Source organism: Lissotriton helveticus, chromosome 5_1 (assembly GCF_964261635.1).
Source record: "Lissotriton helveticus chromosome 5_1, aLisHel1.1, whole genome shotgun sequence".
Lineage (NCBI taxonomy): Eukaryota > Metazoa > Chordata > Amphibia > Caudata > Salamandridae > Lissotriton > Lissotriton helveticus.
The window spans coordinates 8,993,783-9,137,961 of NC_136065.1; the positions used below are offsets into that span (position 1 = coordinate 8,993,783).

The 144,179-nt window shown below is 49.1% G+C and overlaps 1 protein-coding gene across 1 annotated transcript; it reads left to right on the plus strand.

Moving 5' to 3' along the window:
* The first annotated feature begins 13,973 nt into the window (after positions 1–13,973).
* Positions 13,974–91,103, plus strand: LOC144752892 (proteasome subunit beta type-9-like). The gene is made up of 6 exons (XM_078640717.1): positions 13,974–14,108; positions 22,438–22,505; positions 76,957–77,088; positions 81,667–81,796; positions 84,799–84,940; positions 90,900–91,103. Exons 1-6 carry the CDS (start codon positions 14,058–14,060, stop codon positions 91,025–91,027), a joined length of 651 nt encoding a protein of 216 aa, XP_078496843.1. The 5' UTR covers positions 13,974–14,057; the 3' UTR covers positions 91,028–91,103.
* The last annotated feature ends 53,076 nt before the right edge of the window (positions 91,104–144,179 follow it).

Here is a 144,179-nt window from a genome sequence, read left to right on the forward strand (position 1 = left end):
AGAAGTGTCTTGGGACCCACCCCCATCCTTGGAGTTTTGGGGCCCTGGGGAAGTCTTTTCTTTACTTTTATCCCCACCCTTATCTTGAGGCTTGGTAGACTCCTTCTTCTGGTTACTGTCCTGATTCTTAGGCCTAATCCTGGTTCTGACCCATTTGTCTGCCTTCTTTCCCAATTCTTGGGGAGAGGTCAGATCAGAGTCTACCAGGTGCTGGTGTAAGAGCTGGTTCTGACAATTACTTAGGATCTGCTCCCTCATAATCAAATTATACAATCCTGTAAAGTCATGTACTTTGCTGCCATGTAGCCAACCCTCCAGAGCCTTAGTAGCACAATCTACAAAATCAGTCCAGTCCTGAGTCTGTGTCTTCTGGGTATCTCTGAACTTCAACCTGTACTGTTCAGTGGTTAAGCCAAACCCATCTATCAGAACACTCTTCAGGACTTTGTAATTGTTTGCATCCTCATGTCTAACAGTGAGGAGCTTATCTCTCCCTTTCTCTGAAAAGGAGTACCATAAGATTGCTGCCCACTGTTCCTCAGGAACCTGCTGTACCATGCAGGCTCTCTCAAGAGCAGTTATCCACTTGTGGATGTCATCCCCTTCCTTGTAGGGGGGCACAATCTTTGTCAGGTTTCTACTATCATAGGACCTGGGTTTCTCTTTAGGAATATTGCTGCCACCAGTGGCACCTAAGCCACACAATTTTTGCTCTCTTGCCAAGGCAAGTCTAGCTTGAGCCAAGGCTACCTCCTCCCTCTCTATCTGGAGTTTGACAGCCCTCATTCTGGCCCTATGTTCTAGCTTTTGAGAAGCACCCATGCTTCTCTGTGATTCTCTGGAGGCACTAGAAATATGAGAGTCCCCTGAGGGAGATCTCACTCTTCTGTTGCCTGGGAGAATAACATGTTGGGTTCTGGGGAGGTGCTGGCCCTCTCCATTCCCCAGTAGGTCCAAGTTGGCCTGGCTAAGCCTACCAACTGGAACCTGGCTACCCTGATCCTGTACTTCTAAGTCCTCAACATCTGAGTCATCATCATCCTCCTCTTCAGGGGGATCAACTACAGGGGGGTTCCCTCCATTTCCTGTGTCTAGGGAAGCTGCTTTAGCCTTCTCTAAGTCATCCTGTTCTAGGATTTCTACCAGGATTAGGCAGGTGGGGCTTCTGCCCCTTTTTAACCCTCTTGCTTTGCACAAGGCAATCAAGTCTCTGCGGGTTAACTTGTCATATCCAAAAGTTGCCTGGGTAAGGTCAACTGTCGCAGGAGTAGACCCTGAGGCTTTTCCTGTGTCAGACATGGTTACTAGTGAGGTGTAAGTGGTGCACTTACCTACACTAAGTGTTTTCCTACTGGACCTTGCTAGTGAGTTGTAGTCAGGGGTGTGCTACTCCCTTCAACCTACAACTACTAAGTTCAGTAGAACTTAATATGCTAAGCTTTTGATTTTATATGTACCTAGAGGTACTTGATGTGATCTTTCAATTTGATATAAAGATTGCAATGGTAAAACAACAGCAAGCTCAAATCCGCACCGCTGCTCACCAAAGTGAGAAGTTGGCCTGGTAGGGGATGTTTCCAATTCTGGAACCACCTACTACCTGACCAAACAATCCCTTATGGTGTCTGGTTGTAAGTCAACCTTATTAGACAAGCTATCCTAGGGGTAGCATGGACTAAGCAGCCTAAAGGCTTAACTTAAGAGGTCGTGTTAAGCGAGCTGTTTTACCACATACAATCCTGTAATACCAAATGAAAGGACACCACACAAGTATATATTATAAAAATATATGTGTTTATTACTAAAAACAATCCCCAGTATTCTTTATGAATAAAGGGGCACAAGCGTTAAATCAAAAGCACTGTTTAAACATACAAGTTGCACAATTATGGATGAGGGCGGGTGGCCACTCAAACCATATACTAAACAAGTGGTATAAGAGAGGCCACTCGAACAGTGGTTAGGCCTAGGGCCTAGGGAATCGCTGGGAGCAGTCAGGACAAGCAATGCTGAAGTCGGGAATGGCCCTCGGGATTCGGGAGATGTGCGGAAAGCGCACGCATGCACCAATGTTAACCAATGGTGCGTAAAAGTCAAAGAGTTAAAGTTTAAGGACACTTCCGCTGAACCTAGAGGAACAAAACTTAACACACAGTCCCTAGAGGTGTGCACCAGTGTGGGAACACCGGCAGAGCAAAGTTACCTCACCCACAGGAAGTGGGTGCACAGGGTCGAAGTGGCGTCGGGTTTTGACACGCAGGCTCTTGGTGCTTGGAGCTGAAAGGGCTGCAGGCGGGTTAAAGATGAAGTGTCCGGTGGAGTCCAAGGGTGGACTCAAGTTGTAGAGTACCTGAAAGCAGAGGGGACAGAGTCTGGGTCACTCAGCAGTGACCAGGGTGGAACCAGGACGGAACCAGGCAATGTCGGGCGCAATCAGGTGGTCGTCGAGGAGCTTCTCTCCGCTGTCACGTGGGCTCTGGGGCATCTGCGACGTCCAGGAGCAGGTCACGATCTGTCCCACGCAGGCTCTCACCGTCGGTGCAGTCGGCTTCAAGTTTGGAGCAAACAAGCCTTGGTAAGAGCAATCCACGCAGGATCGGAAGATTGCTTCTCACTCGGACCACGAAGGTCAGAGTCGGGGCTCCTTTTCAGGGGAGCTGGTGTGGATCTGGATTAACCAGATTCACGAGTCTTCTTAGGTAGTTCGTCGGCACAGGGACCACTAGCCAGCTGGCAAGTGACCGGGCCAACGCGTTGAGCCAAATAGTGCCAAAGGGCCCCACGCAGCACTCGTCGAGTGTGGAGGGCTGAACTTCGGCTCAGGAGTAGCTCAGGGTTGGGGCTTCTCAAACCCCGGTGCACAGCTTCGAGGATCACTCGTGGGCTGCACGGTCAGCGTCTCGTGGTCAATTCAAGATGGCGTGCCCCACGCTTCCGGTCGCCTCCACGGGTCTCAGCTCTGCAGGGACTGTGGATCGGGCTGTTGGAAGGCAGGCAAGCTTGATCTCGTCAATCTCAGTCGCTCGAGTTCCGGCGGGAACTGCAACTAAGTAGACGTCGAGGGCTGGATGGTGCCTGCTGCTGCAGGGTGGTCACTCCTTGACCATAAGGGAGATTCTTCGGGCTTCCACGTTGAGATGGAGGTCCAAGGGTCCAGAGTTTCGTTTCAAATGTTTCTTCCAGGAAATCTGATGTGCATTGGCCCTGCTCCCACTCTTATTCGAATCTGGTGGGCGTGATTACCTGCTAGGTCCCCTCCTATGGGTGGGACCCAGGAAGTGGGTGGATACACCCCCTTCCTTTGATCCAGGCCGCCCTGGCACGAGGGCTGGAGTGCCCCAGAACCGGTTTGGCCGGATTATGCAAGGGGCAGCCTTGTGCGCCCCAAGCAGTGTCTGGTTTCTTTCAAACCTCCCTGCTACAATACACTATCTCCTGTCTGGAGGGCGGTGACACCCTCCTGTGACAGGAAACCCTTTGTCCAGGACCCCCTTGACTGAGTTTCAGTCAACTGCAGGGGTCCAGACATTTGTCTGTGGCAGAGGCATCCATTTTGTGGATCTTAAGGCCTTTGGAGAAATCAACCGCATTAAAGTAAAGTAACATGTCTTACCCCTCTAGAGGGGTGGAATGCCATCCCCGTCGCCAGAACTGGCGAGGGGATGGTATTCCAAAGCGTATGACACCTTACACGACATGTTTTGATAAAGCCAAACCAAAGTTGCTAAATAACCGCGAGGATTATAAGGCACTTAATAGTATATGGTATGGCATTATCCTGAAACAGCTTAGGGATTTGTTCCCGACGGCTGCAGACAGGCTCAGCTCATGCTAGAGCTCCATCTCACATAAAACCACGCACTCAGCCTCCAGGATTGATGAGGCCTTCTATAGGAGTGGCTCACAGGTTTACATGTGTCCAGATATAGGTTTAGATATAGGTATACTATACCTAAGCAAGGGGTGTGTACACCACCTTACCCCAGCTGAGTGATCAGCCAGTTGTGTCAATTTAAGAACCAGCCAGGGGTGGCAAAAGATATGCTGCAGCCCCTGGTAGGCCTTAGTGGCCCCTATGCCCTGTGCACCTTTAGTGCATTCTACAGGGGCTGACAAGGAGTCCATTTCCAATTGGTATGTACCTAGGGTACATGGAATCCATTTTACAGAGAGAGCAGATGGCCTGGGGCCCTGATTAGCAGGGAACCAGGTCAACTAAGTCAAAAAACCAGCTAAACACAGGCAAAAAATCTGGGGTAACCATAGTCAGGTAGCCACCTTCCTACATTGCAGAAAAAGCTCCAGCGCATCCAAAACGCATCAGCGAGACTCATATTAGACATCCCGCGCCGAGAGCACATCACCGGTCACTTAAAAAACCTCCACTGGCTTCCCGTCCACAAAAGAATTACTTTCCGCCTTCTTACCCACGCACACAAGGCCCTTTATAATCTAGGACCAGAATGCCTCAACTCCCGACTGTCCTTCTACTATCCCACCCGCCAACTAAGATCATCCATTCAAGCCCTTGCCGCAGTCCGCGCATCCGAAAAACCACCATGGGTGGCAGATCCTTCTCCTTCCTGGCTGCCAGGACCTGGAACTCACTCCCCACCCACATCCGCCTTACTCAGAATCACATCTCCTTCAGAAAAGAACTGAAAACTTGGCTATTCGATAAACAATGAACCCCTCCCTCTAGCGCCTTGAGACCCTCTGGGTGAGTAGTGCGCTTTATAAATGCCTGAACTTGAACTTGAACTTGAACTCCCGGTGAGGGATGTATCCTTCCCCTATAAGGTGTGTGCTGCGCCCTCTCCCGGTGAGGGATGTATCCTTTACCTATAAGCTGTGTGCTGCGGCCTCTCCCGGTGAGGGATGTATCCTTCACCTATAAGGTGTGTGCTGCACCCTCTCCCAGTGAGGGATGTATCCTTCACCTATAAGGTGTGTGGTGCGCCCTCTCCCAGTGAGGGATGTATCCTTCACCTATAAGCTGTGTGCTGCGCCCTCTCCCGGTGAGGGATGTATCCTTCACCTATAAGGTGTGTGCTGCGCCCTCTCCCGGTGAGGGATGTATCCTTCACCTATAAGCTGTGTGCTGCGCCCTCTCCCGGTGAGGGATGTATCCTTCACCTATAAGCTGTGTGCTGCGCCCTCTCCCGGTGAGGGATGTATCCTTCACCTATAAGGTGTGTGCTGAGCCCTCTCCCAGTGAGGGATGTATCCTTCACCTATAAGGTGTGTGCTGCGCCCTCTCCCAGTGAGGGATGTATCCTTCACCTATAAGCTGTGTGCTGCGCCCTCTCCCGGTGGGGGATGTATCCTTCACCTATAAGCTGTGTGCTGCGCCCTCTCCCAGTGAGGGATGTATCCTTCACCTATAAGGTGTGTGCTGCGCCCTCTCCCGGTGGGGGATGTATCCTTCACCTATAAGCTGTGTGCTGCGCCCTCTCCCGGTGAGGGATGTATCCTTCACCTATAAGGTGTGTGCTGCGCCCTCTCCCGGTGAGGGATGTATCCTTCACCTATAAGGTGTGTGCTGCGCCCTCTCCCGGTGAGGGATGTATCCTTCACCTATAAGGTGTGTGCTGCGCCCTCTCCGGGTGAGGGATGTATCCTTCACCTATAAGGTGTGTGCTGCGCCCTCTCCCAGTGAGGGATGTATCCTTCACCTATAAGGTGTGTGCTGCGCCCTCTCTCAGTGAGGGATGTATCCTTCACCTATAAGGTGTGTGCTGCGCCCTCTCCCGGTGAGGGATGTATCCTTCACCTATAAGGTGTGTTCTGCGCCCTCTCCCGGTGAGGGATGTATCCTTCACCTATAAGGTGTGTGCTGCGCCCTCTCCCAGTGAGGGATGTATCCTTCACCTATAAGGTGTGTGCTGCGCCCTCTCTCAGTGAGGGATGTATCCTTCACCTATAAGGTGTGTGCTGCGCCCTCTCCCAGTGAGGGATGTATCCTTCACCTATAAGGTGTGTGCTGCGCCCTCTCCCGGTGAGGGATGTATCCTTCACCTATAAGCTGTGTGCTGCGCCCTCTCCCGGTGAGGGATGTATCCTTCACCTATAAGGTGTGTGCTGCGCCCTCTCCCGGTGAGGGATGTATCCTTCACCTATAAGGTGTGTGCTGCGCCCTCTCCCGGTGAGGGATGTATCCTTCACCTATAAGGTGTGTGCTGCGCCCTCTCTTAGTGAGGGATGTATCCTTCACCTATAAGGTGTGTACTGCGCCCTCTCCCGGTGAGGGATGTATCCTTCACCTATAAGGTGTGTGCTACAACCTGTCACTGTGAGGTATTCTATTGGAGTTGGGAGGATAGGTTTTCACACTCCAGGCTGGAGTGAAAAAATGTCTAGCTGACGTATTAAATAATTTTCAATTCTATTAAGGACACAGAGGAAAGGTTCATGCTCCCCTATTCGTTACTGCAAAAACACAGCAGCCAATGAAACCGTAACAACATTTCATTAAACAACCAAAAACTACATTTCCCATGAGCTGTCCCACGACATCCCTCCCCTTTCACCAATCATATCTCAATACAGAGTATATAATGGGCTGACTCAATTTTCATTCCTCTTTTTTTGTGTGAGTCCAACATAGGTGAACTAGAACATCCAACCAAACTGTCTGGAAAAACTTGGTATCTCTTTTATCCGAAGATCCCTCCTACATGAACAGACGTCGCCAATCTCTCCGACCGCCGACCGAATCCAGACCATTAGACTGTCAACCAGCTCTGCTAGCGGTTTGTCAGGATTCAATCCTGTTTGCCATCAGAGCCTATGGAGAAAAGAAAACATCACGTAATAGCCCCCCAAAATACTCCATACATGCAAGGGTGGGCTGTATCACATATAAGTTCATACTTGACATATCAATGAAATCACAATTAAAATCATTGAAGTACACAATAAGATGCATAAGGGTGGGATAATCCTCGCCTCCATGTCCTTCATAGCATTGAAAATTCTTTGACACGACGGCTAAAAATCTTTTTACTCCAGCCTGATTTGTGTGAACTGAAAACTCAATCCTCCCAACATGGAGGGAAGAGGTGGATGTAAGGGGTGCAGAACCAGTGAAAAAGTTGAGGCTAGTTGGAAAGATAAAAGGTGAAAGTTAGTGCATGGATGGTGGCGGTAACTATAGGAGAGGCAGAATCAACAGGAGAACTTAAATTGCAGGAAAAGGGAATGGTGAGAGGTGGATGTAAGAGGGTAGGACCACTGAGAGACGGTGGGAGACCGGGGAGAGAGGCAGAGGAGAAGCAGCTGAAGGGACAGAACCAGTGAGAGATTTGAGGCTGGGGAGAGATGAGAGGTAAAGTGTGCAGCGGCGAAGAGAGAGATATATGTGAGAGGAGCAGAATCAGTGAGGAAGATCAGGGATAGGAATGGATTGAAATGTAGAGCAAGGAAGGGAGAAGTGGTTGTAAGAGGAGCAGAAACAGTGAGAAGATAGGAGACTGGGGTTGAAAGGGGAGAGGTGGATGTAAAAGGGACAGACCAGCAAAATGTGTTACAAGGAGGAGGGAGAGATGAGAGGTAAAGGGTAGCACTTGAACGGGAGCTGGTAAGAGAAACAGAACCAGCAGCAGAATTTAAGTGCAGGGAAGAGAGATGGAATTGTGAGAGGCGGGGGTAAAAGAGGCTGAATCAATGAGAACTGTAAGAGTTGGGCAGGGAGATGAAGTGAAGTATAGAGCATGGAGTAGAAAGGAATCAACAAGAAAATGTCTGGTGTTTCAGGAGGGTGAAAGATAGGAGGTGGAGGTAATTTGGAGTAAAAACAAGAAAGAAGTTATGACTCGGGAGGGAGAGATGAAAGGTAAAGGGTAGTGTTAGACCTGGCACCATTGGCGTGGGTCTTCCTTCCATTTTTGTTGCTGTTGCCTCATGTGTTTTGCTGGTGTTAGCTGCTCAGAGCACTGTGCCACTGCCAATCAGTGCCACAGTGCAAGTGCTCCCTGTATAAAGGGTATATGTGATTGATTTCCATGATTGGCTTATTTGGTTTACTGTCAGACCCCAGTAAAGTGCACCAGGAGTGCCAGGGCTTGTAAATACAAATACTGCTAGTGGGATTGCAGCACTGGTTGCGCCACCCATAGAAGCGGCCTGGTAAAATGTGTCTAAGGTCTGCCATTGCAGAACCTGCGTGCAGTCTGGTACTGTCATGCTGGCTGGGCAAGTACACCTACTTGCCAGTCCCTAAACCTTCCCTTAACTTCATATTAGTCACCCCTATGGTAGGCCCAAGGGCAGGGTGCATTGTAAGCATAAGGTAGAACAAGCCCTGTTGCGTGTGGCAAGTCCTAATAGTGAATTACAGCCAATTTCGTTTTTCACTATTACAAGGCTACCTGTTCTCATAGGCCAGAATGGGCAACTGGCCATTGCGGGCACCGGGCAATCCCCCGGTGCGCCGCAAGGGTGGGGGCCGGTTTTGGGCCCTGGGGGCTGTTTTTGTTACAGGGCCGTTTTTGCAGCATAGCAAAAATCGGCCCTGTAACAAAATCAGCCGAAAACCGGCCCCAGCAAAGAGCTCGGTCGCACCCCCAAGGGACCGGCCGAGCACTTTGCCAGGGCCGTTTTTGGTTCTCAGTCCAGCCCTGGCTGCTGAAATTGTTACATCATACATTCCTAACAGACTCAGGGAACATGGTAGAAAGTCAGGTTTAGTATGCCTGAACTCAGAATAATAAAATACATCTTTTAGTAAAGTTTATTTTAATATCCTGTGTTTGCAAATACCACTTTTAGAAAGCTGGTATTTGCTTGCCTAACCATTTCAGCCCGCCTCTGCTAGGATGTGTATCTGACTGTCTGGTGTCTGTGTGTGACAGGGCTGGGGGATTCCAGGAGACAGGCTTGGGTTGACAGGTGGTGAATAGAGAGATTACACCAGGATGAGTGGGAGAAGTGCCCCTTGACTCTGAATAGGGCTGTGCTCTGCCACCACAATGCTGGCTCCACCTCCTGTGGAGCGTCTGATGACTCTGCCCTGCACACTGAAAAGACAAGCTAGAGTCTCCAAAACAAAGTGCTCCATAACTGGGTGAAACTAGGCTCAGGCCCCCTGGCCTGCAAGAACAAAGGATTTTGGGTATAAAGATAGGAGCCTTGCTCCTAAGAAATCAGATCCTGCTTGAACCAAGAAGAAACATCTGCCTGAGGAGAAGGAACCAGGAAAGCTGAAGGAGGAGTACTGTCCCTGTCCTTGGGGATTGGCCTACAGTGGTTGCCTTGCTGCCAAAGGAGAGAAAGAACCTACAAAGACTTGCTTATTAAAACGATCCCCAAAGGCTTGGAAGCAAGCTTGCCCCCTGAACTGAGCCCCAGGACCATTGGGCTCTTTTCCCGCCTTCAAAACGAGCTGCTGGGCTGCCTACGTACGTGCCCCGCCAAAGCCGTCGCTGAGTGCGCCTCGTAAATCTCTATCGCCTTGAAGTGCCTTGAGCCCCGTACTGTTGCCGCCCGGCACTGTGTGTCTCCGCTTGTCCCAAGCCGTAGTTCACACTGCATCGCCCCGGGGCCGCACCGCACCCTGGTTCGCTTCACCCCAAAGTCTGAGCCGCACCGCCACTGCCTACAGCCGCCACAAACTGATATTTCCCTTTGCCCGGCGAGGTACGGTTTGTACGTTTTAAGTGTACCAAACCGCACCGTGTTTCTATTCCCTGAGGCCGCGCCGCACAGAGAGAGCCGCCCGGTACGTCCCGTACGGGCCGCTGAGTGCCACACTGCCGCCTCCGGGAACCAGCCTCGCAAAAAAGGTACTGCTTGAACGCCGCCCCATGCTACGGACTCTGCAGCGACCCGGACCCTCCGCAGCGCCTCCTGAGCTGGATCTACACCCGAGGAGCTGCTGACAAACGTCTTCACTTGCCCCCGCATTGTCCGCAGCGAATCCTACCAGGTACTGTGCACGCATCGCACCAAAGGGTGCACGCCTCGGACCAGAGGGTCCGTTTGGTTGATAAGACTATTTTTGCTCACTTTTACCAGAGAGTCGCCCCAAGAAGTACAAACGGCACAGAACTTAAATTAAGCGTATTTACAAAGAACTCTTTATTCCTAAAACCGTATTGTGGTCATTGAAACGTTATTATGGTCTTGTCATAAGCCTGCTTAAATATATATATAAACTACCTATTTTTTTATACAAACCCTAGACTGGTGTCCATTTGTGGTGTGTCCATTGATTACTGCATGTGTCATAAATGCTTAACCCATAACGCTCTGAGATTAGCCTTGTCTGCTTGCGCCACACTGCCTAGAGGGTGAGCAGGGGTTATTTTAACCACATTGGTGCTAAGGGAATTCCCGCTGGGTGCTGACTAGTCTGATTTTACATTGTTCATGACAAGGTCAGCTCGTCATCAGCACAGGAGCAGTGCACTGCATGACGAGCTGACCTTGTCATGAGCATGGAAGGGGTTAAAGAGTAAGTCCCTTGCCCTGGCTAGCGGAGAGGGTCCATGCTTGTCACAAATTTTTACCTGTGCCAACCAGAGACCCCCAACTCTAACCGGTAGCATATTGATAAGGGGCATAGATATGAGAGGCAGAGACAACAAAATAGAAGGGGGTTCCCCGAGGGGTTCTTTTTTAGGATGCTGGCAGGAAAACAGAGGGAAGAACAGTAGAATAGAAAGCAAGAACTACCCTGCCAGGGTTAATTAAGTGGTCCCACCAAAAGGATCCAAAGGGTAAGGGGGGGTGACACAATTCAACGCTTCAGAGCCAACGATACATCATACAAATTCAGAACATCTTGTTGTGAACATAGAAAAAAATGTTATTGATTAAATAACAATTCATAAATGGAATCCATAGAAAGACTTTAGAGCATATGTACAAACACAGAAAAAATATAGGACTTACTATGTGTCATGGTGAAAAATTCATACAGAAAAAAGTGTTTATTCACGTCCCACACACTCCCACAGTCATTCGCTAAACATACATACGCTTCTCAGTCTCACTCACTATAGAAATAATACAGTCATACACATGCAGTCATAGGGGGACCTAGGGGCCTGCAAAACCACATTCAATAGTTGCTAGGACTAGAAAAACAACATGGAGGCAGACAAAATAGAGGTGCAGTAAATAGTTGTAATCTGCACTAGAGGCCATCCATGTGGATCTCGCCAACTGGCGTTTCGATGCAAGGCCAGTTTGGGCTGCATCTTCATCAGGGCAGGGAAGACCAGGGAGGGGGACATACACACACTTTTCTCACTAAGGAGCCTTAGCATCATATATACTTCATTCGGATGAAGCAGGGTTCCTGCAGGTAGGCAGTTCTCAGAGGTCTAGATAGTTATGAACTGGCGTAGCTTCGGATTTAAAAGGGTCCTTATGTTGCGCTGGGCGGCGAGAGCATCTCTTTCTTATTTCTTTTGGAAACGGCGTGTCCAAATGCGAGAGACTCTGACGGGAGGAGGAACGTAGGTCGCTGCTTTCGAAGAGGCCGATAGATCATTCCCATCAGGGCAAAATGCCGCATTCAAAGAGCGATATTTGACAGTCTGAAATTATTCCCCGTCCAAGTGGTGCAAGATGGTAGGTCTTGGGCAGACAGGAGACCCCCTGCAGCAGCCACAATCGGCGCACCGCACCGCAACCGGGTTAGGTAACAAGGCCCTTCAATATCAACATGGGTATCTCGGAGTGCAGAACACGGAGATCTGAATCAAGAAAACCAAAGCGGACGCAGAGTCGGCGTCCTCTCTCACCGAAGGCAAGGGGCAGAGTCAGAGACAACAAAAGAACATATGCAGAGTGGGGAGACAAGCAATTGTGAGAGGTGGATGGGAGCGAGCAGAAACACCAACAGATGATAAGAGGCTGGGGAGGGAGACGGGAAGGGAGAGATAAAGGCAGGGCTTTAAGTGGGCCGGGTCTCACCGGGTCTGAGCACAGACAGTTTTGTAAAGGAGGCTTGGTCTTTATCGGGCTCTGTTTTTTGCCCTGGCACAGACGGTCAGTTTTTTTTCGGACTGCAGTGACCGCAGGCACATCGGTGTACGCTGCTCCCACTGCTCACTGCTCACTTGTGGAGAAGTTATGGCATGACGTCATGCCAGGTGAGCGTTGTAGGGGAAGGGAAATCCTTTCAAGAGAGTCATTTTCTCTCTGAGTTTCCCTTCACTTTTTGAAACTTGGGAGCAGCAACATTGTCGTGGGGTCATCAGGGCTTTAAGTGAAAGCTTTTTAAATGTTATATATAAGCCATAGTTGCTGCCTATTTATCTTATACAATTAACAACCATTGACAAAACCAATAGTCCTGGCTTGTTGTAGGTACGATGTTACTTGTTGTATCACATATCTGGCTGCAATGTCAGAAACAGCAAAATACAAGTCGGGGGGGGGGGGGGGGGCACACAATGCAAAGCACAGATTTTTAGCCTATGTGTTTTAAGCCACGCTCCTAAATACACTGGCTACGCCTCTTTGAGAGCCCCCCTAGTTTTTTCATCCCACTTAAAGTCCTGGTTAAAGGCTTAGTGAGAGATGAGTAGATCAGAGAGGTAGAGGTCAATGTAAGAGGGGCAGAAGCAGCAGGAAAGGTGCGAGGCTGGGTGGAAAGAACAGAAGTAAAGAGGAGAACAAGAAGCGGAAAGATGAATATAACACTGGCAGAGCCAGATAGAGATGGTAAAGGTTTCAATTCTACCAAACGTCCTGGGGAAAAGGTGGCGATGAAGCTCTAATACCTTGTAAACTGATTTAGAAAGCCTAGTAGGTGGAGGCCAATGCACCTGCCCCAGTGTAGCAGAGCATTGTCACTAACTGTCCTAGGAACTAGAACTATACATGTCACACTACTAGTGACACTGTCCTAAACCATGCTCTATTCTGGAAACAATTAGTGAACAGCAAAATAATTGGATCAGTTTTGGAGAGATGTAGGCCTAGCTTGACCACCTAGTTTGATTAATTTAAAGTGTTTGCACTTAATTGTGAATCCCAATATATCTACTTATTTAAGTAAAATAATTATTTATAGCCCTGTTACTCATATCCAGCTCATGTAAGTGGCGGCTTGCAAAGAGTCTTCGGTAATCCAAGAGAAATATGATCAATGGATGTCACTTTCTGTGAGGTCACATCGTATGCAAAGTGATAGGGCCTCGCATGTGCCTGTCCTGCCCAGGGCCCCACACACCCTAGAACCGCCCTGGGAGGATCCCAAGCACTCTGAGGCCGGGGGCTGCAGAGCTGGGCACAAGGGGACCCCTCTGCATTGATGAGTGTGGATGACACGACACAGTCAAGTGGAGGGCACCACTTTATTCCCGGGAGCCATGATGCAGCAGAACACGCCCACTCTCCAACATTCAACTCCAGGGTTCCGCCCACATGCGCGCGCACCAATGGCGTGGAAGTTCTGTGCGCGTCATCAGTTGTTAGGCAGACCCTACTCGCCAACCTTGGCGTCCTTCTTCCAGGGTTGCGCTTATGCACCAATAGCGTTGGAGTTCTGTTAGCGTCATCAGTTGCCAGGGAGCTGTGGCTCTCAGAAGGCCCGAACGGAGACAGCCAAAGCCGAGAAAGGGAACCAATGGCGTGAGAGGACGCACCTTGCGTCATAAGTAGCCAGGGAGCGGTGTCTCTCTGAAGGTTTGCAAGGAGCCTGAAAGGGCCAGCCATGGAAGCGAACCAATGGCGTGAGAGGCCGCATTCCGCGTCATTAGTTGCCAGGCAGGCGTGATCCTATACCGCGCCGTCTGGAACTTTTCGTGCGGTGAAGTCAGCCAATGGCGTGTGGGTGCGTCTCTCGCGTCACCAGTCTCTGGGCAGACGAGCGCGCTGGCGGTGCGCTTCCGAAAAGGGGATTCCCAGCCCTTCCATGCACAGAGGCGGAGGCAGCGGATGTGTAAACACACCTCCGGCGCCCTCTGCCGGCGGCCGCTGGTACTGCACCCTGAACTGGAATGCATTCCACTCAGACAGTTTCACTTTCACTTTCGCAGCCGCGCTCACTACGAAGTGCAAGGGAGCAGGAGGGACAGACACGGGGACAGGAGAGCGCAGACATGGAGGGCTCAGCCGACCCCTGGAGCGCGGCCTGTGAGATCAAGACTGGGGTAAGAGGGAGGGGGGGGGCGATCAGGGGGGGGGGCACCTCTGCCAGTCCGAGGCATCAGCTGCACCGCGAGCCCCCATCACTTGCAAGTATTTAAAATAAATAAAAACCTATAGACCTGTCAAGTGTTGTAAAGAGCCCTCCACCTTTAAAATGCTGATCCAACCTCACCTTTTCATGAACGTGCATTGTTCTGCATGAACGGATGCAGCGGGAAACTGATATGTTTACCCACGTCAGATACATGTTACACATTAAATGCATTGCCGTATCTGCAACTTTCTTTCTGTTTCATCTTGTCCTGCTTTAATTTCCGTCCTTCTAATGTTATCAATGAGTTCTAATCCCTCCCTCCAGCCAGTGCTTAATTTGTAAAAAGTGCCGGGGGGGGGGGGGGGGGGGGGGGGGAGGAGGGGGCTCGTCAGGTGGCCACCGCAGTTTCCAGAACACATTGCCATGGTACTTACACAACTACTAAGCCTCACACTGCTACAAGTGTAACAATTCAAGCTTTAGGAGGCCGCCAACGCTTTAAGAATGGAGAATGGATTCGATGACAGGTATTTTTTTTGTTAAAGTTTTATATAGCACAAACTTGACTCGAAGGTATTTGAGCACTTTACATGAGCACCAGTTACATTACAGATGGACACATTCATTTTTGTAGGCATGGGGGATCAAGTGATTTACCCAGAATCACGGGATGTGGAACGAGGCTGAGGCTCAAACCTCTTTCCCCAGCTCCAAGGTTGGCAGCTTTGGCCGTTATGTTGTTAATGTATTTTGAATTACCAAACAACTATTTTTGTGCTCATCTTTAAATTGCACAAACAGCGCCACCATGTGGCAGCTGTCATAAGTGCCGGTTAAAGCAGTTAAGTGCCAGTTCTGACCACCAGCTCAAATTAAGCACTTCCTCAAGCTGAAAGCTACTGTTTCAGAATGCCATAAATTAGCTTATATTTTATTATTATGTGACTAGCTGGTGCGTCAATTTTTTTTGCAGGACTCTGGGTCAAAAACTTCAAGTACGGCACTTCAATCTACGAAGGAGCACATGGGTTAAGTCTGTGTTTCTAAGTTAAACAAGCATTTGGTAGAATCAATAAGTCCGGCCTTATGCATACATATTTTACTTCAAGTTATTACTAGATGTTACTCTTGAGTCAGATGCAAAGCCTAAAGTCTTTAATAAGGTTCCACCCCTTCAATCAATCAATCAGGGTTTTGTAACGCGCTCTACTCACCCATGAGGGTCTCAAGGCGCTGGAATGGGTGTGAGCGGCTCCATTGGGGGTCATACGGAGAGCCAGGTCTTGAGGTCCTTCCTGAAGTGGTGCAGTGTCGGGCTCCATCGGAGGTGAAGGGGGAGTCCGTTCCAGGTCTTGGCTGTGAGGTAGGAGAAGGATCTCCATGGGACGGTGGCTTCAAGACTTTACTAGACAGAAGCCACTGCTTAACAAATCTTTCACGAAGCTGCAATACCTGAAGTTGCTACTAGAGACCCTCCTAAGTCAGATCCAACTGCTTGAAATCTTCACAAAGCTGTAGTACCTTAAGTCATTACCACATATCCCTATACATTTTGCTACTATTTTTTTCTTCATGCAGGCAAGATGGACTTCCTCAAGTTGTTCATAGTCGCCCCTCTCAAGTCAGATGAAAAAGCCTGAAAACTGTTTTACAAATCTGTAGATCTTCATGTGGTTACTAGACGCCCCTCTCGAGTCAGCTCCAACTGCTTGAAGTTTACAAGTTGCTTTATCTCAGGTCGTACTTGATGTCCCTATCAAATCCAATGCAATTGTTTTAAATGACCTTCACTAAGCTGCATCATCATATGTCATGTTATCAGTGTTGTAATAGCACGCTTATCACCCATGAGGGTATCCAGGCGCTTTGTGGCTGGTATGCGAGGCCGCCCCTGGAGAGCTTACTGTAAGAACCAGCTATGTAGCTTCTTTCAGAAGTCAATAAGGGAGGAGGAGGAGGCTCTGATGTGCCGTGGGAACTCTTTCCAGACTTTACAAGCCAGATATAACCAGGCACCACCTCCTCCTCTGCTTTTGTGTATGTGTGCGATGTGCGCTAGTGAGAGTCCAGCAGGGTGGATGTTTCTGGAAGATTGCTGGAAATGAATGCGGCTATTCAGGCAGGCTGGGCCTTAGTTGTGGAGTGCTTTGTAGGTGTGGGTAAGCAGTTTGAAGTGTATCAGGAGGCAGTGAACTCCCCTAAGGTGTGGTGTGATGTGTGCTCGACGTAGGAGGTTGAGAGCTAGTCTGGCTGCTGCACTTTGATTGGTCGGCAGTCTTCTTGTGAGCTGGTTGTTATCCCTGCACACAGGGTGTTCCTGTAGTCTACTCTGCTGGAGGAGAGGGCTTCGGTGATCATTTTTCTGGTGTTGTGCAGTCCCCTCTTGAAGATTTCTTCCAGCATCCTTAGGGTGTTGAAGCAGGGCGAGGCTACTGTGTTGACTTGGGCGGCCACGTCAAGTTTGTTGTCTCATGTTTTTTTGCGGTTTCTTGCTCGTGAGGTAAGTGTTGGGGTTGGACTGAGGTCTGTGGGCAACCAGGTGGACTCCCATGGTTAGGTGTCTTTCCCAAAGATTACTGCTTCGGTCTTAACAAGTGTTTTGTCTGAGAGGGACGGTATCCATTGCGTGTCGTCTGTGTACGTGGCATGCTTATCTTGTGAGTCCGTTTGATATCAACCAGTGGAGTCATGTGGATGTTGAAGTGTTTCAGGCTGAGTGAGGTGCACTGCGGGACTCCACAGATGATTCCCCGCGCTTCAGAAGAATGTGGGGCATGTTGACAGTTTAGGTTCTTCCGGTGAGAATGGAGCAGATCCATTCGAGGGGGAGTCCCTGGATATCTGCTCATGAAGTCATAGTTTCAGAATGGGATTGAAGGTGGTGTTGAAGGCCGCTGATAGGTTTAGAAGGATGAGGACTGCAGTTTCCCCCCATCGAGGATCGTCCGGGTGTCGTCCTTTGCTGCTGTGAGGGCCGTTTCATGCTGTGGTTAGGTCTAAATCCTGATCAGTTGGCATCCAGAAGCTTGTGATTGACGACGTGGTTGGAGAGGCGTTTGTTGATGGCTTTTTCCAAGACCTTGGCTGGCTCATAGAGGAGGGAGATTGGTCTGTAGTTGGCAAGTTTGGTCGGGTCTGCCAAGGTTTTTTTTAGGAGGGCGTTGATGGCAGCATGTTTCCATGGTTCCGGGAACATGGCTGTAGTGATGGAGGTGGAAAGGATGGGAGTTAGGTAATCGCTCCTTTGTCGAAGGTGTGATGGACGCAGGATCTACAAGTGCACAAGTGCTGTTCCCCAGGTGCAAAATTCTTAGGTACGCAAACTTTTAAAATAATTTTTTTTTTGCCAGGAAGTCTTTTGCTGAAAAATGTGTTTTCTTTACAAATTTTGCACACGGGTGCGAGTTAGGGGGCACAATTCTTACCTTCGTAATCCGCGCTACACCTCTGAGTGTAGGATCTTCATGATTGCTATGGTTTTCTCTGTGCTGATGGTGTCCCAAGTGGTGATTGTGTTGTCTTTGTTCGGCACTCGGAGACTTCTGGTGATAATAAGAGGCTCTAATGGTAGGCAACATTGCTTTATAGGGTTGTGATCCTGCTGCAAAAGAAATGTGAAAGATCATTACACAGATCTTGGTTTGGGTTGGTGTTGCCGCTGGCAGCTGTGGGTGTGATGAAATCCTTGTCGATTGTGAAGATTTCTTTGTTGCTGTTGGAGCTTGCACTTATTCCTTTGACTAGGTCCTTCCTCTTAGTTTCTTGGATGAACTTGTGGTACCTTCTCTGGGCGGCTTTGAAAGCATCTTTCTCTGCTTTCCTTGGCTGGTTCTCCATTTCCGTTCAAGTTGTTTGCAGTGTCACTTGGTCATTCTGAAGTCTTCCATGTACCAGCTGTCTTATGTTCAAGACGCAGTTGGTGATACACTTCTTGAAGTTTTTGAAGGGCAGGTGTTTGTGGATTTAAATATACTGCAAAATCAAACAGTGATGATAGAGTGCAGACATATCGTTCATACATGTCATGCAGTAGTTATGCTTCACAGTTTCTTATTGTTTAGGGGATCAGATGACACTCTTAATAGCCAGTACTCTATATCATTATATTGCTGATGCAATATTCGATTTGGTAGGTCAGTGGTCGTAATGTCCCAGTATTGACAGGACTCCAATGTCCATAATGCCTTGCAACTGTGAATAGACATCATTGCAACCTTACTTTTAGCACACAGTCATTGAATGCCTTGTTTTAGTGGTTGTGTTGAATCACCAGGACCCTCTTATGGATTGCTGAGAGACTCCTGCCCCCATAAATCCACCTTCCATAAGTCCTGCTCTGTGGTGGGAGTCCATCCAGATGTTGGGTTTGACTTCCTGGCTGTAATGTCTTACCTCCAGTCCTTTGGCTGCCTGAGGAGCTGCAGCCTCCGAGCAGCTTCCAACGAGGCGACTCTTCAGTGCCCCAGAGGCGGTGGTCCATTGTCACCTCCACTGAACCAGTCCCGCATCCTCTTTCTTGACCCTCGTCAGTCTCCGAGGATGCTGCCTGCACAGAACCTCCTCAGACCTCAGGCACAGCAGCATCCATCTTCATTCACACAACCAGAATGGCCTTATTTAGGGGTGTTAGTGTCCAGTGAGGCTGGAGCTTTCTGAGCCACATTATTTGTGGACCAGTGTGAGGCCGTCTCAGCACTATGCTATCAGACCCCAAAATGTATTACCAGGCACTCCCCTTAAACTCTTGACTCTTGGGCCCATCAGAGGAGGCCATGAAGCTTGGAGACTCCGAACGCTGTGTAATATAGAACTGATTAATCACAAAACAACTGAATGTCCGTCCATTGTTTTACTTTTATAAACACATAGGGCCCGATTCACAGAACTAACTTAGGACAAAATCCTAAACTTACTACCATTTTGGTATTCACAAAAGGCACTTACTCATTTCAGTATTCTCAGAAGTTAGGAGTCCTAACTTTAGGACTCCTACATTGAGAAAAATCCTAACTTTAAGACTTTCGGTATTCTCAGAAGGTATTTAGGACTCCTAACTTCTGTGAATACCGAAATGAGTAAGTGCCTTCTGTGAATACCAAAATGAGTAAGTGCCTTCTGTGAATACCAAAATGAGTAAGTGCCTTCTGTGAATACCGAAATGAGTAAGTGCCTTCTGTGAATACCGAAATGAGTAAGTGCCTTCTGTGAATACTGAAATGAGTAAGTGCCTTCTGTGAATACCGAAATGAGTAAGTGCCTTCTGTGAATACCGAAATGAGTAAGTGCCTTCTGTGAATACCGAAATGAGTAAGTGCCTTCTGTGAATACCGAAATGAGTAAGTGCCTTCTGTGAATACCGAAATGAGTAAGTGCCTTCTGTGAATACCGAAATGAGTAAGTGCCTTCTGTGAATACCGAAATGAGTAAGTGCCTTCTGTGAATACCGAAATGAGTAAGTGCCTTCTGTGAATACCGAAATGAGTAAGTGCCTTCTGTGAATACCAAAATGAGTAAGTGCCTTCTGTGAATACCGAAATGAGTAAGTGCCTTCTGTGAATACCGAAATGAGTAAGTGCCTTCTGTGAATACCAAAATGAGTAAGTGCCTTCTGTGAATACCAAAATGAGTGTAAGTTGAAGAATTTGTCTTAAGTTAGTTCTGTGAATCGGGCCCAATAACTAAGTAGCAGACACAATATAAGGATACACAACGAAAGTGAGAACTATAGCTTCTTTCTTGCCAGAAGTGCGACTCCAAGCGCAGGCGCTATATTACGGTTTGAAGCACTGGAATGCCCCTCAATGATGGAGTCTTAGGTCAATGTTGAACTATGAAGATGTTTGTGCCTCGTCCCCGCGGTCACGAGCATAGAACCAAGGTTGACTTTGCTAACACGAGAGTGGGCTACCAGGTTGTTGACCATTTTCTTCGATGACGCGGTTTCTATCGCGTCCTCTCAATCACAGCTCCCAATGGTGTGGCAACGCACAATCTCATGGTCTCTCCCTCAATACCCTTCTGTCACCAGGTAGGTACTACACTCCAGAGGTGATCCGTGTCCCTTTGTTTGCTGAGATTGTTGCTGAGTTGTTGGCTGAGATGTTTCCTGAGATGTTTGCTGAGTTGTTTGCTGAGATGTTTGCTGAGATGTTTGCTGAGATGTTTGCTGAGTTGTTTGCTGAGATTGTTGCTGAGATTGTTGCTGAGTTGTTTGCTGAGATTGTTGCTGAGTTGTTTGCTGAGATTGTTGCTGAGATTGTTGCTGAGTTGTTTGCTGAGATGTTTCCTGAGATGTTTGCTGAGTTGTTTGCTGAGATGTTTGCTGAGATGTTTGCTGAGATGTTTGCTGAGTTGTTTGCTGAGATGTTTGCTGAGATGTTTCCTGAGATGTTTGCTGAGTTGTTTGCTGAGTTGTTTGCTGAGATGTTTCCTGAGATGTTTGCTGAGTTGTTTGCTGAGATGTTTGCTGAGATGTTTGCTGAGTTGTTTGCTGAGATTGTTGCTGAGTTGTTGGCTGAGATGTTTCCTGAGATGTTTGCTGAGATGTTTGCTGAGTTGTTTGCTGAGATTGTTGCTGAGTTGTTGGCTGAGATGTTTGCTGAGATGTTTGCTGAGATTGTTGCTGAGTTGTTTGCTGAGATTGTTGCTGAGTTGTTTGCTGAGATTGTTGCTGAGTTGTTTGCTGAGATTGTTGCTGAGTTGTTGGCTGAGATGTTTGCTGAGATGTTTGCTGAGTTGTTGGCTGAGATGTTTGCTGAGATTGTTGCTGAGTTGTTTGCTGAGATTGTTGCTGAGTTGTTTGCTGAGATTGTTGCTGAGTTGTTTGCTGAGATGTTTGCTGAGTTGTTGGCTGAGATGTTTCCTGAGATGTTTGCTGAGATGTTTGCTGAGTTGTTTGCTGAGATTGTTGCTGAGTTGTTGGCTGAGATGTTTCCTGAGATGTTTGCTGAGATGTTTGCTGAGTTGTTTGCTGAGATTGTTGCTGAGTTGTTTGCTGAGATGTTTGCTGAGATGTTTGCTGAGTTGTTTGCTGAGATGTTTGCTGAGTTGTTTGCTGAGATTGTTGCTGAGTTGTTGCTGAGTTGTTGGCTGAGATGTTTGCTGAGATGTTTGCTGAGATGTTTGCTGAGATGTTTGCTGAGTTGTTTGCTGAGATTGTTGCTGAGTTGTTGCTGAGTTGTTGGCTGAGATGTTTGCTGAGATGTTTGCTGAGTTGTTTGCTGAGTTGTTTGCTGAGATTGTTGCTGAGTTGTTTGCTGAGATTGTTGCTGAGATTGTTGCTGAGTTGTTTGCTGAGATGTTTCCTGAGATGTTTGCTGAGTTGTTTGCTGAGATGTTTGCTGAGATGTTTGCTGAGATGTTTGCTGAGTTGTTTGCTGAGATGTTTGCTGAGATGTTTCCTGAGATGTTTGCTGAGTTGTTTGCTGAGTTGTTTGCTGAGATGTTTCCTGAGATGTTTGCTGAGTTGTTTGCTGAGATGTTTGCTGAGATGTTTGCTGAGTTGTTTGCTGAGATTGTTGCTGAGTTGTTGGCTGAGATGTTTCCTGAGATGTTTGCTGAGATGTTTGCTGAGTTGTTTGCTGAGATTGTTGCTGAGTTGTTGGCTGAGATGTTTGCTGAGATGTTTGCTGAGATTGTTGCTGAGTTGTTTGCTGAGATTGTTGCTGAGTTGTTTGCTGAGATTGTTGCTGAGTTGTTGGCTGAGATGTTTGCTGAGATGTTTGCTGAGTTGTTGGCTGAGATGTTTGCTGAGATTGTTGCTGAGTTGTTTGCTGAGATTGTTGCTGAGTTGTTTGCTGAGATTGTTGCTGAGTTGTTTGCTGAGATGTTTGCTGAGTTGTTGGCTGAGATGTTTCCTGAGATGTTTGCTGAGATGTTTGCTGAGTTGTTTGCTGAGATGTTTGCTGAGTTGTTTGCTGAGATTGTTGCTGAGTTGTTGGCTGAGATGTTTCCTGAGATGTTTGCTGAGATGTTTGCTGAGTTGTTTGCTGAGATTGTTGCTGAGTTGTTTGCTGAGATGTTTGCTGAGATGTTTGCTGAGTTGTTTGCTGAGATGTTTGCTGAGTTGTTTGCTGAGATTGTTGCTGAGTTGTTGCTGAGTTGTTGGCTGAGATGTTTGCTGAGATGTTTGCTGAGTTGGTTGCTGAGATGTTTGCTGAGTTGTTTGCTGAGATTGTTTGCTGAGATGTTTGCTGAGATTGTTGCTGAGATGTTTGCTGAGATGTTTGCTGAGATGTTTGCTGAGATTGTTGTTGCTTCTCTGAGTTGCAATGTTTATTTCTTCCCTCTCTCCGCAGACCACCATCCTCGCCGTGGAGTTTGCCGGGGGCGTTGTGGTGGCCTCAGATTCCCGGGTGTCTGGGGGGTAAGTCACACTTACAACTCATATAGAAATTATAGATTCCAGCAATAGCTGCTTAGAATGTAAAGCCTGGTGTGAAATGTTATAAAACAAACCTTCAGAAACTGTCTGGAAGAAATCTTCTACTACTATAAGTCACAGAAAGCCACCATTAAAGGCTGGCAGCAGAGGACACGTCAATATCAGGACGGGGTGAGACATTTAATACCATAATTCAACCCTATTTGACACAGACGTCTAGGGAAATCGTTGGTGATTCTAATAAGTTGGTGATGTATCAAGCACCATTCCCAAAGCCCTTTAGGAATATCAGTGGATGAAGTGACAGACACCCTCCTCTCCAGCCCTCTGAAGCCACTCTCTGAGCTGTGACAGACACCCTCCTCACCAGCCCCCTGAAGCCACTCTCTGAGCTGTGAGAGACACCCTCCTCTCCAGCCCCCTGAAGCCACTCTCTGAGCTGTGATAGACACCCTCCTCTCCAGCCCTCTGAAGCCGCTCTCTGAGCTGTGAGAGACACCCTCCTCTCCAGCCCTCTGAAGCCACTCTCTGAGCTGTGATAGACACCCTCCTCTCCAGCCCCCTGAAGCCACTCTCTGAGCTGTGATAGACACCCTCCTCTCCAGCCCTCTGAAGCCGCTCTCTGAGCTGTGAGAGACACCCTCCTCTCCAGCCTTCTGAAGCCACTCTCTGAGCTGTGACAGACACCCTCCTCTCCAGCCCTCTGAAGCCACTCTCTGAGCTGTGACAGACACCCTCCTCTCCAGCCCTCTGAAGCCGCTCTCTGAGCTGTGAGAGACACCCTCCTCTCCAGCCCTCTGAAGCCACTCTCTGAGCTGTGATAGACACCCTCCTCTCAGGCCCTCTGAAGCCACTCTCTGAGCTGTGACAGACACCCTCCTCTCCAGCCCTCTGAAGCCACTCTCTGAGCTGTGAGAGACACCCTCCTCTCCAGCCCCCTGAAGCCACTCTCTGAGCTGTGATAGACACCCTCCTCTCCAGCCCTCTGAAGCCACTCTCTGAGCTGTGACAGACACCCTCCTCTCCAGCCCTCTGAAGCCGCTCTCTGAGCTGTGATAGACACCCTCCTCTCCTGCCCTCTGAAGCCACTCTCTGAGCTGTGACAGACACCCTCCTCTCCAACCCTCTGAAGCCACTCTCAGAGCTGTGACAGGCACCCTCCTCTCCAGCCCTCTGAAGCCACTCTCTGAGCTGTGATAGACACCCTCCTCTCCAGCCCCCTGAAGCCACTCTCTGAGCAGTGACAGACACCCTCCTCTCCAGCCCCCTGAAGCCACTCTCTGAGCTGTGACAGACACCCTCCTCTCCAACCCTCTGAAGCCACTCTCTGAGCTGTGACAGACACCCTCCTCTACAGCCCTCTGAAGCCACTCTCTGCGCTGTGACAGACACCCTCCTTTCCAGCTCCATGAAGCCACTCTCTGAGCTGTGACAGACACCCTCCTCTCCAGCCCTCTGAAGCCACTCTCTGAGCTGTGACAGACACCCTCCTCTCCAGCTCCATGAAGCCACTCTCTGAGCTGTGACAGACACCCTCCTCTCCAGCCCCCTGAAGCCACTCTCTGAGCTGTGATAGACACCCTCCTCTCCAGCCCCCTGAAGCCCCTCTCTGAGCTATGACAGACACCCTCCTCTCCAGCCCCCTGAAGCCACTCTCTGAGCTGTGACAGACACCCTACTCTCCAGCCCCCTGAAGCCACTCTCTGAGCTGTGAGAGACACCCTCCTCTCCAGCCCCCTGAAGCCACTCTCTGAGCTGTGAGAGACACCCTCCTCTACAGCCCTCTGAAGCCACTCTCTGAGCTGTGACAGGCACCCTTCTCTCCAGCCCTCTGAAGCCACACTGAGCTGTGACAGACACCCTCCTCTCCAGCCCCCTGAAGCCACTCTCTGAGCTGTGACAGACACCCTCCTCTCCAGCCCCTGAAGCCACTCTCTGAGCTGTGACAGACACCCTCCTCTCCAGCCCCTGAAGCCACTCTCTGAGCTGTGACAGACACCCTCCTCTCCAGCCCCCTGAAGCCACTCTCTGAGCTGTGAGAGTCACCCTCCTCTCCAGCCCTCTGAAGCCACTCTCTGAGCTGTGAGAGTCACCCTCCTCTCCAGCCCTCTGAAGCCACTCTCTGAGCTGTGAGAGACACCCTCCTCTCCAGCCCTCTGAAGCCGCTCTCTGAGCTGTGACAGACACCCTCCTCTCCAGCCCTCTGAAGCCACTCTCTGAGCTGTGAGAGACACCCTCCTCTCCAGCCCTCTGAAGCCACTCTCTGAGCTGTGACAGACACCCTCCTCTCAGGCCCCCTGAAGCCACTCTCTGAACTGTGACAGACACCCTCCTCTCCAGCCCTCTGAAGCCACTCTCTGAGCTGTGAGAGACACCCTCCTCTCCAGCCCCCTGAAGCCACTCTCTGAGCTGTGAGAGACACCGTCCTCTCAGGCCCTCTGAAGCCTCTCTCTGAGCTGTGAGAGTCACCCTCCTCTCCAGCCCTCTGAAGCCACACTGAGCTGTGACAGACACCCTCCTCTCCAGCCCTCTGAAGCCGCTCTCTGAGCTGTGACAGACACCCGCCTCTCCAGCCCCCTGAAGCCACTCTCTGAGCTGTGACAGACACCCTCCTCTCCAGCCCTCTGAAGCCACTCTCTGAGCTGTGACAGACACCCTCCCCTCCAGCCCTCTGAAGCCACTCTCTGTGCTGTGACAGACACCCCCCTCTCCTGCCCTCTGAAGCCACTCTCTGTGCTGTGACAGACACCCTCCTCTAGAACCCTCTGAAGCCACTCTCTGAGCTGTGACAGACACCCTCCTCTCCAGCCCCCTGAAGCCACTCTCTGAGCTGTGACAGACACCCTCCTCTCCAGCCCTCTGAAGCCACTCTCTGAGCTGTGACAGACACCCTCCTCTCCAGCCCCCTGAAGCCACTCTCTGAGCTGTGACAGACACCCTCCTCTCCAGCCCTCTGAAGCCACTCTCTGAGCTGTGACAGACACGCTCCTCTCAGGCCCTCTGAAGCCACTCTCTGAGCTGTGAGAGTCACCCTCCTCTCCAGCCCTCTGAAGCCACTCTCTGAGCTGTGACAGACACCCTCCTCTCCAGCCCCCTGAAGCCACTCTCTGAGCTGTGAGAGTCACCCTCCTCTCCAGCCCTCTGAAGCCACTCTCTGAGCTGTGACAGACACCCTCCTCTAGAACCCTCTGAAGCCACTCTCTGAGCTGTGACAGACACCCTCCTCTCCAGCCCCCTGAAGCCACTCTCTGAGCTGTGACAGACACCCTCCTCTCCAGCCCTCTGAAGCCACTCTCTGAGCTGTGACAGACACCCTCCTCTCCAGCCCCCTGAAGCCACTCTCTGAGCTGTGACAGACACCCTCCACTCCAGCCCTCTGAAGCCACTCTCTGAGCTGTGACAGACACCCTCCTCTTCTGCTCTCTGAAGCCACTCTCTGAGCTGTGACAGACACCCTCCTCTCCAGCCCCCTGAAGCCACTCTCTGAGCTGTGAGAGACACCCTCCTCTCCAGCCCTCTGAAGCCACTCTCTGAGCTGTGACAGACACCCTCCTCTTCTGCTCTCTGAAGCCACTCTCTGAGCTGTGACAGACACCCTCCTCTCCAGCCCCCTGAAGCCACTCTCTGAGCTGTGAGAGACACCCTCCTCTCCAGCCCTCTGAAGCCACTCTCTGAGCTGTGACAGACACCCTCCTCTCCAGCCCTCTGAAGCCACTCTCTGAGCTGTGACAGACACCCTCCTCTCGCTCCCTCTGAAGCCACTCTCTGAGCTGTGAGAGACACCCTCCTCTCCAGCCCTCTGAAGCCACTCTCTGAGCTGTGATACACACCCTCCTCTCCAGTCCTCTGAAGCCACTCTCTGAGCTGTGACAGACACTCTCCTCTCCAGCCCCCTGAAGCCACTCTCTGAGCTGTGAGAGACACCCTCCTCTCCAGCCCTTTGACGCCACTCTCTGAGCTGTGACAGACACCCTCCTCTCGCTCCCTCTGAAGCCACTCTCTGAGCTGTGACAGACACCCTCCTCTCCAGCCCTCTGAAGCCACTCTCTGAGCTGTGATACACACCCTCCTCTCCAGTCCTCTGAAGCCACTCTCTGAGCTGTGACAGACACCCTCCTCTCCAGCCCCCTGAAGCCACTCTCTGAGCTGTGAGAGACACCCTCCTCTCCAGCCCTCTGACGCCACTCTCTGAGCTGTGACAGACACCCTCCTCTCGCTCCCTCTGAAGCCACTCTCTGAGCTGTGACAGACACCCTCCTCTCCAGCCCTCTGAAGCCACTCTCTGAGCTGTGACAGACACCCTCCTCTCGCTCCCTCTGAAGCCACTCTCTGAGCTGTGAGAGACACCCTCCTCTCCAGCCCTCTGAAGCCACTCTCTGAGCTGTGATACACACCTTCCTCTCCAGTCCTCTGAAGCCACTCTCTGAGCTGTGACAGACACCCTCCTCTCCAGCCCCCTGAAGCCACTCTCTGAGCTGTGAGAGACACCCTCCTCTCCAGCCCTCTGACTCCACTCTCTGAGCGGTGACAGACAACCTCCTCTCCAGCCCCCTGAAGCCACTCTCTGAGCTGTGACAGAAACCCTCCTCTCCAGCCCTCTGAAGCCACTCTCTGAGCTGTGACAGACACCCTCCTCTCCAGCCCTCTGAAGCCACTCTCTGAGCTGTGACAGACACCCTCCTCTCCAGCCCTCTGAAGCCGCTCTCAGAGCTGTGACAGGCACCCTCCTCTCCAGCCCCCTGAAGCCGCTCTCTGAGCTGTGATAGACACCCTCCTCTCAGGCCCCCTGAAGCCACTCTCTGAGCTGTGACAGACACCCTCCTCTCCAGCCCTCTGAAGCCACTCTCTGAGCTGCGACAGACACCCTCCTCTCCAGCCCTCTGAAGCTGCTCTCTGAGCTGTGACAGACACCCTCCTCTCCAGCCCTCTGAAACCACTCTCTGAGCTGTGACAGACACCCTCCTCTCTAACCCTCTGAAGCCACTCTCTGAGCTGTGATAGACACCGTCCTCTCAGGCCCTCTGAAGCCTCTCTCTGAGCTGTGACAGACACCCTCCTCTCAGGTCCTCTGAAGCCACTCTCTGAGCTGTGACAGACACCCTCCTCTCCAGCCCTCTGAAGCCGCTCTCTGAGCTGTGACAGACACCCTCCTCTCCAGCCCCCTGAAGCCACTGTCTGAGCTGTGATAGACACCCTCCTCTCCAGCCCCCTGAAGCCACTCTCTGAGCTGTGACAGACACCCTCCTCCCCAGCCCGCTGAAGCCACTCTCTGAGCTGTGACAGACACCCTCCTCTCCAGCCCTCTGAAGCCACTCTCTGAGCTGTGACAGACACCCTCCTCTCCAGCCCTCTGAAGCCACTCCCTGAGCTGTGACAGACACCCTCCTCTCCAGCCCCCTGAAGCCACTCTCTGAGCTGTGACAGACACCCTCCTTTCCAGCTCCATGAAGCCACTCTCTGAGCTGTGACAGACACCCTCCTCTCCAGCCCTCTGAAACCACTCTCTGAGCTGTGACAGACACCCTCCTCTCAGGCCCCCTGAAGCCACTCTCTGAGCTGTGACAGACACCCTCCTCTCCAGCCCTTGAAGCCACTGTCTGAGCTGTGACAGACACCCTCCTCTCCAGCCCTTGAAGCCACTCTCTGAGCTGTGACAGACACCCTCCTCTCCAGCCCTCTGAAGCCACTCTCTGAGCTGTGACAGACACCCTCCTCTCCAGCCCTCTGAAGCCACTCTCTGAGCTGTGACAGACACCCTCCTCTCCAGCCCCCTGAAGCCACACTCTGAGCTGTGATAGACACCCTCCTCTCCAGCCCTCTGAAGCCACTCTCTGAGCTGTGACACTCACCCTCCTCTCAGGCCCCCTGAAGCCACTCTCTGAGCTGTGAGAGACACCCTCCTCTACAGCCCTCTGAAGCAACTCTCTGAGCTGTGAGAGACACCCTCCTCTACAGCCCTCTGAAGCCACTCTCTGAGCTGTGAGAGACACCCTCCTCTCCAGCTCCCTGAAGCCACTCTCTGAGCTGTGACAGACACCCTCCTCTCCAGCCTCTGAAGCCACTCTCTGAGCTGTGACAGACACCCTCCTCTCCAGCACTCTGAAGCCACTCTCTGAGCTGTGACAGACACCCTCCTCTCCAGCCCTCTGAAGCCTCTCTCTGAGCTGTGACAGACACCCTCCTCTCCAGCCCTCTGAAGCCACTCTCTGAGCTGTGAGAGACACCCTCCTCTACAGCCCTCTGAAGCCACTCTCTGAGCTGTGACAGACACCCTCCTCTCCAGCCCCCTGAAGCCACACTCTGAGCTGTGATAGACACCCTCCTCTCCAGCCCTCTGAAGCCACTCTCTGAGCTGTGACACTCACCCTCCTCTCAGGCCCCCTGAAGCCACTCTCTGAGCTGTGAGAGACACCCTCCTCTACAGCCCTCTGAAGCAACTCTCTGAGCTGTGAGAGACACCCTCCTCTACAGCCCTCTGAAGCCACTCCCTGAGCTGTGACAGACACCCTCCTCTCCAGCCCTCTGAAGCCACTCTCTGAGCTGTGAGAGACACCCTCCTCTACAGCCCTCTGAAGCCACTCTCTGAGCTGTGACAGACACCCTCCTCTCCAGCCCTCTGAAGCCACTCTCTGAGCTGTGACAGACACCCTCCTCTCCAGCCCTCTGAAGCCTCTCTCTGAGCTGTGACAGACACCCTCCTCTCCAGCCCTCTGAAGACACTCTCTGAGCTGTGAGAGACACCCTCCTCTACAGCCCTCTGAAGCCACTCTCTGAGCTGTGACAGACACCCTCCTCTCCAGCCCTCTGAAGCCTCTCTCTGAGCTGTGAGAGACACCCTCCTCTCCAGCCCCCTGAAGCCACTCTCTGAGCTGTGAGAGTCACCCTCCTCTCCAGCCCCCTGAAGCCACTCTCTGAGCTTCGACAGACACCCTCCTCTCCAGCCCTCTGAAGCCACTCTCTGAGCTGTGACAGACACCCTCCTCTCCAGCCCTCTGAAGCCACTCTCTGAGCTGTGACAGACACCCTCCTCTCAGGCCCCCTGAAGCCACTCTCTGAACTGTGACAGACACCCTCCTCTCCAGCCCTCTGAAGCCACTCTCTGAGCTGTGAGAGACACCCTCCTCTCCAGCCCTCTGAAGCCACTCTCTGAGCTGTGAGACACCCTCCTCTCCAGCCCTCTGACGCCACTCTCTGAGCTGTGACAGACACCCTCCTCTCCAGCCCTCTGAAGCCACTCTCTCAGCTGTGACAGACACCCTCCTCTCCAGCCCTCTGAAGCCGCTCTCTGAGCTGTGACAGACACCCTCCTCTCCAGCCCCCTGAAGCCACTCTCTGAGCTGTGATAGACACCCTCCTTTCCAGCCTTCTGAAGCCACTCTCTGAGCTGTGATAGACACCCTCCTCTCCAGCCCTCTGAAGCCCCTCTCTGAGCTGTGAGAGTCACCCCCTCTCCAGCCCTCTGAAGCCCCTCTCTGAGCTGTGACAGACACCCTCCTCTCCAGCCCTCTGAAGCCACTCTCTCAGCTGTGACAGACACCCTCCTCTCCAGCCCTCTGAAGCTGCTCTCTGAGCTGTGACAGACACCCTCCTCTCCAGCCCCCTGAAGCCGCTCTCTGAGCTGTGATAGACACCCTCCTTTCCAGCCTTCTGAAGCCACTCTCTGAGCTGTGATAGACACCCTCCTCTCCAGCCCTCTGAAGCCCCTCTCTGAGCTGTGAGAGTCACCCCCTCTCCAGCCCTCTGAAGCCCCTCTCTGAGCTGTGATAGACACCCTCCTCTCCAGCCCTCTGAAGCCACTCTCTGAGCTGTGAGAGACACCCTCCTCTCCAGCCCTCTGAAGCCACTCTCTGAGCTGTGAGAGACACCCTCCTCTCCAGCCCTCTGAAGCCACTCTCTGAGCTGTGATAGACACCGTCCTCTCAGGCCCTCTGAAGCCACTCTCTGAGCTGTGATAGACACCCTCCTCTCCAGCCCTCTGAAGCCACTCTCTGAGCTGTGAGAGACACCCTCCTCTCCAGCCCTCTGAAGCCACTCTCTGAGCTGTGACAGACACCCTCCTCTCCAGCCCCCTGAAGCCACTCTCTGAGCTGTGACAGACACCCTCCTCTCCAGCCCTCTGAAGCCACTCTCTGAGCTGTGAGAGACACCCTCCTCTACAGCCCTCTGAAGCCACTCTCTGCGCTGTGACACTCACCCTCCTCTCCAGCCCTCTGACGCCACTCTCTGAGCTGTGACAGACACCCTCCTCTATGGCCCCCTGAAGCCCCTCTCTGAGCTGTGATAGACACCGTCCTCTCAGGCCCCCTGAAGCCACTCTCTGAGCTGTGACAGACACCCTCCTCTCCAGCCCTTGAAGCCACTGTCTGAGCTGTGACAGACACCCTCCTCTCCAGCCCTTGAAGCCACTCTCTGAGCTGTGACAGACACCCTCCTCTCCAGCCCTCTGAAGCCACTCTCTGAGCTGTGACACTCACCCTCCTCTCAGGCCCCCTGAAGCCACTCTCTGAGCTGTGAGAGACACCCTCCTCTACAGCCCTCTGAAGCAACTCTCTGAGCTGTGAGAGACACCCTCCTCTACAGCCCTCTGAAGCCACTCTCTGAGCTGTGAGAGACACCCTCCTCTCCAGCCCTCTGAAGCCACTCTCTGAGCTGTGAGAGACACCCTCCTCTACAGCCCTCTGAAGCCACTCTCTGAGCTGTGACAGACACCCTCCTCTCCAGCCCTCTGAAGCCACTCTCTGAGCTGTGACAGACACCCTCCTCTCCAGCCCTCTGAAGCCTCTCTCTGAGCTGTGACAGACACCCTCCTCTCCAGCCCTCTGAAGCCACTCTCTGAGCTGTGAGAGACACCCTCCTCTACAGCCCTCTGAAGCCACTCTCTGAGCTGTGACAGACACCCTCCTCTCCAGCCCTCTGAAGCCTCTCTCTGAGCTGTGAGAGACACCCTCCTCTCCAGCCCCCTGAAGCCACTCTCTGAGCTGTGAGAGTCACCCTCCTCTCCAGCCCCCTGAAGCCACTCTCTGAGCTTCGACAGACACCCTCCTCTCCAGCCCTCTGAAGCCACTCTCTGAGCTGTGACAGACACCCTCCTCTCCAGCCCTCTGAAGCCACTCTCTGAGCTGTGACAGACACCCTCCTCTCAGGCCCCCTGAAGCCACTCTCTGAACTGTGACAGACACCCTCCTCTCCAGCCCTCTGAAGCCACTCTCTGAGCTGTGAGAGACACCCTCCTCTCCAGCCCTCTGAAGCCACTCTCTGAGCTGTGAGACACCCTCCTCTCCAGCCCTCTGACGCCACTCTCTGAGCTGTGACAGACACCCTCCTCTCCAGCCCTCTGAAGCCACTCTCTCAGCTGTGACAGACACCCTCCTCTCCAGCCCTCTGAAGCCGCTCTCTGAGCTGTGACAGACACCCTCCTCTCCAGCCCTCTGACGCCGCTCTCTGAGCTGTGATAGACACCCTCCTTTCCAGCCTTCTGAAGCCACTCTCTGAGCTGTGATAGACACCCTCCTCTCCAGCCCTCTGAAGCCCCTCTCTGAGCTGTGAGAGTCACCCCCTCTCCAGCCCTCTGAAGCCCCTCTCTGAGCTGTGATAGACACCCTCCTCTCCAGCCCTCTGAAGCCACTCTCTGAGCTGTGAGAGACACCCTCCTCTCCAGCCCTCTGAAGCCACTCTCTGAGCTGTGAGAGACACCCTCCTCTCCAGCCCTCTGAAGCCACTCTCTGAGCTGTGATAGACACCGTCCTCTCAGGCCCTCTGAAGCCACTCTCTGAGCTGTGATAGACACCCTCCTCTCCAGCCCTCTGAAGCCACTCTCTGAGCTGTGAGAGACACCCTCCTCTCCAGCCCTCTGAAGCCACTCTCTGAGCTGTGACAGACACCCTCCTCTCCAGCCCCCTGAAGCCACTCTCTGAGCTGTGACAGACACCCTCCTCTCCAGCCCTCTGAAGCCACTCTCTGAGCTGTGAGAGACACCCTCCTCTACAGCCCTCTGAAGCCACTCTCTGCGCTGTGACACTCACCCTCCTCTCCAGCCCTCTGACGCCACTCTCTGAGCTGTGACAGACACCCTCCTCTATGGCCCCCTGAAGCCCCTCTCTGAGCTGTGATAGACACCGTCCTCTCAGGCCCCCTGAAGCCACTCTCTGAGCTGTGGCAGACACCCTCCTCTCCAGCCCCCTGAAGCCACTCTCTGAGCTGTGATAGACACCGTCCTCTCAGGCCCTCTGAAGCCACTCTCTGAGCTGTGATAGACACCCTTCTCTCCAGCCCTCTAAAGCCGTTCTCTGAGCTGTGACAGACACCCTCCCCTCGCGCCCTCTGAAGCCACTCTCTGAGCTGTGACAGACACCCTCCTCTCCAGCCCTCTGAAGCCACTCTCTGAGCTGTGACAGACACCCTCCTCTCCAACCCTCTGAAGCCACTCTCTGAGCTGTGACAGACATCCTCCTCTCGTGCCCTCTGAAGCCACTCTCTGAACTGTGACAGACACCCTCCTCTCGCTCCCTCTGAAGCCACTCTCTGAGCTGTGAGAGACACCCTCCTCTCCAGCCCCCTGAAGCCACTCTCTGAGCTGTGACAGACACCCTCCTCTCCAGCCCCCTGAAGCCTCTCTCTGAGCTGTGACAGACACCCTCCTCTCCAGCCCTCTGAAGCCACTCTCTGAGCTGTGACAGACACCCTCCTCTCCAGCCCTCTGAAGCCACTCTCTGAGCTGTGAGAGACACCCTCCTCTCCAGCCCTCTGAAGCCACTCTCTGAGCTGTGACAGACACCCTCCTCTCAGGCCCCCTGAAGCCACTCTCTGAACTGTGACAGACACCCTCCTCTCCAGCCCTCTGAAGCCACTCTCTGAGCTGTGAGAGACACCCTCCTCTCCAGCCCCCTGAAGCCACTCTCTGAGCTGTGATAGACACCGTCCTCTCAGGCCCCCTGAAGCCACTCTCTGAACTGTGACAGACACCGTCCTCTCAGGCCCCCTGAAGCCACTCTCTGAGCTGTGACAGACATCCTCCTCTCCAGCCCCCTGAAGCCACTCTCTGAGCTGTGACAGACACCCTCCTCTCCAGCCCTCTGAAGCCACTCTCTGAGCTGTGAGAGACACCCTCCTCTCCAGCCCTCTGAAGCCACTCTCTGAGCTGTGATAGACACCGTCCTCTCAGGCCCTCTGAAGCCACTCTCTGAGCTGTGATAGACACCCTCCTCTCCAGCCCTCTGAAGCCACTCTCTGAGCTGTGAGAGACACCCTCCTCTCCAGCCCTCTGAAGCCACTCTCTGAGCTGTGACAGACACCCTCCTCTCCAGCCCCCTGAAGCCACTCTCTGAGCTGTGACAGACACCCTCCTCTCCAGCCCTCTGAAGCCACTCTCTGAGCTGTGAGAGACACCCTCCTCTACAGCCCTCTGAAGCCACTCTCTGAGCTGTGACACTCACCCTCCTCTCCAGCCCTCTGACGCCACTCTCTGAGCTGTGACAGACACCCTCCTCTATGGCCCCCTGAAGCCCCTCTCTGAGCTGTGATAGACACCGTCCTCTCAGGCCCCCTGAAGCCACTCTCTGAGCTGTGACAGACACCCTCCTCTCCAGCCCCCTGAAGCCACTCTCTGAGCTGTGATAGACACCGTCCTCTCAGGCCCTCTGAAGCCACTCTCTGAGCTGTGATAGACACCCTTCTCTCCAGCCCTCTGAAGCCGTTCTCTGAGCTGTGACAGACACCCTCCCCTCGCGCCCTCTGAAGCCACTCTCTGAGCTGTGACAGACACCCTCCTCTCCAGCCCTCTGAAGCCACTCTCTGAGCTGTGACAGACACCCTCCTCTCCAACCCTCTGAAGCCACTCTCTGAGCTGTGACAGACACCCTCCTCTCGTGCCCTCTGAAGCCACTCTCTGAACTGTGACAGACACCCTCCTCTCGCTCCCTCTGAAGCCACTCTCTGAGCTGTGAGAGACACCCTCCTCTCCAGCCCCCTGAAGCCACTCTCTGAGCTGTGACAGACACCCTCCTCTCCAGCCCCCTGAAGCCTCTCTCTGAGCTGTGACAGACACCCTCCTCTCCAGCCCTCTGAAGCCACTCTCTGAGCTGTGACAGACACCCTCCTCTCCAGCCCTCTGAAGCCAATCTCTGAGCTGTGAGAGACACCCTCCTCTCCAGCCCTCTGAAGCCACTCTCTGAGCTGTGACAGACACCCTCCTCTCAGGCCCCCTGAAGCCACTCTCTGAACTGTGACAGACACCCTCCTCTCCAGCCCTCTGAAGCCACTCTCTGAGCTGTGAGAGACACCCTCCTCTCCAGCCCCCTGAAGCCACTCTCTGAGCTGTGATAGACACCGTCCTCTCAGGCCCCCTGAAGCCACTCTCTGAACTGTGACAGACACCGTCCTCTCAGGCCCCCTGAAGCCACTCTCTGAGCTGTGACAGACACCCTCCTCTCCAGCCCTCTGAAGTCACTCACTGAGCTGTGAGACACCCTCCTCTCCAGCCCTCTGAAGCCACTCTCTGAGCTGTGACAGACACCCTCCTCTCCAGCCCTCTGAAGCCACTCTCTGAGCTGCGACAGACACCCTCCTCTCCAGCCCTCTGAAGCTGCTCTCTGAGCTGTGACAGACACCCTCCTCTCCAGCCCTCTGAAACCACTCTCTGAGCTGTGACAGACACCCTCCTCTCTAACCCTCTGAAGCCACTCTCTGAGCTGTGATAGACACCGTCCTCTCAGGCCCTCTGAAGCCTCTCTCTGAGCTGTGACAGACACCCTCCTCTCAGGTCCTCTGAAGCCACTCTCTGAGCTGTGACAGACACCCTCCTCTCCAGCCCTCTGAAGCCGCTCTCTGAGCTGTGACAGACACCCTCCTCTCCAGCCCCCTGAAGCCACTGTCTGAGCTGTGATAGACACCCTCCTCTCCAGCCCCCTGAAGCCACTCTCTGAGCTGTGACAGACACCCTCCTCCCCAGCCCCCTGAAGCCACTCTCTGAGCTGTGACAGACACCCTCCTCTCCAGCCCTCTGAAGCCACTCTCTGAGCTGTGACAGACACCCTCCTCTCCAGCCCTCTGAAGCCACTCCCTGAGCTGTGACAGACACCCTCCTCTCCAGCCCCCTGAAGCCACTCTCTGAGCTGTGACAGACACCCTCCTTTCCAGCTCCATGAAGCCACTCTCTGAGCTGTGACAGACACCCTCCTCTCCAGCCCTCTGAAACCACTCTCTGAGCTGTGACAGACACCCTCCTCTCAGGCCCCCTGAAGCCACTCTCTGAGCTGTGACAGACACCCTCCTCTCCAGCCCTTGAAGCCACTGTCTGAGCTGTGACAGACACCCTCCTCTCCAGCCCTTGAAGCCACTCTCTGAGCTGTGACAGACACCCTCCTCTCCAGCCCTCTGAAGCCACTCTCTGAGCTGTGACAGACACCCTCCTCTCCAGCCCTCTGAAGCCACTCTCTGAGCTGTGACAGACACCCTCCTCTCCAGCCCCCTGAAGCCACACTCTGAGCTGTGATAGACACCCTCCTCTCCAGCCCTCTGAAGCCACTCTCTGAGCTGTGACACTCACCCTCCTCTCAGGCCCCCTGAAGCCACTCTCTGAGCTGTGAGAGACACCCTCCTCTACAGCCCTCTGAAGCAACTCTCTGAGCTGTGAGAGACACCCTCCTCTACAGCCCTCTGAAGCCACTCTCTGAGCTGTGAGAGACACCCTCCTCTCCAGCTCCCTGAAGCCACTCTCTGAGCTGTGACAGACACCCTCCTCTCCAGCCTCTGAAGCCACTCTCTGAGCTGTGACAGACACCCTCCTCTCCAGCACTCTGAAGCCACTCTCTGAGCTGTGACAGACACCCTCCTCTCCAGCCCTCTGAAGCCTCTCTCTGAGCTGTGACAGACACCCTCCTCTCCAGCCCTCTGAAGCCACTCTCTGAGCTGTGAGAGACACCCTCCTCTACAGCCCTCTGAAGCCACTCTCTGAGCTGTGACAGACACCCTCCTCTCCAGCCCCCTGAAGCCACACTCTGAGCTGTGATAGACACCCTCCTCTCCAGCCCTCTGAAGCCACTCTCTGAGCTGTGACACTCACCCTCCTCTCAGGCCCCCTGAAGCCACTCTCTGAGCTGTGAGAGACACCCTCCTCTACAGCCCTCTGAAGCAACTCTCTGAGCTGTGAGAGACACCCTCCTCTACAGCCCTCTGAAGCCACTCCCTGAGCTGTGACAGACACCCTCCTCTCCAGCCCTCTGAAGCCACTCTCTGAGCTGTGAGAGACACCCTCCTCTACAGCCCTCTGAAGCCACTCTCTGAGCTGTGACAGACACCCTCCTCTCCAGCCCTCTGAAGCCACTCTCTGAGCTGTGACAGACACCCTCCTCTCCAGCCCTCTGAAGCCTCTCTCTGAGCTGTGACAGACACCCTCCTCTCCAGCCCTCTGAAGACACTCTCTGAGCTGTGAGAGACACCCTCCTCTACAGCCCTCTGAAGCCACTCTCTGAGCTGTGACAGACACCCTCCTCTCCAGCCCTCTGAAGCCTCTCTCTGAGCTGTGAGAGACACCCTCCTCTCCAGCCCCCTGAAGCCACTCTCTGAGCTGTGAGAGTCACCCTCCTCTCCAGCCCCCTGAAGCCACTCTCTGAGCTTCGACAGACACCCTCCTCTCCAGCCCTCTGAAGCCACTCTCTGAGCTGTGACAGACACCCTCCTCTCCAGCCCTCTGAAGCCACTCTCTGAGCTGTGACAGACACCCTCCTCTCAGGCCCCCTGAAGCCACTCTCTGAACTGTGACAGACACCCTCCTCTCCAGCCCTCTGAAGCCACTCTCTGAGCTGTGAGAGACACCCTCCTCTCCAGCCCTCTGAAGCCACTCTCTGAGCTGTGAGACACCCTCCTCTCCAGCCCTCTGACGCCACTCTCTGAGCTGTGACAGACACCCTCCTCTCCAGCCCTCTGAAGCCACTCTCTCAGCTGTGACAGACACCCTCCTCTCCAGCCCTCTGAAGCCGCTCTCTGAGCTGTGACAGACACCCTCCTCTCCAGCCCCCTGAAGCCACTCTCTGAGCTGTGATAGACACCCTCCTTTCCAGCCTTCTGAAGCCACTCTCTGAGCTGTGATAGACACCCTCCTCTCCAGCCCTCTGAAGCCCCTCTCTGAGCTGTGAGAGTCACCCCCTCTCCAGCCCTCTGAAGCCCCTCTCTGAGCTGTGACAGACACCCTCCTCTCCAGCCCTCTGAAGCCACTCTCTCAGCTGTGACAGACACCCTCCTCTCCAGCCCTCTGAAGCTGCTCTCTGAGCTGTGACAGACACCCTCCTCTCCAGCCCCCTGAAGCCGCTCTCTGAGCTGTGATAGACACCCTCCTTTCCAGCCTTCTGAAGCCACTCTCTGAGCTGTGATAGACACCCTCCTCTCCAGCCCTCTGAAGCCCCTCTCTGAGCTGTGAGAGTCACCCCCTCTCCAGCCCTCTGAAGCCCCTCTCTGAGCTGTGATAGACACCCTCCTCTCCAGCCCTCTGAAGCCACTCTCTGAGCTGTGAGAGACACCCTCCTCTCCAGCCCTCTGAAGCCACTCTCTGAGCTGTGAGAGACACCCTCCTCTCCAGCCCTCTGAAGCCACTCTCTGAGCTGTGATAGACACCGTCCTCTCAGGCCCTCTGAAGCCACTCTCTGAGCTGTGATAGACACCCTCCTCTCCAGCCCTCTGAAGCCACTCTCTGAGCTGTGAGAGACACCCTCCTCTCCAGCCCTCTGAAGCCACTCTCTGAGCTGTGACAGACACCCTCCTCTCCAGCCCCCTGAAGCCACTCTCTGAGCTGTGACAGACACCCTCCTCTCCAGCCCTCTGAAGCCACTCTCTGAGCTGTGAGAGACACCCTCCTCTACAGCCCTCTGAAGCCACTCTCTGCGCTGTGACACTCACCCTCCTCTCCAGCCCTCTGACGCCACTCTCTGAGCTGTGACAGACACCCTCCTCTATGGCCCCCTGAAGCCCCTCTCTGAGCTGTGATAGACACCGTCCTCTCAGGCCCCCTGAAGCCACTCTCTGAGCTGTGACAGACACCCTCCTCTCCAGCCCTTGAAGCCACTGTCTGAGCTGTGACAGACACCCTCCTCTCCAGCCCTTGAAGCCACTCTCTGAGCTGTGACAGACACCCTCCTCTCCAGCCCTCTGAAGCCACTCTCTGAGCTGTGACACTCACCCTCCTCTCAGGCCCCCTGAAGCCACTCTCTGAGCTGTGAGAGACACCCTCCTCTACAGCCCTCTGAAGCAACTCTCTGAGCTGTGAGAGACACCCTCCTCTACAGCCCTCTGAAGCCACTCTCTGAGCTGTGAGAGACACCCTCCTCTCCAGCCCTCTGAAGCCACTCTCTGAGCTGTGAGAGACACCCTCCTCTACAGCCCTCTGAAGCCACTCTCTGAGCTGTGACAGACACCCTCCTCTCCAGCCCTCTGAAGCCACTCTCTGAGCTGTGACAGACACCCTCCTCTCCAGCCCTCTGAAGCCTCTCTCTGAGCTGTGACAGACACCCTCCTCTCCAGCCCTCTGAAGCCACTCTCTGAGCTGTGAGAGACACCCTCCTCTACAGCCCTCTGAAGCCACTCTCTGAGCTGTGACAGACACCCTCCTCTCCAGCCCTCTGAAGCCTCTCTCTGAGCTGTGAGAGACACCCTCCTCTCCAGCCCCCTGAAGCCACTCTCTGAGCTGTGAGAGTCACCCTCCTCTCCAGCCCCCTGAAGCCACTCTCTGAGCTTCGACAGACACCCTCCTCTCCAGCCCTCTGAAGCCACTCTCTGAGCTGTGACAGACACCCTCCTCTCCAGCCCTCTGAAGCCACTCTCTGAGCTGTGACAGACACCCTCCTCTCAGGCCCCCTGAAGCCACTCTCTGAACTGTGACAGACACCCTCCTCTCCAGCCCTCTGAAGCCACTCTCTGAGCTGTGAGAGACACCCTCCTCTCCAGCCCTCTGAAGCCACTCTCTGAGCTGTGAGACACCCTCCTCTCCAGCCCTCTGACGCCACTCTCTGAGCTGTGACAGACACCCTCCTCTCCAGCCCTCTGAAGCCACTCTCTCAGCTGTGACAGACACCCTCCTCTCCAGCCCTCTGAAGCCGCTCTCTGAGCTGTGACAGACACCCTCCTCTCCAGCCCTCTGACGCCGCTCTCTGAGCTGTGATAGACACCCTCCTCTCCAGCCCTCTGAAGCCCCTCTCTGAGCTGTGAGAGTCACCCCCTCTCCAGCCCTCTGAAGCCCCTCTCTGAGCTGTGATAGACACCCTCCTCTCCAGCCCTCTGAAGCCACTCTCTGAGCTGTGAGAGACACCCTCCTCTCCAGCCCTCTGAAGCCACTCTCTGAGCTGTGAGAGACACCCTCCTCTCCAGCCCTCTGAAGCCACTCTCTGAGCTGTGATAGACACCGTCCTCTCAGGCCCTCTGAAGCCACTCTCTGAGCTGTGATAGACACCCTCCTCTCCAGCCCTCTGAAGCCACTCTCTGAGCTGTGAGAGACACCCTCCTCTCCAGCCTTCTGAAGCCACTCTCTGAGCTGTGATAGACACCCTCCTCTCCAGCCCTCTGAAGCCCCTCTCTGAGCTGTGAGAGTCACCCCCTCTCCAGCCCTCTGAAGCCCCTCTCTGAGCTGTGATAGACACCCTCCTCTCCAGCCCTCTGAAGCCACTCTCTGAGCTGTGAGAGACACCCTCCTCTCCAGCCCTCTGAAGCCACTCTCTGAGCTGTGAGAGACACCCTCCTCTCCAGCCCTCTGAAGCCACTCTCTGAGCTGTGATAGACACCGTCCTCTCAGGCCCTCTGAAGCCACTCTCTGAGCTGTGATAGACACCCTCCTCTCCAGCCCTCTGAAGCCACTCTCTGAGCTGTGAGAGACACCCTCCTCTCCAGCCCTCTGAAGCCACTCTCTGAGCTGTGACAGACACCCTCCTCTCCAGCCCCCTGAAGCCACTCTCTGAGCTGTGACAGACACCCTCCTCTCCAGCCCTCTGAAGCCACTCTCTGAGCTGTGAGAGACACCCTCCTCTACAGCCCTCTGAAGCCACTCTCTGCGCTGTGACACTCACCCTCCTCTCCAGCCCTCTGACGCCACTCTCTGAGCTGTGACAGACACCCTCCTCTATGGCCCCCTGAAGCCCCTCTCTGAGCTGTGATAGACACCGTCCTCTCAGGCCCCCTGAAGCCACTCTCTGAGCTGTGGCAGACACCCTCCTCTCCAGCCCCCTGAAGCCACTCTCTGAGCTGTGATAGACACCGTCCTCTCAGGCCCTCTGAAGCCACTCTCTGAGCTGTGATAGACACCCTTCTCTCCAGCCCTCTAAAGCCGTTCTCTGAGCTGTGACAGACACCCTCCCCTCGCGCCCTCTGAAGCCACTCTCTGAGCTGTGACAGACACCCTCCTCTCCAGCCCTCTGAAGCCACTCTCTGAGCTGTGACAGACACCCTCCTCTCCAACCCTCTGAAGCCACTCTCTGAGCTGTGACAGACATCCTCCTCTCGTGCCCTCTGAAGCCACTCTCTGAACTGTGACAGACACCCTCCTCTCGCTCCCTCTGAAGCCACTCTCTGAGCTGTGAGAGACACCCTCCTCTCCAGCCCCCTGAAGCCACTCTCTGAGCTGTGACAGACACCCTCCTCTCCAGCCCCCTGAAGCCTCTCTCTGAGCTGTGACAGACACCCTCCTCTCCAGCCCTCTGAAGCCACTCTCTGAGCTGTGACAGACACCCTCCTCTCCAGCCCTCTGAAGCCACTCTCTGAGCTGTGAGAGACACCCTCCTCTCCAGCCCTCTGAAGCCACTCTCTGAGCTGTGACAGACACCCTCCTCTCAGGCCCCCTGAAGCCACTCTCTGAACTGTGACAGACACCCTCCTCTCCAGCCCTCTGAAGCCACTCTCTGAGCTGTGAGAGACACCCTCCTCTCCAGCCCCCTGAAGCCACTCTCTGAGCTGTGATAGACACCGTCCTCTCAGGCCCCCTGAAGCCACTCTCTGAACTGTGACAGACACCGTCCTCTCAGGCCCCCTGAAGCCACTCTCTGAGCTGTGACAGACATCCTCCTCTCCAGCCCCCTGAAGCCACTCTCTGAGCTGTGACAGACACCCTCCTCTCCAGCCCTCTGAAGCCACTCTCTGAGCTGTGAGAGACACCCTCCTCTCCAGCCCTCTGAAGCCACTCTCTGAGCTGTGATAGACACCGTCCTCTCAGGCCCTCTGAAGCCACTCTCTGAGCTGTGATAGACACCCTCCTCTCCAGCCCTCTGAAGCCACTCTCTGAGCTGTGAGAGACACCCTCCTCTCCAGCCCTCTGAAGCCACTCTCTGAGCTGTGACAGACACCCTCCTCTCCAGCCCCCTGAAGCCACTCTCTGAGCTGTGACAGACACCCTCCTCTCCAGCCCTCTGAAGCCACTCTCTGAGCTGTGAGAGACACCCTCCTCTACAGCCCTCTGAAGCCACTCTCTGAGCTGTGACACTCACCCTCCTCTCCAGCCCTCTGACGCCACTCTCTGAGCTGTGACAGACACCCTCCTCTATGGCCCCCTGAAGCCCCTCTCTGAGCTGTGATAGACACCGTCCTCTCAGGCCCCCTGAAGCCACTCTCTGAGCTGTGACAGACACCCTCCTCTCCAGCCCCCTGAAGCCACTCTCTGAGCTGTGATAGACACCGTCCTCTCAGGCCCTCTGAAGCCACTCTCTGAGCTGTGATAGACACCCTTCTCTCCAGCCCTCTGAAGCCGTTCTCTGAGCTGTGACAGACACCCTCCCCTCGCGCCCTCTGAAGCCACTCTCTGAGCTGTGACAGACACCCTCCTCTCCAGCCCTCTGAAGCCACTCTCTGAGCTGTGACAGACACCCTCCTCTCCAACCCTCTGAAGCCACTCTCTGAGCTGTGACAGACACCCTCCTCTCGTGCCCTCTGAAGCCACTCTCTGAACTGTGACAGACACCCTCCTCTCGCTCCCTCTGAAGCCACTCTCTGAGCTGTGAGAGACACCCTCCTCTCCAGCCCCCTGAAGCCACTCTCTGAGCTGTGACAGACACCCTCCTCTCCAGCCCCCTGAAGCCTCTCTCTGAGCTGTGACAGACACCCTCCTCTCCAGCCCTCTGAAGCCACTCTCTGAGCTGTGACAGACACCCTCCTCTCCAGCCCTCTGAAGCCACTCTCTGAGCTGTGAGAGACACCCTCCTCCCCAGCCCTCTGAAGCCACTCTCTGAGCTGTGACAGACACCCTCCTCTCAGGCCCCCTGAAGCCACTCTCTGAACTGTGACAGACACCCTCCTCTCCAGCCCTCTGAAGCCACTCTCTGAGCTGTGAGAGACACCCTCCTCTCCAGCCCCCTGAAGCCACTCTCTGAGCTGTGATAGACACCGTCCTCTCAGGCCCCCTGAAGCCACTCTCTGAACTGTGACAGACACCGTCCTCTCAGGCCCCCTGAAGCCACTCTCTGAGCTGTGACAGACACCCTCCTCTCCAGCCCTCTGAAGTCACTCACTGAGCTGTGAGACACCCTCCTCTCCAGCCCTCTGAAGCCACTCTCTGAGCTGTGACAGACACCCTCCTCTCCAGCCCTCTGAAGCCACTCTCTGAGCTGTGAGAGACACTGTTGGACTTTGGCCCTTAGGGCAGGTTCACCCCTAGACTTTTTGCTTGAAATGGTGACCTGGAGATGGTGATTTTGGGATTCTGCGCACTTTCACTGTGTCCCAGTGGAAAGTGCGTGCGCACTCTGAGTGCATGTGCTGAGCTAGGCCTGCCCGCCCATAGGAATGCATGGGGAATGTATGTGTCCCTGGTAGTTCCTGATGCGTGGGGTGTACAGGCTTGAGTCTGGTATGTGTGAACTCGTGAGAGTGAATGCTGCGAGATGGTGTATGCAGCATGTATGTGTCTAGTAGCGAAGCGCCATTTCTAGACATGGCTGTACGTGTGCTGTGAGGGTGCTGGCGTGTGATTGGCTGGAGCTGGCTGGCATGCCAGGCTCCAGGAAGTCTGGATGGGTCTGCCCGGTGGTGAGTGGGAGATTAGCATGAGTGATGGGTGGGAGGAGTGTACCTGTGTCCTGGATGGGCTGGGTTTTCCCCACACAATGCTGGCTCCGCCCCCCTGTGGTGCGACTGATGACCCAAGCCCTGCCAGTGAATAGACAGGGTGGTTGAGGTAAACAGAGTACTCAAGAACCAGCTGCGACTGGTTCCGCCCCCACTCTGCACCCTCAGACAAAGGAATGCACTGTATAAAAATGGGGCTGTGTCCCCACTGAAGTTGTTCTCTTCCAGGATCCTGAGGGGGCTGTTGCTGCTGCTGGGCCAGAGGACCGCCACTTGGGGTGTCTCCCTGCCTGGAGACCCAGTGTGCTGGCTCTGGGCCCAGCCTTGCCCCTTTGCCTGCCTACAAGGACTTTGCTGGGTCTTTTCCTGATTTATAGCGCTAGGAGCGCTTGGCTTTTCCTCCTAGCGCTTGGAAGCGCTTTGTTTCGTCCTAGCGCTGGGAGCGCTGTGGTTTGTGCCCCCTAGCGCTTGAGAGCGCTTTATATAGACCACGAGGCGCTTGGGAGCGCTTTTGTAAGGCAGGTGCCCACCCTGCATTTTGCCTGCTCTAGCGGCTGCCCACGCCGCATATTTGCGTGGTTATCGATCTACGAGGGAGCCCACTCCTCGGATCATCTGGGAAGCCGCCTGCCTGCCTAGAAGCGAGCCGCCGCGCTGCCCGCGGCGACCCGGAAGTAGTAAAGCGCCCGGCCAATCGCAGCGCGGCCCAGGAAAGGCCGACCGGAAGTCCCGCCTCCTCCGACGAGCCGGGGAGAGAGAAGCTGCCGGCCGGGTCCCCGAGGCTCCCGTGTGAAGAGGAGAGCCCCGGGACCAGCGGGAGAGACCCGCCTCCGCTGGAGAGCCCAGCGCGAACCCGGTAGGTGCCTGCAGAGGAGGGGGGAGCGTCGGGACACATTGCCGGTGTCCGCCCCGCCCCCTCTCTGTAGCGCGACCTCGCGCCTTTGTGTTTTGAGCCTGAGGGCTCAGGGGGGCACTTGTGAGCGACCCGAGTCCCCAAGAGGGGGACTCCAACCCGAGCCAGAGAGGCTCCAACGAGAGAGAGCACCTCCGCGTTTGTGGAGCCACGAGGTGCCCCGGGGGCACCAGTAGCGTTAGAGCCCAGCGAGGCTCTTGGCCAGCATTATTGCTTTGGGTCCCCAGAGCGAGGGACCCCCCAGCCCAGCGAGGCTGTACCTTCCTGTTGCTGGAGCCCTGTGAGGCTCAGCAGCCCCCCTTGCTGGTGAGAGAGCCTAAGAGAGGCTCACCAGTGCCACAGTGGTGGTTCTTTGAGCCCAGAGAGGTTCTAGGGGAAATTCTATTTGCCAGGGCCTGCGAGGCTCTAGTGGGTGGCCACATCCTCCTCAATTGCACCAGTTGCCCAGCACTTTGTGGGCAACTGCTACGTTTAGGACCCTGACTTTGGACACAGGGCGTCCTAGCCCCAGAGAGGCCAGAGGGCCTAGGGACAGTCACAGGTGGTGACTTACGTGAGTTTGGCGCAATTGTACTTTCTATGCACCTCTGAATGTATTGTTTATGCGTCATGTGCCTTTTACACCTCTGAATGAATGTCATGCATTGCATCATGTGTTTTCCTCTTACACCCCTACAGGTATTGTAATACATAGGTGGTTGTTTTCTCCCTAGTACAGGTGGTGCTAGTGAGATCCTGGTTACCAGTAATTACTGGTTGTGCGCTCTATTGTTATATTGTGTGCTATTTTGTGCTAAAGTAATTTTACTTTCTGAAAGTGCTACTTCTGATTCCTGACAGTGGTCCAGGTGGCCCTGTCTTGTACATATCCCCTGTAAATTCTGCCCGTGCCTCTGGCACATTGTAAAGTGTGTGTTTTATCTAATGTGTTTGGGTGTAATACAAAGGCTATTTTTATATAACCTTGTGTGGAGTTTCCTTTGTGGTGGGCCTTTGGGTGTTGTTGCTGGGGTGCGTGCGCAAATACTTAGCCTACATCGCCTCCAAGTTTAGCCTTGCTGCTCGCGCCACGTTACCTAGAGGGTGAGTAGGGGTTATCTTGGCGTGTAACTCCCTTGCCCTGACTTGGGTGTGGTGGTCTCTGACTGACTTTGGCGAAAGCCCTGGCCAGCCGGGGATCCCATTTCCAACATTGGCGGCAAGCGGCGGGATAAGGATTTGTGTTTGCGTTGTACCACAGTAGCGGCTGGCCGCACCACAAAACTCTGCATTTTAGATGACCACATTTTAGGGGATTGTTTTTGAAATTCCATTGTTTCTTCTCCTGAAGAGTGTCATTTGATTGTGTTCAGTACATTTGTCCCCCGCCCTGCTTCCAGAGTTTGGTACCTGTGTCGGTTTTGGTCAGGTTGAGAAGTCAGGGGTGGTAGAAACTGCCTTACCGATCCGAGGGGAGGGTGTGTGTGGATGAATGGTGTGTTTTCCTGGACGCATGAGTATGAGTTCTCTTTGATAAGGAGATTGTTGAAGTTTTGGAATTGTGTCCTCTTACTTCAGATTGTTCAGTCCCCTTTGTTGCACGTGTCTGTGATCATCTTGCCAAGATGGAGTCTGCTTTTAATGTCTGGGGTCTGTTTTTGCATGAACTGAGAGAGTTTTGCGAAGAGAGAGACATTGCAGTAAATGAGTCAGACACCCAGTCCCAACTTAGGGGTAACCTAATCCAATGGCAGAAGGAGGACTGGGAGCGTGAGCACAGTGCGGAGAGGGCCCGGGTCTCACACCATGAGGGTGGTGGGTCAGAGGGGAGCCCTGAAGAGTCTGAGGAGGAGGAAGAAGATGATAGCACAGGGACGCCAGCAGATAGTGAGGACCCCATAGATAGGGAGTCCCTTGCTGGGTCCAGTTTAGGAGGCAGCGCCTCATCCCTTTCCCTGTCCCCAGAGGAGCTGGAAGATAGGAGGAGAGAAAGGGAGCACCAGCTGGCTTTAGAGAAGCTCAGGTTGGAGCATGCCCAGGCTATGGCACAGCTGGGCATTAGAAAGCAACAGCTGGAGGTTAAGAAGCAACAGCTGGAGACCGAGAGGGTCTTAGCGCAGGACAGGATAGAGGAGGCTGAGAGGGCCGCCACCAGAGGCAAAGTAGCTCTGGAGGGTAGACTATCCCCTGCGCACAGTGTTGAGTGTCTGGATCCCCCAGGGAGGGTTGGGTCCAGTGGTGGCAGCTATTTAAATCTCAGTCTAGAAAGTCCCAGTTCCCAGAGTATGGTTCCTGTTTCCCCAGAGGAGGAGAATAGGTTGAGGTTTAGGAACCTTAGGAAACCGTCTCATCAGTCTTGGGAAGACTTTGAGGATGACTGTTGTGAAGCCCTGTGTGATTGGGTACGGGAGCCCACGAAATGTGATTGGGACCTATTGTTCGATATGTTTCTCAGAGAGCAGTTCCTCAGTTGTTGTTCACCAGGGTTGCGCCAACACCTGTTAGGGTGTGGATTGTCTGAACCATGTGAGCTGGCAGAGGAAGCAGACCGCTGGGAAGGGACCAGAGGTTCTGTAGAGTCATTGGTGAGTGACTCCAAAAGTAGTGGGTCAGGGATCTTCCAGCCCAGCGTGGTGGAAGAGGCTCAGTGTAGCCCAGCTAGGTCCCTGGTTAGTGAGAAGGGTGTAGGGGCTGACTGCCTGGCTCAGTGGAGCAGGAGTCAGTGGGTGGCTGAGAGCCCCCAGAGGCCCGAAGCCCTGTCTCAGAACCTGGGTGGTTTCTTGAGGGAACACCAGGTTGGGGACCTAGGCTGTCCTGTTAACCCAGTTGAGGAGGATCTCCTAGTGAGTAGAGGACCTGGAGCGTCTGTAACCAGAGCTCCTTTGGTTCTAGAGTCTGGCAGTACCGCTCCGGTAGGGAGGGTACAGGAGTCCAGAGTGAGGAGTGATTGGGGGAGTTCCCCAGTGGAAGGACCAGTGGGTCAGGGACTACCCAGTTGGGCTAGGTTCCCGTGTAGTGACCATGGTAACACCACTTCTGGTCTGGGGGATCGTCACGCACTGTCAGGTGGACAGAGGGCGGGAGATCTGCGCCAGACAGACAGTCACGCAACAGATGTGACATTTGTTAGCCTCAGGGGGATTGCGTGTGAATCCCCAGAAGTCCTGGAGTGCCAGGCAATTGTTCCACCGAAGGTTCTAGACCAGAGGTTGGGAGGCCAGGTTCAGGATCAGCCTGACCTGAAGGGTAGGACGACTGTAACCAGTGTCCTGACCGGTTCTTCGTCCAGAGGAACTTCTCCAGGTGGGAGAGGGCAGACCTCTGGAAGGGGGTGCAGAGGGTGGGAGAGCCCACCTCTGACCCCGGTGCAACCTGAGTGGATAAGTCCTGGGTTGGAATGGCGTTCTAGGGGTACCCCTCGCAGAGGAAGGAGGAATCCTAGGAGAAGAGGTAGGGGGAGGAGAGCCTTCCCCGAGACTCCTGGTCCGCCTGAGGTTGTAGGCCCTAGGCTGGAGTACCAGTGGCAGTCTAGTCCTGTCTTGCAGACAGGAAGAGTGGAGAATGGCTCCTATGTGCCAGGGGTTACTACCCCCCGCTCTGTGAATTGGCATGGACCAGTGGCACCTGGGTGGCCCAGGGCCTGGTCCTGGCCGCGGACAACTTGGGAGTACCAGTGGGGTAGCCCAGTTGGTCCAGACAGTGTGTTTAGAGGGAATCCCCTGGGTTCACCATGGCGTAGAACAGGAGGGTGTCCCTGCAGTTGCGGGCCTGCGTCCGTGTTCTATCGCCCCAAGCAGGGAAGTCCATCACGGTGGTGATTGGTCTCCCCTGCGTTTTGGCTGGAAGGGGGTTATGTTGGACTTTGGCCCTTAGGGCAGGTTCACCCCTAGACTTTTTGCTTGAAATGGTGACCTGGAGATGGTGATTTTGGGATTCTGCGCACTTTCACTGTGTCCCAGTGGAAAGTGCGTGCGCACTCTGAGTGCATGTGCTGAGCTAGGCCTGCCCGCCCATAGGAATGCATGGGGAATGTATGTGTCCCTGGTAGTTCCTGATGCGTGGGGTGTACAGGCTTGAGTCTGGTATGTGTGAACTCGTGAGAGTGAATGCTGCGAGATGGTGTATGCAGCATGTATGTGTCTAGTAGCGAAGCGCCATTTCTAGACATGGCTGTACGTGTGCTGTGAGGGTGCTGGCGTGTGATTGGCTGGAGCTGGCTGGCATGCCAGGCTCCAGGAAGTCTGGATGGGTCTGCCCGGTGGTGAGTGGGAGATTAGCATGAGTGATGGGTGGGAGGAGTGTACCTGTGTCCTGGATGGGCTGGGTTTTCCCCACACAATGCTGGCTCCGCCCCCCTGTGGTGTGTCTAATGACCCAAGCCCTGCCAGTGAATAGAGAGGGTGGTTGAGGCAAACAGAGTACTCAAGAACCAGCTGCGACTGGTTCCGCCCCCACTCTGCACCCTCAGACAAAGGAATGCACTGTATAAAAATGGGGCTGTGTCCCCACTGAAGTTGTTCTCTTCCAGGATCCTGAGGGGGCTGTTGCTGCTGCTGGGCCAGAGGACCGCCACTTGGGGTGTCTCCCTGCCTGGAGACCCAGTGTGCTGGCTCTGGGCCCAGCCTTGCCCCTTTGCCTGCCTACAAGGACTTTGCTGGGTCTTTTCCTGATTTATAGCGCTAGGAGCGCTTGGCTTTTCCTCCTAGCGCTTGGAAGCGCTTTGTTTCGTCCTAGCGCTGGGAGCGCTGTGGTTTGTGCCCCCTAGCGCTTGAGAGCGCTTTATATAGACCACGAGGCGCTTGGGAGCGCTTTTGTAAGGCAGGTGCCCACCCTGCATTTTGCCTGCTCTAGCGGCTGCCCACGCCGCATATTTGCGTGGTTATCGATCTACGAGGGAGCCCACTCCTCGGATCATCTGGGAAGCCGCCTGCCTGCCTAGAAGCGAGCCGCCGCGCTGCCCGCGGCGACCCGGAAGTAGTAAAGCGCCCGGCCAATCACAGCGCGGCCCAGGAAAGGCCGACCGGAAGTCCCGCCTCCTCCGACGAGCCGGGGAGAGAGAAGCTGCCGGCCGGGTCCCCGAGGCTCCCGTGTGAAGAGGAGAGCCCCGGGACCAGCGGGAGAGACCCGCCTCCGCTGGAGAGCCCAGCGCGAACCCGGTAGGTGCCTGCAGAGGAGGGGGGAGCGTCGGGACACATTGCCGGTGTCCGCCCCGCCCCCTCTCTGTAGCGCGACCTCGCGCCTTTGTGTTTTGAGCCTGAGGGCTCAGGGGGGCACTTGTGAGCGACCCGAGTCCCCAAGAGGGGGACTCCAACCCGAGCCAGAGAGGCTCCAACGAGAGAGAGCACCTCCGCGTTTGTGGAGCCACGAGGTGCCCCGGGGGCACCAGTAGCGTTAGAGCCCAGCGAGGCTCTTGGCCAGCATTATTGCTTTGGGTCCCCAGAGCGAGGGACCCCCCAGCCCAGCGAGGCTGTACCTTCCTGTTGCTGGAGCCCTGTGAGGCTCAGCAGCCCCCCTTGCTGGTGAGAGAGCCTAAGAGAGGCTCACCAGTGCCACAGTGGTGGTTCTTTGAGCCCAGAGAGGTTCTAGGGGAAATTCTATTTGCCAGGGCCTGCGAGGCTCTAGTGGGTGGCCACATCCTCCTCAATTGCACCAGTTGCCCAGCACTTTGTGGGCAACTGCTACGTTTAGGACCCTGACTTTGGACACAGGGCGTCCTAGCCCCAGAGAGGCCAGAGGGCCTAGGGACAGTCACAGGTGGTGACTTACGTGAGTTTGGCGCAATTGTACTTTCTATGCACCTCTGAATGTATTGTTTATGCGTCATGTGCCTTTTACACCTCTGAATGAATGTCATGCATTGCATCATGTGTTTTCCTCTTACACCCCTACAGGTATTGTAATACATAGGTGGTTGTTTTCTCCCTAGTACAGGTGGTGCTAGTGAGATCCTGGTTACCAGTAATTACTGGTTGTGCGCTCTATTGTTATATTGTGTGCTATTTTGTGCTAAAGTAATTTTACTTTCTGAAAGTGCTACTTCTGATTCCTGACAGTGGTCCAGGTGGCCCTGTCTTGTACATATCCCCTGTAAATTCTGCCCGTGCCTCTGGCACATTGTAAAGTGTGTGTTTTATCTAATGTGTTTGGGTGTAATACAAAGGCTATTTTTATATAACCTTGTGTGGAGTTTCCTTTGTGGTGGGCCTTTGGGTGTTGTTGCTGGGGTGCGTGCGCAAATACTTAGCCTACATCGCCTCCAAGTTTAGCCTTGCTGCTCGCGCCACGTTACCTAGAGGGTGAGTAGGGGTTATCTTGGCGTGTAACTCCCTTGCCCTGACTTGGGTGTGGTGGTCTCTGACTGACTTTGGCGAAAGCCCTGGCCAGCCGGGGATCCCATTTCCAACAGACACGCTCCTCTACAGCCCTCTGACGCCACTCTCTGAGCTGTGACAGACACCCTCCTCTCCAGCCCTCTGAAGCCACTCTCTGAGCTGTGATAGACACCCTCCTCTCCAGCCCTCTGACGCTGCGCTCTGAGCTGTGACAGACACCCTACTCTCCAGCCCTCTGAAGCCGCTCTCTGAGCTGTGACAGACACCCTCCTCTCCAGCCCCCTGAAGCCACTCTCTGAGCTGTGACAGACACCCTCCTCTCCAGCCCTTTGAAGCCACTCTCTGAGCTGTGACAGACACCCTTCTCTCCAGCCCTCTGAAGCCACTCTCTGAGCTGTGACTGACACCCTCCTCTCCAGCCCTCTGAAGCCACACTGAGCTGTGACAGACACCCTCCTCTCCAGCCCTCTGAAGCCACTCTCTGAGCTGTGACAGACACCGTCCTCTCCAGCCCTCTGAAGCCACTCTCTGAGCTGTGAGAGTCACCCTCCTCTCCAGCCCTCTGAAGCCACTCTCTGAGCTGTGACAGACACCCTCCTCTCCAGCCCCCTGAAGCCACTCTCTGAGCTGTGACAGACACCCTCCTCTCCAGCCCCCTGAAGCCACTCTCTGAGCTGTGACAGACACCCTCCTCTCCAGCCCCCTGAAGCCACTCTCTGAGCTGTGATAGACACCCTCCTCTCCAGCCCTCTGAAGCCACTCTCTGAGCTGTGACAGACACCCTCCTCTCCAGCCCCCTGAAGCCACTCTCTGAGCTGTGACAGACACCCTCCTCTCCAGCCCCCTGAAACCCCTCTCAGAGCTGTGACAGACACCCTCCTCTCCAGCCCTCTGAAGCCACTCTCTGAGCTGTGACACACACCCTCCTCTCCAGCCCTCTAAAGCCACTCTCTGAGCTGTGAGAGACACCCTCCTCTCCAGCCCCCTGAAGCCACTCTCTGAGCTGTGACAGACACCCTCCTCTCCAGCCCTCTGAAGCCACTCTCTGAGCTGTGACAGACACCCTCCTCTCCAGCCTCTGACGCCACTCTCTGAGCTGTGACAGACACCCTCCTCTCCAGCCCTCTGAAGCCACTCTCTGAGCTGTGATAGACACCCTCATCTCCAGCCCTCTGAAGCCACTCTCTGAGCTGTGATAGACACCCTCCTCTCCAGCCCTCTGACGCCACTCTCTGAGCTGTGATAGGCACCCTCCTCTCCAGCCCTCTGAAGCCACTCTCTGAGCTGTGATAGACACCCTCCTCTCCAGCCCTCTGAAGCCACTCTCTGAGCCTCTGACTGGGTGTGAGTGTTTGATTGGTTCAGATGCTCCGTCCATCACCACCCTCTTTTGTACCGCTTTGTTCGCCATAAGTTGGCAGGGTATGCTCAGACGTGAGTCCCTTGCTCACTTTTCCACTGGATTCAAGCAAGCCTGGCTGAAGACGGCTGAAATGCCAGAAACCGGTCTCGGAAGCTTGTTTCCGGTCCAGGGAAGGCATGGCTTGGCAGTTCGGGCTGGACTCTTCCCATGAGGCACAGGGTCAGACTGATTTGCATATGGCCATGTCTGAACTGGGGTGGCAGAGTGGGCTAAAGAACGGTGATGGATTAAACCCAGATCTGTTGACTGGGTGTGAGTGTTTGATTGGTTGAGATGCTCCGTCCATCACCACCCCCTTTTGTACCGCCGTGTTGTTTTAAGGGGGCGGAATCAGTTTAATTTTATTATTAAGATTTGGATCCCAATGAAGATGGAATCCGGATCCTAGAATGTCAGGAATAAATGTGAGTCCCTTGCTCACTTTGCCACTGTGTAGTAGCAAGCCTCAGCCAGGCCTACTAGTGCAAGGGATTCGCCCTTCTCTGCTCAGAGTCCTTAGACCAATAGTAAGAAGTTGGCACAGAAACTGGAATAGAAAAAAGAGAGTTTATTAAACCTCACGAGGTGGAACTACATTCACACAACACCCTTCGGTATAGTATGAGGTAGCACACTGACTAGAAGGAGCTTGGTCCTTTTATACCCACACAGGGGCTGAAATGAAGGCGGTACAAGGTACAGAGTACTGGTTTCAAATACATATAAGGTCATATAGAGAGTGTGCTAGCAACAAGTGGGAAGGGCTGACAGCTAATTTGGGTGGGCACATCTTGACAGTTACAACTTGAGGACAGCTGTTAGCTCTACTGGGCATGTGCAGAGCAGAGGAGACAACATATCTTGTCTCTAGGCAGATTTCAAGAGCAGTTGACAGGAAGGTAGGACAGAGCACATGGCATACAAAATGTCCGACAGAAATACAAAATGGATTCCGTAAACGGGCAAGATAGTGTCTAAATACCGGATGTCTTCTGCTAATGCTTAATCTAATTATTGCTAAACTACCACAGACGACCCTTTCAGCATTTTCTGAAGACATTCGTCTGTCTAGGGTAATCTGGATCTGCATCCTGTATATTGATATTCATCATATCAGTAATTTCACTTTTTGACATTTGCTGTTCTTTTGTAACACTTCTTTTGGCAGGTGTACAAGCAGTAATGCACATAGAGCAAATCATGGGACCACATTGTATACAAGTACAGCATGTAAATAGTATCACCAGTAGTATACATAGAATAGTCAGTAGTTTCCAGCCCCAAGTAACAAAGAGTGTCCATATCCAGTTTGAAAATGTCCATGTACCAGTCTCTAGATGAATGGCTGCAGCAATCTTATGCAGTTTAGAGATTGCGTCATAAACTGAAGGTGAGTGGTCAGGTATAAAGACGCAGCAACTGCTTCCGATGATGCGGCATGCACCACCACGATCAGCCAAGATCACATCGAGCACCATCCGATTCTGGAGTGCTACAATTCTTGCAATTTGCAGTTCTTCTGTAATGTTCCCAAGTGCCATAGCTGTCTGATTGGTGACAGCATCCACTACACAAGTCAATCGTCTGATCTTTCTGCTATTCAATGCAGCATCCACAAAGAAAAACAAACCCAAATTGAAATCAACATATTGTTGCAGAGCGGTGTCTGTCTGATCAATCTCATCAGTATTTGTTGTCCGTTTATATCTATTCTTTGAAATATCATTATACAGTTTCAGGTCAAGATGATATGATGCAGGTGCTAAAAACACAGGGGGTAACAACAATGATATGTAGTATAACCCTGACCATCCAGCAGGTAATTGGTAATTAATATCCTTTATTACCACACACAAAGTAGGTGTTATGTGATGATATAAAGCTGCTATTATTAACACCCTCAATGTTTAATACAGTAGTACATTCACTTCGTCCTACGGGAATTCAACCAGTACTGCCAATACATAAATCTGCTTTTGCTCTTGTTACAGATATCACAAAAAGTCCATTGTTTTTAATCGCCCTCACATTTGTGAAGACATGGCGTCGAAATATTGTCCGGTTGGTATTTATCCCATTCCCATTTAGTCCCTTTAGCTTGAGGATAGCCATCTTTATCTTGGTAATATTCTTTATTCAATCGAAAAATAATTTCACCTATTGAAGGTTTCCCATAAGCAACCAAAAGGGCATACCAAGCTTGACATGAACCATTATGAGAAAATGGTAGAGGAATAAAAGGCGATCCTCCTTTCTTCTGGTGTGCAGGTATCATCCCACACACCCAACAATTGGTACTATTTGTAGCATTATGGGTATGGTGCAACATCTGAATGAATGTGTTATTCAGATAGGACTATCGATGTTTCAGCTCATGAATCATGATAAGGAAGAGTGTAATACCGATGCTCCAGCGGAGCTGGAGTAGTTGCAACAAAAAGCTGTCGAGCAGGAACTGCTTTAAATAATTTTCTTATTCATTTCAATGACAACGATGCTCGATCTTTCTAAGAACCTGTTGAAAACAATCGTTGTAGCTCTTATCCCTTTGGTAGCCGTTGATTTCTTCACCACGGGCCAAGACGGGTGTCACTACACTAATGCAGGGCTGATCCCCCCCTTTTCCTCATTGGCTCTCCGTTTCACAAACCCAGGGCGGTAGCTCAACCAGTCTCGTTCAAAACTGCAGATTCTTTCCTCGGTCTCAAATTGTAACGCGATGCTCCAGGAATCGTGTGGTCTGGGATGACTTCCGTAGACTCGTCAGATGAGATAGCTTGACCTTTCTCCGTTTCCAGAATCTCTCGATGGTCGGTCAGCAGAGCAGGTTCCACCAAGGCAGGCGATACACGCTTGCAGTGCGTGGTATGGAGCCAGTTCTTTCTGTTCGTCACTCGAACCTCTGTCCTTGTAGCCAACAGCACCTGCTCTGGACCTCGCCACCTCGGCTCCAAGCTGTTCGATCTGTCGAATGCTTTGACCATCACGTGGTCACCGGGACGGAGATCATGGGTCTCACCTGTAGATCTGTCAGGAAGAGCTTCTCGAACCTGTTGATGAATAGAGGTCAAACTGTCAGTTAACTGTGCCAAATAATCATTCAACAGAACACAAGGTACATCATGTATGGGGCGTGGTTTAGGAACTCCCCAAATGTTCATCGGTCTTCCAAATACCACCTCATACGGTGTAAGACCTGATCGTGAGTGTGGTACTGATCGTATGGATAATAGCGCCAAAGGCAATGCATCTGGCCACTTTAGGGACGTGGAAGCCAGTATTTTCGCCAGCTTCAATTTTAAGGTAGCATTATACCTTTCCACCAATCCTGCTGACTGTGGGTGGAAGACTGCATGGACAAGACATAATCAACAACTTGCCCAATAAAATGAGGTCCGTTGTCACTCCGCAAAGTTTTGCAAACGCCATATCTAGGGAAAAATTCCTTCAGAAGCACCTTTGCTGTGGTAAGAGCAGTATTATCCTTTGTAGGATACGCATCTATCCATTTACTGAAGGCACATACCACCACTAGGACATATTTTAGATTGTTGCAGTGTTCAAGTTGGATGTAATCCATCTGCAAAACTTCAAAAGGTGCGGTTGGTGTAGCAAACCCTCCTGTAGGAGTTTGTGTCCCTTTTCCAGGATTGTACTGCCAACAGATCAAACAGGACTGTACCACTCTTTTAGCTGTGCTGGCAATTTCAGGATGCTCCCAGACTTGTGTAAGCAATTTAGTGATTGATAGAGCCCCAACATGTGCCAGCCCATGTGCCATTTGAACCATAGGTTGTAAATAGGCTGCAGGCAATTTCCACTTATCCATGTCTTTGTTGCGCCAACAACCCTCATCGTTCAACATTCCTTCTTTGGACCACTGCTCAAGTTCTTCCACAGAGGCAGATCGCTGTATATCCAATACTTCCTCTCTAGCATCATGCCAACACTCAGCTTGTGATTTTACTACGTACATAGGTGTAGTGCTTCGCTGAATTGCAGTTTCACGAGCTACACGATCTGCAAAGGCATTTCCTTGTCCTAGTTTGTCAGTGATCTTCTTGTGTGCGCTACACTTCATAATGGCAACTTTCTTCGGATATGTAAGTGCAGTCAAAAGATTATGTACTAATTCTCCGTGCATTATCTCCATCCCGTGGGATGTAAGAAAGCCTCTTTCCTTCCAGAGTAGGCCAAAATCATGAACCACTCCAAAAGCATAGCGGTTATCCACAACGATTACATAACACACCCAGCACCCTACCGTCCTGTGAATAATTCGCCACCTTTTTCAATCTAAAATCCGTTAACATCAAGAATGGTCTCCTCAAGGATCTAAGCCTATAAAACAGCCCCCTCAGCAAAACACCCATCAAACTAAAAAACAATACTACATGGTCATCCTTTGATACCTACACGGAAGAAGCTATAGGCAAGATCCTTAGTACCCTGAAGCCCTCCAATCACCCCTCAGACCCTCTACCTGCAAACGCTGTGAAAGACTTCATCCCATGGCTTCTCCCACTCTGGACCAAAATCATTATTAGTTCTCTTCAACAAGGATGCATCCCGGACTCCCACAAAATAGGACAAGTATCGCCCATACTAAAGAAACCCACAGCTAACCCTACTGACCCTAATAACTATCGACCTATTTCCATATCCCTACCTTAGCCAAATTGCTAGAAATGTGTTCACCTCCAATTGACAAAAGACATCGATCATTTTGACCTCCACAACCGACACCAATCCGGCTTCCTTGCAAGCCACAGTACAGAATCAGCCATGACACACATAATTGATGACGCGCTTCAAATTCTGGACCAAAACGGTACCTGTCTCCTCATCCTACTCGACCTTTCTTCAGCATTCGACACGGTCAAACACGAGAACCTACTCGAACTGCTGAATATCAGAACGGGTCTTTCAGGGACAGTACTCAAATGGTTCACCTCCTTCCTCCATAACCGATCTCAGAAATTCAAAATTAACTACACTATGTCCACACCCGTTCCAGTAACACTAGGTGTCCCGCAAGGTTACTCCTTATCCCCTACCTTGTTCAATCTAGTTATGGAGCCAGTCACCGCACTGCTTCAAGCCTCTAGTTCAATTTCACATGTATGCGGACGATACCCAACTTTACCTCAAATTTCATTCCCCTGAAGACATCAAACTTCTCAACTCAACACTCAAGGACACTACAGTCATGGCTGGCAGAGAACCACCTCAAACGTAATGCTCTAAAAACTGAATTCCTCCTAATATCACCCCCTCCAAAATCCTCATCGCCCAGGAGTGGCTTAAACACCTCACTGCATTCAACGTACAGCCTATCATTGTAGACTCGGCAAAATCTTTAGGCATAACCCTCGACTCCAATCTCAATATGCAACAACATATCAGCAACCCAACGAAGGGTGCTAATTTCCAAATCAATACCTTGAAGAAGTTAAAACCCTTCCTCCCAGCCAACTACTTTAGGACTGCAGTCCAAGCGCTAGTTATCCCTCGGATTGATTATGGAAGTGCCGCCCTCTGCGGCCTCCCCCTATCAACAACCGCCCCACTAAGAGCCTCTATCAATGTTGCAGCGAGGCTCATCACTGGTTAAAAAAATGCTCACACATCTCTCCGGACTTAAAATCACTGAATTGGCTACCTTATGAAGCCAGAATACACTTGAAAATCGCGTGCATTACCCATAAGGCCTTACACCACAATGTGCCCAGTTACATTGCCCAGAAACTGACTATCTCAGGAGGCTCAAGAGCCACAAGAAGCGCAGAAACTCTCCTTCTGAAACCAGAGAGATTCCACAAGAAAAAAACATACAAACGCTCCTTCTCAGGGATGGCTCCCAGGATATGGAATGCCCTCCCTCCAGAAACAAGACTGATCTCATCTACTGCATCCTTCAAAAAGGAAGTTAAATCGATCCTCTTGGCTAAATTCACATGAACATATACTGTGGAAATACTGCTGACTGTTTATCTCTCTCTTATACTTTTTATCTGAATCGACCACCCATTCACATTTTGTTTACCTGGCACTGTTCGATATTTGCACAAACTGCCTTGTTAAGTTCTCCTCATTTCATATTTATGTAAAGCGCTCTGATATCTGTAAGGATCTTGTTTGCGCTATATAAAACATTGAAAATAAATAAAACAATTAAATAAATGTTCACACATGAGTCAGTACTAAGCTCACATGCTTGTGTCAAAGCTATTAGTTCAGCTGCTTGAGCCGACTTCTGTGGCATGCGAGCTGTTTCCACTACTGTTTCATGTGTCGTGATTGCGTATGCTCCTGAGGTTGTGCCATCTGGTAACTTCAAACAGGACCCATCAACCCACAGCTCCCCATCGACATCTGGAAGGGGCGTATCTTGCAAATCAATGCGACCCTTTGTCTGTTCCTCAGTAAGGAATATACAATCGTGAGACTCCTTTGATTGAGACTGAGTCGCAGGATATGGCAACAAAGTGGCTGGATTTAGTGTTGTACACCTCTTATGTAATATGAGGTGTTAACAGTGTCAATTTGTATCCTGTCAAGCGAGTACTAGTTAAATGCTGTGTCTTGGTCTGATTCAAAAGGGCCTCTACTGCATGGGGTACTAGCACCAACAGTTTGTGTGACAAAACTATCCCTTCGCTCTGACGTATAGACACTGCTGTCGCTGCAACTGAACGGAAACATCCAGGCAACGCACGAGGAACAAGATAAAGAACTGCAGAAAAATATGCACAGGGACGCTGCTTGTCATCGTGTGACTGCTCTAAAACTGATAATGCACATCCATCTTTCTCGTGTACATAGAGTGTAAAGGCCTTCGTGTAATCTGGTGTACCTAACACTTTTGCAGAGCAAAGAGCTTGTTTCAACTGGTGAAAAGCATTTTGACATTCATCTGTCCAAGGAAGAGGAATCGGAGTGCTCTTAGTCAAAAGTGCTAGCAATAGTTTAACAATGTGTGAAAAACCCAATATCCATTGCCTACAAAATGAAGTTAACCCAATAAATGCACAAACATCTTTCTGTGTGGAAGGTACTGGAGTTTCTAGAATTGCTTTAATGCGATCTGATGTCAGTGCACGTCCCTCATTAGACAGAAGATGACCTATATAGGTTACCTATATATAGGTTACCTTCGGTCTACAATTGGAAAGGTGAAGCTCGCACGCGCGCTACGCTGCTGCTGTGTTTCCTGCATAGCGCTGCATAATTTTTAAAATCACCGTTTTTTGTATTTCTGTTAGTTTAATTTCTATTCTGCCCTGATTTTACTAATGCGCCGTGCCCACATACTCGCACTCTAATTGTGCCCCCACCACGCACTGTAACTGACCTGGAGTGTTGACCTGAGAGCAGGCAACCCGGTCGCCATCTTGGGAGTGGCGAGCACAGGACGGGCCACTGGTCAGAGCGCTCTAGCGCTCCTCACGAGCCAGGTGAGCCAAGATTTAAAGCTCACTACAGTCGCGTAGCGGTGACGCGCAGCGGTGGCGCCCGACTCGCGCCTGAGTCAAGCCAGAGTCCTGCCCGTCTGCGCCCGTCAGCACTAAGGCAGGGCTATGGCAGGGGACTCTGGCTCTCGCAAAATGCTTTCGGCCGCTTCCCTGCGCTCACTGCGCTTCAAGGTAAGAGACTGTATACACGGTTCTCTGGACCCCTTATGTGGGCCTTTTCAGTGTCCCACCTGTTGTTTTAGTATCCCTAAACCGCAGCCTATTTTTAGTCTCCAACCTAGTTCTCTCGGTGTCCATAAGCCTGACTCTGTGGTTGACGCTGTCACCCAAACAAATCTTAAAATATTTCATCTGAATGTCAGATCTCTGGCTTGTCAGGTTTCAGGTTTTAAAGTCTTTATTTCGATTTTTAACAAATCATAAAAGACACATATAAATACAAAAGAATATAAAACAATACTATAAAAGAAGTTTAAACACTAACAAAAATATAAAAATAAGTATACAAATAAAGAACATTTCGTAACAAATTGATAAAACAGGATTAAATTACAATTAATGAATAAAAAAACCTGAATAATTTTGTACGGGAATAAATTACATTACATTAAAAGGTCAACATTACGTTTCAAAATTACAGTTCAAAGTCATTGTGGACGGATCCTTATTATGGCAAAAAAGAGAAAGAAACAAGGGATGCGAATGATAAAACAAAGTCGTGAAATGATTATCAGATACATAATCAAACGGATTATGGCTATTTGCAAATCACCTTTGTACTTGGTGCTAAGGCATGCTAGTTTTTAGTCTTAGGAGCCAAGCCCATCCCAAATACTTTGCCAAAGTTACCACAAAGAGTTCTGAGGTGTTAGTCCTAAGCACCCATATAGCCTCCATTGCTGTTTTAAATGGTAGTTTTTGGAACAAAGGTTTTAACCATTTCTTTCGGGGTGCGCCATACCTTGGGCAGGCAAAAAGGAAGTGACCTTCAGATTGGATATGACCTGGGCAGCATGTACAGTAGGGCGATATCCCTGTAGAACGTTTATTTAGAAAGGTGTTTAAGGGCAGAGCGCCCACTCTAAATTGGTGGTACAACTTCTTATCTAACGGTCGAGATATAACATCCCAATATGGCTCTCTTGATAGGTCAAGTTTGAATGTTAAAAACCTGCCTGTAAGGCCGTTTTTGTTGGAAAGCAGAACTCTTTTTAGGCGAGTTGTGGCCCAATATAATGATTTAAACTCATCTTTAGATGGGAAAACATTAGATTGAGGGGATGTCCAGAGATGTTCCAAGCCCATATCTTTAAGGATTGATTTAACGGCAGAAAACCAGGGTATTTTCCCTGAACCCCTAATAGACCTGACTTCCGACAATTCTTTTGCAAAGAGGGATAGATCTGGGGATGTCCATATCCGTCTCCACAATGCCACTAACCTAAATCTTGCCATCTCATTAATAGGTGGGGAACCAAGGTCCAAACAGAGGGGGATCAAGGGCGTGGACTGTGGGAGGCCCACAAGATTTCGAAGGAATCTACATTGAGTTTTAAACAGGTTAAGCAAGTCCATATGGCCCCACAGATCCGCGCCATATAAGATGGCTGTAGAGATTTTAACATCATAGATCTTAAGGGCCGGTAGGACCCGTTTTGTAATTGATTCCTTCTGCTCTTTAACGAGGCAACCAGTCAGCCTAGCAAGTTTAAGATGTTGCATATTGATCTGGTCTTTCCATCTTAAACGGCTATCGAGGGTAACCCCTAAATAGGTCATGGTGTCGACCTGTTCGAGGTTTACTCCATTCAACTTTACTGAACTTCGGACTGAATGGTTTTTTGTAAAAACCATAAATTTTGTTTTCCCCACATTAACTACCAAATTATTGATGGCACAGTACTCCTCAAAGCGGTCGAGAGCCCGCTGGAGTCCGCTGCGTGTTTTTGAGAGGATTAAAGTGTCATCTGCGAAGATGAGTAAAGGGAACCTCATCCCCGCCAGCATTGGTGCATCAGTGGGGGTATCCATGAAAAATTTAACAACTTGGTCGATAAAAAGGAGGAAGAGGGTAGGGGCCAGGACACACCCCTGGCGGACACCTCGAGTTACGGGGAATGTTTCCGTCACTTGTCCCTGACCCCCCCACCTCACCCTCGCAAAGTTGTCCTCATGGAGTCTTACAATGAGGTCCAATAATTCTAGTGGACACCCCAGATTTTTCAGCACACCCCATAGCCTGTCCCTAGGCACTAGATCGAAGGCGGACTTCAGATCGATGAATGCAGCATAGATGGTGCCACCACCCAACCACACCTCCTTCCAATAAATCAGGCAGAATCTAAAAACCTGATCTATGGTGCTCATTCCCGATCTGAAGCCCGCCTGCATGGGTGACAGAATGTTCTCAGTTTCCATCCATCCCTGGACGCGTCCTAGGACCATGCGTGCCACTATCTTTTGAATCGAATCGATTAAACTGATAGGGCGGTAGTTGCCCGGAATGGATTTATCACCCTTTTTATAAATTGGGACAATTTCGGCCCCTTTCCATGATTTCGGGACTGTAGCTCCAAGGGCCAGAGTGTTAGCTATCCTGGTGATATACGGAAGCCACAAAGTGGGATTAGATTTAAATAGATCAGCCGGAATCAGATCCATACCGGGGGCTTTGCCTCGGAGAGTAAATGCCAGCGCCAACTCAACCTCAGCAACTGTAAAGGTGAGTTTTTCACTTTGTGGGGTCAGCAAGGGTGCATTGCCAAAGAGATTTATAGCCTCATCATCACCAGCTCTAAATTGGGCCGAATAGAATGAAACCCAATCCTCGAGGGGCACATTATTTCCCGGGGTAGAAGAGTCTACGTTTTTACCCCATTTAACCAAATCCCAAAACCTTTTCTGGTTGTTAGTGGATGATGCCTCCAAGAGGTCTGTCCAAAACTCATCCTCCCACTCCCGTTTAGCCTTTACAAGGGTTTTTTTGTAGTGGAGCCTTGCAGCTCTCACTCCAGCCACATCCCGAGATTTAATGGCTGAAATGAGAGCTGCATGTGCCTCTCTGCATCTCTTGTTATACCATTTTTGGGGCAAAGGATTAATTTTAGTAGTAGCACTCCCACATGGCTTGGATAGGAGAGTTTTTAAGCGATCAAAACAATTAATATGGACACCCATCACATTATTGGCTAATCCAATATCCACCCCCAACAAATCTATTTGCGACATTTCATTAAGCGCATCCTCCACCACAACATTAATATTGTCAAGTAAACACTCATCTTCCATGACCCGTGACCACTTCAATCTCCTCCTGTCATTGGTAAGTTGGGCGTCTCCTGTATAGGTGGCAGATGGCTCCTCGTGTCTATTTAGACCCGGTATCTTCAGTGATAGAAATAGTGGATTGTGGTCACTTTCCGGGCGCTCTAATACTACCATGTCTATTAGCAAAGACCAATGTTCCATGTTCAGTAAGATGTAGTCAATGCGGCTCTGCCTCTGCCCATTGTCAAAAGTACAATTTCCCTTCACATCCGAGGCAGAGCGGCCATTACATGCACGGAACCCATTTTGTAAACAGAAAGCCATCCAGGAAACTGCAGCCTCTGTTGCTTTAGCCCTCTTCTCCACTTGTAAGTCCGGGATACCCCATACCGAATCGTCTGCCATAATCCAGGTATCTCCCATATCTAGCACAGGTTCTATAGTACAATTTAGATCGCCAGCAAGAATGGTAGTAATGCCTCTGTCCATTTTCGTAACCATATGATCAACAAGGTTCAGCAGGGGTGAGCTTCGGCCACCAGACAGACCTCTAGCATAAATATTAACAATGTTCATGATTTGCTTGTTCCCTTTGTTTATTATGATTGAGAGGAGATCCTGACTCTCCACCGGGAATTCCATCGGATAAAAACCCAAGGATTGTTTCACCCAGATCAACAAGCCACCAGCGGCCCGCCCTTTGCCTCCTTTTATTGCGGGTTTAAAGAAATTAATATAACCCAACTTATGAACCGGCTCCGTTGCCCATGTTTCCTGCAACAGGATAATATCATAATTGTCCATAAAGTTCGACCAATCAGTGGACGCAAGGCGCGCCTTAATACCCGCTATGTTCCAAGACAGAATTTTCAAATGATCTTTCAGGTTGTCTGGCAACATAGGGTATAGGGGCTGTACAGGTCCATGAGACGCCCCTGTATCATCATTAACCACTAAATGCTTAGCACGATCTGATGGGACTGTGATTTTGTCCTCGGTCAAAGACCCCTGAGTAGCTACATATGGTAAAGAGCTGGTTAACAAAAACATTTGACCTCCTTCCCCATCTACTCGATTGGTGATTTGGATTGGGCAGGCCATATTTTGGTCAATGGGCTCTTGGGCTACTACACTACCAATCAGAGACTCACTAGATGGAACATTGAGTCAGTCTATAGCTTCAAGGCCAGAAAGGGGACCAAAATGATTAAAAAGGAAGGGACACTGGCAGTCAAGCGGGGTTAATGCCAGGGGATGTCTTGCAGCAGGACCTTTACGAAACAGGGGATAAGACTGAACGGGTATTTGCCTGCGCGGATAAAAATAGGATAGAGCTAATGTTTGTACATCCCCCTGCCTAGCAAACCTGGGTTCTCGTTTGATAGCCTCTACCACCCATGAATCTTTGAACGAGATAAGTATACAATCTCCTTCTAAATCTTTTACCTCCGGCCCCACCCAATCTACTCTCCTCACATATAGTATCTCCGTGGGGGTAGAGGGGGGTAGCGGGCGATTTTTGTTCAACCAAAAAATGACTTTATTGCGAAGGTCGCTATAAGATTCCCTTGCACCCGGTTTTAATGGCGCTACACCTGTCAAAACGATGGTATGTAGGGCTGCTTCAGGTGGTAAATCAACACTGGGAATATTTGGTCTTTTACACCCCCCCTCCCTATAGTTAGTGGAGGCGGTACGTGGGGCTCTTGAGGTACTGGGGGGTGGAAGATTTAAATTAGGTTGTGTGGGTGGTCCCATTGTTTGACGTCCACCAGTATTTTGTTTAGCCGCTGGTTTCAATTGGGGCGTTGGTACCTGAATGTGAGTACTAGCTCCTATTTTAGAGGAGGTAGTAAGGGTGGTATTAATTTCTTGGCCCCCTTTAAGTATGGTGCTATTCGTTCCTATGGTTTTATTAGGGAGATTTTTACCCTTTTCCATATAGTTGTTACTGGTGACCTTACTAGATGCCTTACTGGATGCTGATGGATTTACAATAGCGCCCGTATTATTTGGACCAAGTAATGTTTGAAGCATCGTATGGTTTGAATGGATCAGATCCTCCATACTATCAATTTTAGAGGTCATGAGCCTAGTCCGCTCCAGGACTGGTAGGAGTAATGTTTTAATCATGGCCTCCATTTTTGCCAACAAAACCTCGTCACTATTAAGGCACATAGGACAAGTACTTGAGGAGCCCAGAGCCAAAAGGGAGGGGCATAACATATTATTAGGCACAGAGGGTATTAGTGGATTTAAGTGAGGCTCAGACCCCTGACCCCCTACCTCTTGGACTTTATTTACTTTACTGGTTTTTAGGTCTCTTTCCCCTGACAATCTAGAGTCCCGTTTTCTCTTTTTGGTATTGGGGCCAGGATTGGATATAGGGGGATTAACACTTTCGACAGGGTTGGACGTGTTGGACTGATTGAGGAAAGGAGATCCAGAAAGCTGGCTAAAATCCTGCTCCTCACTAATCACGGAGTCATTATCCTCCTCCCCGTCCCCCTGAGTGTCTCGGGAAGCGTTAATACTATTCCTTTCTTCCTTAGTTTTATCCATTGTTGGGCTGCCCCCAGTATTTTCTAGATGGACTATTGCGTCCGTAAAGCTAGTATGGACACAATTGAAGGCAGCATGGGGTGCAGATGGTGCAGGAGAGATAGATGTGGCTAAAGCCCCCAGTGAGGATCGCTTTCCACTAATTAGATCTATTGACAGTCTTTTCTCAACCATGGCAATTTCCTTTTCCAGAATACCAGTGGCCCGTGTTATAAAAGCGTCAAGGGGACCAGAAACGACGCCCCTGGTGGTATTAATTTGGACAGTACGTTCCTTCCCTGATCTCAATGGCATTTTCTATGGTCTTCTTAGCGTCCAGGGGGGGTGGGCCTAGGCCGGACTCTGCCGTACTCGAACGGCCTCAAACGGCCCGCTCTTTGCCCGGTCTTCGCCCCGGCCGTTTCCCCGCGCGCGTCCCGCGTGCGCGTTGCTGTTGCTGCTTATCAGGCAGGAGGAAAGGCAGAAGGGGCGGGAAGAGGACCAGCTGCGGCCGATCAACGCCGCTGGGCACGCTGGTCCTCGCAGTCCCGCCTCAGTGCTTGCAGTCCTGTGGTGCGCTCCTTGAGGTGGCGATGGTGCTCCTAGCACGTTCTGGACCGGGGCTGGATCCCCAACAACAACAAAGTCTCTCGCCTACGAGCAGCCCCCGCGGAGCGGGGGCCACGAGGCGTGGCGGCGAAGTGCCCGGAAAAGACGCTGTGCAAACAGGCAAGCGGAAGAGAGCACAGCACTCCCGCAGGGTCGACAATGAATCCCAAGCAGCACTCACACCGCGGTGGCTTTACGGTGGAAGGGGCGGGAAGAGGACCAGCTGCGGCCGATCAACGCCGCTGGGCACGCTGGTCCTCGCAGTCCCGCCTCAGTGCTTGCAGTCCTGTGGTGCGCTCCTTGAGGTGGCGATGGTGCTCCTAGCACGTTCTGGACCGGGGCTGGATCCCCAACAACAACAAAGTCTCTCGCCTACGAGCGGCACCCGCGGAGCGGGGGCCGCGAGGCGTGGCGGCGAAGTGCCCGGAAAAGACGCTGTGCAAACAGGCAGGCGGAAGAGAGCACAGCACTCCCGCAGGGTCGACAATGAATCCCAAGCAGCACTCACACCGCGGTGGCTTTACGGTGGAAGGGGCGGGAAGAGGACCAGCTGCGGCCGATCAACGCCGCTGGGCACGCTGGTCCTCGCAGTCCCGCCTCAGTGCTTGCAGTCCTGTGGTGCGCTCCTTGAGGTGGCGATGGTGCTCCTAGCACGTTCTGGACCGGGGCTGGATCCCCAACAACAACAAAGTCTCTCGCCTACGAGCGGCTCCCGCGGAGCGGGGGCCGCGAGGCGTGGCGGCGAAGTGCCCGGAAAAGACGCTGTGCAAACAGGCAGGCGGAAGAGAGCACAGCACTCCCGCAGGGTCGACAATGAATCCCAAGCAGCACTCACACCGCGGTGGCTTTACGGTGGAAGGGGCGGGAAGAGGACCAGCTGCGGCCGATCAACGCCGCTGGGCACGCTGGTCCTCGCAGTCCCGCCTCAGTGCTTGCAGTCCTGTGGTGCGCTCCTTGAGGTGGCGATGGTGCTCCTAGCACGTTCTGGACCGGGGCTGGATCCCCAACAACAACAAAGTCTCTCGCCTACGAGCGGCCCCCGCGGAGCGGGGGCCGCGAGGCGTGGCGGCGAAGTGCCCGGAAAAGACGCTGTGCAAACAGGCAGGCGGAAGAGAGCACAGCACTCCCGCAGGGTCGACCTGGCTTGTCACTATCAAGATGTACTCACCCTGGTCACAGATGACAAGCCGGACATATTTTTTTTCTCCGAAACGTGGTTACATGACCAATCCATGGCTGTTATGAACCTAGCCCTCCCATCGGGATATACTATGCACTCTCTACACCGTAATGCTAGAGGTGGAGGTATCGCACTCGCGGTAAAATCCTGTTACCCATGTATATGGAAGCCCACCACCATAGCCGGTTGTGAGAGCGCGCATTTTAATATTTCAGTGAATCCCCATTTCACACTATCGGGACTATTAATATATAGGCCACCCGGTCCTGAGGGCGCTTTTCACCATAGTCTTTTAGAGGTTGTCTCTTCTTTGATTTTAAAAACAGTCAATTTCACGATCATCGGCGACCTTAATTTACATATGGATGCTCCACTGTCCAATTCGGTTTTTAGTCTGCTGACTGATTTGGAAACATTTCAAATAAATCAATTGGTGCAATCACCGACTCACACCGGCGGACATTTGTTAGACCCGGTTTTGACAAATCTTGCTACTAACATCTTAGTGCTTCAGCCCAGGCCTATGGCCTGGACAGACCATCATCTGATTGAAGCTCATGTCACCATTCCCACTCTCCCCCATAGAAACAATATTCCGGATCTTTTCAAACGCCCTTGGAGAAAACTTAATCTTGAGCATTTTCATCAGTTGCTGAAGGAAAATCATCCCCTTCCTCCCTCTGAGGTCTCTCTGGGCTACGACAACTTTTGTGAATGGCTTAATCATTCCCTAGATAAGCTAATACCAGCTAGGTGGACTAGGACCAGATCTAGCCCTGCCAGCCCTTGGTATGATGAATCTCTTAGACTGCTCAAATCTACCTGTAAAAAAGCGGAACGTGCATGGCGCAAAACCTATGACGCTGACCTCAAGTCGGCCTATAGAGCCTGCACTAGAGTGTACCACCGGGCCATCTGTTCTGCTAGAGCGGCCTTTTATTCTCGGGAGATAAAAAATAGTAAGAATCCCACAAAGGTTATCTTTAGGGTCTGTAAAGACCTTACAAGTAAACAAAACCAGTCTACTACTCTAGTAGCCTCCCTAGAGCATTGTGAGGACTTGGCGTCATTTTTTGTCGAAAAGGTTGAGGCCATTTATAGGTCATTCTCCCAGCTTTCCATCGAAGAGAATAACATCGTACCTAAGGCCTCCTCACCATTGCTGACTATTCCCAGTCCTACTCTAGAGGAGTTTAAAACCCTGACAATGAAGGTGAAATCCGGCTCACCTGATGACCCCATGAGACCCATTCAATTTCAGGAACTTGCTGAGTGCTGCTATCCGGTCATGCACAGTCTTATTGAGTTGTCCTTTAACACCGGCTGTGTTCCTAGTGCTTGGAAGCAGGCTACCATCATTCCTATTCTTAAAAAGCCGGCTCTTGATCCCACTAAATCGGAACACTACCGGCCTATTTCCCTGCTGCCCTGGCTAGCCAAACTAGCAGAATCTCATGCTAATCGCATCCTGTCACTCCATCTGCAGGAAGCTAAGATACTGGACAACTCGCAGAATGGGTTCCGTGCGGGTCACAGTACCGAGACGGCTCTTCTAGCAGTGGTGGAGAACATCAGGAGGATGTTGGACCAGGGTCAAACGGCGGCACTGATCCTATTGGATCTCAGTGCCGCCTTTGACACGGTGTCCCATCAGATCCTCCTACATCGCCTGGAGGAGGCCGGAGTTGGAGAGAGAGCGCTTGAGTGGTTTCGATCCTTCCTTACTGATCGAACTTTTAAGGTGTCCACTCCCCCTTTTTTTTCTGCTCCCCGTTCGATCTCACAGGGTGTCCCGCAGGGTTCGGCCCTAAGCCCTACCTTATTTAATTTATATGTTCAACCGTTGGCAGAGGTTGCCCATAGCTTTGGTCTCTCCATGGTGTCATACGCCGATGACACGCAGCTGGCGGTGGCACTTAATGGGGAGTCCAACATGGATGCTTCTACTTTTCAGTCCGCGCTAAAAGCTGTGGCGGGCTGGATGGGGAACAATCGACTCCAACTTAATGCCTCTAAAACCGAGGTTATTATTTTTGGTAGGGAAAGCGAGCTCTGGGGTGATCAGTGGTGGCCACCTGAACTGGGCCCTGTTCCTACCCCGGTGGCCGAAGTCAGGAATTTGGGGGTGTGGTTGGATGATAAGCTCTCATTCACCACCCACACTAAGCGAGTTGCCGGTACTTGCTTTGGTGCCTTGCGGTGTCTCCGACCTATTTTTAAGTTCTTTGATGCTGATACGAGACAGATTATTGTTCAAGCTACGGTCCTTGCTAGATTAGATTATGCCAGCTCGCTGCTCCTGGGCGTTAACCAAGCAGAATTGGTGCGCCTGCAGAGGGTGCAAAATGCGGCCGCTAGGATGCTGGTCGGCCTCCCGAAGTTTGTTTCTGCACGTCGCACGATTCAGGATCTTCACTGGCTGCCTGTTGGGCAAAGAATCAAATTTAAGGCTCTTTGTCTAACTTTTAAAATCCTGAAGCTAGGTTCTCCCCCTATTCTTTCACAAACAATTTGCCACTATGTGCCTTCTAGAGCTCTTCGCTCCGCAGGGACTAATCTTGCTGTAGTGCCACGTTTTAAAAGAGCAAGGATGGGCGGACGCTCTTTTTCTGTGTTGGCGGCAGTTCTCTGGAACTCTCTGCCTGCCCCTATTCGTTCCATCCCTGATCTGCTTTCTTTTAGAAAGACCTTGAAGACCTTCTTATTTACCACTGTTTAGTTTCTCCTTTTGGTTTTAATTTCCTGTGTTGTGTTTTTACCATTCCTTAAGCGCCGGGACGCCTCTTGGCTGCGGCATCTGTGCGCTTTATAAAATAAAATAACATAACATAACATAACATAACATAACATACAATATTGCAATTTCTTCCGTGATACTTTATGGTGATGTGTCGCAAGAAAAGAAAGTAAGGACAAAGTACATGTTTCACACTGCTCAGGTGTATCAGCTGCCAACAAGATGTCATCGACATATTGTATGAGAGCCACTCCTTCAGGCAAAATAAAAGAATCGAGTTGTCTTTTTAAGGCTTGACTATAGATACTCGGACTATCAGTGTACAATTGAGGAACTCTACAAAATCTATATGATCTGTTATTCAAAGTGAAACCGAACAAATGTCAGCTATCAGGATGAATAGGGATCGAGAAGAAAGGATTCTTCAGACCCACTACTGAAAATGTAGTTGCAGTTGGAGGGACCAAGGTAAGTAGTGTTGTTATGTCAGATACTACAGGATACTGTGGTACTGCGATCTTGTTGACCTCTCTCAAATCAATGATAAATCTATAAATCTTAGTATCAGCATCTTTTTTCAAAATGGGAAGAATCGGACTATTGCAAACATTATAAGGAACTTCTTCCACCACTCCCACCTTAATCAGATCTTGTACAATACGAGTAAGTGCTTCTTCTCCTTTTCGAGAAATGTTATACTTAGGCAATCTCGGCAGTATAGCACCCTCCTTGACACTAATATGTACTGGTGGAATAATAATTTGTCCTATGTCGGTATCTCAAGTAGCCCACAAAGTACTAGGGAGTGAAGCTAGTGCAATATCCTCTTTAACAATACAGGATCTCTCAATCATGGGGTGGTTGTCATTTAAAATAACCCGTACTCCTTCCGGAGAACATCGTATCATGGCCCTGAAATATTTGAGCATGTCAAGACCCACAATATTGTCTGGTGGATTTGGAGAAAGCAAAAATGGACATGGAGCAGTAAACTTATCAACATGGAGTGCTAGTGGTTGTGCAATGGGCTAAGGGTGGAGGTTCCATCGAAACCTATTGTTGTAATTGTTACGCCAGACAGGGGAGCCCTAGGAATCAAGTGTTTAGACAGGCGCTACGAGTAGCCCCTGTATCAACCAAAAACTGATCAGTAGAACCCAAAACATGTGCTGTAACGTAGGGACCCTTCTGATCTACTGGAACTTCAACTGATTCCTTACCCCATCCTATGCAATCCTATGCATAAGCAGAATCTGGCAAATTAGACGGCTCATAGTCGGACATTTGATATTGATTCTGTCTGTCAAAAGTATTAGCCCCCTCTTGTCCATGTGTATTAGCATCAAACCTAGCACGATCATTTGTATTTCCTCTAGGCCCTGAATATCCTGAACGATTTCTCATTTGTCCCCGACCACGTGAACCCTGCTGAGCACATAGTACTGGACAATTAGCAATCCAATGTCCGAATTGTCTGCAATACGCACACTGATCAACAGACTAATCTACACGAGGATAGGGAGGAAAAGACGAAACATAAGATACACGTCCACCTCTATTATTACCTCTAGAAGGTGGGCCATAAGCTTGAGCCATCATAACCTTTGTTTTTAACTCTTTAGATTTTTTATTCTCCTTACTTTTTGCTTCTAATTCCTGTTGTTCATAATACTGAGCCATAGTTAGAGAGAAGCCGGAGAGGAGGTAGTCCATGAACTTTCACTGGCCTTTAAGCGACTAGCTATTTCTGGCCAAAAGGTTTGTGACATATTTATCGACAAACAGATGCCTACCCGTGTCATCTGTCAATGACTGGCCACTAAAATCGTGGAATGCTTCTTGAAAGCGTGTGAAAAAATCTGAAACTGATTCGTCTACCTTTTGTTTGTAAGATGCTAACATAGTCCAATCTATCTTTTTAGGGGGAATAATCGTCTTTAATTTAACCAATATAGCTGCTGGAAGATCTAACATTTGCTGACATGGTTTTTGTGCAGGTTCTCTATCTTTATCTAATTGTTCTATATCTGACCACAATGCCCCAAATACCGCACGATCATCAACTTTACGCACAGTTCTCCACATATCCTGCGGTAATATTAATCCAAAAAACAAATCAATGTCAGACAAAGTCATAGTACAAGAGCTAATGGCACCCTCAATTTCTTCATAAAAAGCTGTTGAATTCATTCGTGGATCAGGCAATGCATTTTTAAGAGCCATGACATCTGCTCTATTCCAAGGAGTGTAAACCCAATTATAAATAAAATACCCTTTCGCGTCAGTAGAAGTCTTATCATCACTTGTGCCTCTTCCTTTAGGAGGAACATATAAAGGCGTGGCTTCCCGCATAGGTTTCACATTTACAACATTCTTATCTGTTTCGAGCGTCGGAGCTCGTGCCATGTCGATTCGAGGTGTTTTTGCAGCTGCGTCTGCTGCCTTTTTCTCCTCCCACAAACGGACTGCTTCATCACGTAGTTTAACCAAGCGTCTGATTGTGTCAGGCACCTGGGAGAAGACAAAACAACCTTCACGTAATTGCTTACAATCCGTTGCTATATCATCTGTCTCTACTTCCATCAAATATTTCCTAAATCGCTCAAGAACCTCTCCAGCAAATATCTCGGTGAAATATTTTTGTTCCATTTCCGACCGATTCTGAATAGTATCTAAAATTCCAGAAGCAGTATTAGTACTACGATCGGCTTTACGCGCCACAGATCTAATCTGAGAGGAACATTTGGTATTTAACATTGAGCAAGTGTCTCGGGCTTTATCCTGATCCGTAGGAGAGTCCTCATCTGACTCATCAGGAGCAGAGGGAAGAGTATACGGAGGTGGACATTGATCTAATAAGAGAGAATCATCTTGGGGTTTATTAAGAATAGGATAAAGAGTCCTACGAATAGCGCATTGGCCATTTACCTGTAACTGACGCTCCCTATCTTCCCTTTCTTTAATTTCTTTATTTCTCATTTCTAATGCTTTCGCATGCACACTTTTACGCTGTTCTTTTTCAATCAAGGCCTGTTCATGCTTCATTCGCTCACGCACTTCTTTCTCCCACTTTCGCACACAGTCAAACATGTCTTGCCTAGCCTTTCGCTTGAACATCCGTTGCTCCACATACTGAATCTTTCGTAAATCAAATGACCCATGCATAGGCCAACGCAACTCAGGATCCTTACGGGTATATTTGTTCCAAAACGTGCTGTACATTATGGACGAAATACCATATTTAACATACATATACCTATTAGGCGTCCCCTCTGGGGGGGCCGGTTGTGCTTCATCGACTCTAAAATTGGTACCACTACAAAAGCAACACATCTTATGAAGTGTGCTGGAAACAGGCATGCCGAAAATAGTAAAAAATATGCAGTATTATAATCAAAGTAGCGCTTAAAGTACTCTTCGTACGTTGCGCCGTTCAAATTTTCTTAGAAGTAGAGAAAAATCTCCTCATTACCTGTCTATATGTATTGCAACACATATATATATATATTTTCATATTCATAGGACTAACTCAATATTTGGCAAATTCCATATTCAAATGCCACAGTAAGCGTTTCTAAACTACCTTACCAATCCAAGGTGTCAATCTTACAACAAGTGCCGCAAAACGGCTCTTACCAATCAAATGGTGTCCAGGTTCCTACTGCCAAGTTCTCAAATCGACCAAACAGTCACTGCACGGCGAATCCACAGAAGAGATCTCAGTCGAGGACCGGTGCCACCTGGATGGTCAGATCAGAAAGAAAGAGAAAACGCCGTAGATGCCAAGACTCGGGTCTCCTCCGGCATTGATCACGTCCAAAGTGAGATTCCAATACTTCGTCTCAACCAGTCCTTTGGGCATCTGAATCGCCGATGAACCCCGCGTTTGAAGCGTCAATTTGTAGTAGCAAGATTCAGCCAGGCCAACTAGTCCAAGGGATTCGCCCTTCTCTGCTCAGAGTCCTTAGACCAATAGTAAAAAGTTGGCACAGAAACTGGAATAGAAAAGACAGAGTTTATTAAACCTCATGAGGTGGAACTATATTCAAACAACACCCTTCGGTATAGTATGAGGTAGCACACTGACTAGAAGGAGCTTGGTCCTTTTATACCCACACAGGGGCTGAAATGAAGATGGTACAAGGTACAGATTACTGGTTTCAAATACATATAAGGCCATACAGAGAGTGTGCTAGCAACAAGTGGGAAGGGCTGACAGTCAGGTAATTTGGGTGGGCACATCTTGACAGTTACAAGTTGAGGACAGCTGTTAGCTCTACTGGGCATGTGCAGAGCAGAGGAGACTAAACATATCTTGTCTCTAGGCAGATTTCAAGAGCAGTTGACAGGAAGGTAGGACAGAGCACATGGCATACAAAATGGCTGACAGAAATACAAAATGGATTCCGTAAACAGGCAAGATAGACTCTGAATACCGGATGTCTTCTGCTAATGCTTAGCCTAATTATTGCTAAACTACCACAACTGGATTCAAGCAAGCCTGGCTGAAGATGGCTGAAATGCCAGAAACCGGTCTAGGAAGCTTGTTTCCGGTCCAGGGAAGGCATGGCATGGCAGTTCGGGCTGGACTGTTCCCATAAGGCACAGGGTCAGACTGATTTGCATATAGCCATGTCTGAACTGGGGTGGCAGAGTGGGCTAAAGAACGGTGATGGATTAAACCCAGATCTGTTGACTGGGTGTGAGTGTTTGATTGATTGAGATGCTCCGTCCATCACTACCCCCTTTTGTACCGCTTTTGGCCACCATAAGTTGGCAGGGTATGCTCAGACGTGAGTCCCTTGCTCACTTTGCCACTGGATTCAAGCAAGCCGGGCTGAAGGCGGCTGAAATGCCAGAAACCGGTCCTCGGAAGCTTGTTTCCGGTCCAGGGAAGGCATGGCTTGGCAGTTCGGGCTGGACTGTTCCCATGAGGCACAGGGTCAGACTGATTTGCATATGGCCATGTTTGAACTGGGGTGGCAGAGTGGGCTAAAGAACGGTGATGGATTAAACCCAGATCTGTTGACTGGGTGTGAGTGTTTGATTGATTGAGATGCTCCGTCCATCACCACCCCCTTTTGTACCGCCGTGTCGTTTTAAGGGGGTAGAATCAGTTTAATTTTATTATTAAGATTTGGATCCCCAATGAAGATGGAATCCGGATCCTAGAATGTCAGGAATAAATGTAATGTCTCAGCAACAGCCTGAAGAAAACGCCCCATCACCCGCACCCTGACAATGGCTCCCCCTACTGGCCGGCGCCACCTTCAATGAGCCGTCATGGCTGGCCCCCCTCCTGCCTGGTTCATGAGCTCCTCACCTCTGGGGGCTCTGGGACCACTCGCAGCCAGGACAGGATCAGACTAGAGGCGGAGGTGTAGATAAAGTATTGTTTATTCACCCAGGGTCTGGAACGTGGTCCTTGTTTCCATCAAGGCTGCTCCAGTGTAGAGCTCAATACAGACCTGTTTATTGGGACACTACGTCACGACCAAGTGCACTGCACCTGCACTTCCCTCCTGGTGCTTGACCCTATGTTTGCCGAGGCCTCCGCTGCCCTCTTAGCCGAGTTACACACTCTATGGACTTGCACACATCGGGTGAGACGGTGCTTCCAGCAGAAATCATAGGAGGCGTCTTCTCTCTAGCGAAGCCACCAGGCCGAGGTTGTGACTCACATGGTGCTGTGTCTGAGCTCGCAGTTTGCTCCTCTGCAACATTCGTCTCAAGGGGTCTCATGAGGCGCAACATATGTGTGTGACTTGGGGCTCCGGCACAATTCTCCAGCGCTTACAGCTATGAAGGGGCAACACAGGAGCACACAGACACCACGTGAGGACAACATGCCTCCTGCCTGTCAGTTTAGAAGCAGGCGGACAGGAGGGGAGGGGGAGGAGGGGGTCTAGGGGCTCATTGATACAGGTGTGAAGGATGGAGGCGCTTTACCGTGGCTCCATCATCAGCAGCCGAGGTCCTCGTGTTCTTCCTTCTGCTGAGGGTTGTCCTCACTTCAGACTCCTGCTGCCTCACTTGCCAACTCCCTGCAAACACCCATCCTTCAACAACGTCCCAATGCCTCGGATCAAATCTGTTTCTGTTTCCGTGTACATGCGCTAATGTCTCCAGAAAATTGCAAAACACACTCTCAAAATTGCTGAAACATCACCAGAGTTTAAGGGGAAAGGGGGAAAGAAAAAAAGAAAAAAATATAAATATTGCATTATTGTGAGCTGATCCTTCCCTGGCCCCACCAGTGTGAATGGGAAATATCATGTTATCAGTTGTGTTATATGTATTCCTAAAAGGTACATGTGGGACTGTCCCCTTCGTGGTAAGCAGACATGCACCGCTGACTGAGAGCCAGATCCGAGTTATGCTTTGGAGTGATGTGGTACCCTACGAGCCAGGGTTCAGGCCCTTTGTAGACCACAATGCTGTCAGGTGTTGGGGTGAACGGATCACTGACAGAATATAGAGGAGCAAAATATCGAGGAAAAAATATAGAATGTCAGAATATCGAATTCCTATCTACAAACAGGTAAATACAAAAATATCGAATCCAAAATATAGTTGTAAATAATAGTTTGTTAAAATATCCGAATTTATAAATGTCTTAAAAGTAATGTAAAATTAATGAAATAATAAAAATAATTAACTAAAACATACTTACAAATACTTAAATAACCTTAAAATTAATAAATAATTAATGTAGGTTTAAAAAAACATACATTTTTATTTTTTAATACATATATATTAACTTAATATTAATAAAAAATATTACATATTTTTAGCGTAGGATAGCACCACTATATTTCTGCAATTCGATATTCTGTCCATTCTATATAAAAAACTTGATATTCTGTCCAGTCTATATTTTTTTTCGATGTTGCGACTAGTTACCGGGGTGAACTTCATGCAGACCCTTCAGTGCTAACTAATTCCTTCCTTCTCTCTTCCCACCCTTCCAGAGACTCAGTGGTGAACCGAGTGTTTGACAAGCTGGCCCCCCTACATGAGCGTATTTACTGCGCCCTCTCGGGGTCTGCGGCCGATGCACAGGCCGTGGCGGACATGGTGAACTACAGCCTGGAGCTGCACAGGTGAGAGGTTAGGGGCATTGGGGGTGCCAGCATGCTGATGAGTTTTTTCTCTGTCCATTTCTCTTGTCTTTTCATGGACTTGTCTCTCTTACTTGTCATCCTGCCCGGCCTCTTCCACTCTGCCTACCCCTACTATTCACATTATAAATGAGTGAGTGTTAAAGAGTTGGTAGTACTTACCTCAAATCGAAGCACGTTTAGGCAGCGTGTGCAATGTTTGATTGTTCATCTGGGTACTGAGGGGGCAGGTGGAGCCTTAAAGAGGGTAGATAATGTCGTCTGACACTGGTGATGGGCACATAACTCAGAAATAGTGCTACAAAGTAATACCGGGTCCCAACAATATCTTAACAAACCAAAACATGTATCCAAAGCCTGCACATCACCCTCACCCCTATCCTACATGCAAGAACAGAACGCTCCTAAGACGATACAAAATACAACCACAGAGCTGGACTTCAAAGCCTCACAGCAACAAAGCACAGAGACACAATTGAAAAAAAAACACGATGTCTCTGAGCGAGGCGGCTGGAACCTCTTAGTGCCATCCCTTCCTCTAGGATACAGGTTATCACATGTCTAAAGAGAAATCACACACAAACAAGATCGACTAAACCACCAACACACCTTATTAATACCCCCATGACCTCCTCACCTCAAGATCCAAAGCCCTGCAGTGAAACCAAGTGTACGCTCCTCAACTGCAGATCTGCAACCAAGCAAGCAACTGAACTAGCAGAAGTCATCCTGAACCACGCAGACGTAGCATTCATCACAGAAACATGGCTCAATGAATACTTTTACCGGATAATGGACACACCACTCCCACCAGGACACTCACTCATCAAGAAAGACAGGAAGGAGCGCCGTGGTGAAGGCATTGCCATTAAACACAAGAGAGACATCAACGTGGAAGAAAAAGACTCCCTACCCTACAACACATTTCAATATCTCACCACTGCCATTAGAATGAAAGACAATACAACTATAAACTGTCACCTTCTATACCACCCACCAGGTAAAATACTCTCTTGTGATGAACACCTAACAGATTTGATAACACACTGCTCGCTCTCGGACACCAAAAACATCTTCCTAGGGGACTTCAACCTTCACTGCAATGACAAAAGCAATGCTTGAATCCAAAACTTAAATGACATTCTAATCAATAAGAAACTCGACCAGCATTGCGGAGGTCAAACCCACAACAAAGACTCAACCCTGGATGGCATCATAGCCCAGGAAGAAACACTCTTAAAAGCATCCCCCATATATTGGTCCGACCACCACCTCATCCTGTTCCACATCAATAGAGCGCCACACCTCCAAACGTGCTTTCAAAAAACCCTTCAATTAACAAGAAACAAGACAAATTCCCTTAGCAGACCTCAAAGACAGACCACCCATTACAACTCAATGATGTTCCCCAAACTAGATCAAGTAGCCCTTCTAAAACTGAAAAGAATGATAAACACCCTCAAGATCCTGGTTCAACAAAGACCTCAACACTGAAAGTCGCCAGCTAAGAGCCTCAGAAAGACTCTGGCGAATGAGCCCATCCACAGCCCACCTTGAAAAGCTGGAGGGTATTCAACCCAATCTCAGAGAAGGACATTTCTGCTGTGTTGGCCAAATCCAAACCCGTGTCCCACATAGCGGACCCCATCCGTGGCAAAAAAACTCAACCACGCCCTATCCCCATCAGGTCCAAGATCATAAACACCTCCCTGATGACTGGAGGGATGCCAGACTGACTCAAACTCGGCCATTGACGACATTCCTAAAAAAACTGGGAGTTGACTCGAAGAACTTCAACAACTTCCAACCAGTCTCCAACTCTGCTTCCTTGCCAAAACCCTAGAAAGATATGTTCTCTCACAACTAAACCAACAAATCGCCAACCACATTCTCCTAGACCCTCATCCGTCAGGCTTCAGAAAGGGCTGCAGCACAGAAACTGCTATTCTGAACATAGTCGATGACCTCCGAAAATCCCTGGACACAGATCGATGCGGCCTGCTCATACTCCTAGATCTATCAGCGGCCTTTGACACTGTCGGCCACAAGCTTCTCTTGGATACCCTCCAAAAAAGGATTGGAGCGGAAGGGGTGGTCCTTCACTGATTCACATTGGCTCTTCAAAACGCAACAAATAAAAATAGGAAATCAGACCTGCGACTCAATTCCAATCACTCGGGGTGTCCTCCTTGGCTCTGTCCTCTCGTCTACACCGTTCCAGATCTCCATGGAGCCCCTCACTATCATTCTCAACCAAGCAAACATCCCCTTTCACCTATATACAGATGACACCCAGCTCTATTTGGATATCTTCTCACTAGACGACATACACAGACTAAACGCCACCCTCAGAGATGTACAACATCGGCTATCCGGCAACCATCTAAAACTTTCAAGAAAAAACTGAAATTCTACTCATATCAAAGTCAAAGCAGTTCCCCCAAATACAGGAATGGCTACACTCCGTAGACTCTCTTAACAGCAAACTTACCCTAGCCAACTCTGTCAAATCTCTAGGAATCACATTAGACCCCAAATTGAACATGGAAAACCATATAAAGAACAGTGCGAAGAGCACCTTTTACAACCTGAAACTTCTAAACAAAACAATCCCTACCTACTGGCCATCGACCTCAAAACTGCCACACAAGCAATTGTGCTGTCAAGACTACACTAAGGTAATGCCACCCTCACAGGCCCTGCTAAATCCCACCTTGCACAACTTAGAACCACTCTCAGTGCAGCAGCCAGAATGGTCACAGGAACAAAAACAATAATCATAGCGCCGGCACTATGGAATTCACTCCCCTTACAATTAAGACTGGAACCTTGCTACTTACGCTTCCGTAAGGGAGTGAAAGCATGGTTGTTTGACCAATAACTGCTCTCTGCTCTCTTACAAGTGATACTGATTCAGGGCGCCGGGAAACCCTCAGGGTAGCTGTAGCGCCATATAAATGCAATAAATAATAATAATCATATTTCTCCTGCAGTGAGAGAACTGAATTGGCTCCTGATTGAAGCTCGCTGCAGCTTCAGAACTGCCTGTCTCTTGCACAAAGCCCTCCACACCAGGAAACCAGATTACCTCCCCTCAAAACTTAAAATGGCAGGCCTGTCAAGAAATCTAAGAAGTTCTAAAACCCACCTCCTTATCCCTCTCAAACTCTACAAACAAAACTCCTGGCCCGCTCTTTCTAGAGCAATGCCCCTAAACTCCATCCTATTTCATATCAGGACGAACCATTCCTTCTTGAGCTTCATGAGACAGTTAAAGGTTCTCCACCTCAACAGAAACCTTAACTAGCAGGACGGCAACCGACTGCCAAGACATGACCGCAGCCACTAAGTCTCACTGAACGCCTCCCCTGCAGCCCCTCCTCTCTCAAACTTTGTCTAATTTTGATTTCATCACTAATGTGTGATTTTACTCGCTATTTGTATTAAACATGCTTTGATGTAAAGTGCTCTGATACCCTCAGGTCTTGCCTGTGCTATATAAAACTACATATATTTAATAAATAAATAATATGTTGTTTGACCTGGTATCTTTTGGCGTGTTTCTCCTCTCTTTTTGCTTTCTGGCCTCCTATTTTTATGGTATGTTGGACTCCATTTTTTTGGTTTAGTGCCTCTGCTCACTTTCTCACTGCTGTTCGGTGTTAAAGTGCAAGTGCTCCTGCTGTGAATTGTGTTCATGGATTGGTGTTTCCATGTTTGGCTTATTTGATTTACGAGTACATCCCTCATACAGTGGATTGTGTGTGCCCAGGACCTGTCGATCACATGCTGCTAGTGGGCTGCAGCACTGAGTGTGCCGCCGAAACAAGCAGTCTTTTCAAGGTGTCTCGGACCTGCCACTGCAGTGTCTGTGCGTCGTTTTTCCTGCCATGTCGACCGGGCAAGTGTACCCACATGCCAGGTCATGATATTCCCTTTTCTTGCATGTAAGGTACCCCTCAGGTGTGCCCAAGGTACCCTCAAGGGCAGGGTGCAGTGTATATGAAAGGTAGGACATGCACTGGTGTGTGTGACATGTCCTGATAGTGAAATACTTCCAGTTTTGTTTTTCACAGTTGAAAGGCTATCTGTCTCCATAGGCTAACTTGGGAATTGCTTTGTAACAGCTCACAAATATAACTCTCCATTGAGACACGACAGAGGAATGAAGTTTAGGCTCTCTGAACTCAGAATTTAATGACACAACTTTTAGTAAAGATGTTTTTTAAATTGTGTGTTTGAAAATGCCACTTTTAGAAAGTGGGCTTTTTCTTACTTAACCATCCTGTGTGCCTCTGCCTGTTTGTGTATTTATCTTCTGGCTTTGGAGTGCCAGTAGGTAAGGATGTGCATTTGTTCTAGACAGTCACAAGGGGTGTGGGGGCTGAGGTGTGTCCTGCCTTTCCTGGGTGACTCAGAGTTGGGCTGAATAGGCCTGGTCTGTATTTAGAGGGGTGGGAGGAGATTTCACAGGCACCTAAATATGCTGGGTCTGCTCCGCACAAAGCTGCCTCCACCTCCTCTAGTGTCTGATTAACGGACGCCATCTCTTTCTCCTAGCCTGGACATGGATGACGCCCCCTTGGTGGTGGCCGCCGCCAGCCTTGTGAGGGGCGTCTGCTACAAGTACAAGGAGGAGCTGCTGGCACACCTGATAGTGGCGGGCTGGGACCGGCGGCTCGGAGGGCAGGTGAGTGACGCCTAGTGCACGCCCGTGCTGTTGGTTGGGGAAATGGCTATCAGTTTCTCAGTTTCTAGATCTTTCACTGCATCTATCTATCTATCTGTCTGTCTGTCTGTCTATCTATCTATCTATCTATCTATTTATCTATCTATCATCTGTCTGTCTCTCACTTTTTCTTCCTAACTGCAGCTGTTGTTTCGATGCACAGGGCCTCTATATAAGTCTATTTTCAGACCTGTAGTGTGATTTAGCTGCCAAAACGTCACCTTCTGACAGCCTTTTGAGGCTGAATGTTTTATTAAAGTCCAACAAACAAAATCCGGACTCGGTGAGCAGCAGTGACTTTGTGTATAGAGGTAATGCATAAATCATGATGCCAAGACTATAAAACAGGGAATGAATGTGGAAAGCCAGGTCATGGGGGATCTGTTAATGTTTAATGAACGGAGCAATATTTTTGGAACTTTATAGCACCAACGTTTAGCCTCTAGTTTTGTTATTTGGCGCCTGCTGAACTTAGCATCAACTCTGCAGTTATTCGTTTAGAGACATGTTTGGGGAGGACGCTGTACTGTGTCATAGCAAGTCTTTTTTTGACTGAAATCCACAGCAGTAAAAAGAAAGAAAAAGAAATTCATAATATCATTGCAAACAATAACATAATCTAACTGTTGTTTAAATTACAAGCACCTTAATAATTCTCAGGCAGGTCAAGAGTGTGGCGAAAAGGAGAGTCCTACGTTTAAACAGTTACTAAGACATTAAGATGAGGTGGGCTCCCAGCTCTCGCTGGGTTTGCATGAAAATCATATTTGTTACCTCTGGTACCTTGTGACCCCCCCCCCCCACCGTCACGTCTGTCTAACCCAAAACACAAAGGACCTTTCCTGTCTGCTGCTCTTGGTGGGCGTTCATCCGATTAGGCTCCATTTTATCCATAAAACCACCCCACCTCCTAAATTATCTGCCTTTTCTGCATCCCTATTTCCCTGCTTCCCTCCTTCTCTGCTTCCTTGCATCCCTCCTTCCCTGCTTCCCTGCTTCCTTCATTTCCTGCTTCCTTGCATCCCTCCTTCCCTGCTTCCCTCCTTCCCTCCCTCCCGCTTCTTTTCATCCCTGCTTCGCTCCATCCATGCTTCCTTCCTTCCCTCCTTATCTCTTTCTAATGGCAAGGGCACACCTATAACTCCCAGGAAGTGAGGTGTGGCTGCATTTAGTACCAGGACTGTCTGAAGGTATTACACCTGACAGAGAGACACCTGGGACAGTATATAGAATTATAGATGGATAGCTGGAAAAGCAACATTAGTAGCGGAAACGAGGTCCAAGAAGAGCCGTGACGCTGGAAGTATTGCTTCAGGCTCTTCGACATTGGCCCTTATCATGGAGGCCTACGCCGCAACTTTGTGACCTTTCATGACCTGGGAGGCTATATGACCCCATTTCCGCCAGTAATGTTGCATTTCACCATACACCTTTTGCCCTGACGACGTTCATTCCGTGAACGAAACGCGTTGGCTGATGTTCTGTTTCTGTTCATTTGGATACATTTAAATAAAGGATGATACCAATGAAGGAACTGATTTTGCTTCATCATTGAACGTTACTATACTCTGGTAGTGCACCGCTCCATTGCTTTTCCAGTTTTGTTTCCCGAGCAGGCGGGTTGCATCCCTCAACGGTGGATGCAGGAGTAGTCTGTGCACACCATTCATACAATTGCTATTCTGACTACAATTTGGGTTAATATATTGAGGCTTGTGCGGCACCTGGAGTTCGCCATTGGATTTTTTGCTTCTATTATAGATGGATAGCTGTCAAGAATTATTTTTCACTTAGGCCTTCCGGGGACGTCACAGACAACCAGAGTAAAGCTTGAATTCTCTAGAAGTTACTTAAGGCCAGAAGTTCCAGCCTCCCTGTGTTGTTTTCTTTCGCAAGGAGTACCTAGGGTTTGGTGTTTGCTTTGGTGTCCTCAGGTTGGCATCAGCTCTCACTGTGGAGGCTTCAAAGAGGCAGGTACCAAGGGGATAAGGTTTTGTAGCAAACCCCCCGTAGAGATGGAAACTGGTTGGCTCTGGAGAGTGCAATTTAAAAAGAGAAATGTTTAATATTGCATGATGTTTCCTGCCTTGTTATAATATGTGATTTTATCTGCAGGAGTTAGAGAACCCCTGTCAGTGCACATGTGCAGTGTGATGGAAATAATGTCCTGTAAAGAGCAGATACACATATGGGGCAGATTTACAAGCCCCCTGCGCCACCAGTACGTCACTTTTCGTGACGTACTGGTGGCGCAGGGGGCTCCTCCATATTTACAAGGGCAGGTAAAGCCACCCTGCGTGACTTTTCCTCTCCTTGTAAATACGGCCCCTTCACACGCAGCACTGTGCGTTGAAGGGGCGTTTCATGGGTGTTGCTGTGGGTGTTCCCACGCAACACCCATGGAACAAGACACATCTCCAGATTTACGTGAAATCGTAAATGTAGAGATGAGTGTGTATGCTCCACCACTCTAGAGGTGGCGTAGCGAGGCGCAACGAGGAGAAATGTTTTTATTTCTCCTCGTTTTTTCCTCTTTCAATGGCGCTGCATTCTACAGCACGCATTGAAAGAGGAAAAAGCCTTTAGTGATTGTTTTTGTGCAGGAAGGTGCCGCTTCCTGCACAAACACAATCTCCCCATGGCGCAGGTATCTTTGCACCATAGAGCAAGGGTGCACACGCCAGCGCTTGGCAGTTGTTTGTGCGCCAGCACACGGGAGAGCACAGGAATGCGACATATTCTTGTAAATATGTCGCATTCCTGTGCTCTGAAAGTGCCACAGCGTGGCACAGCCAAAGGGCTTGCGGTGCCACGCTGCGGCACTTTCTCGTAGATCTGCTCCACTGTCTCATTGGCCGCCCTTGGAGGTGAAGGAGGCCCCTGCAGAATGTTCACGGTGCCTCTGTGTTGCATTTCCTTCGCTTGTTTTACCAGCTCTGACATGTCTCTGTTTCCTCGCCCAGGTGTACGGGACGCTGGGGGGGATGCTCGTCCGCCAGCCCTTCTCCATTGGTGGATCCGGGAGCTCGTACATTTATGGCTACGTAGACTCCGCCTTCAAGCCAGGGATGTCCAGAGAGGAGTGTGTTCAGTTTGCAACTAATGGTAGGTTTTATGCATTGCTGAAGCTTATTAAATGGAATCTACAGAGCACAGAACCCCGTTCAGTGGGCCATGGAGCAAGAGTGGTTACTGAGCCCGATGGTGGCGGTTGAGGCCTTTTACCCTGATGTCCCAGGGGCCAACCTACTACCGGGCCAAGTATCCCTGCGGCACCAGATTCTCAATTGTAGCGCGGGTCGATCAGTCCAAGGCTTCTAAGTGGAAGGCCGACACATGGCCGTGAACCCAGACTTGCCACTGAAAATGCAGCAGTAGTAAAGATTGATTGTACAGTCAAATATTTGCTTTTACGTAAAAAAGGAGTATTTATACACAACCACAAAGTAAATTTCGACATTCACAAACAATACACACAATCCCATAAGGTCAGGGATCTAGAGTTCCACTCCCCTCTAGCTAGCTATAGTGGTTATTCCCCAATTACTATAGATGACATTCAGGTTAACCCTATGTGAAATTCATGAAAGGAGGTACGCCGGAATGTAGTTGTATCCAAAAGGTAGATTTATTCTTCAGTTCAATCAGATGTCAACAGTTACAGGAATTTCAGATGATGAGAAGATGGTAATATTATCAGGAGAATCAGCCCCACCGGGAGCAGCATCTGACAATTCCACTCAAACATACACACAGGGAACATTCTGTGACATCACTTAGACTGGCTGAGCTACAGAGTACAGAACACAGAGAAAGGACTAGACAGAGAAGAGAGCAGGATACCACACTACTAGTATTCCGAGCCGCAGGACCCCCACTCTGACTCTTGATTAAAGTCCAACGTTTTCTGGTCCCGTCTGGTCTGAGCATCAGCCAGAACTGAAGGTCACAATACTGAAGAGGAGCCGCAGAACTGACTTGCATAGAGGCTGGAAGGCGGCCAATCCACCGAGCACATCTCTCCCTTATCTTCACCCGATGCATCCAAGCTCAAAGCTTGCACTTGGTTAGTCATCCCGTCCTAGATACTTCCAAACACCCGTGTGTTGAGCTTAGAGTTTCCTCTTTTAACCTCCTTATAAGACACAATTGAAAGGCACTCTCCTTTATATTGAGTGCTGCCCAGACTACCCACAGTTAAGATTGTTCCTGGGCATACCTTCAAGAAATTGAGGCCTAACATTGCAGACTACTGCTGCCTCCAGCCATCAACTGGACCTGGCAAGCTGATAGCTCTAAACACTATTTCTATTGTAATGGTTTTGCTGCTCACTAAATACATAAACACAAGAAAACGTAACAGAGCTCTGTAATCTGTCCCTTGTCACCACCACATTGGTGTACTTGACCGACATATGTGCCTTCTCACACACACCCCCTTCACGCTCGCCACCCCCTCTGTTGCTATCTCTTGCTCGCCCTTTCTGTTCCTCTCTGGTTTTAGGTATTACCTGAGAGAGAGCGTGGGTTGTCACTTGCAAGACATTTTGTTTACTTACATGGGGCTTAGGACCCGCCCGTTGCTTACCATTGGTTGGCTTCATCATCACTCTCATTTCCATGTTTCTCTTTGGTCTGTGCATGCCAGGTTCACTTCCTCTTTGTGGAGCATGGCCCAAGTACCTCTTCCTTGCCCAGTGTCCTTCCACTACGCTTTCGGAGCTACATTTTTCTTTTTGTTGCAGCACTCCATAAGAGTGTAAATGTTTCCAGGCAGCCTTTCCCCCATGTACCCTCCCATATTGTTGTTTCCATCTGCCCTTTCCTGCATTGTTGCTCTTACCCATCATTGTTGCTCGAATCTTCCACGTTGCTGATTATCCCATCATTGTTTTCCCGATCCCTTTGGCCTCCTATCCCCTTCCATGTTGTCTTGCTTGCCTTGGCCCTCTCGCACTATCCCTCATTGTGTGACTTGCCCCGTCCCTCCTGCCCCCTTCTATGTTGTGTTGCCTGCCCCCTCCCTCAATGTATTGCTTGCCTCATCCTTCTGATGTTGTGCTGCTTGCCCCACACCTCCTGCCCCCCCCCCACCAAAATGCTGTGCCAGGCTGATGTACAACATGGAGTAGAAAACTGGCTCTGTATACAATATACCAAAGTAAGGTATCGTGTGCACAGAGTCCAGTGGGTCCCCAGAGGCTTAAGTAGATAATACTAAAAGCTCTGGGCCTCATTTATGGAAAACTTTGAAACACTGCATGAAAACAGCATTGCAACACTTTTCAGTGCGCGCTCCTTGCGACACCATAGATGCACCGTATTTTCTGTACGCTCCATGTTGCAATGATTTACAGATATGTTATTATTCCTGACGTATCTGTAGGCGCAAAAATGGTGCATTGGTGGGGTATGTCTGAAAACAAACGCAACTCCACCAAAGTGTCCTTTCACATGGGCCAAACCCCATGTAAAAGAGCCTGGATCCGTCTTATGCCTGCTGTGAGGCAGGCGTAAGGATTTGACGGAGTGGCGTCCTGGAAGTGTCACAGTGAAATCGCATGGATTTCAGTGCAACACTTCTAAGAGCCTTTTTTTGCGGGAAACCCCCACCCTGCATACATTATACCTGACGCAGGTATAATGTAGTGCAGGGTTTTACAAAGTGACGCATCTGCCTAAATGCGTCACTTTGTCAATATGGCACAGAGGGGTGCATATTTTACGCCGCCAGTGTGTCACAAAACGCAGTGTGATGCACAGGCGGCGCAAGGGGCTCATAAATAAGGCCCTCTATTTGTGGTACTGTGGTGGAACAGTAAGGCTTTATCAGACGGTGGGGTAAAGCATCTAATATACACACTCAGGCAAGAAATTATAGCACACACTCAAAGACTGAACTCAGACCTATTGTTTGTATAAAAAGTTATACTTTGTTTTATTTCTAGAACCAAGTGGAACTCAGATGCAGGGAAGTAACAGTTTCAAAAGGTGGTGATACTTATCAAATGCAGTGAGAATTGGTTTGCAAGACAGTAAACAATGCTTTACAGTGAATGAAAATACTTTTGTATTGAATTGGAAACAATAGACTGTGCAATATTACAAGTTAGACTTCGGTATGCAATAGGAAAAGAAGTGCAATGCAAGCCTATGGAAGGAAAACAAGGATATGTGTTAGCAGGTAAGTACTTAACTTACAGTTTCAGTCTCCGGGGGTTTAGATCAACACTGGGCAAAATTCAGTTTCAGGTATGTACTGCACCACCAGTGACAGTGGGACAGCCGGGTGCAGAGGTCACTGGGCTTAATCTAAATCAATGGACGCTGGAGGCATCTCGGAGAGGCACGGTTGGCAGGTAAGTGCCCGCGGTTTCAGAGCACAAGCCCCAGTGTTTAAGATCAGCATAGGGGGCACACAGCAGCACCGAAGCTACACCACTAGCGGCACAGGGGTAGCTGGGTGCAGGGTACAAATCATTGTTTGGCGCCCAATGCGTTTCAATGGGGAATCTTGGTCGCATAAAGAGGCTGCAGGTGCAGACCAGGAGGCTGGTTGAAGGTGACCATCGGCTCAGCAGATAAGTTGGAGAGATACGGGAGGTTGAGACAGTGTTGGTTGGGCTTTCCAAGGCCAGAGGGCTGAGGATGCCTTTTTGTGTTGGGTTTCTTTGTTGGTGTCAGGGGAACCCTTCGAGTTAAGGCTGCAGGTGACTTTGTGGGGTCCGGTAGAGGTAAGCCACTGATGGAGATGAGGTCAGGATCACCGGGGAGGTGTCACTGGACAGGTAAGCCACTCAGACTCAGACCGTGGGCGTCGGGTGGGCAGGGTCTCGGATCCTCCTGGATCTGGAGTCCTTGAAGATGGAGGTTTTTCTGGACAGGGCCGCTGTGCTCAGGAGATCTTGCTCTTTATTGAAGAGCGGCACTCTTCCTGGGGTTCTTGGAAGTTGCTGGCCACTGGATAAGCGTTGTATTCTTTGCAGGCTCAGGCAGCAGGGTCAGGCCAGTAGGGCTGGGGCCAAAGCAGTAGTTGTCTTCTTGCTAGGCTGCACAGCGTCTTCTTCGTCCATCTTCTTCTTAGGTTGCAAGAATATGAGGATCAATATTTAGGGCTGATCATAAACACTGAATTTAGTGGCATTACAGGTACTGGCAGCAGGCAGCCAATGGGCTACTTGCCTTTAGGGTGGGTACACCCTTCGAATGTCCCCTAACCTCATTGGGTAGGATCCTTCCATCCAAGATGAAGGATTTTCTAAGGAGGGGTTCACCTCTGTCCAGGGCTCCTTACAGGTGGTCCAGGCAGAGTGGGGACACACCTCTCCTGATTACTAATTTTCCCACCTACCTTGCTGCCAAAAGTGGGGTTTGGTCATGGGGACGGGCAACTCAACTGGCTGGAGAGGCCCTGGTCAGCATATTGAAGGGCTGGAAGCGTTTGAGGCCCACCACCCTGATTGCTGTTCCTGCTAGGGGGTAGGTGATAACATCTCCACCCAGGCAGACCCACAAGAGCACAAGGGCTCTCACCTCAGGGGGCAGAAAAATACCTGTGTGTGGCAGGCTGGTGCAGACCAGATAGCTAGACACAAGGGAGTTGTCGTATGTCAGGGGGCATCTCTAAGATGCCCTCTGAGTGCATTTTTCAATAAATCCAACAAGTGTGGGTTTATTGAGCTGAAAATGTTGCTACCAAACGTCCCAGCTTTCAGTAAAGCCATCATGGAGCTGTGGAGTTCGTAATGACAAACTCCCAGACCATGTACTCAATATGGCGTCAATGCTCTTATAATGTCTGTGAATGACACAGACAATGTAGGGGTATATTGATTGCACAGCTGTGCCCGCATCTGTGGTATAGTGCACCTTGCCTTAGTACTGTGAGGCCTGCTAACGGGGTGACTTACCTATGCCACAGGCAGTGGTTGTGGTCATGGCACACAGGGATATGTGACATGGCAACTGTTTGATATTGTCTGCACTAAAACACGGAGACCTCAATGGCAGTGTTTGTGTGATAAGGTGAGGGGTCTCTGAGGGTGGCACAATACATGCTTCAGCCCTCAGAGGCCCTCTAAGGTCACAAGGCCCTTGGTACCAATGGCAGCTTTTACAAGGGACTTATTTGTGGGCCAGTGGTGTGCCAATTGTGGAAATAAAGGTACAGGTTTGGGAAATAACACAGGGCTTGGGAACCTGATTTGCAGGGACCCAGGACACACTCAAGCAAAGTGCATCAGACATCAGGCAAAAAGTGGGGGTAACCATGCAAAAAGTGGCACTTTCCTAAACATGGCTAAAATGCATTAAAAAGCCAATAGATCTAACATAGTCCTATTAGCTTACTTATTGCTTGTGATCAGTTACTCTGTCCCATCTCCTACTTACCTCCAGCCTTCTTATTGCTCTCATTCTCTTCTATCTTGCTCAATCTCATTTGCTTTGTCTTGCAAACTTATATCTTTTTTTTCTTATTTGTCTCTTTCCCATTCTCTGTTGTGGTTTGTCTCTTTTTGCCTCTATCTCACTTCCCTTCCATGGTAGATGAATTATATTCCACATTTGTAAAGCGCGAACAATCACCCGAAAGGGTTTCTAGGCGCTGGGGGCCGTCAGGAAGATTAAGCAAGCTATTGCCCAGAGTCACTTTGTGCTGGGCTACTCTGCCGCCGGCGCCGGGAATCGAACCGTGATCCCTAGATTCCAGCATCAGTCACCCTGGCCGCGGCGCCACACCTCTCCCTGCAATGAATTAATTTGCCCCGGCCTTCGGGGTGCACTGCAGAGCCTACTGAACCCCCCACTGCTAATTTACAAAGCCCCAGGTCACCAATCACTTCATGAATGCCTCTTCCTATACACTCTTTACCAGTGGGATTCGCACTGTAGCAGCATAAGCTTAAAGCACGGTCTTTTGCTGTCAGTGATGCCGTCAAGCCAGCAGACATGTCTTAAAATTCCAACCATTGACGTTTTTTACTCAACAGCCACAAGGCTCTCTGAATTGCTGATGGCCCTCTCTGGGAAGTACTAACACGTGTCCTCTCTGGTTTCTTCACAGCTGTAGCGTTGGCGATGGCACGCGATGGCTCCAGCGGAGGCGTGATCTACATGGTGACTATCACCAAGGCAGGAAGTGAACACAAGATCATTGCTGGTGCTGACCTGCCACAGTTCTATGATGAGTGATATTCAACCCGGAAGTAGATGCAGTGTACCCAGAAACATTTCAGAAGCATTTTTAATAAACATTCCATTGAATGGAGCACATGAGGAGTCCTTGTATTAGTTGTTCTTTTTTTAGTTTTATAAATTATCGTATTAAGAATTAACAGTACAGTACATAAAACATAACTATAATGGCAATCCAATAAAAGACAAGCATCATAAAAACAGGAACATTTAGGGAATTTTACCCCTCCTCTTTCTTTAGGTCATTTTAATTTATACAGATAATTTCTAGGCTGTCTATTTTGCTGTAAAAATTAGATAACAAAATATCGATCTACAGGAAAGACTTCAGTAAATTAACAGGTAACATTGAAAGAAAATATTAAATGATTGGTGAAATCATAATTTTAATAGAATCCATTCTACCCCACCAAGGTAGGTATAAGGAGACTCCTTAGTTTTCAAGAAATTTTTTTAAATTATATTTTAAAGTTGGATTAATTGACTTGGAGAACCAGACTTCTAAATATTTAATTTTTCCCTTAAACCAAATAAAGCATCATTTTTTAAAGGTCTTTGAAACAAAATTTGTTTAACGGGAGAAGCTCCAAATTTGTTTGAATTAAGTTTATAACAATAAACAAGGAAGGGTTTCAACTGCCGCATAAAAATCTATTAAAGAATGCTCAGGACTGTTCCTGCAAAGCAGGAAACCCTTCAATATATGAATTTTGCCAGATTCTACCTAGAAAAGGTTTAAGAGATAAAATATAGAGCAGAGGAACCAAAGGACAGCCTTGCAAAGTGCCTCTTTCAATGTGGAAAATAGATGAAATACAACTATTAACAAAAATAGAGGCAGGAGGAGCTTTATATAATAAAGCATCAATATTTAAAAGATTAAGGCCTAAACCATGCCAATTCAAGGCATTTATCATAAAATGCTGGTGAAGACGGATAAAAGTTTTTCAGCATCCAAAAAGAACGCTGCTACAGGACACTTCAACAGATTTGCTTTTCAGATAAAACTTAAGAAAACTCTAGGCAATCCTTCCATTTTGACAAACTCCACATGTTCTGGTTTAATGAGATCAGGAACAAAACTCTCTGGTCGACTGGCTAATATTTTAGCAAATATTTTGCAATCCTTATTAATTAATGGTATTAGATGGTAGTTTTCACAATCAGAAGTGTCTTTTACTTGTTTATAAATGAGGCATGCTGTAGCTTGCAAAACAAGTGCCTTGCGGATAATTTGTAAAACAAAAATGCCCATGAAGGAACAATAATTTAGGAGCCAACAAGTCAGAAAAATCAGAATAAAAGTCTAAGGATAAACCATCAGGCCCAGGAGCTTTCCCTTTTTTACATACTTATTTTGCATTCTGTACTTTGCCTATTATCAAATTATTCTCTAAAGGCGAGAGATCTAAATTAGGTTATTTATCTCTTGATAGGTCAGATAAATATTTATCAATTGCGTTTTAAGAAGGAGGGGACTCAGGTGTATACAAGTTGGAGTAAATATTAATAAAAATATCTGCAGTGTTCCTATGAGATGTCTTAATACTACTGGTATTTTCGTCAATGATTGAATCAATAAAATATCTCTCTTTTTCACTTTTAGATATTTAGCCAATAATTTACTCATCTTGTTTATAGCTCCTTAATACCTATGTTTGAATCTGAATAAAGTATCACTTGTTTGTTCTGCAGTAAACCTGTTAAAGTTTATCTTGGCCTTAATCAGATTTTACTGGGCATCCTTAGATTTAGATAAGTAATATAAATGTTCCAAATTCTTAATGTTGTTAAATATTTCTTTTATCTTGCTTCCTGCTTTCACTTGCCTTGCTTTTTAATAGGAAATCGTAAACATTCTCTCAATAGAAACAATGCTATGGAGATGGGCAACGCATGCAGACGTTGAGTTAAACTGCATATTCCAAGGGAAAGCTTAAAAACACAAAATACTCAAAATCATCCAAATGGAAACGGTACAGGTAACTTACTCCAGAGTAAGTAGTCTTGGAACCCACTCAGCACCATGGAAGAAAGTGAGTGAAGCAACTGCTGTGAGTAGCTGTATACCTTTTCAACCCTCCTGTCAAGGGCAGGCAGGCAGCCAATCAGCTCCATAGTAGGAAGTGAGTGAAGTAACACCTCTAAACATCAGTAAGATTTTTTTTTATATATATAGCACTTCATATGTCTTTCTGATGCTTCTATGACCTGCAACCACGAGGTGTTATCGCTACCCAATTTGAAGGTACTCAGCACACATCCTCCATCCCTTGTGGAAAAGGATACCAAAAGTATCCTTTTCCACAGATCAAGGCCGTCGCATCCACCTGCTTCAACACCCTCTGCATCTTTCGCAAGACCTTCAAATGGATCCCCCTCGAATAAAGAAAGGCTATCACCCATGCACTCATAACCAGCAGATTGGACTACGGAAACACCCTCTACGCCGGGATCAACAAATCTCTGCTCCGCTAGCTCCAGACCATAGAAAACACCGCAGCCAGACTCCTCCTCGGCATCCCCCGACACGAACACATCACTCCACATCTGCGAGACCTCCACGGGCTCCCCGTTGAGAAGAGGGCAGCCTTCAAGCTAATCACCTACTCATACAAATGCCTCCACAACATCGGACCCCAATATATTGACGAAAGAATCGCCTTCCACGTACCCAGGAGAAACCTCCGATCTGCCGACCCCGCTAAAACCCCGCACATCCGCAAAGCCTGAACGGGTGGACGAGCCTTCTCCTACGTCGCAGCAAAGACCTGGAACAAGCTCCCGATCAACATCAGACATGCACCCACTCTGCACATCTTCAGGAACACCCTCAAGACCTGGCTCTTCGACTGGCCGGAGCTGCTTCCCCCCTCCAGCGTCTTGAGACCCTCACGGGGGAGTAGCGCGCTTCACAATTTCCTGATTGATTGAAAGTAACAAACACCTTCCTTTCCACCCTTTGAGGCAAGGGACATATTAGGTATACTTCCTTCACTCTCTCAGGTAGGGATAATAGAACACCTCCCCAGCAAATAAAATGTTAAGAAACACTCCACCTTGCCATCCATTTGTTATATTGCCTTGAGATGTTGTATGCCAGTCTCAGTAGATAAATACCATGGTATATGGGGCCCTGCGGCTACTGTTCAATCACAGCCGGGGAAGTGGGGTGGGATGGCAGTGGCTGCATTGGGGAGTTAGGTCGGACTTGGAGTCTGTCCAAGTGTCGGACCCCAGCCAGCCGGCAGCAGGGAGCAGGAAGGGAGCCCTGCTTGTGTCTGCTGCAACCCCAGCATGCCTCCTGACTCCGTACCGTCTTCAGTGGAGGGCGGTGTTCATTGGGCGAAGCAGCAGGCTGCAGACACGGGTCAACCAGTGCTTAATTTGTAAAAACAATAAGTGCCAGGGACTCCTCAGGAGACCACCACAGCTTGTGCTATCCATTGCCCCTGCAAGCGTGGCCAGTGACAGCACCAACACAACTAGTAACGATCACACTCAACAACAGTGATAATAGGGACTGCTCAAGGCCCCCAAAGCAATAGGAATGGTTTGGCGGCAGGTGTGTTGTTTTAAATAAATATTAAAATAATAATTTACTGTTGTTGTGCTGAGCCCTAAATTAGATAAACAGCGGCATCATGTGGCAGATGTCATAAGTGCAGGTGCTGACAATTAAGTGCCGGTACCGAGCATTGGAAACAACTGGCTCAAATTAGGGACCGCTCAAGTGCACACTCTGAAACCAGAAAAACAAGCCCCAAAACTACCATTAGCCCAATAATTACTTCTCATGTATGACGCTTCTACTCAATGCAGAGTGTTCCTCTAATCAGAGACAGCCATTCCCGCATGGACCTGAGCGCTCGGAGCAGTGACCTGAATTAAGAAGATGCTCGGGTATGTATGTCCCTCCCCATCTGTCCCCCAGAAAACTGCCGCTAAAACGGCGATAATGGGCTTGATAATATGCTCTTGTGAATTCCAATTGAAGCCCAGGTTAAATGTGAGGGACATCTAACATGAGCTTCAATTGGAATTCCATAGAGCATATTATCAAGCCCTTTATCGCTGTTTTAGTGGCAGTTTTCTGCCGCTAAAACCACGATAATTTTATCGCCTGTCTTGATAATATGCCCCCAGGTTCTTCTCAGTGCCTGCAAGACTGCAGAGGAGGATTTGGGGTTGACATCAGCTTTCATCTCACTTTCAGAACTAAAACAATTTAAAGGTAAAGATGGAGTCGTTTCTTGATGGCCAGCAACATTAAGACAACATTTTAAGGCGGACCAGGTGGAGGGACCTCTGTAAATGAAAGATGTTGAAAGAGTACACTATTTCCAGGTTAGTTTACCTCCTTTATTTGCATCCACCACAGGATCAGTACAGCCAGGACATCATAACCTTTTTATCATCTGCCTGCTGCCAAGACCCTCACACATTCTATGCCTGGTGATGTACTCAACACTCCATGGAATTACATCACATTAAAGTTACAACGTCCACAGTGAAAAACAGGCCAAAACACATCCCTCTCCCAATAATATAAACCTAGGGAAACCCTCCCGCGCAAAAACAATCACAAGAGGGTTTTTCCTCTTTCTATGTATACAGAATGCAGCACCCATAGAAAAAGGAAAAACAAGGAGAAATAAAGGTATTTCTCCCTGTTGCTCCTCCCCTAAGTTTCTGGAGCTGCCTCAGAGATACGATGTCTCATAAATCTGGAGCAGTGTCAAAAAGCAATGGATGTTGCTGGTAATGTCCCCAGTAACACCCATTTCACTCCCATTTAACACAATAAAGTGCATTAAAGGGAACAATATATACAAGGCTGCATTAAGCCCAAAAAGTGGCTTAATGCAGCCTCGTAAATACGGAGCCTGCTCCTGCACCACAGAAGAAGTGACGTTCCGGCGGCGCAAGGGGCCTCATAAATGAGGCCCAGAATCTTTAATATTTGTTGGTTTTCTCCTGTCCTGTGTACTCTGGAGAGGATCAACCACAATTGTGAACCCAGGCTCAGAACTAGCACCTCCCATGAGCTGTTCACCAGCACTCCAACTGGGATCATCATCCTTCAAACCCACACTCACACCACCACCACCACCACACCCCCTTGACAACGAAGTGCTTCCTGCAAGATGTGACCTGCTCCAAATATCTGGAGACAGAAGGCTGAAATAAAAAAAGATTTTACATTCTATAACCATAATTCTCCAGTATTAGGGGTGTCTTTCATAGATTCACATGCCTGAATCATTCCCCGTCGTCGGAGTGGGAGTCCCACGGTATATAAAAAAGCAATAAAATGCTATAAATACATAGTAAATACCAATAAAAACAAACCAGGAAGTAAAGTAGCCAAGCTACAGAAGAAAAAACTTCCACATTAGTGACTATCCCTGTCATTTTGTGTAGCCCAAACTGCAGCCAATCAGGCGACAGCACCCACCAGAAGGTTCCCCCCAGAGGCTCAGGCTGTCAGATTTTTTACCGCACGTCGTGTGCAGGGAGTCTCCCTGAGCTCTGCTCAGTTTCTTCATTTATATTATATATATATCTATTAAATTTTGTGATATTCTCACACGAAGTCTATTTGTTGACCCTGTGTCACTGGTGGAAGGCTGAGACCGTTTCCATGGATCATTTTGTCTGCCTGTTGCTGACATGGTTGGATAGAAGGGGATGTTCTTGTGATTATGGCTACCCCCCTTCTGATGTGGGAGGTTTTTTCGATATTTTTATGGCTTTACTTCACCAGCTGAGGTTGCTTCAAAGGTAAGGGTCTTTGACCTGCTACGAGTCTGCCTCCCACATCTACGCCCACGAGATTTACTCTCAGGCGTTTAGACTCGTTTTGTGCATTTTTTCTTCTGAGGAGATGCCAGCTTGCTGACTAGAAGCTCTTGGTATTCTACGACGGCAATCTCTGCCGTCACTGGTGATCTACGGTGTCACAGGACTACAGGATCCTGTTGACAGAGCCCTCAAATGCACTGGTTGTAAGTCGCAGGAGGCTGCACAGCCGACAAGGAGCTTCGCTGAACAACAGCCTTTTTTAAAGAATGCAATTTTGCCTCGTCAATGCTCGCCTCGACGACGAGTTTTGCCGCGTCGACGACGAGCAACGTCGACTGTGATGGTGGCATCGTCGACGGGAACCTTTCGTCCACGATGAGGGAGCTCCGTTGACGGCGAGCCGCGTTGACGGCGAGCCTCGTCGACGTTGAGGGGTGTCCCTCGTTAACGCTGAATAGCTATCGTCGACGGCCTCGTCGATGGTGGGGAGCCTTGTCGACGGGGGGGGTTGCCTCGTCGACGGCGAAGGACCTCGTCGACGGCGAGATGCCTCGTCGACGCTGAAGAGCAATCGTCGACGGTGGGAAGCCCCGTCGACGGCGAAGGACCTCGTCGACGGCGAGATGCCTCGTCGACGCTGAAGAGCAATCGTCGACGGTGGGAAGCCCCGTCGACGGCGAGGGGCCTCGTCGACAGAGGGGTGCCTCGTCGACGGTGAGATGAGGTGCCTCGTCGAGGGAGCAGTGTGTCCCTCGTCGACGCTGAAGAGCAGTCATCGACGGTAAAAGTCTCGTCGGCGTTTGAGAGCCTGTTCAGCTGACATAGTCAAGACAGTAATACTTACTCCCATCAGAAACTGCCACTGTTTAAACCCATTCAGATGAGTTGGACATATATCGAAAGATGTAGATTTATTAACACTTTTGCAAATAAATTGTATTTTAGCAATAACTGCAGTGCACTTTCAGTCCGGAGATCGTGGGCTTGCACATACACTGGGACTACTGGTGTTAATAAATGCAGATGAGTACAAGTGCGTATTTGTTGGAATAAATATTGATGAGCACATGATCGCTTTGTGATCACAACAAGAGGGTCAAGGAACCCAGAACATGCATAGCCTTTTACACAGACTATCTTGATGGCAATCTCCGAAGTGTTGCTTCACTTTGGAAATATTTACATGCATTCATGAGTCGCTGCTCTGCTCCCCAAGCAGTTCAGACAGTGACGGTTGGCTCAATAGCAGTGGGCCACTAACAGTGGCCCTTCTCACATGTGATCCATCGGCACTTGGCCATTGGCATTGGACCTGGCATCTCTAGGCTATCAACAGTGAGCCAATAAACAGTGCAGTTCGGGGCCATTAACAGTGGGCACATCGGCAGTTGCCACGCAGGCTTTAGGTCCGTACACAGTTGGCCCATTGACGACAGTTCTCTTAATCACTAGCAGGCTCGTCGACGACTTTCAAAGTTGACAAACTACTCGATTCAACAATCATCCTCAGTGATGGTGAGTTTTATGTGGAATGTTGACCAAGTTAAGGATCAGTTTTCGTTACCAGCAAACAGTACGTCTACGGAGGACTTGTAGACTGACAGCGTCAGCCGTCACCTCCACAGTGGTTTAAGCCTGCAACAGTTTCCTATGCGGACACTGAGGGTCACGTTTTCTTGTTGACCTCTCTGATGCTCCACCCAGTCCATGGTCAGGTTAGTCGACGCTTGGTCCAGTTGGGCTTATTACAGTGTTACTTTACCCTACTTATTAGTCGTAGCCTCCTTTTAGCAAGTTACAGGATCTTGTATGATTCTTTATTCTTCTATCCTCCGGTGGATGTTGACGGATTTACCCTCCTCATGTTAAGAACGGTGACGCGCTTTCGTCAAGCCCTTGTCACCAGGATAGAGGCGGACGGTTTCTTTCTCTTTCTATATTGTATTGACAGAACTTTTGAGCTCTGCTTCATCCAAAAGATCGGCGCTAGTGACTCTCGGGCAATCTTTTAGCTCTCTGGACAGGTTCAATTTTAACATGGAGGCACAGAATGTGCGTTTCCTTGAATACCCCTACACGGGAGCTTCTAGAATTTTTAACAAAAAGGATGGACAAAAGATAATTATCAACAAAACACCGTGCAGTATACATTACATCTCCAAGTTTTGCAGTATCGTGTGGCGGAGTTAAGGTTGGAGGAACCCTTAGTTCCTCGCCCACAAGTCCATACTGAGACAATGGCCATACCTTTTTATGGTTGTTACTTCTGGGCCATCATATTGACCACACAATACCGCGCCTTCGATTCTCCACAGTACGGGGATCAACTCTTTCGGGGTGCCCGAGGACAGTTTTCGCATTTTAATCCAAGAAGTTCCACCCAGTACCTGATATGCAACTGTATGATTCGACTCTAAATCGTATACAGGAAGTCATTTTTCCAGGACACTACGACTTACTTTAAAGCCCATCATGACTCCATTCCAGGTGTGGTAAGGATGGCATATCTCTAAGATTTCATTTGGTCACCACTACGATTTATAAATGGAAAATTCTAATTGTAATGTCAAAAGAGCATGCTCTAGAATTTGGACAATTTCCTGTATGCTACGCCTTCATAGTGACCGCATTCGATTCATCTGCGCGAGTCATTTACAAATTGACTTATGGATACATCAGGGACCGTCGGAGTGGTTCTGAATCTAATAAGGAGTTAGGTTTTTTTCCTCTCAGATCCTCTTCAACTAGCTGGTCAGACATGTAGCGCTGGATTTTTGGTCATCTCTGCGCAAACATTTTTCAAAGGTTGTACCTCAAGAAAGTTTTTCAAATGTTACTGCCAGAGACCTAACAAGTGCACTCGACCTCCAGAGTGTCAAGGTTTAGGTAACAATGCTTCCTCAGCACGGGACGTGGTTAATCTATACTCTAAGTTATATCACAGGCCTATCTTGTCAGGACTCTCGGTCCACTCCACGTGATTCTTATGTAGATTCTGGCAGCCGTTCTGTGTCTGCAATACATACGCATTCATCATTTCTGAGACAGGTTTATTTACAGAGGATCACTCTTCTTAATAAGCAATCCAGTACACCCAAACTTCTCCAGTATTAGTGAGTGTCCTTCTGCACAGGATAACAATGCTACAGCAACTGCATAAACATTGGTTTCACGTCTCTGATTCATTTGAAGATCTCATTACAATCCCTCCTCGATGCGAGAGGTTTCTCTTTCTTGGGTGAATCCAAGACAGACATTTATACACAAGGTGTGTTTTTTCCCTCAAACAGGTATCAAATTGCGCAAGCACCATGGACACACCCCTCAGGAATTGGGGAGCACTATTAGGGGCTGAAGGTCTTCGGGAAATGAGCCCTCATATGAGGTTTGGTACGTCATCCTGCAAAGCAAAGAGACATCTTCCTTGCCCTCCAATTTTGTTACGCAATAATTTCGAGGAGACAACTGTATTGTGGCGCATAGACAATACACCTGGTGTACTCTATGTCACTAAACACAAAGGGCTTGATCAGCTTTGTTGCCTCAGGAAGCCGGTGATCTATGTGCATGAGCGATAGAACGCACACAACTTTCTGGCGATTCCACGTTCCTGGTACAAGACACAGTCTGGCAGGCACTCTCAGCAGGACGACAATTTCCACTCTCGAGTGAGTTTTTCCTCTACGGAATGTGGATTCAAATTTCGTCAGTAGGGTGCTTCCAAATCTGGTCTTTTCGCGACCAAGAAGAACAGCACATTCTGGTGCTTTTCAAGTTGGCATCACCACAAGAATTTACAGGGAAATGCGTTTCTTGTCCAACTGATCTCAATCTGATTCCATTTTCCACCGATACCTTTGGGTCCCAGAGTTCTCCGAAAGAACAAACTGGAGTGATGTTGAGTGTCCCTCTTCACCCCTCATGGCTTCGCCAAGAATGATTTACTGAGTTTCCCTTTTTTTCCAGTCGGAGTGCGACTCAATTCGGACGTGTCCACCTCCGGATCTATTTCTTTCAGAGCGGCCAGGTTTATCACTCGGAACAGCCATCTTTGAGGTCACTGGCCTGCCCCTGATTACCTTTGGTTCGCCTATCTAAACATCCCTGCCGTTGGCAAGGGAGTGTTCGCCATAACAGGGACAAGGTCTCCAACGCAAATGTTTTTGCGGTATCTGATATTGTTCAATTAGAATTCATCCTTTTACTCTTAATAGAAAGGATCTTCCAGTTTGTTCTCATTTAGCTGTCAAGTTCAGGATTGCCTCATGCAATTCTACTATTGCCTTAACTGGCAGCGGCTCCAGATGCCGACAAGATGGGATCACATCTTTTTATTCCTCAAAAAAAATATGACTCAATCCTTCAAGAAAAATTCAGATTGTTTTTTCTCCACCAGTTCGTCCATTACCTTCGAGACATCTCAGTGTGGTAATAGGGCAGTTCATGTGATATCCTTTCAACTTTTCCTCAGTGATGATCTACGATGACTTAGAAAGGTGTCATTTTCTTTTTCTTGGCTTTAACAGTCCTCTATTAGAGTCAGTTAGGTTCAGATCTTTCGATTCTTTAGCCTTTTCATACAGTTCTCTATAACTCTATGGTGGTTTGAGTTACTCGGGAATTCATACTTAACTTGCCTCCGGAATTTCTTTCGGATCGAGCCTGTAAATTCGACTGCATCTTTGCCTCCACCACTATCAACAAAATGGTTTTTTCCAGACACTTGATAATAGAAAAGGTTTCAAATGTTCTATTTACAAGGGATAGTTCGGTTTTTCGCTGATCTGATCAATTTATTACTAAGGTACGATTGGTTACAACCCAACAGGGTCCGGGCGAACAGTTGCATTATTGATCTTTTGCTCCGATCGATATTTTGCCATGCACAAGTCGAACAGCCTTGCTAGCTGCCCCTAGTACGCACTCTACCAGGCCAATGTCTTCCTCAACTGCTCTGTTTGGTGGAGTTCTTCTCCAGCACCTCGGCAGAGCGACAACCTAGGTTAGCAGCCTTGTTTTCTCCAATCACTACTGTTTGTTGCAGCCAGTATGACCAATGTTTCCATGTGTCCAGCAGTTCTATGTATTCTTTTCAGCTAAGTTGAGCCTCTGTTCCCACCTCCTTTTTTCCTGCAGTCAGACGCTTCTGCTACCGTTTTCAGAGTGCACATTCTTCACTAGATGCATTTTATCATGTTCCAGGCTATGTTAAGACATTTTATATATATAATTCATATAATGTGCACAGTTTGACAAGCTGGGTTACTATGGCGTCTGCCTAGCAAGGATATTTACTGCTATCTACTCTGATTCAGGCATGTGAATCTATGAAAGACACCCCTAATACTGGAGAAGAACAATAGTTACTTACCTGTAATCTGTGGTTCTCCAGTATTGGTGTCTTTCATAGATTCACATGCAACCCGCCCACCTCCCCTTCAGAGGCTCTTAGCATACTTTGGTTTACTATCACTCCGTGCGACAAAATCTGACAGCCTGAGCCTCTGGGGGGAACCTTCTGGTGGGTGCTGTTGCCTGATTGGCTGCAGTTTGGGCTACACAAAATGACAGGGATAGTCACTAATGTGGAAGTTTTTTCTTCTGTAGCTTGGCTACTTTACTTCCTGGTTTGTTTTTATTGGTATTTACTATGTATTTATAGCATTTTATTGCTTTTTTATATACCGTGGGACTCCCACTCCGACGACGGGGAATGATTCATGCATGTGAATCTATGAAAGACACCAATACTGGAGAACCACAGATTACAGGTAAGTAACTATTGTTCATATAGACACCGGTCCAGGATAGACTCTTTTCTTACCGATAGTGCTCTGACCAAGTGGATTCAGAAGATCGAACATGTGGGTGCCCATTTGTCGGATCACTCAGCAGTGATTGTACATCTAAAGCTTCAACACACTCCTTATGTCTTCAACAATACGCAAAGGCCCTAGGAACGTGGAACCTCACTTGACAACATACGTGGCCTTTTCACAAACACATATCCCCCCCCCACCTTCCACACTCCACGTTTGGTATCAAATTGTTCTCTATACCTTTGTTGATAACGTAACACTTTGCCCTAGTTAGGGTACGTTCTTCACAATCCCTCTTCCACTCGAGCCACCTGGGATTAAGCTTCGAACCAGCTACTCGGCCTTTCAACCACTTAAAAGGTGACATTTTGGTAAGCGTGTTGGGAGTAATACGAGGGGTGCGCCCACAAATTCTCTCTTAATAGTTCTCTGAGGGATCCTCCCCGTGCCACCGCAGCTTGAGCACAATCTCTAACCAAAACCTCTGTCTATCAAGCCCTGGCCACCAATACCTCTCCCTCACCCTTGCCTTGGTGAGACTGCGGCCCAAATGACCTTCATGGGCCAAATTCATTATTTTATCTCTCAGAGCCACCGGAGGAACTGAATGGTCCCCTCTGAACCATTTTCAGCCCATGATGCTCTCCTCCTTCACACCTCAAAATCTCTACACCTCTTCCCTCAAGAATTTATGTTCAGGCCAACCCTCAACTGCAAGTCTTTTCCCCTCTGCCCAAACCACATCCTCACCACAAGCTTCACCCCATTCCAGCTCATCCAGTGTGGATTCCTTCACCCACAACACCGGGGTCTAAAGATCGGAAAAAGTTGTATCTTCTAAAGGCAGCCTGGAAAGGCAATCTGCAGCAGGGTTGTTTTATTTACTTGCAGAGTTTTATATAGCGCTGGCAAGAACTGGAGGTATCAGAGCGCTGTACATGAGGATCAGAGAGTTACAAGTTACAAAATTATATCAGTTACAGGAGCCAAGTATCACATAGGAAAAAAAACTGTAACACAATAACATAAGTTGCGCATAACATGACCGAGACACACGTCCTATGGGGCATAGAAGGTAGAGGGGGGGGAGTAAAAAGGGGTAAGGAATGCAGATCGGGTCAGGCAGACCGGCAAGGGGGAAAGTACCTCTGGGGGACAAAACAGTCAAAGTGAAAGACAAACAAACCGGCTGGGGACCAGCAATCACAAACACCCCCTGTCTCGGTGACTGACCAAGATGAGAGGGGTGCAGGAGACCCAAGGGGGGGGGGCAGGGATCGACCCAAGGAAAGGTCAGTCAGGTGACCAGGGAGCAATCCAGCAGCAATGAGAATCGGGCGAAACCACCAAGATGGAGGACCCAGGTCACAGGCACCGACAGCTTCATCCCAAAATGGCGGGACATACAAAAATCCAATCCAAAGAAACCACAAGTGAGCTGACTCCACGCAGGGCTAGATGGGGGAGGCAGCCACAGGATCACGGAGGGAGGAGGGCCAAACATTGCCGATCATAATTGGGTCGTCATTGTGCATACGCTTGGGCCCACAGGGGCAGCAGTGTCGTCGTTCAGCATGCCGCACAGTCAGGGGAGAGTCAGCCAGGGTGCTAAGGCAGCAGCGGGGACCAGGAGGGCGCGCCTCTCCAAAATCCAATAAGCAAAAAACAAGCTCAGGGGCATAGGTCCGCAGTGCTGCGGTACTAACCACCGCTGCACCCCCGCTGGGGGAAGCAAGACTTGCGAGTCTCAGTCGTCGCTAAGGAGGCGATGCAGAAGGTCAAGCAACCACGGTCAAGCCCGGAGGGCAGGAGACGGCCAGGAAGGGTGATCCCCAGCCCATCCCCTCCAACAGGCATCTCCACCGGGCATCTTCCGCCGAAATTGGCTCCGCCATCTGCACATCCTATGCGATTCATCGGAAGGCAGGGGAGGAAAGGAGACACAGCAGAGAGACGAGAAAAACCATGTCCAATGCCCGGCTGGATGGGTGAAGGCCAAGGGGGAGAACCAGAACCAATCTCTTCCACAGTTGCCTAAACAGCTCCACCGGGCATCGTCCATGTTGCTCGGGCTCTGCGGACGCACATTATACACAGATTCGTCAGAAGATCTCAAACCAAATCACGGGAATTGGAGTGTTGAAGGGCCACAGTCCACAAAACCTCAGGTGAGCACAAAGGTCCAAGGATGGAGTAGACTCCAGGGGACCAGAGCCAAAGAGGCAATCCCTCGGTAGGGAGCTCCTGGCAGCAGCTCCTCACCTGTCGGTCATTTTGGGGTGTTGAACCCCAAGAAGATACTCTATGTTCTATTTAAATTCAGTTACAGCTTCTACCCACCTCCCGAGCAACCCGGCTCCCGAAGCCGGAGCATTCGCCTAGTAGAACTAAAGGGGGGCCTCCATTTGATGGTTGATCCTGAGGTTAGTGAGACTTATATATCCCGCCCAAAGTTTAACTTGGCAGAGTGGTCCTGGGTGCCTTATTTTATCCTCCAGATGAGCGCCCGCCCTGCTCTCTCATCAGACTGTCCTCCCCCTGGGGTGTAGTCAGCTAACCCTGTCCCGGGTGGCCACAGCAGTGGCTTCAGGCCCCTGCGGGCACTCTGATGGGGGACTCTAGTGTGGATTTCCATTTAACATATTATGTCATCCCAAAGGCTGGCTATGAAGGCAGGTAAGGAAATGTGACTGGGAGCGGTATGAAAGGGATAGTTCATACTGGGCGATCGGTTTGGACTTTCGGAGTGTTTGAACTCTGTGATTGTGTTAGGGCATTACAACCTCAGACAGTGACTCATCCTTGGTGGAGCTATGGGCACGGTTCCTGATGGACTGAGTTCCCTGTCTTATGCAGTGGTTCCCCTGTGTTCGGCCAATCACCCAGCCCATGTGGCGGTGAGGTGGCTCCAGCCAGATTACCTTGTAGCTGATTGTGCATGCATTTGGGTTATTCTGAGCTTGGTTTTGGGAGTGGACGCTCTGTGGGGGCTGTCCCAGTACTACTTCATTTGGTATGTGGTGCATTTTTAGACCGCATTGGTTAGCCATGTGGCCCACTCTGTAACAGTAGTGGCACTCTATGAGGCTGGTTTGGACTCAGCCTCCCTGACCTCGGCCACTAGGATTGGGCGGATACCCTCAGGGGTCTGCAGGTAGAGCTCCCCTTGAGACTGGTGCCATCTGAATGTTCACGGCTAACACAACTCCCTCAAAGGCGGTCTTTTTCAAGTTATGTTGGAGCAATTTGGCGGTGTCTCTCTGGGCCTGTTCCTGCTTCTTCCTGTCTTTTCCAGTAATAGTGTAGTATCTGGGTCTGTATTTCCCACCAGGGTTTGGTTTCTAGCCTTACTGCACCATCTAGTCCGGTCTGGATCTCAGTGGGTACTCCCATTTTGAGGATGTTGTAGAAGAATGCAAGCTGGGAACCTGTGTCGGTCCAGGGCTGTACTGCCTCCTGCCCCCATCGTTCTCTCGTTCTACCTAGGAAATCAGTCAGGGTCTCCCCAGGCTTCATGCTCTCTGCTATCATTCCCCCTACATCTAGGCAGCCAGGGAATATCTCCCTCAGGGCTGCCTAGATCTGGTGTCTAAATGAGTTAAATGCAGCCTGTCATGCTTGGTGTTGATAAGAGTGACGGTGGGGATGCGGGCTTGGGAGAACACAGTGTTGGCCTGCTCCCCGATAAGGCTGGTGAGCTAAGTTTGTACCCGCGGTGTTCTTCTCAAAGCATGAGATCCATTTTCCTGCCCCATCCATCAATGGGGGCAGTTTGTTCCTGAGCCCCATCTTTATCCATCTGTGCCCACGGCACGTGGATGGTTTCTGCAATAGCGTACAAATTCTGGGTTTCTCCTCCGATGTAGTGCTCCCATAGTCTCGGGTAGTTGCATCCCAGATCCCCCCTCCATGTTGAATGCAGTCCTCCACAACAGCCAATTCCTCAGGTTCAAAGTATACCTCCTCCGGCCATGGACGATAATAATGGCCCTTCCTTTCGGTCCAGTAGGCCAGTAGATGGCAGAAAGGGCACACGAAGGCCTCGCCCTCCTCTCTGGACACCATCTTTCTAGGGGTTTGTTTGCCTGACCAGCATGTTGGGGGGGAACGGCGGACGTTCTCGTCGTCTCTCTCCTCGTCCGCTCTCAAAGGTGCCCTGCTGCTCCTTCTGAGGCCTGAACTGAGATTCCGTCAGGCTTTCTTGACTACTTATTTCCTGATCAGCCCCTCTCCTTCTCCCGATGATGAGGTGCTGTGTTTGACCCTGCTAGGGGCCTTCCCTCTGACTCTTCACTGACCTTGTCCCTATGTGGGTCCTGAGGCTTAGCCACGGTTCCCTCCGCGGGCGGGGGAGTTGTCCCTTTCCCTGCTGGGCTTTCCAGGCGAGAGCTCGCTCTCTTTCTCGCCTTAACTGACACCTTTTCTCTAGCTCCCACCTGGGTTGCCTCATTCGCTCAGTGCTGCGTGCTATTCTTCTAGACAATATCTTGGCCTCCGTCTCACTCCCTGAGGCTTCTTCCAAACCATAGGTATGCCTTGTGGAAGTATAGCCCTCAGCTCCCCCTTCGGAGTCAGATTTTGAAGGACTCGGGCCCTTATCTTCCCCTTCACTAGTGGAATCATTTCACAGGAGGGTCACACACATCCCTCAGATCTTAGGGTGCAGTGTGGGGTAGTCAGGAGCATGTGCTCCCCGTTTGGCTCGGACCGGATGGGCCGCGACTGATTGGTGGAGGGAGCTTGGCACTGGACTGAGCCAGGGCTGACTGCGTCTAGGCTGGATGGTCCCTCTCCCTTTAGGACTGGTGGATTGGTGTAACCCATTTCAGGGGCGGCTGGAATGGCCGGCATCAGCAACAGCACATCCCTGCTGGTGTATGGTAGGGGAGGTGGAGATACCTCGCTTACGGACACAGGGATAGTCTTGTAGGACAGGGCCACCTCGAAGATCACCAAACATTCTGGTAGGGCCTCTTGTTTAGCCTTTTTCTGTCCTGCATGCCTGGTCTGCATGTGGATCTTTGTTTGTTCTATGATGTTGGTATCCAATGTTCCCCCTTCAGGCGAGAGAAATGCTTGTGCTTTGGTGTGGGCGTGCCACTCGCAGCAGTATTTCTCTAGTTTCCCAACCAGCCACGGCAGCTGCAGGTAAGAGCAGTGGGACCGTGGGGAGGGGGGGATATTTTGACGGGCGGTGAAGAGGGAAAATGAATTATTTATTTAATTTTCCTTCATCATCATGATCCATTTCCCTGCCAGCTCTCCCCTGCTTTGTAGTTTTGTTTCGCCTCCCCGCCTTCTTTTTCCTTCTGTCCTTTATCCTTTCTTTTCTTCTCTCCATCTATGGCTTATTTTCTCACTCTTTTCCATCATGTTCTTCCATTCTTTTTTTTTTTTTTTTTTTTTTTGAAAACCTTTATTTTCGCATTACTCAGGTACAGGTACGGGCCTACAACCTGCGTGGCCGGCCGCTAGTATAATGAGGTCCAGACAAAGAAAGCATACCATAAAAACAACGGTTCTCCACCCGCAGTTCCTGGGACTGAATAAGAGAACATGCACCCTGAGCAGGACACAGATATGGCAGGAGCAGGGAAGGTTTCCTTTTAAAGGTGTAAAGAAGAACAGGATCCGGTTACGTAGAATAAATCAATAACAAAATAGGGAATTACAATAGAGCAGGGTATACACTGACAGGATCACTGTGAAGGAGACGTCGGCTCCGGTACATCAGAAACAAGATAAACAGAAAATCAAAACGCGCAGCACCGGTAAAACATCCCTAACTAATGCCTATAAGCCCCATAGGAGCATCCCTCCCAACTGAACAGACCAGCAACGAATTAAAGAGACATACTACCCAGATCCCGAAGAAGAAAGGAAAATAGAAGGAAAAGGAAGGGCCATAGAAACAATAAAAGGACAAGAAGAAGAAGAACCCATCCCCCACCCTGCACCACTGTAGATGGCTACGGCCTACCCCCCCTAACAGCGTGCCTGTCGCCCGTAAGAACTAAAAACCCCAAAAAAGAAAAGTCCGTAAGGAAGGAAAGAAAATAGTGTCAAAGAAGACAAAGGAGGGCCCCAGGCCAACCCCCGACCCCCCCCCACCCGGCGCTCAACCAAAGTACGAAAAACAATACAAAATCAATTAACAGCCTCAGCGCAATATCACCACCTCCCACCCCGGCCCAACCCATCGAACTCACCCACCCGCGAGGCAGTCTCAAAAAAGGAAACACAAGGAAGCTCGGGCCCCTAAGATCAGGAGCACCCATTAAAACAGGATAATGTAATGCAACGACCAAAGTGTTCAGAGAGTAGAGTCACAACAGCGGGAGCACCCAGTTAAATCAGGATAATGTTAATCGTTCGGCAGTTCAGATCTACAGGAGAGTATAGATCTCCCCAAGCAGCAACAATGGCGCCACGAGCGCACTCGAGTCCCACGGGCCCACAAGAACCACAGTACAGGTTACACCAGGCACGTAGAGTTGGGCCGGGCTAGAAAGTACATACTGGAGCACACAAAGTAATAAGTCGCATCCACGGCCGGCCGCTGCCCCTCCGCAGGGAGCCGCAACCTCCATCCCACAAGGAGTGACGGGCAAAGTTGATGTCAGCTCACATTTAGGCATCGATCCAATGGTAATCAAAACATCCTCAGGCCAGTTTCAGAACGTAGTCCTCTGATCCCCTGGGGGCATAGAGTCGCCATCTCCCAGTATCCAACACACCCAGCCGCCACCACGACCAGGCAGAACCCATCGAGTCGCCATGTTCTAGGGAGCACTCCCTCGGCGTCGTGCAAACGAACTTCGGGAGCGCCGGCCCCCGCCAGACAGTTGGTCTAGGTGCATCGGTGCCCCGTTGATAAATAAACACAAGACGCCTCTCTCCCCACACACTGGTCTGCGCAGACGGGCCCCCCCGGCCCAAGGAGTATCGCAGCAACATCATGACTCCACCGGTAACAGAGAGCCGGAGAATCAATAGCAAAGCAATGTAAACCGCCAACAGCGTACCTCCAGGGAGACAAAGAGCAGGTCTCATCGTCCGACCACCGATGAAGGAAGCCGAGGGGGGGGGGGGGGGGGGGGAGAAGCAAACCGCACCGGGGGAGAGAGCATCACGTCAATTACAGGCACCAGCTGCAGCGAGGATTGGATTGGTCACCATGACGGGAGACCGGCGTCCCACCGGCCTGTGTGGCCGCTATTAGTCAACTGGCGGCCGGGTGTAGTGCAGCGCGAGGTCCCGGCTGCAGGCAGCGGGCGGGCCGCACCCCGCGAAGGCGCACAGCTCCGGCCATGGAGCGCAGATTTTCATCGGAGGCAGATGTCTCAGCTCCGCGGCACTTCCGACGCGCCGAGGCTCCGTCTGCGCACAGGACATGCGGGCAGATCGAGCGAGGAGGGAAGAAGGTCGGCGGAGCCGGGACCCAGTGCGGCCATCTTGGTCGCCGGCCCGGCTCCGCCCCATGTTCTTCCATTCTTAAAGTCTAGTAACGTTTGGTTTTGGCACATGTATTGCAAACAGCATTGGTATCTTACTATGGATTTATGCTGGACGTGCAGGTCTTTGAATTTACTGATATTTCTTATTTGGTACTTACTTTATGTCAATAAAATAATTAACAAAAACAAAAGAAGACCTTCCAATATGGATGCTGGTGTCCTGGTTTGGTCAGCTGGACATCTTAGTGTTCGAGCTGGTGTCGAATGGAGGCCGTCATAGGATCTAGCTGGAGATGCTGCAGCAACCGTTGCCGGACGGAGGATTGGGAGTCCCCAACTTAGAGCTGTACTTCCAAGCAGCCCAACTGCATTGGATTTCTAAATGGCTCGACGGGGTCAATCAACATGAGCAGGAGGCCATTAGGGCAGAGCCAGGCCAGTGGGCATTCTTGGCTAAATTGTTAGGTCGATGGGTTGGGGGGCTACCCTGCTGCGTAGTACGGCTCTCCATTGATGGTCCCGATACGTACAGCAAACAGCTGAGTGCCCATTATATGCCCCACAAGGTGACACTCTGTCCTTTTTTACTGCCCCTCAGATGGCACCCTGGACGGAAGGGGGCTTGGTGACAGAAGGGTACTATTCCACCCTGGCGACGCTGATGCCAATGGAGGACCTAATGATGCAACTGAACTGATCCCTGGTCAATTTCTCACATACGAGGCTCTTACTCAGACCTTTGAGGAGCAGGACTGGACGAGCCTTGAACGCGTGCTGTTACAGTTGTTGCTGACCATGGGATAGGGTAGGCATCTGGTGAAATGGTTCTATGGGCACTGAATGGGATGGCACGGAGAACACTGGACAAACTAAAGGGGAAATGGGAGGCCATTCTGGGGCTGGTCATCTCACAGCAGGAATGGACTAGGATGCTGGCTTACCAGCGGAAAGTAAAAGCAACAGGTGATGGACAGAATGCAGACCAGCGGAAAGTAAAAGCAACAGGTGATGGACAGAATGCAGAACAATGTCATACATTCACCCCAGTACAGTGATCTGGGCCTAAATCCATCGTTTTTCTGCTCACCATGCCTTTCCAGTTTGAACCCAGTCATATGCAAATCAGTCTTGACCCTGTGCCCCATGGAAACAGTCCAGCCCGAACTGCCAAGCCAGGTCCTCCCTGGACTGGAAAAAAGCATCCAAGGACCGGTTTCGGGCTTTCAGCCCTCATCAGCCTGGATAGCTTGATTCCAGTGGCATGGAGAGCACGTGACTTAAGTCTGAGCATACCCGTCCCACTCAGGGTGACAAAAGCAAAAGCAACAGGTGATGGACAGAATGCAGAACAATGTCATACATTCACCCCAGTACAGAGATCTGGGCCTAAATCCATCGTTTTTTTGCTCACCATGCCTTTCCAGTTTGAACCCAGCCATATGCAAATCAGTCTTGACCCTGTGCCCCATGGGAACAGTCTAGCCCGAACTGCCAAGCCAGGTCCTCCCTGGACTGGAAAAAAGCATCCAAGGACCGGTTTCGGGCTTTCAGCCCTCATCAGCCTGGATAGCTTGATTCCACTGGCATGGAGAGCACGGGACTCACGTCTGAGCATACCCGTCCCACTCGGGGTGACAAAAGCAAAAACAACAGGTGATGGACAGAATGCAGAACAATGTCATACATTCACCCCAGTACAGAGATCTGGGCCAAATCCATCGTTTTTTTGCTCACCATGCCTTTCCAGTTTGAACCCAGCCACATGCAAATCAGTCTTGACCCTGTGCCCCATGGGAACAGTCCAGCCCGAACTGCCAAGCCAGGTCCTCCCTGGACTGGAAAAACGCATCCAAGGACCGGTTTCGGGCTTTCAGCCCTCATCAGCCTGGATAGCTTGATTCCAGTGGCATGGAGAGCACGGGACTCACGTCTGAGCATACCCGTCCCACTCGGGGTGACAAAAGCAAAAACAACAGGTGATGGACAGAATGCAGAACAATGTCATACATTCACCCCAGTACAGAGTTCTGGGCCTAAATCCATCGTTTTTTTGCTCACCATGCCTTTCCAGTTTGAACCCAGCCATATGCAAATCAGTCTTGACCCTGTGCCCCATGGGAACAGTCCAGCCCGAACTGCCAAGCCAGGTCCTCCCTGGACTGGAAAAAAGCATCCAAGGACCGGTTTCGGGCTTTCAGCCCTCATCAGCCTGGATAGCTTGATTCCAGTGGCATGGAGAGCACGGGACTCACGTCTGAGCATACCCGTCCCACTCGGGGTGACAAAAGCAAAAACAACAGGTGATGGACAGAATGCAGAACAATGTCATACATTCACCCCAGTACAGAGATCTGGGCCTAAATCCATCGTGTTTTTGCTCACCATGCCTTTCCAGTTTGAACCCAGCCATATGCAAATCAGTCTTGACCCTGTGCCCCATGGGAACAGTCCAGCCCGAACTGCCAAGCCAGGTCCTCCCTGGACTGGAAAAAAGCATCCAAGGACCGGCTTCGGGCTTTCAGCCCTCATCAGCCTGGATAGCTTGATTCCAGTGGCATGGAGACCACGGGACTCACGTCTGAGCATACCCGTCCCACTCTGGGTGACAAAAGCAAAAACAACAGGTGAAAGTGTCTAGAAACATGCAACTGAAATATATCTAGTTTAACTTTCTGCATCAGACATACCTCACCCTATGCAAAATCGGATATTTATGGAGAGAAGAAGGAGGTTGCCCCCGTTGTGCACCAAAACGTGGACTTTGGTCACCTGACTTGGTCGTGTGCGCATATGGAAGACTACTGGACTGCGGTCTACCAGAGGCGGAGTCCCACACTGGGTCAGATAGTGAGGTGCACCACGGAGGTCTGCTTGCTTGGTGCGCCCCAGAGGCCAAAGCTTAAGAAAGTTGGGATCACTTGGAAAGTTGCGTTCACTTGGAAATCCAGGGATGGCCCTGCTGTCGGCAATGGGAAAGCGATGTGACCATGTGGGCGCCGCTGAGTGTTGATGTGTAAGGTGGTCGGTTGATTACACCGACAATGGATTACAGACCTCTGAACAGGGATAGTTGGGGCGTTTAAAAGTCCTCCAGACCAGTCGCCAGCGGCCTTGGAGCCTCCCGGCTTGGACACCGACTTAGCGACCGTCTCATAGGGAGTTTGCCGGGTCGCCATTGCAATTTGGTACCCGACACATGGCTGACACTGGCGTTTACCACACTGCTGCATGGCCTGCTATGCCCTGTTCCCTCGCTATAGCATTGTACACTATGACGCTGTGGAAGCCTTAGCTGGGCACCCCCGTTAGTGTCCATAGTACCTATTGGCTCCTGATCTGTGTGGTACCACGCCATGAACCAGTTTTTCTTCTTTTTTGTAGTTACTATTAAAGTTCATTACGGCCAGGATGGGACACTAATGCTTAAAGCGTGACCACTCAGCATGTATTTCATTGTACATTTCTGCACAGAAAGGGCTTATGTAACTGCTCAACAGCCCAATCCTGACATAAACATGCACATGTTGAATACATATAACTCTCTTAGGCATGTTGAAAATACAATGTTATCTCCTGTTGCATCCTGCGCCCCAGTGTAAACTTGAAATACTTAATAAAGTTGTAAAAATAAAAAATTATTCGGCATTGATAACTGAAGTAGAGTAGTGTCATGACTCTAGTGTCGTGCATGCAATAATGACAGACACTACTTGATGTTCAAGGAGCTTTATTAACACACTCCTTCCTCGTCCCTGTCCCATCTCTAACCAACCCTTTCCTGCTCGTGCCCTGCCTCTTCCTCCACCCCATGACTCCGCCCACGCCCAGCTACTAGAATGCTCAAAGACATAACATCTCCCCCGTTGTTAACAAAAGAACGAACTAACTTTATTCAAGTTCTTCAATCAGTCTTTTAGTTCTGTGAATGTTCCTTCTCGGTCGCAGACTCATAGCGCCAGCATCCAATTCAGCCTCAGTCTGCTGATCGAGTCTTTGGATCGTGCCCACTTGACTGGTTCCTTGTGTGTCCGGTATGTCTCTATATTGTTCAAGAGCCTCCTTCAGGCCCGGCGTGCATTTTTGAAAGTGAGATACATTTCTGGTAATCTTTCTCTTGTCAGATGCCGCAGTGACCATGGTGCCCTTTTGTTGGGTGATAACCAACGGTTCATCTATGAACCTGCAATCTGTCTTGCGGGATTGTTCTTGTTTGACCACCACACAGTCACCCGTCTGCAAGGAAGGAGACTTGGCTCGCCGTCGATGGTCCGCATATGATTTCATCTTGTTCTTATTGGTGCGATCAGCAAGAGCCACCTCTTGGTGGACATGTGTCGGAGACACTGGTCGCAGAGCACCTTCCCACGTCGGGATTCTGGTTCTGATAGGTCGCCCCAGCATGAGAGTGGCCGGGCACTTTCCTGTGGTGGCATGTGGGGTAGTCCGGTAGGCTCGCAAGACTTCATTGAGGGCAACTTGCAAGTCCTTCTTTTCAAGTGTGGCATGTTTGAATGTTTTCTTCAGAGTTGTCATGAACCTCTCAATAGTGCCATTAGCCTGTGGCCACAGAGGCGTGTCCTTTCGATGTCTAAAGTTGAGGTGTCGTGCAAACTCACTTAACTCCTGGCCATTGAAAGGAGGACCATTGTCCGTTTTGAGTTCCTTTGGGACACCCCAGGCAGCAAACACCTCATCAAGAACTGCGATGGTGCAGGAGGCATTAGTGGAGGGCACGAATTGGGCTATCGGAAAACTTGAGTACTCATCCATGATAGCCACCACATACTTGCCCGATTGAAGGGGTCCGTAAAAGTCCATGGCTAGTTCTTGCCAGATTCCATTTGGTAGTTTAGTCATTTGAAGCGGAGCCGGGGGTGTTCCATGGCTGACTAGTTGACACTGGGGGCAGTCTTTGAGGGTGGCCTCCACCATGGTATCAAGCAGCGGGAACCAGACTCGCTCACGGAGATTTCTTTTGGTTGCAACCACTCCCCGGTGACCTTCATGAGCCAGGTTAATGACTCCTTGTCGTAACTGCCTCAGGATGACAATCCGATGGTCTCTCAGGAGGAGCCCCACCGAGGTGGCAGATAGCTCTTCACAGATGTGTCTGAACGCCTGCATTTCTTGGCGGACCTGAGGATCGGTCTGCTCCTCCTCACTGTCGTGTCTCCATCGATGGGTGCGCAGTCGGCGCATGACTTTCTGAAGAACGCCATCTTGGGCAATGGCTTCCTGGATTGCCTCTAAGGGAATGGCCGGCGGTCGGGCTGATCATACTACAAAATGGATGTATTCTTCAGCAATTGACGGAGGCGAGGCCTGGGATTCCTGAGGGTGTCGGGACATGTAGTCCGCCGGATTCTCCCCTTTCCCCGGTTTGTGTATGATTGTGTATGTGTATTCCTGTAGGTGCAGGCCCCAAAGTTCTAGGTGGCATTTTGGCATTAGGGTTGCCAAATATGGTGACCAACGCCTGATGATCTGTTATCATGGTGAAATGCTTGCCATAGATGAAGACGTGAAAGTGCTCACAAGCCCAGACAACTGCGAGACTCTCCTTCTCTGGTTGAGAATAGGCCTTTTCTGATTTCAGTCAAACTGCGACTGGCGTCGGCCTCGATGTGCCGTTGATCATTGTCTTTGTCATACTGGGCCAAGATGGCACCCAGACCTACTGGACTGGCATCCACTGTTATTTCAGTCTTTCTCTTGGGGCTAGAGTATGCCAGATTGTCTGCAGCCTCAACAGCCTGTTTGATTTCCCGGAAGGCCCTCTCACATTGGGAACTCCACACAAAAGGTTGTCCTTGCTTGGTGAGAGCTCTCAGGGGATGACTGATGGTGGCATAGTCTTTGATATATCTGGCACAATAGCTCGCCATGCCCAGAAAGGAACGAATGTCACTGACATCTTGGGGACTCTTGGTGGCGTTGAGTGCAGTCATTTTCTCCGGGTCAGGCCTCATGCCGGCTCCCGAAAACACATGGCCAAAGAACTTGAGAGTGGATTGGTGGAACTCACACTTATCTTTATTGAGAGTCAAGTTGGCCTCCAGAAGAGCATGGCATACTCGATCCAACGCCTTATCATGCTCCTGCGTGTTTGACCCATATACCAGGATGTCATCACTGTAATTCAGCGAGTTGGGTATGTGTCTGATGGTCTGCCGAATCATTTCCTGAAAGATTTCAGCTGTTGATGAAATGCCGAAACTTAGTCTCTTGTATCTAAACAAACCTAAATGTGTAGCGAAAGTCGTTATATATCTTTATTTCTCATGGAGTTCCAGCTGGTGATATCCCTTGTTCAGATCAAGTTTGGAAAATACTCGGGCTCCATTCAAGGCGGTTATCATGTCACTCAGGTGGGGACCTGGGTGACGCTCTCTCTCTATGGCAGTATTGGGAAGTCTCATGTCTACACATAGGCGCACTTTGTCTGGAGTGCCTTTCTTTGGGACTATGACAACAGGAGACACCCATGGCGTGGGACCCTCTGTCTTTTCGATAATGTCAGTTTGTAACAGCTCCTGAATTTCCTCCTCCACCGCTTGCTGAAGATGAAAAGGCACTCGTCGAGGGTGTTGAGCCACAGGGCGCACTTGATCATTGATGTGGAGGCGGATCTGGCATTTGTTCATTTTGCCTAGCCCAGTAAATAATTTGGGGAACTTGCGGATTAAGTCCGGATCATCACTGACTCTGTAAAGGATCTCCACCAGGCGGAGACGTTCTGCCGTCGGCAGGCTGAGGAGGCACTCCGCCTCGGGACCTTCAATGACATGGATATATGCTGTCATCGATTTGTCTTCGTGTGTGAGAATTGTCTCGAATTTTCCCAAGCATGGAAGTGGTTTCTTCGCCATCCAGGTGAAAACTCTTACGTGTGCTGGGTTCAGGAGAGGTGGTGATTTCATCTTGTTATATTCTGTCACAGGCATGTAGTTCAGGGATGCCCCACTGTCAAGCATGAACTGTGTCGCATGAGTCCCCACTTTTATGTCCAATGGAGGATACCTTTTTAGTTGATCAGGGTCTGATACCATGCAGAAATATTCATCAGTATAATTAGACTCTGCCAACGTCAATCTGGACTCTCTTGATGGTGATCGTTTTGGTGACCTTCTGGTCCACCGAGATTCACGAGAGTCTCGGCTGGAGCGGGACGATCCAGAGGATGACATCGCCCGGTCTTGCACCGCTTTGGCATGGTGTCTTCTGGGGTCAGACTGCCGCCTGTTCGTTTCACCTCTCCTTTCTTTGTTATATGTTCCACACATTGCTTCAAAGTGGTTCTTGCGCCCACACTTGTGACACTGTTGACCCATCGCTGGACAGACGTCTGAATGCGGATAATCGCATCCACATCGATAGCACTTTCTAGACCTGTCCAATTTCTTTGCAGGTTCGGCCTTCTTGGCTCTCCGGCTAGACTCATAGCGTCTGCGTCCTTTGTGTTGATGACGAGAGGCTGGTTTGGACCTTTTCTGCTGTTCACCTGACCGCCTGCGAGTCTTGGTGCTGTGCGTCCAGAAGGCTTGTTCTTTTCTCTCGCTTCTTCCTGTTTCCATGCACTTGGCGTGTTCCTCCGCCTGATCATGTACCCTTGTCATTTCTTCTATATCATCAAGGTTATGGCTTTTTCTTAGCAACCTCCTCTGGAGTGTTTCGGAGTGACAGCCTTCAATCACTTGCAGTCGGATAGCATCTTCCGTTGAAAACGCATCAAAATTGCAGTACTGAGATAGTCGTCGTAATCTGGAGATGAAGGTGCTCATCATTTCTTCTTTGTCTTGACGAGCTTGATGAAAAACATATTCTTCTTCCGGCAGCTCTTTAATCACTTTGCTGACTTCTTTGCCAACTAAATTACGCAGTGCAATGAGTTTCTCTCTATCTACAGTGACCTTTGAACCTTCAAGATAGTCCTCGAAATCTTCTAGCCACTCCTGCCATCGAGGGCCCATGCTTCCGCCAGCCACCAACATTAGTGGTTCAGGGGGACGCAAGTGTGATAGTTGAGGTTCAGTCGAGGTAGCCACGGCAGCATGGCCATTCTCTTGCGGTGGATTCGACATCCTTGAGCGTGATTGGCTACATTCCCTTTTATTTTACTGGTGCCAGTCGTTTTGTCGAAACCCGTTTTAAGGTATCACTGCTTGTTTTGCATTTACCAATGCTTGTTTGCGTTTGCCACTGCTTGTTTTCTTTCACCAATGCGTATTTTATTTCATTTGCCAATGCTTGCTTTTGCATTTACCAGTGCTTGTTTCACAGTTACCAAGGCTTATTTTGCATTTGCCAGTCCTTGTCTTTGCATTGACCAGTGTTTGTTTCGCAGTCACCAATGCTTGTTTGCATTTGCCAGTGCTTGTTTTGCATTTACCAGTGCTTGTTTCGCATTCTCCAATGCTTGTTTGCATTTGCCAGTGCTTGTTTTGCATTCACCAGTGCTTGTTTGCATTTGCCAGTGCTTGTTTTGCATTTACCAGTGCTTGTTTCACATTCACCAATGCTTGTTTGCTGGAGCCGTGAGCCGCCTGACTTCAAAATGACCGCTTCCCATTTGCACATAGGGATTGTCCTGCGGGCTGCCTGACTTCAAGATGGCCGCCGCTAGTGAAATCTCAGCTCCCGCGAGGTTTCAACTTCATTCGTTCTCCTCACTCCGATCCAGTTACCGAGACTCACCGGATCGCCGATCTTGTCAGCAGCACTGTAGCAGCCGCGCTCCACTTGCTTTCTCTGGAACTTCTTCACGAAGGGGTCACGGTAGGCTCGCGATTCTGCCGCTTCGCTCGCTGTCACTTCCGACACCTTGCCAAGTTGCACGCATCTGGGGTGAGCTCCCGTTTTGGCGCGAAGTGACTTCTCGGCAGCAAACTTATTTCAGCACTCACTCGGCAGAGCTCCACACGTTTTGGCGCGAAGTGACTTCTCGGCAGCAAACTTATTTCAGCACTCACTCGGCAGCGCTCCACACGATCGACGGATCGTGGAGCTGTCACAGCTGTCGCTGGCCTGGGTCCTCAGGTGGCGACCTTCTCTGGGGGCACACGTGTCGCGACGGCGACTACTTTTCGGTGCTGCCCAGGGACAGGGCACTTGTTTCCTCAATGTGGGGATGGCAGGTTACTTCATCCCACCCTCGTCGCCAGCTGTAGTGTCGTGCATGCAATAATGACAGACACTACTTGATGTTCAAGGAGCTTTATTAACACACTCCTTCCTCGTCCCTGTCCCTACTCTAACCAACACTTTCCTGCTCGTGCCCCGCCTCTTCCTCCACCCCATGACTCCGCCCACGCCCAGCTACTAGAATGCTCAAAGACATAACTATGACCACATTTGGGAAATCCTTTTTTATACTTGTCAAAATGTTTGGGTTCAAGGACATTAGAAAAATGTGAATACACTGGCTGGAAAACCATCCAGACCCGGGGCATTTCTACATTTAAAAGATGCATTGGCCGATATTATTTTCTCTGAAGCATACCACCTTCTAAACAAGTCAAGTCAGTCAGTCAGTCAAAATACTTTATTTCGATAATTCAATATCATAAAAAGACTGTGACACATTTTATATACATTATACATACAATATATACACATTAAAAATTATTACAATAAATATATTAAAAAGAAATTTTAAAACACATCACAAGTAATTTACCTCCTTATAACATTTCCCAATAAAAATGATATTTACAATACAAATGTCCAGCTTCACATGAGTACAGTTAATCACAATATAACATTTTCCTCTTCCTAAGCCATACAGCACCCACCAAATAACTAGCCACATGAAAAATAACCCTAGGGTTATTTAATAATTGCAGGTATAGGAGAGCGGGCTTAACTTGAAAAAATCCTGTCTCCTTTAAGATGGGAACAAGGAACTTTCTCCTTACTGCCGTGTAATGGCCACAAAACATCAAGAAGTGCATTGTGTCCTGCTTTGAGGAATTATCGCAGGTGCACGGCAGTGCCTGTTCAGGGGTGCTTCAATCTGGAAAATGACCTAAAATCAAATTAATCATATTGAGGCGAAAACGAGTTAAAAGAAACCTGTGATAAGAACGATTAACTAAAATAAGGTAAAGTTCAGGTCCAGGGGGATTTGCAACAATAAAATTAGCCCTTACCGTGGATTTTCTGAGCTCAATTTCCTCTCTGTCTAAGGACAACCTCTGTAACATAGCCTCCTTAATTTGAGCAATGTCCTTACGGGTTATTGTTCCTGGTGAGGAAAAGAGCTCCGGTCTCCCAAGTTTGTAAAAACACTGTTTAACGTAAGACAGCCACTGGATTTTATTTACGTTATCTAGTAAGAGGCAATCTTTAAGAATAAGATGATTCAAGGAAAGTTCATCATTCAACCAGGTTTTCAGCCAAAATATTAAGGGGGCCACTCTTAACGTGTCCGTAATAAAACCTGCCTCTAGCTCTGAATGAATCGAATATGAGGGGGTGGACTGTGGCACTGATAAAACCAATCTCATGAATTTATTTTCAGTGACTTGGAGACAGTCTATAACACTATATCCCCATAATGAGCAGCCATATGTGGCTACCGCCAGGCACTTAGCTTTATAGATGTTCAGCAGAGCTGTTATAGGCCTAGCCCCCAATTTTTTACTAAAACCCATGATTGCTGAGGAGGTTCTGGCAAAGGCACTATTTCTATATATTTTTTTTTTTAAAAACCTTTATTCAATTCACGCACGATACACAGCTGTCAGCCTACAACCCAGAGGGCCGGCCGCTATGACATCCGACGTTGCATGTATCACACAATACCAGTCCTCACGGTAGTCTTTCAGGTAGAAACGTTAAACATTATGGCATGTACGTGGTTAAGGATATAGAAGACTAGCATTGAAGGTTTAGTTTTTTAAATTTTTGATGAAACAAAACGAACAACATAAAACACAATCACATGGCAATAGTCGAATACTGGGAGTCAAAGGGAAGTGTGGTAGGTTCTGGGTAGCATACAATGATAAGCATACGATTCGAGAGGAGGGGTAGCGAGGAGATCAGTATTATACACAATTGCTAGCATAGACCCGAAACGCCAACTAAGGGGACAATAAGTTGTCGATAGTGTAGTCTTGTGGGGGAGTGCACAGGTTACCACGATACGAGTTCCATTGGGACCATATTCTACCCCATTTCTTAGGCCGGCCCCTAGCCACATAGACCGTCTTCTCTCTGAACATACACCAGTCCATGTTCTCCCTCCAGGCTGCTACGGTAGGTGGTCTGTGTGAACCCCAGAGTTGCGCAATGTCCCTCTTGGCCACCATGTTACCAAGAGTTGCCCAAAAAGTCTGGGCCGTGTTATAGTCCGTGGGTTCCCAGACATTGAGAAGACATCTTCTGGCCTCGGGCAGGAGGGAGACCCCGGTGACTCTTTCCATGATCACATGCACTCTGGACCAGAAAGCAGCCACAGCCGGACACTCCCAAATAATATGCAAAAAGGTTCCACTCATTCCACAGCCGCGCTTACATAGCCCATCAAGAGAGTAACCCATTCGCACCAGACGCGGACCCGTTACATATACACGGTGGAGGATCTTCAGCTGGACAAATCGGAGACGAGCGGGTATGGCCACCTCCTTAGGGGAGGAGACGGCCATTTGCCAATCCTCGTCATCCAGTTCAAGGCCATCTGCGGTCCACGAGGCTCTGAGGCGCCCAAGCAAGTCAGCCCTGTTGTTAATGAGCTTCTTGTAGAGCAGCGATATGGTACTGTCAGGCACATAGCCATCAAGGATGCGGTCCTCTAGAGGCGAGGAGTCAGGAATCTCAGTCCCCGGGGGGAAAACTGAGAGCAATGCGTGTCGCACTTGAATATACCTGAAGTATTCCCTATCATCAAGCTCATATTTCAGCTTAAGCGCTTCAAAAGTCTTAACGCTACCCTTGGACCAGAGATCCTCCACTTTACTGATACCGATCATATCCCATTTATCGAATCCTTTCGTTCTCCACAAATCGCCCAATCGATCAGAATCATACAGCGGGGTCACACGAGTCAACCTACCACTCCATCCCGTAGCAGCATTCGCATCTCGCCACACTCGCACAGCAATTTTCGTAGGGCCAGTCAGGGCACCCAGTGGCTTCTTGGAATACAGCGCCGTGCTAAAATTCCCGCCCGGCAAGAGATGCTTATCCATTGCAAAGGCAGGAGTATGGCCAGGGGCGTAAGTCACATGGTTGACAGCGCTAAGCTGGGAGGCCCAGTAATAGCGTCTGATATCAGGGAGGGCGATACCACCGTCATACCACGGCAAGGTGAGCTTGGGTAAGGAGATACGAGCATGCCCATCCCAAATCAGCCGCCTCTGAAGGCCTTCAACTTCACGGAAATACGCCGAAGGTATAGGGTCGTAAAAATTCTGAAGTGCATAAAGAAATCTGGGAAGCGACATCATCTTAAACAGAGCCGCACGTCCCAATGGGGAAAGGGGAAGTCGTCGCCACCGTAAAACATCAAGTTTAAGCCTCTGGAGAGGGGCCTGAAGGTTACGTTCATAACGGACATCGGAGTTTAGTGAGACATAAATCCCCAAGTATCGAAAACAAGACTCAGCCACCTGAATTGGAAATCTACGGGGCAGCGGGGGGATATCTCCAGCCAAAACGTAGACGCATGACTTGGTCCAGTTGATGACGAGCCCCGAGTTCTTACCGAAGGAGGTGAGAACATTGAAAAGCACATTCAGAGACTTTCGGGGGGAGGTGAGGTACAGAAGAATGTGGTCAGCATACAGCGAGACACGATCTTCAAAGTCAGGGGACCACCGGATGCCCCTTATGGAGGGCTCCCAGCGAAGCCACTCAGCCAATGGTTCTAAAGCGAGGGCAAATAGCAACGGCGACAGTGGACAGCCCTGGCGGGTGCCACGTCCGAGCTCGAAAGTAGAGAGACCCTGCCATTCACTAACACCTGGCTAGCGGTCGTTCATAAAGGAGCTGCACCCAGGCGATGAATTGAGAGCCGAACCCGAACTTAGCGAGAGCCGCCCAGAGATACGGCCATTCTATCGTATCAAAGGCCATAGTAGCATCGAGGGAAGCCAAAATGGTCGACTCCGTAAGAGTCCCAGCTCTCGCGAGAACTCCGTGGAGTCTCCTGAGATTAAGGGCGGTATTCCGGTGCGGGATGAAACCGGATTGATCCGGATGGATCAGGTCTCCGACCACCTTAACCAGTCGATTAGCAAGCAATTTAGCTAGAATCTTGGGTTCAGCATTTAGCAGTGAAATGGGCCGGTACGAAGCACACCGATCGCGCGGCTTACCTTCCTTGTGAATGACAGCGATGGTGGCCAAACGCTGATCAGTAGGAAGGACACCATTATCGAGAGCCTCGAGAAACATATCCCTCAAATAAGGCGCCATTTTGTCAGGCCGTAGTTTGTACAGCTCAATGGGTAATCCATTGGGCCCCATGGCCTTGCCCGACCGAAGCGCGCGGATGGCACCGGCGATCTCATCCACTGTAATGGGAGCGTCCATCAAGGATCTATCCTCATCAGAGAGGCAGGGTAACGCGATATCACGTAACAGCAGGCGGGAATCACACTCATCCCTGTCGCTCACCGAGGCATAGACCGTCTGGAAGTGGTCCATGAAACAATCAACAATTCCAATAGGGTCAGACACACAATCCCCAACCGACCTCTCAATCACCGGCACCACTCGATTTGCTCTCTCTTTCTTGTCCAGCCACGCAATAAGTTTACCCGCCTTATCACCCACATCATAGAGTCTACCCTGCTGCTCTCTGCACATAACTTTAGCAGCATCGGTAACCAGGGCTCTATAGTCGGCCTGTTTCAAAGCCAGGGAGTGAAGAGTAGCAGGGGTATCGTTCCCACCCAGGGCACCCTCGAGCACAACTATCTCATCTTCAAGGCGCGTCAGCTCTTCATTCCTGGCCTTTTTAGCAGTGGCAATCGATGACAGTGAACAACCCCGAATTACAGTCTTGAAAGCATCCCACAGTGAGACAGAAGAGGAAACAGACCCCACATTTTCATCAAAGTAGCAATCAATAGCCTTGACCAGCTCGGAACGTGTCTTGGGATTTCTCAAATGCCAGGGATTAATAGGAGCAACTCTCCCCGCACTACCCGCCCCAACAGCAACACTTAGCCACAAGGGAGAGTGATCAGAAATACCCCTCGGGAGGTGACGAACTTCTCGCACTGATGAAGATTGGGCCGACGGTAATAAGAAGTAGTCAATTCTGGAAAGACTACCGTGGGCCCCAGAGTGGAAAGTGTATTGTAATTGCACAGGATGTAGCATCCTCCAACTATCCACCAACCCAAAAGTGTCCAGGAGCTCGGAGAGCCACCTCTGGGAGTTTGGTAAGGCCCTGGGCGGGTAGCGATCAGAATCGCCCGAGACCACAGAATTAAAATCCCCCCAAGAAGAAGGAGACCATCAGGAAGCTCTAGCAAAAGCCGCCCAAGGTCGGCATAGGTAGTGGCTTGTAGACCCGGGGGGACATATAAGTTAACTATAGAGAGCCTTTTGCCCTCCCAAATCCCCGAAATTGCAACATATCGACCCCTGTCATCGAGCGTTACATCGTCTATTTCAAGGGCCAGGGAGGACCGAATCAGAATGCCCACCCCTCTAGAGCCAGTAGTGAAACCAGCATGTGCCACCAGCTTGTAGCCACGCCTATTCATTGCCTGTCAAGCATTCCCTATCAAATGGGTCTCCTGCAACAATACAACATCAGGGGAATGGCGTCTAAGGAACTGAGAGACAACACCACGTTTTATCTTATCCCCCAACCCGTTAACGTTCCAGGACAGCAACCTCAACTCACCACCCCCCATCCCGGAAATGGACCATTGCCCTCGATACCCAGCAACAGAAGGATAAAAGCAACGTGCACAGTGCCATGTGAAAGTAACAAACATAAAAACAATAACAGTAACAGTCCCCCCTTCCCTCCAACAACCCCGCTTCAAAACCCCCCACCCTGCACCCCTGCTTAAGACTCAAAAGCCACCCAACTTGCAGTGTGCCTGTCGCCCCTTCATAACTACACTTCACAAAGAACCCAGGAGAAGGAAGAAGAGTCCCCTTACACCCGAACCACCCTCGGGCTCAACCCAAACACTAGTGTAACAAATGGCATAACTCAGCTGATAAGCAAGTAAAAGAAACCGGGCGTCAGGAACCACAATGTCACTCCTGATCTGAAGTGCCCCCCTCTGCTCCACCGGGGCGCCCGTTCAGATCGTCTCTTTTAGGCAGTGAATCAAGCCAGTCACTGGCGCAGTCTGGTAGATCAAAAAAAAAGGTCCGCTCCTCGTACTCGATGCGCAGTCGAGCCGGAAATAACATAGCATACTTAAATCCAAGATCTCGCAGTCGCCTCTTCACTCCCTGAAACCCCATCCTTTGTCGCTGGACCTGCTGGGTAAAGTCTGGGTAGATGTTGACCGTGCAGTTGTCAATCTTCAAGGGGCCCCGACCTCGTGAGGCTTGCAGCATAGCGTCTCTATCACGAAAGTGAAAAAGCCGAGCAATGATGGGCCTCGGGGGGGCCCCCGGTTGAATCTTCCCACCCGGGAAGCGGTATGCACGTTCAACAGCGAAGAATTTACTGAGTCCAGCGGGGGCCAGATGGTTGAGGATCAGATCTTCGACAAGCAGGTCGACTGTGGTGCTCTCGGGGTTTTCCGGCACTCCCACCAAGCGTATGTTGTTACGCCGGGCCCTATTTTCATGCTCGTCCAGTCTTCGAGCCATCAAATCGTGCGACGCTCTCAGATTGCCAATCTCCGACTGCGCGTCCGCCACATCCGTGATAAGACTGGAGGTCTTCAAATCCAAGGCCTTGACCCTCTCATTAGTTTTGGCAAGGTCCGCTCTAATGAGTGTAACGTCGACCGCCACAGTATCAATCTTGGAGGCCAGGGCCTCATATTGTTGTCCCATAGCCGCTTTCATCCCCGTAATGGCACTCATCAGGTCCTGGAGAGAAACCTCGGAAGGCTCAGCAGAGTCCGTCTTGGGGTCAGCAAGAGTGCGGCCGGTACCACCGGGGGAACCCTTCGGTTGCGTATACCGATCCATGACATTAGTCTGAGTGGGTCCCCCACGGACCGGCGTCTTGGTCTTGCGCTTCTCGAACTCAGGTTTGGAGGCCATATTGGGATCGGTGCCCCGAAGGGGCCTTCTGGACCTGGTGAAAATGGCCGACGCCCGCGGGATACCAAGTCCCAATATCAGGGCCAAAACTGTAAAATGCAGCTTGAGCAATAGGCCGAGGAAGTAGGGATGTGGCCGGACACCACAGTGGGTAAAGTTGCACCGCCGTGGGAGACGATCCGCTTGTAGCGCAATCACTCAAGGGTCCGGGGAGAAACCGAAACTGAAAGTGACAATCAGGCCGACTAGGGAGACGTCCCTCCGGCCACTGTTGTTGAATTACTCCCCGGCCCAATGAAGCATCCAAGTCCCCGGTCTCGCTCGGGGAGGGCCCAGATAGTTGAAGTCGACGCAGAATCGGCTCCCGACGTCCAAATTCAATTTCTGAAAGGATATCAGGATCAGCGAGAGTAGATCTTCAAAAGCCCATCAATAGAACCAGGATATTATGAGGATATTTGCAAGAGGGCGGCGCGGGTCTCGCAAGCCCTCTGCTTACGCGACCATCTAGGACGCCCGCGTAGCTCCTCCTCCACTATTTCTATTTTTAATCTGCAGTCCCCAGTTACCCTTTTCTTCGAAGATGATTCCCAAATACGGGAATGTGGGGACTCTGCTAAGTTCCTCCTCACCACAAAGAAAAGTCTTTGACTTTTTCTTTCTTGAACCCTTCCCCATGATCATAATATGCGATTTCTTTACATCCACCAGCAGTTGTAAATTAAGGCACTGATCCAAAGTGCTCCGTTTGGATCTAAATCCATATTGCACATTTGACAGTATCCCTCTGTCATCAAGCCAGTCTTGTAATTTGTGCAGGATGACCCGTCCCAGGATTTTAACCGATGAATCTATTAGGGAGATCGGTCGATAACAAGCTGGGTCTACCCTATCTCCCTTTTTAAAAACCGGGATGATAATGGATTCTTTCCAAGATGCTGGGATGTTGTTATGGTTCAATGCATTAAAAACCTTACACAAAACCTTTGACCAAAATTTTGGGGCACATTTAAAAATGTCGGCGGGGACCCCATCCGGGCCAGGTGCCTTGTTTTTCAGGGTCTGATTTATCGCAGTTTCAACTTCTAGGGCATCAAAGGTAACACATGGGCCCTCCATACTATAAGGGGTATAATTTAATAGGTCCTCAGAGGAAGTACTAGAGTATATATTCCCAAAGTGTTTAATCCAGGCGTCGTCAGGAATGTTGGACTCGAGGGAGTGATTCTCCTCATTAGAAAAAAGTGGCTGATTTACTACTTTCCAGAACTGGGCGCTATTTTTTAATGTCTCTGGATCAAGTAGCTGTGACCAGGCCTTTTCTTTTAACTCGTTCTTCCTGGTCTGTATAGCTTTTTTATAAGCTGATCTTAACTTGGCTATTTGGACACGATCTTTTGGGCTAGCCTTCAGGGCTTCAAGTAAATCCACATGCGCCCTTGAACATAAGTGATCAAACCATCTCTTTTCAAAGTGTCTGGAGGGTCTCTTTTCCATAGTTAAACTCTGATTGATCTGTTTACATATATTATCAAAGGAGATGACTACTTGTGTACACAAAGCCCGTATGTCTAAACAAATAGCTACATCATCCTCCACCCTGTCCAAGACATCCTGTAATACCACTTCGGGAATTACGCTCGACCATTTTAGTCTGCGTCCTTGATCTTTCACGATCACATTTTGGCCACCCTTGTGAGACGCTGGGTTCAAAGTTAAAAAATCCTTGGACAATACCTCTACTAGCACCGGGTTGTGGTCACTAAAGACCGAGACCACTGTGTTGTACCTTAACACTTTACCTAATATATAAGAAGACATAAAAACATAGTCAATAATTGTACCGTCACCGGTTCCTTTAAATGTAGGAGTCTTCTTATCACCCTCCCCGCAACTTGATTCATACAAATTCCATGCTGCCAAGAAAGCTTCAAGGGCTTCCCCTCTTTTTGAGTGTTCAAAGAGGGTAACTATAGAATATGGTGGCCTATCTTCTACTATGTTGGCACATGGCTGGTTACAGGGGTGGATGTTAAGATCACCTAAAAGAATTATCTCAAAGCAATTTACTTTGATTCTGTAGACTGACAAAAATGTATCCAATTGGTCCAGATTATAACTGGTACTTTCATTTGCATTAGAATTATAAAAATTAATAAACAAGATCTTGGGGGTGTCAGGGGAATTCAGTTCAACAATTAGACAGTTTTGACAACCTGAATCATGCTGGGTTAACACTTCTTTTAGGTCAAGTTTAAACAAGCTTACTAAACCTCCTTTAGGTCTACCTGCCACACTACTTGTGGCTGGAATACAAAAATGACTATAACCATCAAGGGAAAATCTGTTTGAAGAGTCCCAGGTCTCCTGGAATGCCAAGATCTCAAAGGATTTCACAAAATTAATCCAAATTTCATTCCCAACTTTGGCCCTAATCCCAGCGATGTTCCAGGTCATAATTCTGCAAGATTGTAAATAGGTCCGGGAGTTTTTTAACAGTCAATCATTTTCCTCCAATGAAGCTAAGGGAGAAAACCGATTGGACAATGGTAACATTTGTTCTACTTGATGGTGAGGCCTGTACAAACTATAACAGTAAGGATCCAAAGGCATCGAGTCTTGACACCCAATTTGAGCACGTGGCAGAAGACCCTGCCTTGGTAAAGATGATAGTGAATTTGGTTGATCAACTAGTGATTTAGAGATGTTACTAAGGTGATTGTAGAAAAACCCAAGAGGGCGAGCACATATAAGATCGTCTGAGGTTGGTAAGGAAGCAGCCCTTAGCAGAACGGTGGCAACATGCTGAGGGTGCTTGAAGTTTATAATAATGCAGTCCCCCCGCTCGATTTTCTAGAATCACCAATCCAGCACACTCTACGTGTTGATATTATATCTTTGCAGAAAGCAACAGGAAACCCACAGTATTTACTCAGCCAAGCCAAAACTTTATAGTTCAGCGAGTCAATCGTTTCCCCCCGGGCATCATTTGGCCGTGAGTCCACCCCAGGAACGTTAGTTAGTACCACTATGTACGGTGCACAATCTGGAGGAAGATTGACTGGGGGTCCTCGCTTCCCTTCCCGTTGCCCCAGGTTGTTATTATGTCCTGCAGCGTTAGGTTGTATACTGGCCCTCGCAATGAGAGGATGAGTAACGTGATTATTTGGAGGCTGAGCAGGTGTTATAACTGGCGCTATGTGTGTCGGCCTGTGCCCTTCATTACAAGAAGTTGCAGCCCCCTCATTTTCAATGGTGCCCATATTGTTACTCTTAGCTGATTTAAACGAGGATAAATGGGAAGATAAAAGACCACCCAATCTAAATACCTCTTTTGAAACCTGTTCTAATTTGTCCTCATCCCCTTTACTGGAGGCCACATTAGAATTTTTAGAATTCTGTGATGTGGCTAGGTGGGATGATAAAAGGCCTCCCAATCTCGAAACCTCTTTTGTAACCTGTTCCACTCTATCTACTAGGGGTCTGATCATAAGTTCCATTTTTGAAATAAGCATATTGACCATGGAGTCAATTTGGTCATTGTTTAATTTAATCATGTCGGCCTCATTGGGTGTATCAGAATTGGCCCCTATATTTTTAGAAGGAGTACATACTTTCTTAGCTCTCCTGTTCCCTCCCCGTTTACTCAATAGCTTTCTACAAGCCCTCACTGTTCTTCGTGCAGGCGAGGGATCCGGAGTAGATGTTTGTGACGGTTGTGGAGCAGATAACAGGGAGTTGTCCAGTGTCGCCACAATAGGGGGTGAAGTTACAGGTATGTCTGTGTCTGCTTCTCTCTCAGCACCATGGATGCCCCCTAAAGCAGAACGAGAGTCTCTGGAAAGACTGACCCATTTGTAGGTAAAAGAGGGGGACTAGTCAGATTTAGTGAACGGCGACGTTCTGAGTTAATTTTACTGACTACTTTTACCATATAATTATCTATGGGACCAGACAATAGAGGTGTTTTGGACGATCGTAATTTAGCCTTTTTATTCTGACTGATAAACCCCCCTATAAAATAACACCCAAATATAAACACTCACTGGTCATAAATATGTCCAAAGGCAGCGTCCCAAAGTCCGTGGCCCAGCCCAGCCACGTACAGTCTCAGACGGGCTCAGACGGGCCCGCCCTTGGCCCGGGCTTCGCCCGGCGTCCCGCTTACCGGATGCTCAGGTCTCTTTCCAGGCGCCGGAAATGCGTTGGCGGCCTCCGCTTTGCTGCTAGGGGTGATGGGAGTTGAAGTCCCCGGTAGCCGCGAGTGAGCGGCGACAGCGTGCAAGTGGCTGGCAGCAAGGACACACAGGTAGGAAGGTGTGCCTCGCCTGAGTCTTAGCCCCAAAAGCTGTTTGCTCCCAAGTCAAGTCAATGCTGGGATAATTGGGTATATCTGGTGTTTCTTAGGTAAAACATACTTTAATGTCTTAGTACTTTTAGCCTAATTTTAGATGTTTTCCTCAGACCTTTTCCTTTCTTCAAAATTGATAACATCTCCAAAGAAAGCTTTGCTGGTTCACCAAATATATGTAACTGAAGAACCCCCGGATCCATTCAATGTCCATAAATTCTGAGGAAAACAACGGTTAGTCAAAAAAACAAAAACAGCGTGTCATATAAAAGGGAATTGTTAAACCTCCATCTGTTACTACCTGTCATAAGAGGCAAAATACCAGAACAAGCATTTGCAATGCAATAGGTCTCGCATTTGCGAAAGTTTAAGCTATTGGCATTGTTAATGACAATGCCTTTTTTATCTGTTTTGAAACCAACATATAAATAAATGGCATTATCATTTACAATGCCAATAGCTCAAACTCTCGCAAATGCGAGACCTATTGCATTGCAAATGCTTGTTACTATGTTCTTCTATTCAACACGCAGTAAACTGAAGAGAATTTCACATTAACATGATTTGTATTATTCATAATGTAAACATTGATGACAATCACTGTAATAACAACAGCACATACTGTGGGCAGCTATGGTTAAGGCTTTCAACAATTTGAACAGAGACTGGACCCTGACATGATTTCCTTTTCACCATAATTACAGTTTCTCAATTGTTTAATCAAACAATATGCGCGCTAATTACGATGGCACTGCCCTTCGTCGACAATGGCTGGACGAAACTTCCAGAAAAATGATGAAACTGGAAGACGACAGCTACAAATGCCATTTTGAACCCATTCATTTTCTCTCAAACAGCAAGCAAACCATTCTGATTTTCATTATAGATATGCAATTGTTTATTCCAAGGGGGAAGGGGCAATTGTTTTTCTGCATTTTCAATTTTATTGGTTTACATTCATTCGCATCTCATCAATCTGTGAATCTGAGCTCGGCACCCTCCTGGTTCAAAAGTCTTTTTTTCTGCTTTCTATCTTGGGTCCATTCTGTCACAGAAGAGGGAAACCCGCCATTTTCTATTGCTTTTAGCGTTTACCGAGTGATTACCTGATTTATATAAGGTCATTCTCCTATTAGAGCTGGGAATCATGGCTATCAGAGAAGCATTGGTTGAAAAGCAAACCTATGTACGTGTTCCACTGCAGTGCAGAAAGAAGTGAATATCATGTTTTATTATAAAACGATGTTTGCCAGCCTTGCCTAATTTATAAGACACTGTTCATTGAGGCAACAACGTGTCTAGGCTTAATTTATGAGCACTTAAAGGCGATTGGCAATATACAAAAGTTGCAGAAATGCAGGTTTTGTGAGTTTGCAATCCAATAGCTCTGGTGGTACAAAGTGCTTATGCGCGCAATGCCTGCATAGAAATGACTGACTTGGAAGCAGACATTGCAAATACTTGGCATCTTTTCCAATCTCTAGGGTTAACATTTGAATTGACCTTTTATGCTCTGCAATCACAGTCTTATCTCCGGGCCCTCTTAACAAGTAGGAGATGAAAGTAATATGGCTGATGTGCGATCAAATGTCAGCCTGTGCGTGATGTACCCAACTCAAAGAGAATGAGGAATGAGTTAACATCAGGGTCATTTTGGGAGAGGGTTGTAAAGTTTCTACACCGGAGAATAAATATATAACTTGAAAAGAAAACACATTGAAAAGTATTACATTGAATATCATTACTTCAGTATGTATTAAATAACTCAAGTGTTTATTATATACGTAAGTCACTAACGAAAAACAAGCGCGAGCACATGTCTGTGGGCGGGTATCACAAGGCGCCTGACACAAAACACGGCTCGGATAGGTTGGTACATGCACGATGCGTTCCGGACGCGTTTTCAACGGCGGCGGCGGTTCACCTCATGACAAGTGTATTTACTAAGTCTGCGAAAGCGGTTCACTGAACATGTATTTACAAAGTTTGCGGCCCTATGGTATTCATTTTTGTTTTTGAAATACATGCTTACCTCGGGAAAGGACCTTGGACATCGCCGCCTCTCCACCTACCATACATTAGACTTAGAAATACATTTGTGCAAAATGTCGTTCTCCTTTCACTTCACCCTGCCGAGAAAGGCCTAATCGGACTTAATCACACTATTGTTTTAGACTCTGTTGCTGTGTTGGGTACGGAAGCGCATGCATAATGCCCGTGGCAGTTTGAGCCCTGGGAGAAGCAGCTGGATAAACAGAGCGGGCTGCCTAAGCAAAAAAAACGGAAGTCAGGCACTTTTGGCTGAGACGGAGGCGGGGCCTGCAATCCGGCAGGAAGTCCCGCCCGCCGCCGCCGAGGAAGAACTGAAGCCGGCCGACAGATGGCCTCTCCGCTGTGATGTATTCCTATAGGTTCTGAATCGATCCCCCTATTCCTGACCCTATTCTGGTTAACAAACCAACAAGTTAACTAGCAGTCAGCCCATGAGGCAGCAAACCCCCATGATGCATATACCGTTATCTGACGAAGCCACACTACGGCACAGGAACGTGTTATCTGATTAGGTCATAACGCTTGCGATCTAATTAGACAAGCGATATTCCTCCAGCCCCTGATAAGGCATACGGAGTTCTCTAAACAAATCAAACCTATGACAACCTGGAAAAACCCTGCGGCCATTGTTTTGATTTCATCGAGAACTTCAGCAAAAGAATGTGCTAACGACCAAGTCGTATGACATCCTTATTGACGTATCTATGTCCATCCTTACGTCAATCTCGGCACCTTAAAGGTATAAATATTACCGATATTGCGCTATGCAAACACACGCGGTGGTGACGAGATGGAGCAGCCATACTTGCCGAAGCCCAGAGCAGAGCAGACCCCGCTGGCGCAGCCCCGCCTTCCTGACGCGCTGAGAACGAGACGCGCTGCTTTCTCCTGCCGAGAGATCCAGCACCGGCGCTTCCGGGTAGCCCTCGCAGGCAGCCTGGAATATCGAGACCAGAGAGAGAGATACCATCCCTCATTCATCCTAACTTCCAGGTACAGAACTGAATAACCCCTCACAGAGAATTCTTTAGTCAGTCACTTGGCAAAACAAACTTAACTTAAACTGTAACTTTCTATTCCCGCCCACGTATTAGACTTAGGTCAGGTACACGGGGTAGGCGTAGCTAGAAACACCAGTTGAGTACGATTAGTCAAATGTATATATGTATGTATCTATTTTAATCATTTTAAACCTTCATATGGCTTAGAAACCATATCAATGTTTTTACAGTATTATTTTATACTTCTGCTTTTAATGTATGCACTTTACTTAACTATAAGTATTGCAATAATATCGATCCATTTCTCTTGTATGAGAAAAGAGACTGATCAATAAATAACACCTTTTATTGAACACGCCCGTCTCTTCCTTTTCTCTACAATCTGATGAGACTAAGAATGCACGTACTGACTGAGTAAAATAAATTACCTTTTGTTCACACGACTCTCGAGATGCACTCTTGATTAGGGGAGAGCAAAGTTGTCATGTTCTATGGTTGTCAGAAACTAAATCCCTTCTTGTCTAATCAGGGAAGTTAATTCCTTCCTGAACATTCGAGAAAGTTTCTAGTGAACTCTGAGCTAAGCTGGCAAACCCAAAACTTTAAGTCTAATATCGACAGTAGTAGACCTAGTTAACGTCTGGTCTAGGCCTATACTATTGAAGGTATTATTCCAATGCGCTGAGCCTATTGGGATGATAGGAACTACACTACATGGTGCCCAACGCGTTTGGAAAGGGCGATAAAACTAACGTAAGACATTTAGAGTAACTCAGTCGTGCTTTCTCAATCAGACCCCTTTTTCCCCATAATACTCCAAAGACGTCTGGAGTGGGTGAAAGGTAATATCCGCCAAACCTCGCAGGAGGAAACTCCTATGTATGGTACTTGGTTTAGTCAACGTTGAAGGATACACTGTTCCAAAATATTGTGCATCTAATCTTTGTTTCCTTAAGAAACCTGATCTGCAAACAAACAAAATAACCTTCCTGTCGGTAAAATGTCAAACAGTGAAGGAGAAAGAGAGGCAGTTAGATTAGCAGCTGAAATAGCAGCAGCTGATACTGCACTGCAAGATGCAGACCAGGATATAATACTCATCCCGGTCATCAAAAGGAAATCTATAACCTTAAAACTTATAGAAAACGGACTGACACCTAGAGGTGGTACAGTCATATTCGTAATTGAGGCACACGAATATCGGCAGACAGAGGTATACTATTCATGGATACATTTTCCAGCAGCAAATGCTGTAACAAAGTACTTCCACTATTACAAAATAGAGGAACCTCCTGAAATGTACACTCCTTTCGAGGAGGTGGAAGTACCACTTAAATTTCAAGAGCATTTGCTCTTATTTAATGGCGCCCTAAAACATAACAATCACATCACCAGGCTCGGTCCCTTAGGTAGACCAGGAGCAACGTGGCCGGTCCTAGCCGGATACACACCACATCCAGACATCGACGGGATGTCTGCAGCAGAGCTTTTAACACAGCTAAAACAATTAATAAAAGTACATAGACAATTAGTCCAGTATGTGATGCGGACTTTAACAATTCAACCAGCAATTAAAATTCCACAGCTGACCCCTCACCAGGGGAACACAAATAAAATTACACCACAGAACATACAATCCTGCCTAGGTAAAGTACCGGCTAAACGGGAACAAATACCATTCTGGTTGGCACAAAAAATCACCCAAATAGAGGCGGTGTTTCCAGACACCACCCCGCTAGAAAAACACAGGATTCTGACTATCTGTCTTCCAATGGGAATCGCACCACACATTGAGGACTGTGACACTTGGGGTACAGTCTTTGCTTCCATATACACAAAAACGCACGGTGTTCCATCCATTTCGGTAATACCAGACGTGCTAAAACAAATTCAAGACGAATATGGTCCAGAACCCGCTTTAACTCTTGGTATGGAATTACTAAAAGACTTCAAGCAGGTCTCGGCTATATTATTAGCCAACATCAAGGGAGAAGCAGTAAACGTGGCGATCCGCCAGAGGTTAAAAGAGACAGATATAGCAGACCAACCAGCTGAAATTGCCAGAATCATAGAAAAATCCTATGAGGAACTAGGTAGGGATAGTTTAGGTGGAATACCAGTAAAACCACAACTGATTGAAAGTCCTGAAAAAATATTTTTTAATAATAATTCAACATCACAGAAAAAGAGCTGGGATGGAAACAAACAATCCAATCCTAAAGAAAAGAAATTCCAGTCCAGAGGAAGGTCTCCTAGGCGAAGAGAGAAATCTCCGAACCAAAGACACAGGTCACCTCAGAGTGACCCCTCTGGGAAAAGATATAACCTTAGAAATAGGGATAATCTAAAAAAGCCTGATCAAGACATTGATACACGTCCCTCTCAATCTTTTCAGACTTCCTCGCAGAAATCAGAAAGAAGAGGACGATCAGAACAAAGAGAAGAGCACGCCAAGTCCAAAGACAAGGAACCTGCTCATCTAAAAAAGAAATTACAATTTCCAAAAAAGAAGGTAGCCAGTATCAAGGTAGTTAACAATGCCGAGAATACTGAGGACACAACTGAAAAACGGAGAATGGGCTCAGACAATGCTAGACAGCGCAGCAGAAGTGAGCATAGCTCGCAAAGTCCTTATGAATCATCTGGAGACAGTGGACACGAATGAATATCTTCAAGTGGAAACTGCAGACACCAGAGTTAGCAAACCTCACAAAATATATGAAATAACATTACGTATAGAGGGGGATAAGACTAGAAAAATAAGGGGACTATTTTGGGATAATCTCTCCAAGGGCTATGACATCCTTCTAGCTGAAAAAGACTGGCCACCAGAGTTTGTCAGGTACTGCCCTCATGGCGAAGAAATAATTATGCCTGCCTTCTCAAATCATATCCCAATTCATAAAAAATACACACTTGCTAGAAAGTGGGCAGTGGCTCTAGCACCTGCTTTATATAAAAATCATGTAGGATGGGATGAGGACTCTCCTCCTCACAAAATCCAGTTAAAATCACAACCTACTGCACAAAGGCAGTATCCAATTAAGCAAGAAGCTAAAAAACAGGTAAAAGAAATCCTAGATCAGCTAGAATACCAGGGGGTGATTGAAACTTGCACCTCACAAATGAACAACCCTTTGTTTCCGGTCTCCAAACCAGACAATTCATATCGTCTAGTTTTGGATTACCGACACCTTAACTCATGTTGCAAAACTTTTGCAGTGCAAAATTCGCATAGTGCTGCACTAATGAATAACATAGTGCGCAAAAAATACAAAACAACATTAGACATCTCTAATGGATTCTTTTGTCAAAACATAGCACCAGAGAGCAGATATTTGTCTGCGTTCTCAATAAATGGCACTCAAAAACAATTCTGTCGGTTAGCCCAGGGGTACAAGAACAGCCCGGGAGTATTCTCAGCGAGAGTAACAGAATTACTACAAACATATGATGATGAAGCATTATCTTATGTCGACGACATATACTTAACAGATGATGACTTGGATACTCACTTGAAGAGAGTGAACACCATAATACTTGGGTTCGCAGCAGAGGGTTACAAATTCAACTTTAAAAAATCTAGAATTGCCCATCTAACAGTCCTGTTCTTAGGATACGAATTATCAAGTGAAAGCAAAAGCCTGGCTGACAATTTCCTAGAGAAATGTGCCGTACTCCAAGCACCTAGAACACTAAAAAACCTACAGTCAATTCTAGGCTTCCTAAATTTCGGAAGAACATACATTGCAAATTACGCAGAAAGGGTCAAACCCCTTTATGATCTAATTAAACCAGATTTTAAAAGAACCAATTGGACTCAAATACACACAGAAATTCTGAGATCCTTACAAACAGACATGCTAATTAAAACAAAATTAGAAACACGTGATAACACACGCAATATTGTGATTCGAGTCATCCCAGGGAGATGCGGATTCACATACCTGACCTCTAATGAGGGAGAAAAGGTACCAATTGCATTCAAATCACACTTGTACACAGAAGCTGAAAAGAAGTTCAGCATTAAAGAAAACATTGTTCAGGCAGTTCAAACCGCAATAGCTAGAGAAAAAAATCAAGCTGACGGTAGACATATCATAGTCAGAACAGCAGAACCAGCCTTTGAGGCATTAACAACACCATGTAATTTACCAACAACAACATTGAATTCGGAATGGATACAATGGGTGAATTCAATCACAACGGACAAAGTATACTACTACTTTGATCCAGAACTAGAAGAGTTAAAAAATCTAGAATATGTAAGAACATTCCCTCTGTCAATCGACATTCTGCCTTTACGACAATACGCATGTGTAATCTATACAGACGGACATGCTCAACCCTCCGTTTGGGGAGAACAAGCATACAACCCCACATGTGAGATTACAAAAGAAGTGTGGCGCGGAGGTAAACTAAGACCTCTATTAACAAAAACACACTCAGTAGAAACTAATTCAGAACAACAGACTGAAATAATGGCATTGAAAATGGCGCTAGATAATGCGGATCGCGAATTCCCGACACTTATAGTGTCTGATTCATATTACTGCGTCAAATCATATAACAGCGATTTGCAGACATGGATTCAAACCGGTTACAAAGATGACACAGGTGCAACAATAAAGCAGAAACTGCTTTAGGAACAAATAGCTCTTTTACAAAAAGAACTACCAAAGACTCACGTGACACACTCACTGAGTCATCAACGTGATGGCGTTCACGTTGCAGGGAATTCATTGACTGAAACAGCCACAGCGGCAGCCACTAAATCGGCTCCCGTAGTTCGAAAAAAGCGTACATTAAAATACATTGACGGTGAAACAGTGCTGGCGGTGAAAACGTCATCAAAAGGCGACTGCTCAGCGCTACCGATCAACTATCCACTCAATTATACATACATAATCGATGCAAACTCCGTCCCTTTTGCTCGAATCCCTGGAGTGGGGGATAGAGTGATCCCAAACATGGACAGGAGAAACTTGTTAATCGCAGACGCACATATGGGCGAGGGTCTCAGACACCTCAAACTAAAAGATTCTCTGGAAGAATTACAATCAAGGTACTGGTGGCCAGGCATGAGCCTGCATCATACCATGTTTGTAAAAAACTGCCCAAACTGCAACAGGAATCGCAGTGGTGAGAGAAACGGTGTAATACCGTGTCGTTTCACTCCAGAAAAAATCAACAGTAAAAAGCAAGGCTTGCTATTAACATATACAGGCTAGTTTCCACTTATAATGTAGATCACCAGCACTCGGCTGACGTCTGGACTGTTATACAAGATTTGCGAGTCTAAATGGCATATACGCTAAGAGCATGCTACGTTTGACCATTGTTTTTACTCTAGCCCTCCAGCCTGATGGGAAACATGGCCAAATGAGCATAGCACAGCGGGAATCTTCTCACTTCCTTCCTGAGGGATACGGGATGGTGTAAAGAAAAAACCAAGGCATAAAGCAATCTATAACGGAAAGGATATTAGGTTCAGGAGCTGGGTGGGTCAAACATCTAATAAGTGTCCAACGTAGTCTAAATAACTTGCCAAGAAATTCTCTGAAGGGATTCAGTCCTTACGAATTATTATTTGGAACTAGGATGTTGATCTCTGACCTTGACAGTCAGACTTCAGTGGTGAAAGAAAAAAGCTTTGATATCAAAGATCGTTTGGCTATTTTGCAGGACTTAAACAAAACAAGAAAAGACCTGAGCAACATAAAGTTGAAACAAAACCAACAACCACTGAAGAACCACCACCTGTCCCAGCAAGACCTGTCTGGATTCCAAAAGTCGGGGATCTAGTCAGAGAAAAGATCGCGGTAAAGAAGGAATTTGGGCCTTCTTACAGAAAAGCAGTTCCTGTCTTGTCTGTCAACGGGACAAGATCAGTTGTACTACCGCCGCTTGCTGGTAAAAAGGAGAACCGAGTTGTATCCATCGACCTGGTAAAACCACAATCATGTGGCCGATAACAAACAGTAGGCCAAGTGGACTCCCAATAAGTAGCAGAACACCAAGGTTTGCTACAAGTACAGAGGTCCTAACAAAGAGGCTAATCACATTTGAAACGCCTACAGAAGAAAAACAAGGACTATGCAACAATGCAATGGAACTTAGACCTCTGAAAACCCAAATAAAAACTTTTAGCAGAGACACACCAATCTACAATGAAGTACCAAGTGAAAATGCAAGAAACAGTAATCCTGAAGCAATTGGAACAATTGACAGAACTGCATCCGGCTACTTCATAAACTTCGATGATTCCTCCGAAGACTTCAGTGAATCAAAGACACAGCCATCATCAAAAACCTTTAAAGATATAGCTAAAGAACTTTTGAAACAACTGAAAGAAACATATCTGATTTCTCCATGGCTTGAATTTTGGGTGGGTTTTGATGCATTTATCCTCATACTTTGGCTCATCATGATACTAACTTTGGGACGCTTCATTGAGGGAAAATATGCTAAAATGGACACAGCAAGTCAGAAAATCAACTTGATCCTCAAACCACACACATCTTCACACGTCGAGAGAAGAGAACTTTCTTCAGTCAACTTCACAGCCAATCCTATACCGGGTGGGGTAGCATGGGACAACACTGACTACGAAATCTATGGTCCGGTTGAAATCCTGAAATATCCACACCAAATTAAGATCTCATTGAGTGACTTTGTAAAACCAAACTCATTTGCTGATGATTGGGACTTCGAAAGCATTAATAATATGATGTCTGACTTAGTAATGTCTGCTAAATTTACCAAACATGATTATTTGCAGGGTTCTACAAATTATGATAGTATGTATTGCTACAACCACTATGGTAACCATTTTTTACATAAATCTGCACAACCTAGAAATGTTTTAAATTATAATCAATGGGAACATTGTGCAACCCCTCCAAAAGGAAGCTCAAGAACCGTTTATGACAAATATTCATACTTTTCAGGTTTTAACACAAGTAATGCTGAAACATTTTATTTCAAATTGTCAAACAAGACAGGGACCAAGACCATGATAACAAACACAAAATTGATATATTCAGACTCATTCTTTGAAAAAATGAATACCTTTGGGTTTGATTATTGGGACAAGCATGTTGAAGTAAAAAGTGTTTGGGGTACGAAAGATTGGCAAGTACAGGGTATAGAATCTTTGTTTAGAGCCTGCATGATCCCAGAACAAATTATATTTCTAAATGACACTGTTCAACAAACCACCTGTCTTGGCCTAGCCAAAATCAAAGACTTAAAACAACCGTCTATTCCAAAACCAACAATGAACAGCAATAGCTCTACAGATGAAGAGATAGACGTAAATTATGTATTAAACCAAAACAGAACACATCCTGATTGGAAACAGTGGTTGATCTGGTCCACAGATACTAATAACTGTCAAAACAGATTCCTGAACAAAACACAGGGGTTCAAAATGACCAGGCCAGACCCTAGATATACTCAAAGACAACACCCAGGGATAATAACCACCTACAGTGTGGGCAAATTATGCCTTCAATGGCTACAAACTTCCACACTGGCAGAAATTAAGCAACACCTAACTTTACTTACTGATGGTGCTGACTTGCGTGATTTCATTATGGGACCGCGCAAACAGCGTCAGAAACATTTCATAGCAGCCTCTGTATATGCAGCATACAATGAGGCCTGGAAGGTTACTCAAATTGAAACAGCAGAAAGAATACGGGAAATTGACCGTATTAATTTGGAAAAATCACTTTCTGTAGTGGACAATGGGTTAATGACTCTGTCCTCCAGAATTTTTTCTCTGGACAGCATTGTGTCTTCAGCAATCGACATATTATCGCAGGACTTACTGTTATTACAACACGGTCAGTCTCAATTGCGTTCTATTGTACAGCTTGGCTGGACGTTACAAAATCTGCGTTCAGGCTATGTGTGCCTTGGCGTTTAATCAACACAACGTCACTATTCAATATCTTTAACCTTACTGATAGACAAATCAGTATGGCCCAGAAGGGTGCTGATTATACAATCCTGAGCATTGAGAAACTTGAGAGATTACCAGTGACAATGTCAGAACGACCTGTCAGTGAATGGATAATACACGGGATAATTAATATTCCAATATCAACCTTCAGGTTTCAATACTGCCAAAAATATATACAGGCTGGCATGTACGAGAAATTGGGAAAGGGGTACATTAAAACAACATGGAACCTGCCCTATTCACATGCATGTGTCAGTAATAAAGGACAGAAAGTGTTTCTTAGTGGCAATAATTGTGCGATGTCACTAAGCGGCACACTTCTGTGTAACGGAATTAGTTTGCATGGAGCCTGTGAAGGGAACTCAAATAACCTTTCATGTCACCAGCAAGGCGCACCTGCAACAGAGATAGAACCATTCTTTCAAAGACTCTATAATGGGAGTTACATTCTAATTGTAGACCGCAGATGTTGTAGTCTTATGCCCGGGACTCCTTATCTCGTAACTACGACTGCGAAGGTCAAGTGCTGTGGACACTCATTGTTCCCCAGCTCCTTTCCAGACAGGGAGGCAAGGGCATGGCCCAACTTGAAAATTACTTCTATTCGAATAGACACTTTAAGCAGAATGAAAACAGTGCTTCTTCAGACGCCGACCAGGCTCACGTCATCAAAAGAAACGTATGATCTCCAAGTCGCAAGGACGACTGCAGAGATACATTCATTGTTATCAACTAATTCCCCCATACATTTCGCAGAAATCCTGAACGAAATCTTAAATATTTCTGATACCAATGGGGTCTCAAAGGTATTTAAGACAGTTTTTTCAATGGCATTAACACCATTCAAAGCCATACTGGGTATTTTTCCAGACTTCGTCCATTCGATTTTTGGCGGACTTCCCCTCATTTTGGGACTAATTGCAGGAATCCTATTCCTAGTCCTTATTTTTCGTTATGGCAAACCATGTCACAGACAAAACACCTGCGACAAGGGAAGAAACAATCCTAGCCATTGGATACCGGGACCGGATATCAAAAATCCTGGGACTATCCCAGCTTAGAGACCTGAACATGACTTGGTTTCTATCATTTCGACCAATGTGGCAACGATGTGTTTTACCTGTATCAAGGTGCCTGCTATGCGGAGAAGAATGCGTGTTAGACACCTGTCTGACGCTACAATCGGATGCGCCAATGGATGCAGAAACATTGTTGAGTCCAATCAAGGCTCACGCTTTGTGCTGCCCTCAACGGCTACCAATCCTGATGACGGCATTCGTGGAAGCTTCACCACTACGATTAAGGGGTAGTGAAGTTCAAGATGAAAGCAGCATCGATCAGGTACGACCTTCTGTCAGCAATCCAAATCAGAACGTCAATGGAGACAATCATGCGCACGAATGCATGGTTACACCTTTTTCCGAGTTAGTGGAACTTTCCCAGGAAGCTGTTGACAGCTTTTTCGAAAGCCTAAATGATATGATGTTCTCACCAGAGCAGAAATAGAGACTTTTGAGCAAGCTCGCACACGGCGTTCCCAACACCCTGAATTTGGCCTTCAACTCTAATAATAAAGTCACATGAACAATTTTCCCTCCAGTTCACGGACAGCGATTTTTTCAGCAGCCCCAAAATATTTTTGCATATTTTTCGGGACACTTATCTTCTGCTTAAAGTAAGAAACTATTCTTAAAGAACTAAGATTTCTATTTTTAGATAGCTTATAGATATTAGCTGCCCACTGGTATGTTCATAAATATTTTATTCTGTGATGGAATGGTCTCGAACTTTTTTTCTGTATTAAGAGCCATTTCATGTGTAAATTTTCATATACCGAATAGCAATAATGTATACAAATGCGTGCTTACTTTAGCATTATTCTACAGCTTGAGTGCATACTATACATATGACTGCATTTTTTCCGTATATTTGATAATTTCAAAATGCATTTATGTATTTTGGGGTGGTAAGGTATACACAATACCCTGTAGTATGTTGTACTATGTTTTACTATGCCTAGATTAGTAAATATGTCCATAGTTAGCGTGGAGTGGGTGTGATGTATTCCTATAGGTTCTGAATCGATCCCCCTATTCCTGACCCTATTCTGGTTAACAAACCAACAAGTTAACTAGCAGTCAGCCCATGAGGCAGCAAACCCCCATGATGCAGATACCGTTATCTGACGAAGCCACACTACGGCACAGGAACGTGTTATCTGATTAGGTCATAACGCTTGCGATCTAATTAGACAAGCGATATTCCTCCAGCCCCTGATAAGGCATACGGAGTTCTCTAAACAAATCAAACCTATGACAACCTGGAAAAACCCTGCGGCCATTGTTTGATTTCATCGAGAACTTCAGCAAAAGAATGTGCTAACGACCAAGTCGTATGACATCCTTATTGACGTATCTATGTCCATCCTTACGTCAATCTCGGCACCTTAAAGGTATAAATATTACCGATATTGCGCTATGCAAACACACGCGGTGGTG

Coding starts and splice junctions, on each gene's coding strand:
- LOC144752892 (XM_078640717.1), top strand. CDS start 14,058: ATGGAGGGCTCAGCCGACCCCTGGAGCGCGGCCTGTGAGATCAAGACT. Junction 14,109..22,437: donor CCTGTGAGATCAAGACTGGG/GTAAGAGGGAGG, acceptor CTCTCTCCGCAG/ACCACCATCCTCGCCGTGGA. Junction 81,797..84,798: donor ACCGGCGGCTCGGAGGGCAG/GTGAGTGACGCC, acceptor TTCCTCGCCCAG/GTGTACGGGACGCTGGGGGG.